The sequence below is a fragment of the Balaenoptera musculus genome, chromosome 1 (genome assembly GCF_009873245.2).
Source record: "Balaenoptera musculus isolate JJ_BM4_2016_0621 chromosome 1, mBalMus1.pri.v3, whole genome shotgun sequence".
Taxonomy (NCBI): Eukaryota; Metazoa; Chordata; class Mammalia; order Artiodactyla; family Balaenopteridae; genus Balaenoptera; species Balaenoptera musculus.
In genome coordinates this window covers 38454965-38576860 of record NC_045785.1, presented here as the reverse complement: position 1 = coordinate 38576860, position 121896 = coordinate 38454965, and the positions used below count along the sequence as shown (strand labels likewise).

General features: G+C 52.6%; 4 protein-coding genes across 13 annotated transcripts; 3 read left to right on the top strand and 1 right to left on the bottom strand.

Annotated features, from left to right (window-relative positions):
• The first annotated feature begins 299 nt into the window (after positions 1-299).
• On the top strand, positions 300-42443 carry MKNK1 (MAPK interacting serine/threonine kinase 1). Of its 10 annotated transcripts, XM_036854654.1 has the most exons (15): positions 326-422; positions 9969-10150; positions 13069-13252; positions 17592-17698; positions 19881-19982; positions 22356-22453; positions 25197-25276; positions 26838-26911; positions 28977-29081; positions 32174-32229; positions 35247-35342; positions 37468-37662; positions 38327-38491; positions 39969-40126; positions 41139-42443. In XM_036854654.1, exons 4-15 carry the CDS (start codon positions 17683-17685, stop codon positions 41371-41373), a joined length of 1380 nt encoding a protein of 459 aa, XP_036710549.1. In that variant the 5' UTR covers positions 326-422; positions 9969-10150; positions 13069-13252; positions 17592-17682; the 3' UTR covers positions 41374-42443. The 10 variants fall into 10 exon arrangements, with proteins under 10 accessions (XP_036710585.1, XP_036710549.1, XP_036710540.1 ...); XM_036854645.1 differs by lacking the exon at positions 13069-13252; XM_036854690.1 differs by lacking the exons at positions 13069-13252; positions 17592-17698; positions 39969-40126 and adding an exon at positions 39735-39778 and having other exon boundaries at positions 300-422.
• Positions 42444-48203: 5760 nt separating this feature from the next.
• On the top strand, positions 48204-50942 carry KNCN (kinocilin). Its single transcript, XM_036841704.1, has 3 exons — positions 48204-48354; positions 49994-50068; positions 50863-50942. The coding sequence occupies exons 1-3, from the start codon at positions 48204-48206 to the stop codon at positions 50940-50942; spliced, it is 306 nt and encodes a 101-aa protein (XP_036697599.1).
• Positions 50943-63681: 12739 nt separating this feature from the next.
• On the top strand, positions 63682-64215 carry TMEM275 (transmembrane protein 275). Its single transcript, XM_036850847.1, has one exon. It carries the CDS (start codon positions 63682-63684, stop codon positions 64213-64215), a length of 534 nt encoding a protein of 177 aa, XP_036706742.1.
• Positions 64216-81512: 17297 nt separating this feature from the next.
• Positions 81513-89467, bottom strand: DMBX1 (diencephalon/mesencephalon homeobox 1). The gene is made up of 4 exons (XM_036868455.1): positions 89305-89467; positions 86188-86366; positions 83469-83817; positions 81513-82494 (listed from the first exon to the last, which is right to left on the bottom strand). Exons 1-4 carry the CDS (start codon positions 89456-89458, stop codon positions 82040-82042), a joined length of 1137 nt encoding a protein of 378 aa, XP_036724350.1. The 5' UTR covers positions 89459-89467; the 3' UTR covers positions 81513-82039.
• Positions 89468-121896: the final 32429 nt, after the last annotated feature.

Sequence of the window (121896 nt, the reverse complement as noted above, 5' to 3'; positions counted from 1 at the left end):
TCGTTCTCGTTTTTAAAAAGACTGGCAGCATTTCCCCATATGTAAAAGGGATTTAAAAAATTCCTTCCCGGCATGCAGAAGCGCTCGGTAAATATAATTATACCTGCTGCTGCCGGGCCTCCTCCTTCCTGGCACTTCCCGGCTTTCCCGACCTCCTCGCAAGAAAGGTACTGCCAGAAGGAGCTAAGCCCCGCCCCCTATCCCAGCAACCTCCCCGCCCTTCTCCCGTCACGCCTGCGCAGTTTGCTTAGCCCCCCCCCACACACACTCTCGCTGGGCGTAGCCATCAGGACGCAGGCGCAGCTCCTCCCTACACGCCGTCGGGCCCACGCCCTCGGGGCTAAGATCACCTCTTCCGTGTTTTTGGCTGAGCGAGCTGCTGGCTGGGAGTGTGCGACAGGCCCTGCCGGGAGTCAGCTGAGGTAAAGTCCAGACAGCGAGGTTTCCCTGCCAGTGAAATGGTGCGGGGAGGGGCGGGGGGGTTTGTGAATGAGTCGTGTGCCTGGGACGGAGCAGTCGGGGCTTTCAGAACTGCCCGAGGTCACGACCAGATTCTGCTGCGGCGGACGGGGGGGGCAGGGACAGCCGAAGGGGACGCTTCTTTAGGGCTCTCCTTTGGCAGGGCTCCGTCTGGGACGAGCTGTGGGTGCAGCGTGTGTTTCCGGTCCGGGCTCAGCCTGTACCTAGGGTCGAGGCTTGGGTTGTGACAGGTGTCTGAGGTCGGAGTTCAGCCTGCGGCCAGCTTGAGACTCAGTCCCTATCAGGCTATATGGCTGGGCTCAGGTCTCAGGCAGTCCAACGTCATGAATAGTTTTTCATGTGAGGAATTTATCATATCTGTGTACTCCATTATTTTAAAGTTAGATGTTTTCATTGAAAAGCTCCTGACATAAGTGGGTCGCTGTACAGTGAGGAGAGAGAATAGTGTCAGGTAGCGTATCTCTCCTTAGGGAGTTTCCAGGCTACCTGTCAGATGGTCAGTAGCAGATCAGAGGCCATCGCTGGTGACAGGATTGAAGTGTTGGAAGTGCTTGAGTTTGGGTCAGGCAGTCCTGGGTTCAGATCTCACCTCTGCCACTTCCTAGCTGTGTGTTCTCGGGAAAGTCATTTCCCCTCTCAGAGCTTTAGTTTCTCCCGTATTAAAAGAGCTTAGGAGAGTCACTGTGAAGGTTGAATGGGATTACATGAGTCACCTTGTATGGCACCTGTCATGAATTGGGTGCTGAATATTTGGCGCATGAAATGGGTGTGATATCTAGGAATTAGGTCATTTTGGAATGGGGTACTTTAGAGAGGCCTTGGGGGAAGAGTTAAGGTGACTTAGGTCTTGAAGCCTTAGTGGGATTTATAGGTGGAACTGACCTTGCAGGTTGGGTCAGTGCTTACTGACCAGTGCCCATGTGCCCAGCACTGTGCTGGGCATTTCATATATATTGTTTCACTAGATCCTCAGCCTCTGACCAAGTGCTTTCAGCCCCACTGTACTTAGCTTCAGCCCCTGTAAAGAAGGCTTGGCTGGAAGTGATGTAAAGAGGAGATCCAGGATTGGTTTTTTATGTGGAGCTGGGCCAGCTGGAGACTTTGGTGCTCCCTCCCCAACTTCTCCCACATCAGCTCTTCCTGTTCTGTGATCCATAGGGTTAACTGGGTTTTTGACTTTGTCTGGAAGGCCTGTTATGCTAGCAGATTTTGATGGTTAAAGGGCCTGGCAAGGGAACACCTCTTAAACTCAGATTACATGAAGCTGAACCTGGGCAGTGAGAAGCTCTGTGAACAGGAGCTGTTGGATTCTGGCACATACTTATGAAGCTTCCCGTAGTAATCTAGTAATTTGGTTCCTTTTGCATCCTTTTCATGGGTGCCCATGTGATCTTCCTGAGACAGTGTTCTCATCATGTTATATCTCTGCTCAGAAACCTTGGTGGGCCTCGTTGCCTGCCATATAGACTTCGGACTCTTCAGCCTCATGGATGAGTCCCTCCATAATCTGTTCCCAAATCTCTCTCCTGCTCTGTTTCCCTTTGTTCTCCCAAAGCTGCACCCTGTGGCCCAGGCAAAATAAACTTTTTTTTTTTTTTTTCTCAAGTACTCCCTGCATGTTCCTTTGCCTATATTCCGTCTTCCTGAGGTTCCCACCCCCCCATCTTTCAAGGCCTGTGTCTCATGTAGCTTGTCATTGAAGCTTCTCTGGTCCCCCCTACTGGATTAGTTGCCCCCTTCCCATCTTCCGTAGCAGAGGCTACACCTCAAATATAGCTCTTATTACAGTCTGCTTTGGGATGTGTCACCCCATATGTACTCTGACTACAGTGGTGGAAAGGGATCATGTCTGTTTCATACCTCCTCTGCCTAGCACATAGTAGGCCTCTGCAGTGTGTGCAGTCGAATGAGTCAGTGACATTTTTTATTTACTCGCTTTGGTCTTTGTTTTATGAGCTTTCATGTTCAGAGTGGGCCTTTGTGTTCTTCCTTCTCTTTGTGCCTAAGGAGGGCCCTAGTTTAGACTGATGGTGCCCTAATTACAGGCATCAAAGGTAAGAAAGTGCAGGAATTCTGCACAAGGCAGGATTCTTCATTGCTGCTATTGTTTTCAGGCTCTTGTCTTGCCTTTGCTGTGAGTTTTGTTGGCAGGGAGGTGGTGCTCTGTTCAGGAACCTGCACTGAATGTGTTATAGTTGACACAGGGGAAGGTACACAGGTGGTTTACTAATCAATTGTCCTGGCCTTGCCTTGGTCTTGGCCCCTCTCTTCTGGGAACCAGCAGCTACAATTTTTCCTTGCCAACAGCTTCAGCATCTGGAACAGAAGGCTGTTTGTTGATCATAGAAAAATATACCTCGTTAAAGGTAGAAGGAGCTTGGGAACCGTCTGGTTCTACTTTAGTTTTACAGATGGGGAGAGGCCCAGAGAGGGGAAAGGACTTGATCAAGATTGGACGAGACATCAGTCAGTGGTGGAGATAGTACTAGAAGTGAAAAGTCCTGACTCTGTTTTTTCCAGTCTACTACATTATAATAAAATTCTGACATTTATTGAGTACTTACTATGCGGCAGATACTGTTTTAAGCGCTTTTTATGTAACATCTCAAAACTCTATATTTTACAGACTTAGAAACTGAGACAGCTAGAAATCATTCAGATCTATTTTCGGGTTCCCCAACTCTGCTTTTTAATATGGGTTTAATGACTGTCGTCTCCTAACCAGTGGGGTGGAACAGTTCTCCAGGGTCACCCTACTTCCATGAGTGAGAGACGTCCTCCCAGCCACATCTCCCTGTATCCTGAAGAGATGTCTTGAGAGGAGTCCAGAGTGTGTTGAAAGAAAGGATGAAAGAATGAAGCAAACCAACATGAGTATTGGTAGCTCTTAGTTTAGGAATATTAGTATACTTTAAAAATTGCATGTTGATCAAGTCAGGCAGTGAAAGCAGAATTTTAGAGTAAACTCAGTCCAGGATCTTTCTGTAAAGATGCCCAGTCAATGGTGGCAAGATTCAGTTTAATAAACGCATATTGAGCTCTTGCTATGTACAAGACCCAGGTGTTGAGAAATATATACAGAGGAGAACAATGCATTTCTTGCCCTCCTATAAGTAGTTCTCTTTTTTTTCCAATGCACATTCATTTTTTTTATTAGTTATCTATTTTATACTTATTAGTGTATATATGTCAATCCCAATCTCCCAATTCATCCCACCACCACCACCCCCAGTAATTCTCTTCTTAGAGCCTTCTCCCTCCAGTGTGGTTGGCAAGATAGGTAAGTACATAAATAACTGAAATCAGACTGACTATAGTAAATGTAGTAAAGAATGTAAACAAAGTGGGAGTTTGGGAAAAGGAGAAATCAATCCCAACACGACCAAAGAGGGTCTAGAAAGGATTCCTGAAGGTGGAAAATTTATGTTGGGCCTTAGAGGAGGTTCATTCCTGTGAGAAAGAACAGCTTGAGCAGGGGTCTAGAGGTGGGGTGTGTGCGTGTGTGTGTGTGTGTGTGTGTGTGTGTGTGTGTTGGGGAAGAGGAATGGAGTTGGTGAGGAAGGGAAATAAGCTGAAATGATTGATTGTGGCCAAAATGTAGAGAGGGGTGTGGGAAGAAGAACGCTAACATTTATCCAGTCTCTACTCTGCTTTGTGGCCAAGAGTATATTAGATGCACTAGAATTTATTTAATCCTCAGAATCCTGTAACAAGGAGATATTTAGCCCCAATTTAAAGATGAAAAAACTGGACCTCAGAAAGATTAAAGTGATTTGCCCAAGGTCATGTAGCTAGTGACAGAGCTTGGTCCAAACCTATGAGTGTTGGGTTCAGAGATCCATGTTCTTTTCATTATGCTGCAAGACTCTAAATGCCGTGACTGGGGCTCTGTTTATTCTGGCTGCAGAATGGAGGCTAGTCTGGGGCAAAGGAAGTCCGAGAATGGGGACATCAACAAGGAAGCTGTTGGAATAGTTCAGTCCAGGCTTAAACTGTGAGCCACTGACTTAGTATGGTAGCTGCCTGGTCTAGGTCTGCTTGATGGGTTTACTATGTGAGCATTTTGGCAGCTCCTCTAGTACCATTAATCAGTTCATGGCCATCTCAACTACTAGAATCTTAGAGTCAGTCTACAGAGGCTGCTGGTGCCTTGGTATTTCAGGCACACGTTCTAATGTGAGTTTAGCAGTTCATTACAACAGTGCCTGGGGAGGGAGCCCATTTGGCACATACTGTTCCTTCATTTTCTCACCCTCAAATTCAACAAGAATCTATAATGGAGGAAAGAAGACTGCACTTGCAGTCAAGAGGCTGGCATTCAAGTCCTGGTTGTGCTCATTAGCATCTGTGAATCCTCACATCTTAGCTTCTTTCTCTGGAATATGGGGGGTGTTTTTGGTTCACATCTGAGATCTCTTCTCTTGCTGATGTCATGTGTTGCTTTGTTCTTCCTGGCTTGGGGCAATATAAGGAAGTAGCTGAGAATATGAACTTGGATTCAGAGGGGCTAAGGTTTAAATTCCAGCCGATCACCCTTCTTACAGGGAGACAGTAGTTAGTAGACTGTACGTTGAACTGCCTGAGTTTGAGTCCTGGCTCTGACACTTCCTAGCTGTGTAACTTGGGCAAGTTATATAACCTTCCTGGGTCTCAGTTTCTTCACCTGTAAAATGGGGCTACATATATAACCTACCTTATGGGGTTGTTATGAGGATTGAGATAGCTTATGTTAAACACTTAGCACAGTGCCTGGCACATAGTAGGTGCTCAGTGGATGTTAGCTTTAATAGTAATACTATTAAAAATTATTATTAATATCCAGTTAGATATTGTTTTTATAGAAAGTATTTTTTTAGGGCCATTTTCCCTACTATCCTATTCTGACATTGTTGCCTTCTCTTTCTTTCCATTGTCCCTTCAGGAAAATTTGAAATACAGCCATACCCCATTTTATTGCACTTCGCAATTATCACGTCTTTTACAAATTGAAGGTTTGTGGCAACCCTGCATTGTCAGATGATGGTTAACATTTTTTAGCAATATTTTTAAATTAAGGTATATACATTGGGTTTTTTAGACATAATGCTATTGCGTTCTTAATAGACTACTGTATAGGGTAGATATAACTCTTATATGCACCAAGAAACTGAAAAATTTGTGTGACTTGCTTTTTTGCTGTAATTTTTTTATTATGGTGGTCTGGAACTGAACCTGCAGTATCTCTGAGGTATGCCTATACTAGGTTGTTCCATCACAGGACTGCAAAACATGACATGACAGAAAGTGCCTATAGAAAAAAGAGTCAATTAAAAGGATATGGGGAGGGGGAGGGGTGAGATGTGACAGGGTGAGAGAGTGTCATGGACATATATACACTACCAAATGTAAAATAGATAGCTAGTGGGAAGCAGCCGCATAGCACAGGGAGATCAGCTTGGTGCTTTGTGACCACCTAGAGGGGTGGGATAGGGAGGGTGGGAGGGAGTGAGACGCAAGAGGGAAGAGATATGGAAACATATGTATATGTATAACTGATTCACTTTGTTATAAAGCAGAAACTAACACACCATTGTAAAGCAATTATACTTCAATAAAGATGTTTAAAAAAAAAAAAGTCAGTGGCTTATTAGAAAATCTTACCCGACTTGTGTTTTCACCCACCTGGTCTCCACAGCAAACAGGAACAGAGCAGCATATTCATTTCCTTTTGCACAGCCTTCAACAAAAGTGCTCAGCGGGAATTCCCTGGCGGTCCAGTGGTTCGGACTCTGTGTTCTCACTGCCGAGAGCCCAGGTTCAATCCCTGGTCCGGGAACTAAGATCCCACAAGCCACACAATGTGGCCAAAAAAAAAAAAAAAAGTTTTCAGCAAAACCCCTCCAATTCACTTGTCAAAAAGTACAATAACAGTATCTTTGGAAAAGTGGTGCCTAATTTGGTTCTTCTTTCTCTTTAGCTTAAGCCCCTCTGGCCTTAACTTAAGCTATTTCTTCTTGTTCCATTTTCCATGAATATGGAAAAGTTCCCTCTGATTATAAAGGGAGGATGAAATCAAGGTTTTCTCATGAGGACCTTTTGTAGACTTAAAGCCAGAATCGAGTTGGGCCTCATCTTCTCTTCTGCAGGCTAAACAGCCTTGGTTTCTTTTACTTCACTCTTAAAACCTATTTTCCGTTGCTTGGATCACATTGCTCATGCTTCTTTTCTTTTTCTTAGGTCTTTCTACTTCTTGGCAGTGACCCAGACTGCGCTTAGCTGCTAATAAGAGTCCAACTAAAACAGTTTAAGGGAGGAATAATTTCAGGTGTTTTCATTCATTCATTAACATTTATTGGATGTTTTCCCCATGCCAGGCACTGTGCTAGGTGTAGGGGACCCAGAGATGAATCAGACACAGTCTCTGCCCTGTTGCTAGCTCACAGTCTAAAGGGAGATGTGCAGTAAAATGTTACAGGTGCTATGATTGAGTTATGCACAAATGTGGGAAGCTGGAAATTGTTTAGGGTAGTTAGGTAGATACTGTCCGTTTTGCCTGGGCTATAGGTGAGGACTTCTGTAGAGGAGTGGTAAGATATAATGCAGGAGGGGTGGGTTAGGGCAAGATTGTGGAGGCCCTGAGTGACAGCACAGGAGCTTGGTCGTTCCAGAGGCAGTAGACCCCCATTAGACGTGTTGGAACAAGGAAGTACCAGGCTCAAATCTGGCTTTTTGTACCAAGGACAGAGATACCACAAGCTTATCTGTCCTGTCTGTCCACCGCTGATGTTTTATGGGGGGAACCCTTGTTTGTATACTTGGTTTTTTTTTTTTTGCTCTAAAACTTCTGTAGAGAGACTAGTTCTTGACCTCTGAAAAAAGTTCATTCTCTGTACAGCAGGAAATTCATGAATAATTGAGAGAGAGTTGGGTGCCTGGCCTATTTAAGACCCAGTGGCAGGCCAGTCTGTGAGGTTTGGTCTGGCCGCATTCACCCTTTCCCAGCCCTATACGAGGAAGAGGTGCAAGAATGAGGAGAGGGTTCCAGGGCTCATATGGGTATTTGGTAAGGAATGCTAAGGAGATTCAGGTAGTGTGAGAGTCAGAAGTTCTTTCTGAGGAGGAAAAGAGGCCCAGTGGAATTTGGAATGGTGTCAGAAGGAATCGGGGCAAACCAGGCACTTAGAATCCTGGGTCATGTGTCTGAAAACCTCCAAATTCTATCCCTGCCTTCGTACTTTGCTCTCAGTTCATTCTCTCCTGCTGCCTAATTGTGGTTTACAGAGTGTCTGGATTGCTTTCCAGGGTCACAGCTGATCTGGGGAAGCCATATCCCAAGCTAGAGTAATAATTACTATTTATCGAGTGCCTATTATAAACCAGGCACTGTGCCATGAACTTGATACACATTAGCTCGTTTAATTCTCACAAAATCCCTGTCATGTAGGTGTTACTGCCCCCATTTTATAGATGATGACAGTGAAGCACAGAGAGGTTAAATATTATGTCCAAGGCTACTGCATTAGTATATGGTAAGGCCAGACTCTGAATCTAGGCCTCAAAAGCCCATGCATTTTCTACCTCCCCAGCCCTGGAGTGGCTCCAAACAGCAAAATAACAAAGTCCATAGAGGAATTGTGAAGGTTGTTTTTACTGTAGGCCTACTAGAGGTGTGTGTGTGTGTAGCGGAATGGAGTTGGTGAGGAAAGTAAATAAGCTGGGTTGGCGCACTATGGCCTACAGGCCATATCTGGCTCACCACCTGTTTTTGTCTGGACTGCAAGCCATTTGCATTTTTAAATGGCTGGGGAAAATTCAAGAGAAATTAATATTTTGTGACACAAAAATCATATGAAATTAAAATTTCAGCATCCATAAATAAAGTTTTATTGAAATATAGCCACAATCACTCATTTTCGTATCATCTCTGGCTGCTTTCACTCTGCAAAGGCAAAATTGAGTAGTTGTGACAGAGACCATGTGACACACAAAGTATAAGATATTGACTGTCTGGCCCTTTACAGAAAACAAATTGCCGGCCTTTACTATAGGCAACAAGAAGGGACCAAGGGGTTTAAACCTGTGGCAAGACTGAAGGCAAAGAGTTAAAGTCAAGGTGTTCAAGTTTGTCCCTGGAAGCATTGTGGCCATAGGGAGAGGGAACGCAACCTGAGCTTCTTTGGGCCCTGGAAATAGTTTTGTTGGGCCACAGAGATTTGTTTGGGAATGAAAAGCACAATATGAAGGATAATTCTATGTGCTAACATTCTCTTTTGAACAATAAAGAAATATTTTGTGGATGAAGTAATTCATTCAGATATTTACTGGAGCCCTTTTTTGTGCCAGATACTACATTAGGTGCTGGAAATACAAAGATGAAAAAGACCTGTCCTTGCCTTTGAGGAGGTTATGGCCTCATGGGAGAGCCACATGTGCATGAGTATAGCCAACTCTAAGCATTACAATAGTATTTAGATGTGGTTTCAATTAAATGCAGAATGAAGTAGAAAAAAGAGGGACTATTCCTGTAATTTGTGGGACTACTTTCGGTAATTTATGATAGGCCTGGAAGGATGAATAGGTGTTGTTTGCAAGGAACTATATACCAGGCTGAGGGAGAGCCTGCCAATGGGAATATATAGAGTTTATGAGGTTGGAGGAGAAAGCAACATTAGAAATGATTTAAAGGTTCTGTGGCTGGGTGACTTGGCAGAATGATATAATCTGATAGAGAAGAAGAGGAAGGGGGAAGGAAGTGGTAGACGGGGGTTGGGGATAAGTCCAGTTTGGGACATGTGATTTGAGGTAATGGTGAAACACATCTGGCTTCCAGGGCCTAGAATTCGGATTTAAACTACATTTTTATAGCTTTTCCATTGGCAAAAGGGGAAGTACATATTCATTGAGTAGAGAAATTGACAAATCAACTTTGACACATGGTAACTAGAGCCATGAGATTAAAAATAGCAGTGGACATACAGAAAATGAAGTCAACAGATGGAAAACTAGCAATAGTTATGCATTTGGCATAAAACCTTGTTCTTGTTCATGCCACCTGCTGCTCTAAGCATCTACTTTACCTTTCTGACTCTGGTGCCTCCTGCCTGTGAGTCTTGGACCTAACCACTAGGAGATGAAACCAGAGCTCATTCATCTCTAAAAAAGTGGACAACAGAAAAGTGGCAGCTTTTACCTTCCGTGTGAGTCTCCTCAGCGAACAGAGGTGCCCATATCTGTTATTCAGGTCCAGTTACATCTTTTTGGTTCTGGAATCTCACAATGGAAGCATAATCCGAAAACTTTTACCCAGACCTTTGTTAAATCTTCAAATGCTTTGTGTCAGCATTTTAAATGCTCCAATTTTAAAGACTGGGGAAATCTGTGATTGCCTTGTGATTACTTACTTACTGGTGTAACACATAGATTTGGGGAACACAAGTTGATCTTTATCTTCTCTGGTCATTTTTTTTAAGTCAGCATTTTTACATCCTTTCTGTTTCTGCTTTCTGAAGATTTTCATGCCAGGTATGATGAAGCAGAGGCCAATGGAAAACTGAAGAATGTCTGCTATGTACAGAGGCCATTGAAACACTTCCTGCAGCTGGAAGACAGCAGCCCCCTGACAGGAGCATTATTGCATTTGGAATTTCAAGTTTACAGAGGGTCTGCTTTGCAAAGTTGGGCAGACCTATAGGTAAGATTGGATGCACATTTTATTTAACCTTTTAGATTGCATCAGGTTGAAATTGCAGGTTCCCCCACTATCTGAAAGTAGTGTTCCCATGAAACCTTTCTTAAGCAGAAATGGTGTAAAGCAATTATCTTAGGACACTTCTTGCTAACAGATGCACAAAATAAACAGAGGTCAAGCGCAGATGCTCACAGACACAGTTCCAAGCTCTGTCAGCTTGATGCTGAGTGTAGTTCCTGGGGAAGGAGCTTGGCAGTGCCACTCTCACTGCTCGTGGTGCATGGTGCCTCTGTAATGTTCACTGGAAGACAGATGCTGAACCCTATTTTCACTTTTCACCCTTTCTCGTAAATATGAAAATCCTCTTGGTATGTCTTGAAAACAGGTACATACTAATGTAGGTCTTTCATAAAAGCAAAGTGGTGTGAAGCGAACTCTCCGAAAATTGGGAGACCTGTGTCTGATATTTCCAGAGGAAGGGGTGAGTCAGAGACTCCAGTGTTCAGTTGGGCAGCTAGGATTAGCTGGGCTTTCTGGCATGCCTAAGACAGTTACTCAGTAGGGTGGAGCACATTTCTACCAGAATAAACTGGCAGAGAGGGTCATAAGGAAAACTATGCAGTAAGGAAAACATATTTATTCCCTTTTAATTATAAAGGTAAAAACGACTGTATCATAACAAAACAAAATCAAATACAACAAAAGTATAAAAAGTAAAATTCTGTACCCACTCAATTTCATTCTCCCAAAGTAACTATTGTTAATAATGGCTTGAGATGTATCTTTCCAGGGTTTAAAAATTTGTGACATATCTGAGGACATTTTGAAGTGTTCTATATGACACACTATCCTGAGGTCTCATCATGCCTGGTGCGTTATGAACAATGCCTCATTTGTAGATTGTTTCAGATGAGGGCTAGGTGAGAATGGCTTTAGCCTGTTCTGAGAGTTTTCAGACTTTGCTGCTATGTCACCCTCCTTCAACTGAAGCTTTCCAGGGGCACAGTCTTCCCCTGCTCCCCATCCCCAACCAGCTTCCCTTCCTGAATTCTCCCCTTCTTTGATGGTACTACTGCTCTTACAGTTACCTGATTTTGGTTAATAAACATATATCGAGGTCCCCCTCTGTGCCTGGTTCCATACAGGGCAGTGGGGATAGAGAGAAATTAGACTCTGTGCCTTCCCTTCAAGGAGGATAGTGGTCTTGGACTCCTCCACCATCTCCAGTCATTGGGCAGGACCAGGAACAGCTTTGCCTCTCTGGCTTCATTCCCTCTCCCCATCACACCCCTCACCTCTTCCTCTTCCTCTTCCTTTCTATCCCCACCTCAGCCACACACCTTCCCTGCCTTCCTCCGGGTTGTTGCCACAGCCTCGCTCTGCCCTCTAGTCCCCCTCCAGCCTCCAGTTTGTTCTGCCATCACAGCTGGTTTGATGGCCCTAAAGCATAGCTCCAGTGGGGCCCAGTCCCTCCCCATTGCCTAGAATAGTGGTTCACAAGTGTGCTCGACAGACCCTGGGGATCCTTGAAAACCTTTCAGGTATCTGCAAGGTCAAAACTACTTTCATAATAGTGCCAAGATGCTATTTGTTGTTGCAAAACAACAGTGGGCAAAACTGCTGATGCCTTAGCGCAAATCAAGGCAGTGGCACTGAACTGCACCAGCAGTCATTGTATTCTTATTGCTATGCACTCACAGTTTTTAAAAAATGCCGTTTTCACTTAAGTATGTCCTTGATGAAGCAGTAAAAATTATTAATTTTATTGAATCTCAGCCCTTGAGTACACATCTTTTTAATGTTCTGCGTGACACAGTGGAAATGCTCGAAAGCACTCCTGCTGCATACCAAAGCACAGCGCTTGTCTCAAGGAAAAGCACTTGTGAGGTTGTGAAGCTGAACTGCAAGCTGAACTATCTACTATTTTCATTTTTCCTTGAAAGAATGACTGACTGATGGTTAGTGAGGCTAGAAAGTAGACAGGCACTGGATGTTGGAGGGCCTTGTAGGCCGTATTAATAAGCTTGGATGAGTTGACTTCAGCCTTTTTCAGCTTTTTATACTGTCCTGCTCACACAAATCCAGTCCTTTACTCCTACTTGCTATTTCTTTTTCTTTTTTTTTTAAATTAAGGTATAATTGACATAACAACATGATACTAGTTTCAAGTGTACAACATAATGATTTGATGTTTGTGAAATGATCACCACAATAAGTCTCATTAGCATCTATCACCATACATAGTTACAGAATTTTTGTGTGTGTGATGAGGACTTTTAAGATCTACTGTCTTAGCAACTTTCAAATATGCAGTACAGTATTATTAACTGTAGTTGCCATGCTGTACATTCATCCCATGACTTACTTATTTTATGACTGGAATTTTGTACCTTTTGACCGCTTTTACCCCCAATCTCACCTACCCTCCACCTGCCACCTCCAGGAATCACCAATCTGTTCTCTGTATCTATAAGCTTGTTTTTTGGTTTTGTTTTTAAGATTTCACATATAAGTGAAATCCTACGGATCATATAGTATTTGTCTTTCTCTGTCTGACTTATTTCACTTAGCCTGATATCCTCAAGGACCATCCATACTGTTGCAGACTGCAAGATGTCATTCTTTTTTATGGCTATTCCATTGTACGTATATGTGTATGTGTGTGTGTATCTCCCACGCTGTATCTGCTTATTCATCAGTGGACACTTAGGTTGTTTACTTATCTTTGCTATTGTAAATAATGCTGCTGTGGACATGGGGGAGCAGATATCTTTTCAGGTTAGTGCTTTCATTTTCTTCAGAAAAATACCCAGACGTGGAATTGCTACGTCATATGGTAGTTCTGTTTTCCTGCTTGCTATTTCTTAAGTACACACTCCCTTTACCCCCTCCACCTTTCCTGTTCTCATTCCTTCCACCAGGTGATGCAGTGACAGCTCTGAAAGCTGCATATGATCCCAGAATCAGAACCGAGGAAGAATATGGGCCTGAAGCTAGACCTTTTGCTCCTGGGAATCTTACCATCCCAGCCCTGTTTGAGGCCTGTTGTGACTCACCACCCCTCTGGCACCTTAGTGGGCCTCAAGCTGCTTTCACTGTAGTTGAGTGAGAGACTGCAATCTGCGTAATGCTGCCCAGCCCCACTACACACTGGACTCTGCAGCAAACCTGTGAAATACCTTAGCTCCTTGGAATCACATTAACAGACCGTCCTTTGATCAGGACAAGCTGATTTCACAGGGGGCTCCTTTCAACCACCGTGTGTTAAATTTGACTAGCTTCCATTTGAGTGTACCCTTGACCTTGTCCCCTACGTGGTAATGATACCATCAGAAACCAAATCAACCAACTAATAGGTCAGACAGAAGAAGAATACAGTAGCCTTGTCCTGATACCAGAACTGCCATGGAATAATGTGGTTGGACTGGCTTGTAGCTCATCCTACAAAACAGGCCAAAACACAAAATACAAAGCTATCTCAGAGCAAGGAGAGGAAACTTCTGATAAATTAGATTTTAGATTAATATAATAGTGATAATGTGGTCGTAATGCCCTTGTGTTTAAGCTGGAGCAGTGCCACCCAACCTTTTGGACATCGTAGCACACAGAGAAAATGATGTTGTTCAGCCTGGTGAGAGGATCAATATCTCACTCACAGCACATCAGTGGGGAGGCTCTGTGCTAAGGTTTCTAAATTAAAGCATTCTTATTGGTGCCCCACTAACTCTGACTGGCTGTCCCCTTCTGCCTTTCAGCATTAATGTTTAAGTATGCTGTAATAGTCAAAAGCTTGAATTCTGAGCCAGACTGTTTAGATTTAAATCTCAGCTCTGCCACTTAACTAACGATGTGATTGTGGCAACTTACTTAATCTTTTTGCACCCAGTTTCTTCATCTGTAAAATGTGGATAATAATTATACTTACCTCATAGAGTTGTGAAGGTTAAGTAAGTCAGTATATGTAAAACTGTGGTACTTGTAAAATGCTTAGAACATTGCCTGGCATGGGGTAAGCACCATGTAAGTGTGTGTACTACCACTACTATTACTACTGCTTCAGAGAGGTAAGTGTCCCGGGCTAGTCTCCCCATTCCTCCTCACTGCCTCCTCCTCTGCTCAGATTTCTTAGTCTTGGCCTCTTCCTTAGGAGTGTCCATCCCCCTTCCTTTCATTTCCTCAGTTTCCTTTCGTTTTCTCAGTTCTCCATTTGTTTGGGGGCCCTCAGCCAGCTGATGACTGAGAAGGCAGATGAATTGATAATTACCCTCATCAGCTTACTGTCACCGCTATTCCTTCTCTAGAAAGCTCTAGCGACTGAGGGAACTAGCTCTCACACGTTGAGAAGTGAATCATAGATCTTGAAAAGAACTCTAGGGTGGTTGGGAGAGGAGCATGAGCTAAGTTTGTCAAGCTGAGTTAGCCAGCAAAGTCATGTTCTTGGGGAAGAAGGATCGTCTTTGGTGTGACATACCACATGTTAGAGCTGGTTAGTTCTCTCTAAGCTCTACCAAAAGGTGGAGAACAGATCTGGTGCCTTTGGGGGCGATGTGGCTCATAAGACCTCATGGAGAAATGACACAGTTCTTTCAGAAGGGGGGCCTTGAGGTCAGCTTGTGGGCTGAACAGTGGCTCGGTACTGGCATGTTAGGAATATCTGTGGCTCTTGTAGTCCCACTGGGTGAGACCCCTCAGCTGCTCCTCATCTGCTCTGTGAGTCCTCTGGGCCCTCTCCCCATGCAGGAGCCAGGTTGGTGGTTGGATCTGTATCTTTAGCACCTACTACGCCTCCAGTGAATACCTGTTTTACAAAGAAAGGAGAATATGCATCCCTACACTTATTTTAATGGAGAAAACAAGATAAACTTATGCCTAGGAATAGAAACACATAATAGTGATGATGGTGATGATACTGTGGGGGTGAAGCTGCATATGATCTGCCCCTGCTCACCCCTTCAGCTGACTTGTCATCATTCCCCACATACTGTGTGCTCCAGCCAGCCTGAACAATTTGCAGTGGCGCTAGCTGGCCACGCTGCCTCTCCTTCAGGCCTTAGCTCATGCACCTCCTCTGTCTCTCTCCCCAGCCCCAACCCTGGCTGGTTCCTGCTCATCCTTCAGGTGTCAGCTTAGCTGTCCCTTCTTCTAGTGACCAAACTAGTCACTAGTGACCTATAGTGAGTTAGCCACCTGTCTTTTGCTCCACAGCACCTGGTACCCCTGTCATAGCACTTGTCCCACTGAATTGAAATCGTTTTACATGTCAGTGGATTTAAATTCCATAAGGGCAGAGACTGTGTCTTCTCTTGTGTTCTCACTGTCTAGCACTGGGCAATCAGTAGGTGCCAAATAAAAAACAGTATTTGTTGAATGAGTAAGTCAGCAGTGCTTTCACTTCTCCTTTCTTATTTGATCCTCACAAAAGCCTTGTGATCTAGGGAGGCCAGGCCTTACTCTGACCTTATTTTGTATATGAAGAAACTGATACTCAGAGAAGCTAAGCAACTTGCCAAAGCTCACACAGTGTGAAGACCAGAATTTAAAAGGGTGTATCTCAGGTGCAGATGTTCAATGCGTTATTTGAGGGTTTTTTCACAAAGTTTTTCCTTTTTAAAAATAGCATTTATAAAGATAAAAGTTAAAATGCCATTTGTTCTTTTTCCAAGATTATAAAAAATCAGGGCCCCAGTATTCCTGAAATATTTTTTCTTTACCTACTGTTGAATTTCAATATAAAGAAATCTAGGTATAATTTGTAAAACTGTACAATCAGACTCTAAATTCCAGTGTGCATTGGAGAAATGTTACTGTGTATTTTGTTGAAAAATGAAAATTGACTGAAACAATAATAGCACTTTAAAAAAGTAATAATCATCATTGTATACAATTTGGAGAATACTGAAAAATATAAAGAAGAAAATAAAAATCACCTATCACACAGAGAAAACTACTATAGATCAGATGTGACCTGGACTTGAAAGGGCAACATTGTGTTTGAATCCAAGTTAAATCACTAACTAGATGTTTGGTGTTCGGTAGATAATTTAACTTCTGAGCCTCAGTTTCCTCACTTGAAATATGGTGAAATATTTACTTTGGAGATTAGTGTAAGAATTAGAGATAATGTATGTAAAATACCTGTGCTTGGCACATAATAGGCACTCTTTCAGATTGTAGTAGTTTAACAATTTTGTGTATTTCTGTCTAATCTTTCTACTCTGTTGTGTGAGCATACAGACTTATGCATACATATATGTTTTTTTGAAGTGCATTTATATAAGTAGCTCACTGGGTCCTCACAGTATTGCTGGAAAGGGCAGGTGTTATTTTTAAACCTAACCTGTAGATGAGGAAACGGAGACTCTAAGAGGCAAAGTAACTTGGTTTGGGTGCTACGTCTGGTAATATCTGAACCGGACTTTCACTTAGGTATCCTGATGCCAAGCCCACGAGCCTTCCCTGTCAGCAGTGTGCTTCCTCTCCAGCTCTTCCTCGCGGATACACAAGTAGTGGACCGACCGCCAAGCCTGGCCCAAGAGGAAAGCAAGGGCTGGAGGCAGTGAAGTGCTGGGAGCCTCCACGCCAGCTGAGGTCTGTCTACAGACATGAAGGAAGTGCTCACTCCCTCCTCTGAAATGGCAGACACATCACCCAATCCTATAGCAAAGACCAGGCTTCTTGCTAGAAAGTTAAGGACCTTTTGAGTCATAGGGCTTTGTTGAGAGGGAGTTTATCAGGGAATTCATAGACTGAGTAAAGTCTTACTCTGTGCTGCCTGCAGGGCAAAGGTGTACCTACGTTTCTTTCAGCGTGTGCACTCGTTACTTAGAGGACCTGTGTGACAGGCCTGCACCTAACCCCGAGGATGTGCGTCCTCTCATATCGTACTCATTTCAGTGCATGTTTTCTGATGCCTGATACATGTCTGACACCACACCACAACTTATAGGAGACGCAGAGATGAACAGGCAAGGATAGCCCTGGCCTTTAGGAACCGTAGAGAGAGCTCAAGGCCAAATAAAACCAGTGCTCTAGTATAGCTGCTAACAGGGTATTTGGGAACAGAGGATGGAGCACCGGATTCGAGTTCTGTGCAGTAACGCCATCTATTTGCATAGATTTCAAAAGTGTTTGTGCAAACCTTAACTTACTCTAAGGTGGGGAGACTTTTGAGCTGGGTTTTGATGGCTGAGAGGAGTTCTTAGTCCAAGGGAAGGAGGTAAGCCAGCTTGATTGTGGAGCCTCGCACCCTGAGGAAGCCTTTCTCAAATGATTGCGTGCATAATAAACTAAGGTCCCAATAGAGTGTATGGACAGGCTCCAGGTGAAGAGCTTTCAGCCCTTTGGTAAGATTATGACACGTCTCCATCCCACTCCCCTGCTGTAAACAGGGAAGTTAAGCATGTTTTTTTCACTTCACTGTCTTCCTACATTTTTTTCTTCCTAGTTTCAAAAACAACTCTCCTTCAACAAGTTCTGTTTCCAAGGAAAGTCTTAACCATTTGTCCCTTCTGGCGCACCCTCTTCCATTGAAATCCATGCAGAATAGACCAGGTACTCGATCTTTTTGTGTGTGAAGCCATAAAATCTAATATCGTGTATGCGGCAGTGCTCAGAGGTATGCCTCTTCCACGAGAGGCTCCCTCAGCCCTGCTGTGGTGAAAACCAAGTATAAATTGCAGCTAACGGGGTTTTCTAGCTAGAGTCATAAGTATGTCTGAGCGTCCCCCATGAACTGTAACACTGCCAGCTGTCTTGCTGCTCCTCTCCATTGCTGCCTTTGGGCTGTTTTGCTCGTCCTTCTGCCCTCCTTCAGAGTGTGCGCAGGGGAAGGAGGAAGAGAAGTGAATCCCAAATCTGTCCTCACTGCACTCAGCTCGCAGTGCTGGTGAGAAAATAGATGGGGTGGGGAGGGGTGCCACTGGACTGCACTCAAGGGCAGGGCAAGAGGGACAGTGGTCCCTCCTTCTCAGCCTGCTGTCCCAATGGCCAGTACCCCTTTCCTGGGGGGCTGGAGATGAGTGACCCTGTGTTTTATTTCTGTAGAATTTCTCACTATGTTGGGCAGCTCTTTTCCTTTTAATTTCCCTTGGTGAGGGTGGATCTTTGGCTGCTGATGTTTAAGTTCAGTTCTTTGAATTCATAGCATGTTGCAGTCCCCAGGTATATCTTGTGCTTGAAGCTGTTGGCTAGAGTAATACTTTGAGATCCTCTGTGGATTCCTTTTCTCCACATGTTGATCTTCTCTAAGGTGTAAATGAGAGTCTGCTGTCATCAGATCCTAAAAATGGGAGGAAGAATGCACCTCAATTGAGCTGTCAGACACTTGGCTGCTTAACCAGGTTCTGGATTGTGGTATTGAAACGTGCCATTGTTCTGTGTGCTTTCTCCTAATGGTTGTGTGTACTTGCTTCTGAGAACAGTGTGCAGTAGACATGCATAGGCTCTAATCAATCTTCCTGAGCAGACTTGCCATTTTTCTGATCATGTTCAGCTGGGGTCCTCTGAGAAGAGAGTGGGCCTTTCCCCTCAGTGGGCAAAGAGCCAGCTTCCATTTCAAAACCTCAGAAAAAAAAATCCAGCAACCCAGAGCCTGTGTTTATTGAAGGTTGGTCTAAAAGTCTCTCACATTGTATGCCCCATCAGTGCTCGACCGCCTCTATTTTAGAAGGATGTAAAGGTTTAATCACCCTGGTGGGGATTTAGACCCAGAGACTTCAGAGAAATCTTATTATTTCTAACTGCAGGCGAAGAGTATTAAGGCTCCACTCTGGATCAAGGGCATGACATGTTCTATAAGTAATTTATCTTTAACATGGGAAGGCCCTTACTCGAGTGTCTTAGAAACAGGACTATGATTGGCTGCTGGTTCATTATTCCTCCTTTTCTCTTTCCCCCTCTCAGTCTTCATGCTTATTCTTTCTGTCCCTACCCTTTCCTGCCCAATCTGTCCAATGTCTGAATGTTTGCCTCACAAATCCTCCCTTTAAGGTGGGGAGCCAGGTGCTTGCCAGAGAGATAATAATGTTTTTGCAATAAATGACTGCATCCAGCAACCCGGTGTAGACCCGTCAACTGCAGGCTTCTGAATGGACCCTACCGCCTCCTCTCAAATAAGGAGCTGAGGAGGGAGAGTATGCGCTGGCCTCCCAGGCACTCAAGTCTGTGCTCTTGGACATGAAGGAATTTAGGGCCGTCCTCAAACCCACCCCCTGCCCTGTTGTACCGTCACAGAGGCAGCCTCCACTGAGGGCCTTTTGAGTCCCTATGCACATCCACAGGGATGTTATTGAGCAGCATGTGATTTCATTTGCATGGACCCCCCCCCCCCCCCCCGCCACAAACCCACCTCCCTTCCTGCTTAAGCTCCCTGGGTCCTGCCTTTCTGGTGCTGAGGCTGAAGGAGGATGTCACATGTGGGATTCTGCTTAAGGATTCATTGTTCAGTTTGGGAGCAGATCTAAATCCATGTGCTAATGAGCTTGGTTACAGCAGGCTTCTGCTCTCCTCTTTTAATCTAGCCTATCTGTCTGAGTTCCTTTCCACAGTTAATGATCTATAATGGTTTTGCTTTTAGTTTTGCCTCTTGGGTCAAAACAGATAAATAGCCCTCATAGATATTTTAAAAACGTGAGTGTAAAGCTCCTGGGTCCCCCCCTCCTTTTTTTCCTTTTGGGTGAACTTATCGCTTGATCAGTCCAGTGATATTTCCCTTCCATCTCCTCTTTTCTCCCAGAGATGGGCAGCAGTGAACCCGTTCCCATTGCAGAAAGTGACAAGAGGAAGAAGAAGAAGCGGAAGGCCCGGGCCACTGACTCCTTGCCAGGAAAGTTTGAAGGTTGGTCACTCTCTTTGATCTCTTAGAGCTGGGTTGGTGGCTTCCCAGACATGGGAGGAGTGTCCTGGTAGCCCAGGGGTAAAGGTCATAGGATGCATCATCTTAGAGCCAGCTTCATGGTTCTCCGTGTGATAGGCGTGAAAGATAGGGGTGAGAGAGTTTACAGAAAGAGGTGACAGAGTGCACGGATGGGAAAAGCTCTTGGATGGTGCACAAGCCTCCTCTGAATGGTCTGAGCATTTCATCAGGGAACAGAAAGGCCAATGTGTCACAGTTGCACATGGAGTGAGATCGCCTGGAATGTTTCAACCGCTTTTCAGATGTGATCTTTCCCTCAGCTTGTCCTGGAGGAGCTGCCGAGAGGTAGAACAGCCATGTCAGAGGAAGAGGGAACATCAAGGGCCATGGCTGCAAATGAAACTGAAATCTTATAGGGAATTCCCTTACGGTCCAGTGGTTAGGACTCTGTGCTTTCACTGCCGTCGCCAGGGTTCAATCCCTGATTGGGGAACTAAAATCCCACAAACCACGTGGCGCGGCAGAAAGAAAGAGAGAGAGAAAGAGGGAGGGAGGAAGGCAGGGAGGGAAGAAGGAAGGAGGAAAGAAAGAAAGAAGGAAAGAAACTTCAGTCTTCTATAAGCAGAGAATTCAGCTTATAGAGATTGCAACTACTTGTGCTGGATGAGTTTGACTCTGTTTTAATAGTGCATGTTGTGTTCAGGGGACACGATGTTGAGTCGTCAAACATTTTGAACAGTGTGTGTGAGGCACCAGGCTCAGTGCTGGTCCTGTTATCACTGGGCACCAGATGGGATGAAGTGACTCACTGGACACTCCTGCGAAGGACTGAAAGGATAAGTAGCTACTCCTAGGAGTGACCGAGCCCCCGTCATCTATTTTGTTTCTTTCATTGTGAAACTTGAAATAGCTTCTCTTTACGGTCCCTCTTTCCAACACTGCAGACATACTAGTGAATTGACTGTTTTGTAGAGTGGTCCTAAAAACAAGCCCTTTATGAGTCAGGAATATTGGACCTCCAGCTACCAACCTATCCTGACACATGCAAAGGCTAATACCCAAGTGTCCATTGTAAGAGAAGCACATCATTTAAAATACTTACAAACAGCAGTGTGCTTTCTTACAAACAGCTGTGAGACCAAACCTTGATGGAACCAACAAGGTGCTTAGTGTAGGTTTTGTCTGTTTGTCTTTAACAGTAGATGTGTGTGTATGGCAGAGGGGGTTGGGGAATGAACAAAAGTCCCAAGGTTTTTTAGAATAGTTTCCAAATCAACAGGTCTTTCTCTTTCAATGAACACGAGAGTATTTCCTGTTATTCAAGGATGGCTTGTGCAGTTATGGGGTTTCTCATGACTAAGAGTGATAAAATCTAATTTCACGGTTAAAAGTATTCTGCTCAGTAGTCTGTGGGTTTAAATGCTAGGCTGCCTCAAGAGGAAAAAGCTGACAAATGGAGACCAAGGGAGGAGAGGCCTCGGCAGAGACCATGATAGAGCTATGGCTTCCTTTGGAAGGGGGTCAGAGAGCTTGTGCTCTTTGTGAGGAGTGGGCCTTGGGCAGGCCACCTAAATATACTTTCACCCAAGCCTGTTGCTGTGTTAGAACCGCTCTGACTCAGCACCCTAAAAACCTCAAGGCATCCGTTTGCATCTTACTTCTGTCTCCTATTTCCTGTCGGTGATTTCTGAAAATGTCTCAGAAACCTCCGACTTCCATTGTGTGTGGTATAAAATAAAACAGTGCTTTATTCCCCTTTGTATCACCAGTTCCTAGCACAGAGCTGGGCACATAGCAGGTGCTCAACAAATGAGTAAATGAATGAATGATGTCCATTCAAATCACACCCCTTCTGTGAGGATCCCCCAGACTCCCTGAACAGATTTAACCTTTCCCTTCCCCCACTCTTTTTTACTGTGTCTTGTCCCTCTGTGATAGTAGAGTGCTGACCACTGCCTGGTTTATTCTGGGGTCACTTGTGTATGTGTCTGTCTTCCCCACTGGATCGTGACTCTCAAAGGGCAGGGACTATACTTTATTCCTCGCTGTGTCCCTATCGTGAGTCTAATATGTCGTCTGGCACATAGTAGGTACTCGGGAAGCATGTGCCGAATTGAACCTCTTTCACTGACCTCATCTCTAAAATGAGGAACAAGATCCTTCAGCGATGTGGCCTGGTTGTTGTGAAGCCGAGTCCCGAGGCGGCTGGGAGCACTAGCCTCTCGTCATTGAGAGCTGCGGAGTCCTCGTGTGCCTACGCTGTCAGACTGGGGAAGCCAAGTGACACAGCTCTTCTTTCCTTCTATGCAAAGGGGTGACTCATCCTATTATTCTTCTCACCCATTTCACCTCTAGATACGTACAAACTGACCTCTGAGCTGCTTGGAGAGGGAGCCTATGCCAAAGTTCAGGGTGCCGTGAGCCTGCAGAATGGCAAGGAGTATGCTGTCAAAGTGAGTGTCTCATCTGGATGCCAGGCTTTACTTTGCAGGTAGTCAGTCTTAGCTTGTCCTAAACCAGATACATTTTATATTCTGTGATATAGTGGCTTAATAAGAATGGGAGCTCTGAAGCTGGATTCACTGGATTCACTGGTTTCTCTGCTTACTTGCCGTGTAACATTGGGCAAGTTACTTAACCTCTTTGTCCTTCAGTTTCCTCATCTGTATAATGAGTGTAATAACAGAACCTATATAGTATTGTCATGAGGATTAAATAAGTTAATATGTGTAAAGTGCTTAGCACAATGCCTCTAATGAATGAAGTTAGCTTCAGGGAGCAGACAGTCAGATTTGGAATTAGAGGGCCTATCTGAATCTCTCTTTTGACAAACTACTACTGTTTGACTTGGGGCAAGTCACTGAACCTCTTTCAGCCTCAGTTCCCGCATCTCTAGAATGAAGATAATAATACCTGTCCTTCCTGTCTCATGGAGTAGTTATGAAGATGAAAACAAAAATGAACTGGTAGAAGCAGAAACATTTTATAAATTACAAGATGCTCTACAAGTGATGTACAGCAATGTGGTGATGAGGACCGAGCACTCGGCTTTGTGGCAGGAGAGGTGACTTCCAGCTGCATGACCGTGGAGTGGCTCACCGTATCCCTCTGTGCTTCCGTTTGCTGACTCTACATGGAAGAAGAGATGGATCTAGAGCAGTGGTTCTCAAAGTGTGGTCCCTGCACCAGCAGTACCGGCATGGCCTGGGAACTTGTTAGAAATACAAATTACCTGGCCCTATCCCAGACCTCCTGAATCAGAAACTAGGGGTAGGCCCCAGCAACATTAATTTTAACAAGCTGTCCGGGTGATTCTGGTATCCAGCAAAGTTTTCAAATCATCTGCCGGAGCCACCAGGTCTAAGTGCTGCCTCATATGGGCAAACTCAGCCAAACTGGCTCCTGAAAGAAATGTTTCTTCTTTTAACCAACTGGTCATAGTCCTAGTCCCAGCTGGATTTATAAAGGAGAACGCTTCTGCTAAGCCATGTCCCTTTTTGCTGGAGTGTTGCTTCATATGGTAACAAAAGCATTATCTCGATTCCTTGTTGGAAACAGATCAGTATAAATTACAAGTAATTTTTTTAAAAAAATATGCCTAAGTGTGGTAAAAACCACAAATGTAAATTGATATTCAAAGATGTGAATACATTTATGGATGACAGAGCTATTTCTTCAAGGCTGCCCTTCCTTCATGCTCCATGGCATCTTTGGGCAAACACCAGACCTGGTCTTGGCAATTCTTTGGTTTCAGCAGTTCTGCCCATGTCTCACGTCTCTTCTGTTCTTTGAAAGCTCCCCAGACATGGACTACTTCTCCAGCCTGAATCCACAGTACTTGGTTTTATTAGGACTTTCCCTACAGGCATCCAACTGATGAATCCTAGAGTCTCATGGTTGGAATGGAATGTCAAGGTAATCTGGTCCTCAGCCTCCCCTGTAACTCTTCACATAGTTTTCCGTGTTTGGCACCCGCCACCCCCATCCCTGGTAGCAGGAGCTCATTACCTCCTCAGAGAAAATTATGCCATTGCTGAATAGTTGCCTGCTAGAAAGTTCTTCCTGACTTTGATCTGCTTGGTGAACAAATGAGCTGAATAGCTTCTGTGCCCCAGCACCTCACCTCTCTGACAGCTCAGAAAATGGGTCCAGTGGTCTACTAACAGACGTGTACTTATTTAGAAAATTAGTCGATTGTGGATGTTTGTGCTGCTGCATATTGGAGAAGTGTGAAGTGTCCTTGACAGCAGTCTTGGAATGAAGGAACCGGATGTCCGCCCACTCCACACATGGGACTATAAGGCAGAGCCAGCTCTGCAGAAGACTTGCCCACAGGCTCTACTAGCAACGGTTTGGGGCTCTGGATGGGTCTGTAGAGATGTGCACGGTCAGCCAGTCCCTGTGTAAACCACCTGCTCAGCTGTTGGCTCCCCCATTCCTTCAGTCAGTACTTGCCAAGCATCTCCAGGTACAGGTGGGGAGGGGGAGCAGCCCACAATATCATAGGAGAGACAGAGCCTCTAGGTTCTGTGAGAAAAAGCTGTGTAGGATATAAGCAGGTATAGGACAGCAAGGGCTTTGGAGGCAGCTCTGGGCTTGAATTGCAGCCCTGCCACTTACCAGAGATGGGGGCAAAATGTTTTACCTCTGCCTATCTTTCGGGATTGTAAGGATTAAGGATTAACTGAGATTATGTACCTAAATGACTTAATACGGTGCCTGCCAAAGGTAGATTCTCAGAAGAATTGCAGAGGTGGCATCTGAGCTGGGCCTTGGGGCTTTAGTTCCTCTTCACTGTATCCCTTATTCCCCTTGCTCTTCCTCCAGCACTAGAAGATCCTTTAGTAGAGCTTGTAAATTCTTACCCTTAAAGCAGAGAGAGATGCCTTCAGGGTAGGAGCTTGGCAGAGCTGGTTCTTTGTCTTGCTGGCTGCCTCGGTCTCCCCTGGGCGGCTGCGGGTAGCAACCTCACAGGCTTCGATGGTGATGTACTTGGCCAGAGTCAAACAAGCCCAGGTGGGCTAGAAAGCCCTGGGGCCTGTCAGTTGCTTTGCTGAGAGAGCCGCAAGGCCTACTCCAGACTTGCGCTTGAAACTGGATTTGGGCTGAATTTGGCCTTGCACTCTCCCAGAGGGCACCCGCTGAGGGGTGTTTTGACCAGGTGGGTGTATATGACAGATTTTATTTTTCACACAGATCATTGAAAAACATGCAGGACACAGTCGGAGTAGGGTATTTCGGGAGGTGGAGACGCTGTATCAGTGTCAAGGAAACAAGTGAGTATAGTGTTGGGTTACTTGCTGCTTCTCTGGGGGGATGCTTGGCTGCAAAAAAGGAAGTTATTCTTACCATCTCCTGACCCCAGCAGTTAGCTCTCACTCTTTCCCCCACAACTGTGTATAACTCCTTCCATCTTTCAATGTTTAGAGAGAGAGAGAAAGAGGAGAAGCAGCAGCAGCAAAGAAGCTGTCTTCTATTTAGGCTGAAATACGGTACATATCAGGAATTTATGCAAGTTAGAAGAGCAAGCAATCTGAATCAGTGGCTGCTTGGGAAAAAATGGGGTTTTATTTCTTTCAAGCGCCTGTGGAAAGCAGGCTCACTGAGTGTTGCCTAGTAGAAATCTGTAGGGACCTGCTTTAGTTAATAGATGAGGATGATGAGAACTGTCAAGACTATTTGCGCTGTTTTCTGCTCCTCGCATATTTACATACGTGCAGCTTCTACTAAGGGTCCTGAAACCTTGTTTAACACTCGTTGCTTGATAACTGGGCCAAGGTGGTCTCTAGCCCCGTCTTAGTCTACTCACCACCCTCTCCAAATGAATGGCTCTCCCACTGTGGCTTTAAATCAGGGTGACCTCTAAGACGCTGCTCCCCCCTCTCTCTCCCTCCATGGCAGGGTCAGCAGGGAGCCAGTGGCCAGTATTGATGGCTTTGTCATTAAGCTTGGAGGAAGGGGGCTGCTGTTGATTTAACTCCAGGCACTGCCTCTACAATCTTCTTTCAAATTAGGCCATTTGGCCATCTTATTCGGACACCTTTTTGCTAGTAAACGCCCGGTGTCTCCCAAAATGGTCAGCATTTTTTATGAGGGACAGATTTTTATTTTCAGCCCTGCAGCTTCTGAGTTCAGCATTACAGACTCTACTTGGTTTATTTCGTTCTTTAAAAGAAAAAAAGCCCCCAACACCTCCAATATCCAGGCTGGTGGCTTCCCTACTGAGTTACAAGACGACCTTGTTGGCAGAGCGCAGTAATGCTCAGGCAGGCAGAGAGTGCTCACCGGGGAAGGCCACAAGTGCTACAGTGGCCGGGAACGCGGCCGTTTCATTAAGTAGCGCTTAGCAGTTAGGGTCTAGCGGTGCCCACGTTAGGCCCCAAGTCTATTTGACAGATGTTTCCATTTTCTCCAGGCAATGTAAATACTGCCCCGTGATTTATGGGCAAGAGGGAGGGCAGGTAATTATTTGCTGCTTGCCTCCAGGACACACACCTACTATTCAGTGTTATTAGCCGCAATTGCTTCCAGTCGGCTGCAGATTTTATTCAGTTTAATGTGACCGGGACATTTTTATAACTCTACCTAGTGGGTTTTAGGGTTGGGGTTTGACAGCACAGACTTGGTGAAAACACCAGAGACTAAACATTATGGAAAGATAAGGTGACCTGAATCTTGCTAACACCATTGGCTACTTCTCAAACACGGGGCTTTAATAAGCATTCTGATTTCAAGTTGATTTCTGCCCTGTTACAGGGCATTGGTTTTTGGGTTTTTTTTTTTCATTGTGTATTTGTAAGTGGGCTTCAATATATAATACTATTTTCCCTATTTAAGGAACATTCTGGAGCTGATTGAGTTCTTTGAAGACGACACAAGGTTTTACTTGGTCTTTGAGAAATTGCAAGGAGGTACTTACTGTTGAGTATGTGTTTGGACTTCTGATTAAGACCCAGGGCGGTGATCATCCATCATGAATCCCAGAGACTTCTAAAACGAGTCAAGCTAATAAAAAGGATGAAGGACTTAAAACTGCCCTTGATTTGGGAGAAGGGAGGCCGGAGGGAAGGATGTAATTAGCATTTTGCAGAACTCAGAATGTCACCTGTGTGGACTTCTATAAATGCCTTCTCATTATAATAGGACTCATATATAGATACATTTAGTCATCAATTTATCAATCCATTTTTTTGACACATTCACTATTTAATGAAGTTAATTATGGGGTGGGAGCTCTTGCATTCATTGTGAAGTCTAAAAAGGCTCACCAGAAGGTGCCATCCTTCAGATGGACAGATGCCATTCTCGACCATCACCACCATCACCCACACACATGATCACCGGAATATATATTTAAGTTGCTTTTCTGACATAGAGAAGCCCTTTCTCTCCCCGTCACTCACCCAGCCCTAGGAAGCATTTGCAAGGTGAAGGTTAGGGAGGATGTCTGGAGCCTAGTGGAGGGCTACACGGAGGGGTTTGGTGGTTAAGGGAGCTCCATCACTTACTAGCTGTGTGACCTTGAGCAAGTCACATAATCTTTCCCAACAGTATTCTCTATATCTGTAAATAAGGATAATGACAGCACTGGGACACTGTGAAGATTAAATGAGATAATTCATGTGAAATGCTTAGGTCAGTGCCCCGTAGGCGCTAAGGGTTCAATAAATGTCAGCTGTAACAATTGGGTGTGCTGGGGGCTATCTTAGAAGTGTGTAGAGTATTACTCGCCACTCTCCCCTTTAACAAATTTGAAAATAAGAGACTCACTACAGTAGAGCAAGCCTGAGACCTAGCCAAGAGCCAGTTTTCTCAGAATGTTCCACAGCATGTTGGGATCCTTTGATTATTTAATCTGGCAAGTGAAAGATCTTTCATCCCCTCCCCATGACAAAAACCAGAGATAATAAGTAAACATGTGCCATTTTTAGGATACAGAGATGACACCTTCTGCCCAAAAATACTGGCTTCCAGTGGTGAGCACAGACCACATGGAGCCAAGCCATATGTTCGTGCCTGTGTCTACCCCACCCCTCCCAACCACACTAGCACCATGAATTGCCTATCTGAGATGCTTGACGCAGCCAGGGTCGTCAGTAACTGTATCACTTAGAGCGCAGCTCTACTGAGGGCAGACTCAGCGGGTAAAGAGAGTGTGTGGTTGGCTCAGGAAAACCCATCCCCCCAGGAGTCAGACCATAGGTCCTGCTGAGGAGAAGTCGGCACAGGCTCCGAGACCTGACTTACTGGGCTTGGGTCCTGATGATGCCACCACTTCCTGGTGTATGATCTTGAGCAAGTTGCTTAACCTTTTTTGGCTTCAGGTTCCCCATCTATAGCTGTGTAATGGGGATGACTCTATTTTGTACATCTTGTACAATTGCAGTGAGAATAAGATAATCTATTTAAAGAGTATCACATAGTGCTTGGTATATAGTTAACTACCCAGTAAATGTTAGCCATTGCCAACAAAATAATAATAATAATAACAATAATAATAATAAATGGGAAAGTTCGGGGGGAAAGCCATTTTTTTCCCTTTTACTAGACCTTTACATAACGCGTAAAGGTGTGGCTTTTCCATTTGAAGGCATGTGCTTTTGTTTGGACTGAGATCAGATGCAAGGGAGGAAAAGTTCCTCTAGAGAGGCCCCCAACCCCGTGTGGATTCACTTTTAGTTCTTTTCGATTTCAGAAGCCGAATCTGCCCCAGTGGCATTAATATTTTTTGGTCACTTAAATGGTATTCTCTCTCCCTTCTGTGCTCATCATAGACAGGTACAGAAGATAGGCTTCCAGTTCTGTTTGGTCCAGTTTTGTGCTGGTACCTGCTCTGTGCCAGGTACCACACTGGTGCTGGACATTTAGCGATGAATAAGCCTATGTCCCCACCCCAAACTTTTGAAAACCTGGCCTCTGAGAAGTTACACTTACTAGAGCCTGAAAGGCATTCTTCTGTGTCCCTCTGCTCTCCAGGCTCCATCCTGACCCACATCCAGAAGCAGAAGCACTTCAACGAGCGAGAAGCCAGCCGAGTGGTGCAGGATGTCGCTGCAGCCCTTGACTTCCTGCATACCAAAGGTTAGCCAGGCCTTGGCCGTGGTGGGTGGATTGGGCTGGTTGCCTCTGAGGACCAAGGGAGAGGGGCAGGCCAGGTAGAGGGCTGGGCCAGGAGCTGGTGCAGCTAGCAGGCCCACCCAGGAGGGTGAGGGGGCAGGCCAGGGTGGCTTCTAGATCTCTGATGTGAATGGTGGGTAGATGTGGAGCTATTAAGCAGGATAGGGATACAGGAGAAAGAGCAAGGAGTAAAAAAAAATGAATTTCATGTTGAACGAGGTATGTCTGAGTGTGTATATGTGTATGATCTTTTCCTTTACTAATGAAGAATGCAAAAATCATGCATAATATGACCTAGACTCTAGTATAAATATTTGGGTATTATTCAGTCTAGTCTTTTAAAATATATCACCTGTATCTCTCTTTTCAAAATTGGCATGGTAGTATACGTGTAGTTTTATATATTGTTCACAATGAATGGGAAATGCATTTTTCTATTAACATGGTGAGTTTGAGGTATCTGTTGAACATTGTGTAAATAGCAAGCTGCTATTGTTTGAATTACACTTCAGTTTACAGTTCCTTAGCTAGAACTTTTGTAGTAAATTAAATATTTTTGCAAATGATACGTTTTTGCATTTCTTGAAATATGCTTGACTATTGCATATGTTTTTAAAATTTGCCTAACAGCAGTGCCATGGCAAAAATGAATTCTGGCTTCACCTTTTTACCAGCTGTGTGCTCTCTCAGTAACAATGCCTACCTCCTAGAGCTATGGTGAGAATTAAGAGAGATAATAATGACATCATCAACAGTAGCTAACACTTACATAGCGCTTGTTATGTGCCAGGCACTATCCTGGGCCTTTTATATATATTGATTCGCTTACATAATTGTGTGTCTCTTGCATATGTGTTGTATACTTATAACATATACATATATAGGTGGAGCATAGTGCCCGGCACATAGTGGTTCTTCAGTAACATTTCCTCCACCCTCCTCCCCCGCCAGGCAGAAGGCATTTTTACTCCGCATACTGATTCCCTTAAAATTACGCACTCTGCCTGGCCGGCATGGGGGTGGAGCGCGTGCCCTGAGGCTTAGTTCTGCTCCCTTCACTTCCATGGACGTTGGCCAGCCTCATCGGTTGTGAGCGCTCAGGTCCACTTGCAGGCATGCTGCTTCCGCATCCTGCATCCCGCTATGTGCCAGTGATAACCGTGCAGACTGGTGAGGCATGTGCCGGAGGGGAGGTTCACCAGTCCACCTCGCTTCCTCCGGTGGCTGAGGAGAGCGCTCCATGCTGACGCTGCCCAGGTTGGGGGCCTGACTTGCACATGGGATGAAAATTCCTAGAAGGGAGTGTCTGTACTTTGCACAGCATGATGAATAGCAGTAGTTCTGTTTCTGAAAGCTGGGATGCATGTACGTAACACCTGCCTGACAGAGATTTACAACTGCTCCCCAAGCCGCCTCTGTAGATTGCAAAACTGGGTCACGCTTTTTATAAGATCCATACCTTGGAGGCGGGTAAAGGCAGATTTTTTTGTGTGTTTTTTTTTACCAGAATGCACTACAGGGAACAGAGGCTGGTGGTGTCTTAGGAGTTCTGAAGTGCTAGTTAACATCTAGCTGGCCAGCTGCCCATGTGACTAGAAGTTGGAGGTGATGAAAAACAATTTGCAGCTGAATTTGGCTGTTTTCTAAATAACTTCATGCTGGAAAGATGAATTGGGTTAGAATGGGTCAGCCTGAAACAAGTTCCATACTTTTAAATACTGGACATACTGCAGCTCAACCTCTGGGAAATGAACTGGAGCAGTTCGATGGCTGGTGTGCTCACTGAGGCAGGCCCACTATTACGGCCTGGCTCTCAGTTCGCAGGCCGGGGGACAGCGGGGCCATCGGCACCTATTTGGAGAGTAAGGCTCCGCGTGTGGCTCGCGACCCTTCTGTGGGAGCACTTGCTGTAATGGAAAATATCTTTCACTTTTAGCGCGGCGAGCTGCAGCCCAGCTCAATTTGTGCAGCCTGGACGTAGTCACTCTGGGTTCTCATTCAATTAGGTGACTGATGAAGTTACTTAGCCTGCTGGAGCTCAGGTTCTTCTTCCCTAGTGAAGTGCCTCCTGCTGGGGATCTAGAGGGCTGCCTGAGAAGTTGATCAGCAAGGGAGTTGTAATGAAGCAGAGTCTGCTTTTCCCCATTATTCCACGAATCCTCTGCTGCTTCCCAGTACTTCCAAGCAGTAGCCGTTTGGCTTTTGCTTGACTTTACAGCCCTCTATCTCTGTGCCGTACACTCTGCAGGAGGAAAAAGGAATGGGAGATTTCTGTGTCCACCACTAGAACACCATGGCCATGAGTTGGTTCTTTGTCCCTGTCTTTGGTTAGAAGGGGTTTGCCCCCAGGTGCCTTCTTGGCCAGGTCAGCAACTTTTAATGCCTCACGGGGTAGGCTGTAAATCCGCAGTCTCCTTCAAGGAGGTCTGACCAAAATACAGGAGAGGTTTCTCTTAAGAACAGCACCCTCGGGCCAAAGCAGTCCTTGCTGAGCTTCTGGCAGGACTGTCTTGGACATGCAGAGCAGGTGAGAAGGGAACCAGACAAGCTTTGGGAGACTTGTTAACTAACGCTTGATCCTCTGAACATTCAGGGAGTCCCACGGAAGGAATCATTTTTTTTTGAATCGGCCACACAAGAAGAAATGAGGTAGAGCAGTCCCAGCCCCCTGAGATGCTCTTAAACAAGGCACTAATTATTTCTTCATTGCTGTTCCAAGCATCGCTGTTTGCAGGGCTCTTTGCTGTGCTTCGTATTAGGCTGCTTATTCTGGGTTGTCAGTGCAGTGCTGAGAGGTAGGCTGGCTGGGATTCATTTAGCCCTTCTTATCCCTGACTGACTTCTAAAGCTTCCGCTTCAAAAGAACTTGCAGAATCAACTGTGCTTTTGGTTTGTGTTTCTGGTTATTTCTGCCTCCTGCAGCTCGTTGATTTTTTAATGTACCATAATTGGGAATTAATCTGCGAACAACAGCATTTGGAAAAAATTAATTGTGTGTGGAATGTTTGATAATCAAGTGCATATGTTAACCGTTTCTTTGCTCTTTGTCATTTCAGGCATTGCTCACCGTGATCTGAAGCCAGAAAATATATTGTGTGAATCTCCAGAAAAGGTACTTAGGGCCTGATTTGGGATGTCACAGTTCATACTGACTCAGGGAAGCCACCCTTACTTTCAATGTAAATCATTAGCAGCTCTCTCGGCCTCAGGTACCAAGTTGAACTGATTATTATAGGCACATGAGAATATTATACCTAACGTGTAGTGTTTCTACATCCCAAGTAGGGCTAATCCTTGGCCCTTCTGTGCTCTTTATCAGCAGATTGGCTTAAACCTGAGTGTTTGTAAAATATATGAGACCTGCACAAAATGAATGTTTTCTAATCCAATGCACCTACCTTTAGAGCAGTAGATGTGAGTCAGACAGCAACTCCATCTTACATCAAGCAAATCTCTGCCTGTAAATGATGTTTATGTTATGGTATATATGCCTGCCGGTGTCCACCACTAGAAGTGATAATTAGGAAGCAAGTCCTTGAAAAGGGTTTCTGCTTCCATTTTTATTTCCAAAGGTGCCCATTAAAAAGAAGACGTTTTTACTTGGTGTTGAACAAATGCAACCTATTTTAATCTTTATCTTAATCTACTAGTAAATGGAAGTGTTTGCATCTTCATAGCATGTATGAATTTGACAAAGTCTTTGTTTGTTAGGAGGGACTTAGGCCCAGGTGGTTTTGATGGCCCACATTCCTAGCTGTGTGTGTATACATGACACACGTGTCTTGGTCTGGATTAGGGGAGAGCTCATAAATAAGGAGTGGCTGTGAGGGAACATGTGAGTCAGCCTGCTACTTACAATGCTTTTGTGGGGAATAGAAATGTATTCACTCAAATAAATCTTGTGACTTCCTGTCAGTGGCTCTGGCATAAAACTTTATAATTTATCATGATTATCACTATGGTTATTATTAATAATTATGTTTAACATTTCTTGAGCACTTAACATTGTACCAGGCACTTACACTTCTTTTATCTAGTATTTATAAAATCTCATGAGGTGGACACTATTATTATATTCATTTTATGGGGATAAGGAGACTGAAGCTTAGATAGATTTAGAAACTTGCCCAAAGTCACTCAGCTGATAAGTAGTAGAGATTAAAACTAAGGTAGTCTGACCCCAGACTCCACTGGTGCTCTGAACTACTCTGTCATAGTGTCTCTGGTTTACAGTGTACTTTCATGTCCTTTGTTTCATTTGATCTTCATGACACAGATTTGTTCCCCCTTTTTATGGCTGACATTAAAATTAAGAGAGACTGAGTGTAAAAAGGCATCATCAAGAAAGTGAAAAAACAACCCACAGAATGGGAGAAAATATTTGCAAATCATATGTCTGATAAGGGTTTAATATCCAAAATATATAAAGAACTTCTAAAACTCAATATCAAAAAGACAACTTAATTTAAAAATGGGCACAGGGCTTGAAAAGACATTTCTCCAAAGAAGGTATGCAAATGGCCAGTAAGAACACGAAAAGATGCTCAACATCCTTAGTCATCAGGGAAATGCAAATCAAAACCACAGTGAGATACCATGTCACACCTACTGGGATAGTTACAATACAGAAAATAGAAAATAAAAAGTGTTGATGAGGATGTGGGGAAATTGGGACTCTTCCCCATCACTGGTGGGAATGTAAAACGGTTCAGCCACTGTGGAAGACAGTTTGGCAGTTCCTCAAAAAGCTAAGCATAGCATTACCATAGCACTCAGCAATTCCATACCTGTGTATATACCCAAAAGAGTTGAAGACAGAGACCTGAACATCAGTGTTCATAGCAGCACTAGTCATAATAACCAAAGCTGGAAACAGCCCAAGTGTCCATCAGCAGATGAATGGGTGAACAAAATGTGGTATATCCATATAATGGAATATTGTTCAGCCGTAAAACAGAATGAAGTTCTGACGCGTGCTACCACATGGATGAACCTTGAAACCAGTATGCTAAATGAAATAAGCCAGACACAAAAGGACAAATTTTGTGTGATTCCACTTACATGAAATATCTGGAATAGGCAAATTCATAGAGATGAAAAGTAGATTAAATGTTACTGGGGCTGGAGAGCAGGGGAATGGGGAGTTATTGCTTAATGGGTAGAGTTTCTGTTTGATGTGATGTGACAGTTTTGGAAAAATACTGGTAATCGTTGCCCAACAGTATGAATGTAATAATGCTACTGAATTGTACACTTGAAAATGGTTAAAATGGCATGTTTATGTTATATGTATTTTAACCACAATGAAAAAGAGAAGCTAAGTGAAAAAGAGAAGAAGAAAGCTAGAATGTAAGGCAGAGAAAAGGGAGGGAGGAAAGAAACAGAGGTGGGAGCTGCAGCAGGTAAATGGCGAATGGGGACTAGCACTTTTTTTTTTTTGACTCGCTCGCTGTGCTACTCCACCACGCAGGCCGTTCTCATGCATGCACACAGCGCCTCCCGCTCGGCTCCAGAGATGACTCACGCTCTCTGCAGTCTCGGGTGCAGCATCTAGTCCCAGTGGACTGGGCTGCTATGTTGATGCTGCCTAGAGTGACCAGCCATCCCAGTTAGCTCGGGCCTGAGGGATTTCCTGGAATGCAGGACTTTTCGGTGCTTAAACCCAACAAAACCCCAAGTAAGCAAAGACAGGTTGGTCACCCTAAGCCACCTGAGGTGCTCAAGGGTTTTATGCAAAACTCCTTTGCCCTGCAGTGAGTGAGCTACAAGGAGTCTTTCAGGAATACGTGCTAACTTCTCTAACTTCTGAGTTGCAACCTACATTGTTGGCAAGAGTTCCATAGGTTTGCTCCTTGTCTTATACGAAGTTCACAACCACAGTCTGACCCCATGTAGTGCACACATTTTCTCCTAGTCGGGAAATAAGGAAGGAGCATGGAGAAGAGGACACCTTAGGACAAATCCTCAGGTGATTTCTAGTTCACTCAACAAGAGGGAACATGACTGCCAGGTAAAGCTGGGCTTCAGTGTGGCAGCCACACTGTGGCAGTGTACCCACATAGTCACGCTGTCTCCTCACGCCCTTTGGCTGCTCCTATTTGTAACTTTGCTTCCTGCTTTCCTTTTCAGGTGTCTCCGGTGAAAATCTGTGACTTTGACTTGGGCAGTGGGGTGAAACTGAACAACTCCTGCACCCCCATAACCACACCAGAGCTGACCACTCCAGTATGTATGGCTGGGCACCTGTGCCCTCTCCTTCTGAGCTCCTGTCCCTAATGCTCTGCAGACCAGAACAGAGGGCTAAGGAAGGGAAACCGAGTGTATCTGCTGCTGCCTGAGTTGTTGTTTGGCCTCACTTCCTATCTTGACAGCCACCCCCATCCGTCACCCCACCCCTGCTTAGGTGCTAGTGGAACTGACATTAGAGCTTTCAGTTTGGGGTGGGTCCACTGCTCATGAGGAGACAAATTATATCCATAATAACAGGCTGAGCCCTGACTCCTGACCCAGGTGAAGACAGACACTATTCTCAGGCCCACGCTTTTGCATATGAGCGTGTGGACAGCTCCCATTCCCATGGCGGAGTCGGGGCGCGTCCACCTTACGGTGAAGGTTAGGAGTGTGGCCTCTGTGGCAAGAACTGAGAGGTCTTTGCACGTAAAGGCCTGGCTGAGTTATCCTGTTGCTTCTCTCACTTCCCATTTCCTGCTCAGATGGTGCTGCTGGGAGCTATTTCTTCCTAAGACATCTCCTGTACATACTGGATATACTATAATTATTATAATTCTTTTGAGATTTGCACGCTTCAAAAGTGAGTTTTCCTAATTTTTTTTTTGGCTGAATTGGGCCTTCGTTGCTGTGCGCGGGCTTTCTCAAGTTGCGACAAGCCAGGGGCTACTCTTCGTTGCAGCACGCAGGCTCAGTAGTCGCAGCACGCAGGCTCAGCAGTTGCGGCGCACGAGCTTAGTTGCTCTGCGACATGTGGGATCTTCCTGGACCAGGGCTCAAACCCATGTCCCCTGCATTGGCAGGCGGATTCTTAACCACTGCGCCACCAGGGAAGTCCCTAATAATCTTTTTTTAAGACGTTTTTAAATATGCCCATGTCTCATTCTAAGCAACATTATTAGAGATGTCTCTGTATTAGCTTCTACTACACTGAGCTACCTTATTCTCAAAGTCATTAACTCTAATTGCCAATAACAAAGAAAACGTCCTTTCTCCACTCACCATCTTCCCATCCGATTAGTTGTGTACGTTGCAGGGCTGGGGGGAGGGTTGCCTCCTGGTGAGCCTGAAATAATGAAGAGGGAAGCAAAAAGAGTTTGTTTTGTTTTTATCAGCAGTCTTCCATGCAAGTATGGGAGGAAGGAATCCTGGATTCTTGACCTGGGTTTGCCATGGATGTGCTTGAACAAATCCCTGTCCCATTCTAGTCCTTGGTTTTCCCATCCATAAATGGGAGAAGTGAGGAAATCAGCTTTGTTCTAAGAGCTCTCCTAGCTTTGATGATCTCTTAATTCTAAATTCTTATTCTTCCATGCTCAAAGCTAGCAGGGAAGCTTGGCAGGACTTCACTTTAAGAAATCCTTGCTGGGCTTCCCTGGTGGCGCAGTGGTTAAGAATCCACCTGCCAGTGCAGGGGACACAGGTTTGATCCCTGGTCCAGGAAGATCCCACATGCCACAGAGCAACTAAGCCCGTGTGCCACAACTACTGAGCCTGCGCTCTAGAGCCGTGAGCCACAAGTACTGAAGCCCACATGCCTGGAGCCTGTGCTCCGCAACAAGAGAAGCCACCGCAATGAGAAGCCCGCGCACCGCAACCAAGAGTAGCCCCCACTCGCCGCAACTAGAGAAAAGCCCGTGCGCAGCAACAAAGACCCAACTCAGCCAAAAATAAATAAATAAATAAATAAGTTTTTTAAAAAAAGAAAGAAATCCTTGCTTTATGGAATTGGATCTCCTCCCAAGAGCTGTGCTCCTGGTACATTGAAGTACCTGCTCATTGAGTGACTGTTTACAGAGAGCCAGGGCAGGGAGAGATTCCTGGAGCTTCTTGATCAAGGGTCTCTGCCTACTGGAGAAGGACCTGAGAAGATAAGAAGGTGACCTGGAACTAACTCGTCCTGTGGATTGTGGGGAATGATAGGACTCAGTTTACAAATGTCCAGTGGCCCAGCTTTTCTAAGTGCCTGCGTGGCACCAGTCAAGCTCTCTGGCTCACTTTCTCGACAGCTTCTTACTCTGCAACTCCATCCTCTTGCTCAAGTCCCGTTACGGTCCCCTGCCTGTGACTAAGCCTCTCTCTTCTCTGCCATTTCCCCCTCTCCACCTCTGGCCCCACCCAGTGTGGCTCTGCAGAATATATGGCCCCTGAGGTGGTAGAAGTCTTCACGGATGAGGCCACTTTTTACGACAAGCGCTGTGACCTGTGGAGCCTGGGTGTGGTCCTCTACATCATGCTGAGTGGCTACCCGCCCTTTGTGGGTCACTGCGGAGCCGACTGTGGCTGGGACCGGGGAGAGGTCTGCACAGTGTGCCAGGTGAGCACAGGGCCTGCTGGGAGGTCAGGCGGCTGGGGTAGGCCAAGCAGGACTGGGCTTGGTGATTGTGCCTGATCTGGAATGGGGTGTATCGTGCCCTTCCCTCTCAGTCCAAGAGCAGCCACCAGGTGAGATGGAGATCATCAGGCCCTCAGCCCAGAGAGGAGTTCAGGGGAGGATTGTTAGAGAAGATCATTCCTGAGCTGAGTGAGTCTCAAAGGAGGAGTCTGGCCCCCTCCAGGAGGGGAAGAGATGCAAGAAATGCAAGTAGAAGGAACAGCACGAGCAAAGATAGGAGGTTTGAAACAGCGGTGTATGTCGAGGGAGGAAGAGGAAGGATAAGGATGCTGGTGGCGGGAGATGAGCCCGGTTATCTGGATGAAGGGCCGAGGAATTGGGCATTGTTCTCTAGTGGACATTCCTCACTCATCACCCACCTGGCCCTCCAAGTAGCATCGCCATCCCACCCACCCAGGGCGTTCTGTGTGGTTGGATGATTTAGGGGAGGGTGGGGGTTGGGGAAGGGGCCCTAGTCTGGGAAATACCCAGGCCACTAGCTGCAGGTGCAGCTGAGGTCGATTGGACCCACGTGATCAGACCATGACAGGCACATCCTGCCCATCCCCTGGCCAGTGTGGCTTCACTAGGAATCTTCTTTACCTAGAACAAGCTGTTTGAGAGCATCCAGGAAGGCAAGTATGAGTTTCCTGACAAGGACTGGGCTCATATCTCCAACGAGGCCAAAGACCTCATCTCCAAGCTCCTGGTTCGAGACGCGAAACAGAGACTGAGTGCCGCCCAAGTTCTGCAGCACCCGTGGGTGCAGGGGGTGAGTGACTGGTTGGGGGGGTGGGGGCGTCCACCTCTTCAGGGCTGCAGCAAGGCATGAGGAAGCTCTCACACCCCGGGGGCTGATCTCAACTGGAGGGAGCTGGATGGCAGCTTCAGCCCCTGTGCACGTAGAACTGAACTGACCCCTGCCCTAACCCCACACCGAGCGCCTTACAGATATCACTGACTCGGCTCTAACCTTGGCCACAGACTAAGCCCCAGGCGGCCCATGCCCCCTGGAATGGAAGAGGCCTCTGGGAGATTCTCCGTGTGCGTCCCACTATTGGCAGAGGCACACAGCAGAGGGAGCAGCCTGGATGGTAGCACCATCCCCTAATACAGAAAGTTCGTTAGCTGAGAGCGCGCAGAAACAAGGCCTTCCCACCCTGCTTGCTGTGCGGCTGCATTGGGGGCTCATAGGTTCCCCTTGTGCTGCTGGGGTCTGGCTGCAGCTTTCCTGAAAGGCAAAGGCTGGTGTTTTCCCCAAAGGAAGGCTCCAAGTCTTCACTAGAAAACATTTTTAACCATCCTCCTCAGTTAATCATGATACCAGACCTCTGTCCCTCCAAGGGGTCTGCCAGACCTCCTGTGATTTACTGTGTCTCCTTGGTCTGCCAGTCCCTAGCCAGCCTCAGTGGCCCTGACAGTGGAAGGAAGCAAGCGTTGCCAGCCCGTTACAGGTGGGAACCCAATCCATGGGTCTCCAAGTGGCTGATTCCCAGCCACCCAAGAGCTGCTGCAGCCACCCAAGTGCTGCACCACTGAGCGCTTACCACATGCCAGACACTGGCAGTAGTGGGAGGAGCGAGAACCAAGCCCTGTCTTCATGTTCTGATGGGGAGAGGGAACCAAGGGAATGAATGATAGGATAGTACGACAAAGGTGTTATCAAAAGTGTTCAGGGCACCAAAGGACAAGGACCCACCTCTGCTTGGGACAGGGGTTGGGGGGCAGCAAGGAAGGGGGACTGTCTCATGGGGGAAGTGACCCTGGAGCTGGGTCTCGGAGGGTGATTAGGACTTTGCCAGGTAAAGAGAGGGCTCTCCATGCAGAGGCAGCTGGATTGGGGGCTGTACCTTGCTTTCTGTCTCCTTGGAAGGTCTGACCCTGCAAGCACGCATGGGCAAGTCCCTGTGCTGGGCCCGAGCCTCTAGTAACCTACCCACTCCGCTGGCTTGGGTGGGGGCAGCTCTCGAAAGAGGGAGCAGCACTTACCCACACATCTGTCCTTCCCGTTCTAGCAAGCTCCAGAAAGGGGACTCCCCACGCCGCAAGTCCTCCAGAGGTAAATGCTCCTGCTGCACTCCACGCCCTTCCTCATTTGGCTTTGACTTTCCCCTCAAGCTCTCAGCCACACTGGGGCCCATCCCCCCGTGGGGGACGGGGAGCCCATCTCTAGGCTCAGGTATCCTCTTCCTGAATGGGCTCCTGGCCTCCCTCTCCTCGCTCCTCTTCCTTGTCTCCCTCCACACTAGGTCTGGCTCCCTCTCTTCTCTTCTTCCACCTGGATGGCTTCCCCTGCCCCAGCATCTTTAAGATCCCGCCTTAGGCTATTTGCAGGAGGAAAACCTGTTTTGTGGATCCACATGAATCCTAACTGGAAATCACTATTTACAGCCCGAAGCATACCAAGGTTTCCTTCTACTGGTGCGGGTTGGTGAAAGTAGCAGGAACCTGGGGCCTTGTAAGGCAGAGGGACCAAGTGTCATATACACTACTAGACAAACAATAATAATGGCCACTGTACAGGAAATACTTAACCACCCGCCAGGTATCGTACTAAGGGCTTTACATATATTGAATCTCATAAGCTTTACGATACATTTAAAAGAGAGGTGCTCCTATTGCCCCATTTTATAGATGAGAAAACTGAGGAATAGATAAATCAAGTTAACTTACTCAAGGCTACACAGTAGCCTAGGGAGTGGGACTTTGAACCCAGATGTGTTTGACTCTAGTGCCTTTTAACACTAGATCATGTTCCCAGTGAGCACTCCCTATTCCCCAAGGGCCAGGGCTAAGTAAAGCCTCATGGGAAGCCCTCTGGGAACCAACCTCCTGGCCAGTTTCTGGGAGTTAAACAGGGAAGTATTACACCTTTATAGTCAACAGTTCATTTGGGCCCAGCTTGGGTTCCTCCCTGATTCTCTAGAGCTGCATCCAGATGCCTTGAGGCTCCAAACCTCAGATCCACCTGAGAAAGCTGATTCAGCAAACCCAGAGTGCCCGTTACATGCTAGCCCTGAGCTGGGTTCTGGGGACACAGACGTAAAGGCACAGCCCCTGCTCTTGGAGCCCCCTGTCCTGACGGGGGAGAGGGATGTACATGGGTGAGTTTCAAGTGCCGTGACCCTTCCTCTGGTAGAGCGTGTGCAGGGCTCAGAAGAGGGGGCTCTGTATGGAAGGCGGCGTTTGTCCCAACTCTTAAGTCCAGAGACTGTCCTTGAGGCTCAAAGCCTTTCCAGCCCCAGTGAAGTCAGATTCCAAACCCATGCAAGAACTTCTTCAGAGAGCAGCCTGTGCCAGCTCAGAAAAATCCAGTGGGAGCATAGAACCGCAGCAACTGGTGCGGGTGTCGAGGAGCTGGCTGGCGGACCCCACTGAGCCCTGCCTCCCTCTCTTCTCTGCTCCCCCGATCCCTGCAGAAATAGCAGCACAATGGACCTGACGCTCTTTGCGGCCGAGGCCATCGCCCTTAACCGCCAGCTGTCTCAGCACGAGGAGAATGAACTGGCGAAGGAGTCAGAGGTGCTGGCTGAGGGCCTCTGCTCCGTGAAGCTTTCCCCTCCCTCCAACTCACGCCTGGCCCGCCGGAGGGCGCTGGCCCAGGCAGGCCGCAGTGGAGACACGCAACCGAGCCCGACACCCACAGCGCTCTGACCCACTCCGGGCCCCAGGCCTTGCCCCGCTGGAAACCTGTGAGGGGCCTGCTCTGCGGCTCCATCCAGGCCTTTTCATCCACAGAGGCTCTCGTCCTCCTTTCACCAGAGTCCTCAAGGAAAAAGCTTTTTCCGAAGGGGTTGTCTTTGAAAGGGAAACTATCACTTGTCACTTTGCATAATCGCCTGCGGCAGGGACATCTCTTTACTGGGCTCCTGCCCACCTGCTCACCCGCCTGCGGATCGAGGATCCAGCCCGCTCTCACTGGCTGGGGCTGCGGCCTTCAGGGAGCCAGCCTTGAGAAGCGTCAGTTGACAGAGGCTCTTCCCTCTCTCTGCACTGTCACCCCCCTCTGGCGGTCCTTCCACCTTCCTCTGTCCTCCGGACGTCCTCCCCCTTGGCTGAGCGAAGCCATCCCCTCAATTCAGGGAAGGGCAGGGAGCCTTCTGCATTCAGGAAGCCAGATCAGTCTTCCAGTCGATAGCGCAGAGAAGCACATAATCTTTCTTTGCCATGACCAAAATGTGTCCGTCATTTATCATCCTCTTCCTTGTTTGGGATTGCTGCTAAAGTCAGTATTATTTCGTGTTTTTACAATATTTGGCATTTTTTCTAACCGTGCTCTTCCGACAAAGATGAGACTTTAAACTCCCACTGTGAGCCCATGGACTTTCCAGAGCTCTTAGGGTTCACTCTTCTCTCCTGAATTTCCATGCATTTGGAAGGTTTTAATGAGCTATTTCCTATTACTCTAACTGGTTTTAAGCTGTTCAGATGATGAGTGACTTAGAGACCAGTGTGTCTGCTGCTTCCTTCCTCGAGCCCGGTGTGGAGGGCAGCGCAGGTCTGGGGCACTGAGGAGCTCTGTGCCTGATGTGGAGCCAGTCCGGAGGCTGCCCAGCCACCCTGGTCTGAGCCATGTGGTGCCTTCTGCTGGGGAGCTGATAGCTGAGCATCAGCCGAGCTGCTTAGTTATCTAAGAAAATCGATTTGCATATGTCAGATGTTTTTACAACACAAGGATGCTATTATGCATTGTGCTTATTTTAATAAAACTGTTTTAAATTCTAGTGCCTTCCTGGTGGTCCTTTCTTTACCTGCAACCCTGAGGAGGAGACAGGCCTTCTAGAGAGGGGCTGGGTCCAGCCGAGTGGGGGTGCCCCTTGTCGGGACCTCTGAATATAGCACTTCAGAGGATCCATAACACAAGGTGAAGGAGAGATCATTGCTTCTCTTTTTTAGGTGAGGAAATGAAATTCATCAAACATTTGTCGATCTCCTTTTCTGTGCCAGGACCCAGAGATAAGTGGGAAACAGCCTCTGCCTTTTAGGCTCTCCCTATCCAGTGGAAGAGGCCGTGTCAGCAACCATCACGCAAGCTGGCTTCAAAAAGCAGCTTTAACAGGCGTGCCCTGTACCCAGCCCAGCCCACCCACCCAAGTGGAGCAGAGTCCTGTCTGTCTGAAGCAGCACTAAGCCTTTCTTGAGGCTCCATCGTGTGCCTGGGACTGTGGTTGTCCTGCCAGAGTTGGCAACAAAGAAAGATGGCGCCTCAATCCACAGTCCTCATGTTCTTCGAGCAGAAGGCTTCTGTGCGTGTTGCCTTAGTAATCCTCAGAACCAGACTCAGAGCACTGTATGGGGAGTGCCTTTAGAAATTCCCAAGGAGGTGGCAGAGGGAGCTCTGAGTGTCAGGGCAGAAGACTGGGCGCTGCTGCCAGCTTTGCTCCCTGGGGGAGCAGAGAGCCGAGATGGGGAGCGGGGCTCTTCCCTGTGGGGGCAGGTCATGGGCCAGGCTGCCAGGTGTTCTACACTGTGAATCCTCCATGTCAACGAGGACATACTTTTTGTTGATGGTCCTTCCTTTGCAGGAACCCTTAACATCCTCACGTCCCTTCTTCATCTACCCGGTGTGGGATGGGCTGGATAAATTGGCCTGCAGAATCTGAGCCTTTTGACCCAAAGTCTCCCTGTCCCTGGGGACTGGGAACCAGGGTGTGACTTTTGTCTCTGGACTCCAACCCCACCCTGGTCAATCCTCCAGGTTGGCCCAGCAGGGATGTGACTTACAGGAGCTTCCTGGACCGAGTATTCCACCCATCCCACTCCCCAGGTCCACCTGGCAAGGCCTCTCTCATCCACAGCTCTGCTTAAATGCTACTGTGCCTACTTCAGTTTTGCTGGCATTATTGTGCACTTACTCAGTAACAAGTACTTTCTGAGAAGCTCACAGGCATTATCTCATTTAATTCTCAGAGCAGTTATATGAGGTAAGGTGCTATTTTACCCCACTTAACATGAAAAACCAAGCAGAAAAAGGAAAGAAGTAGCTTGCCCACAGCTGTAGAGCTAGGAAGGTAGAACTGGAATTCTTCCCAGAGAGACCTGATACCCAGAGCTGTGCTACCTGGGTTCAAATCCCAGCTCTTCCACTTACTGGCCTTGGGCCCTGGGCAAGTTACACAATCTCTGAGGGTCTCAGTTTCTTAAACCAAAAATTGGGGGGGCTAGTGCTTACCTCGTGGTGCTACTGTGAAAGTTACAAATTAATAAATGTAAAGTGTTTAGAGCAGTTCCAAGCACACATAGTAAGTGCTCAATAAATATTACGGTAGCCGTGATGGTTGTACTTACTTTTATTGTTGTCTCCTGGGGCAGAATTGCTCAACTGGGCCCCAGTGATGGAGATGAAGAAACCTTTTTCTTGGCTTGTGTGGGTGGAGATGTGTCTGGCCTTTCCACACGGGGCTGGCCTCTGGCCCTTTGTGGGATCCTCCTGCTGGCAGGCTGCTCTGTCCCTCTTGACGGGGGTCCCTGTCCCCACGGGGCAGCTGTTATGCCACGTGAAGAGCCAGGTTGGGGGCTGGGGCCCTGGGTCCTAGTCCTTCCTCTACCACTGTTCACTAGGTGACCTTGGGAAGTCCCTTGCCCTTTCTGGGGACCAGGCCATGTGCCTGGCTGTGCTGGGCAGAGGCAGACATGCTGAGGGAGGCTCTGGGGCCTGGAACTGTGGCAGCCAGAGCCCCAGCTCTAGGGCTCACGTGCGGGCTGCCCTCAGGAGAGGGCTGGAGTGTCCTGGACCTCAGGCTTCTTGCCTCAAATCCAGTCTCAGCAGGCCTCGGCCCCAGCCCGTCCTGATTCAAGTGGACCCTGAGGACTCCTGTCTGAGCTCCGTCTGGGGGCTCAGGTACAGGGATGGAGTCTTTCTCCCTCCAAGTGTCCAGCTGCCTGAGCTCTGAGGGCCCCTCCTCCCTTCTGGCTGACTGCCCCTCTCCAGATCCAGCTCGGTGAACAGCAGTGCCCTAGTCCCACGCCAACTGCTCCAGCTGCTGAGGTCTGAGGGGAGCAGCGAGAAACAAGGTCCCCCCAACGGCTGGCACTCTTGTTGCCATGGTAGCAGTTGCCTTGGAAGCCACTTCCCCGACTTCAGCTTCCAAACAGTCCGGGAAAGCTGCCTGTCCCCCAGGGGATCGGTGAATTAATCAAACTCTTTTCCAGGGTCCTCATCCCTCAAGGAAAATAAACAGAACTAAACCAAGCTGAGGCCTTTTCACCCACTCTTCCTCCCCACCCCCATGCCACCCTTGGACTTGGTGCTTCCGGGAAGGAAAGAGCATAGGCAGGCACCCTCCAGCCCTGGCCTCCCTGTCAAAGAGATTTTGTGACAGAATTCAGCAGTGACTCACGGCCTAGCCACACTCTGGATCCGGGGGCCTGGAGGGCCGAGGCTTCAGCTAGGAGGGCTCTGAGCTTGGGGATGGGGAAGTGTGGGGTGGTCAGGCTCTAGAGCCTTGGGCTCCCATCTCATCCACCTGTGACAGTAAGCTCATCACCCAAGGGCAAGCATGCACTTTCTTTTTCAGAGCTGGTACGGCCAGTATTGAGGAAAGAATTGGCAAGTCTCCCTCTCTACATTTGTAATCAACAGAGGAGCAGGTGTCACAAGTTTCCAGTAGCCTTTAGTGACACTCCTGTCAATGCGGGAACGACGCAGGCCTTGACTGATTCTTCTGAACACCATGTCTCCCTCTGATGATGGGGTTGCCAATTCCTCCCACCTCAAATAAGATAATTTAGAGATGTGCTAGCGTACTTCCCAGCTGAGCGGGGAATCTGGACGTTGGGTTCCATTATGGACTCTGAAGCCGTCCTTCCACCTCCCCATGTCTCGGTTTCCCCATCTGTTCTGGAAAGGAGCTAGGAGGTTCTGTGATCTTGTAACTGACGGTGGCTTAATGTGTCTCTCCTCCATATGCTCTGCTCTGCCTCTGTGCCCTGAGAGATTTACAGTGTCAAAGGAAACTCTAATTTAGAATTTGTCTCCAGCTTTTAGAGGTCAGGGTGTCTGGAATCTGAAACTCACAATGCACAGGCATCCCTGACTGTGGCCCCTGCCATCCCCATCCCCATTCACCAGATGAGCAAAGTGAGGCCCACAGTGCAAGGTTCCCACCTCGGAGATGTGGCCGGGGAGCCTCTGTCTTGCTGATGGTTTGGGAGCGCCGCCCTCAGCCTGACAGCAGGAGAGGAGCCGGCACAGGCCCTGCCCGGCCAGAGTTACGCAGACACTTAATAGGGGCCGGGGGCGTTGTGGAGGGTGTTCAGGTTCCCAAAGCTTCATGTCTCAGGAACACGTTTTCATGGACAACTATTTTGATGGCTCCTTCTAAAACTAGTCAGTGGGGGATAAATTATGTGTGACAGAGACATGGGATGTCATTTGATGCCTAATTAGAGGAATAATCAGACCTCATCCTGGCGAGAGGCACAAGGGATGTTGGCAGCAGCAGCTGTGGCTGGGATGCCCACCTCCAGGGCCTTCCTCGTATGGGGCCGGGAACATGGCCCTGGGGCCCATCGGTGCTCTGCGGTCACCCCTCCTCTCTTCACACCTTTGAGTTCATACGTGTCCCCGCCCAGGCCTCACTCCAGCTTCCTGACAGGGCCTTCCTTCAGCTGAAGCTCAGTCAGATGACCCTGGCCTTCCCAGACCCCTACCCCCACCCAGGAAAGCCTCCTGTTAGAGACAGAGGTCCCATGGTGCCCGCGGCCCTCCTCTTTGCCAACCCGAGGTGGTCGTACAGGTCCAAGCCCTCCCCGAGCTCTGTCCTTGTGTCCAGAAGCCCAGCCCAGGTGCCCTCTATCCATTCAGTGGTGCTCACTCCCTGAACCTGCCCTCAGGGGGCTCACCGTCTACAGAGGAGACAGAGCGTAGGGACAGGTGGCAGGCACTTCAGTGTGGGGATGCAGCCACTCAAGTGCCATCAGGAATGGCTCTGCAGAGTTGGGGCTGCCCAAGCAGGGTCCTGCAGAATGAGAGTTCTCCAGATGGCAGAGGCCAGGTACACACTCAGCAGAAGGGCCACAGAGGAGAAGACCCAGGTGGGGGGGGTGTGGCAGGAGGAGCTGTGGAGGCAGGTGGAGGCCAGAGGCCTTGGGCCTGGCTGCATCGGACGGCAGACATGGAGGGGAGAGATGGGAGATCCAAAGAGAGGCCAGTGGGGCTGGTGATGGGACCCTGGGAACTGTGCTGATTCATTAAGGGCCAGAGAATGCAATTAGTGATGAGGGCTGGCACTGGGGTGCGGGGCCGGCCTGGGCTGGGTTACCGCTGCCCGGCCTTGACTTGGTGGCTTCTGCAAGTAGGTCAGACAGGCTGGGCAGAGCTCAGCCCGGAGGTCAGGAGGCGCCAGCCTTGTCCCCGTCTCCTGACCCCGACTGCTGACACCCAGCCCCTGCCAGTTCCTCTTCCCAGCCCTAGCCCCCTAGCTTGCATGTGTTTCCTCCCACCCCTGCACCCACCACTGCTCTTCCCTGTCAGCCCCCCGCCAGGGATCCCAGGGCAGATGGAAGGGCTCACCTTCTCAGCCCACTGGCAACTGAAAGGAAGCCTACCTGAGGAGAAGAGGGTCGCCTGAGATCGTCCTCAAACTAGGACCTCTCAGCCCTGCCTGGGGGCCCAGAGGTTGATGGGAGGGGGGAGGAGGGGGGAGAGGCGGGGTTAGCGAGGGGATTTGGAAGGACCCTCTCCCACTCCTCCTCCTGTCCCTGTCGCTGTTCCTGTCTCCTGAGCCTCGTCCAGGTCTCCTTCCATGCCTCTGTCTCTGAGTCCCCAAGCAGAGGCCCCCAGGTGCACATCCAACCAAACGGACAGCAGAGTGGGTCCTGAGCATGTGGCCAAGGAGTCTCCTCACATCTCTGGCTGCCGAGCCGCTTGTGAAGCTACCCGCTCATCCTGCCCCGTCCAGGACCAACAGTGGAACCTGGGCTGACTGCCCTAGTGGGCCTGTGGGCAGCAGATCACATTGCGACCTCATAAATAACTCAGCACCTCCTGCTGCCTGCATCTCTGTGGAAGCCACGTCCTCTGGACCACCGCCCCTCCCACCTCCATTGCTTTAAACTTTAATAGGCTGAGGCTCAGCGGCAGCTGAGTAGGCTCCAGGGAGCTGGGGCAGGAGGTCCTGGGCAGGGGAGCTCGGGCTGAGCTCTCCCGAGAGGAGGCTGGCAGGGGAGGACCCCGTGGGGCAGTCCCAGCTCTCCAGAACTCTGGCAGCCAAGGCAGGATGTGACCAGGCAGAAGTCCCGAGAGTGGCTTCCAGCTTCAGGGGCCTTTAGGGGAGGAAGAGTAAGCTGGGGCGACCTGGGAGAGATCCTAGCTAAGACTATTGTCGGATAGGGTTGCAGATAAGCCAAGGGTTACCAGCCCAGAACCTTACTGCCCAGAAACTCCCTCCCTAAAGGTGGAGCTCCAGCAAGGAGACATCCGAGAGGACTGAGACCTCCAGGGCTCTTCAGGGGAAAAGGCTCCGCTGGCCGGGTGGGCCTGCATGGACATCCCCATCAGCAGCAGAGACTTCCGCTGCCTGCAGCTGGCCTGCGTGGCCCTCGGCCTGGTGGCCGGCAGCATCATCATTGGTGTCTCCGTGTCCAAAGCTGCAGCTGCCGTGGGCGGAATCTTTATTGGTGCCGCTGCTCTAGGTGAGCAGGTGCTGGGCTCAGGGAGGGAGCTGGGGCCATGGTCAGGTGAACGAGAAATGGAGGGAAGAGCTGGGTCATCAGGAATTTGGTTGGGGAGGATGGAAGCGAGAGGTGTGAGCAAGGCAGCCATCAGGGGTACGGGGAGGGAGAGGGAGATTGGGGTGAGATTCCCACAGCACGCTGCAGGGGCCAGGAGATGTGGAGGAGGAGCTGGCGACCACCCCTCTTGGGCTGCTCGAGCTCCGGCTCCCAGTCCCAAGCCCTGGGCTCTTGGGTTAGTGTTGGGACTCATAAGCCTGTTGGGGCTGAGTTGATGGGGGGCAGGTGGAAGAGGACAGAGTTCTCTGTGGGGCCCTCCTTGAGCCAGGACAGGATCCAGCTCAGAGAGAGGGCTTCCTTTCCTTTTCCCAAATGTCCCAGCAGCAGGTATGTCTGTCCAGGCATCTATCCGTCTATCTGGGCCAGTCCCACTCACCTCCCCACAGCGGTGTTGGGTACCATCCCTCGCCCCACTCCACCACCCTGGGCCACAAGCAGAACCAGAAGCACGAGGTTGGTGGGCTTTGGGCATCTGTACCTGTGAACTCAGGCCAAGGGCCACAGACCCTTGGGAGTGGGCAGAGCAGGACTCGCTCTTCTGCTACCCCCTCCCCAGGTCTGGGCTAAAAGAAGCACACTGAGGAGCACCCCCAGTCCTGCCCTGGGGGCCCTAGGAGGGGGGCATCAGAGAGTTGGGGAGCGTCAATGGGCCCATTTCCAGCCAGCTGGGAAGGAGGAAAGCCACCTGCTCATCACCTGGGCGGTGTGGAGCCAGGGGCCTGGGCCTTCCCAGCCTGTAGCCCCTTCCGCAGACGGCACTGCTCCCCAACCCCTCCTGGGGCCGGCACTGCTCCCCAACCCCTCCTGGGGCCGGGTATTGGGGAACCCCCGACGCACACACTCACAGGCTGCATTTACACACCCACAGTCCCAACCCTGCCACTCGGGTTCCTCCCATGCTCACCCATAATCCACCCCCAGGCTCACAGCCCACAGCTTCATGCAGCTCAAACTAAACAGGCTCCCTCCCCATCACGGAACCCCTCTGTGTCTCTCTTCTCAGGGCTCCTCATCTTTGCCTACCCCTTCCTGAAGGCTCGGTTCAACCTGGACCACATCCTGCCTACGATAGGTGAGTCCTCTCCCCGGCCCCCAGCAGACCCGCCTGCCAAGGACTGTGTGAGACACTTTGTTTGTAAGTCTGTGGCCCACTCTGCAGTGGAGCCAAGCCCACGTGTGTCGCTGGTACTGGCTGTGTGTGAGACCTTAGGACCCTTGTACAGCTCCCCTCCTCTTCTCAGCTCCCCACATATGTGCTCCCATCTCCATCAATCCTGTGGGGCTACGTATCCCTGGGTCTCCCCGGGACCCCCACCTCCTTAAAAATCTGCCACCTTCTCCTTCCAGTGCCCATTTCTCCCACCTTCGCTCCCCTCCCCAGATCAGCTCAGATCATGTGGGAGACGTAAAGGAATGTAGTGGAGCAAAGACAGCAGCAGGGATGGAGAGTAGACAACAAGAAGGACTTCCCTTCCCAAAGCTGGACTTGATTTGAGAATGGCTTGGTAACCAGGGGGCTTGTGGTGGTCTCATCCTACAGGGAGCCTGAGAATCCACCCCCAGCCAGGGCCAGACCACAGGGAAGGAAGATCCAGCACCAATGGTAATAAAGAAGGTAAGTTCCAGAAATCCCAGAGTCCATCTGCCATCTTCCCCCTCTGGGTGCACAGCTCTGTGGGGCCCCAGAGAAACCTTGAGGGAAGTGCAGAGGGGACTTCTCCAATCACAGGGAGGCAGCAGCATTGGGTATTTCTTCCATGAGCTTAGTCAAAACCCTTCTTGCTCCCAGCTGAGCTCAGCTCCTCTGGTCCCCAGGGTTTCTCTGTCAGGCCCAGCAGGGCACCACACTGCCCCCTTCCCTCCCCTAGGCCCGCTTATTTTCTCACTCTCCTCTCCCATTGTGGAATCCAACTCTCAGACCTGAGACCTGGTACCTGAAACTGGGCATCTCCCTCCTCCCTCATCCCCACACACTGGAAGATGCCAGAGCAAGAGTTTCTCAAAGAAGCCTCCACCCTCAGGGTCTGCTGCCAGTGGTAGTGCCTAGCACTCAGCAGAAGGTTCCATTCCAGACACCGTGCCAAGCACTTTACATATGTTAATTTGTTTCATTCTCAGAACAGCCATATGAGGCAGGTGCTATAATTAGCCCCACTTTATATATGGGGCAACTGAGGCACAGGGAGGTTACGTGAGGCAGCCGGGAAGTGGTGCGTCCAGAAACCAGGCCTTCAGCCCCGAGTCCTGCCTCTAACACCCACACCATGCTGCTGTCCTCCAGAAGGGCCACTCTGACCACCCGCGCCTCCCTCCCTCCCCATTCTAGCCCGCTCTGACCCCGGGTCCCTCTGGGTGGCTCTGACCCGGGACCTGTCTACTCAGCAAGCCCTGTCCTGGCCTCTCCCGCAGGAGCCCGCAGCAGCCTGTCCACCGTGAGCAGAACCCTGGAGAAGCTGAAGCCAGGGGGCCGGGGGGCTGGGGAGGGCTGAGGCAGGGGCTGACGGGCTGCCCCCTGCCCTGCCCTCTCTTCCCACCCGCTACCCCAATCTCAGAGCCTGCCTGGGTCCAAACCAGAGATGAACCAGGTCCTGGAGATGCCAGACCTGCTTTCACCAAGGCCATTGGAAATGGATTCCCTGTGGTGGGGTGGGGCCTGGACCACGGTGTCTCTGGTTTCAGGCTCTTGACCTGGATTTTCTCTCTGAACTGCAGCTCAGCTTTCTTCCCTTTTTGTTCTACTGGCTGGATCTTCTGGAATTTGGGGCCCAGTGATACCCCAGTCTCTTGCTCCAGCCTGGCCAGGGAAGTGAACCGCAGGCTCACAGGAACCACACCAGGTCTGGGCCTGGCCCTGGGCCTCAGGAGCTCACGGGCTGCATGGAGGGCCTGGACCAGACTCCCCTGAATATCAAAAGCTCCAGGCAGCTCCTCAGGAACGGTCCCTGAGCAGCAGTGAACCAGACAGCGGCATAGCCTAGAAAAACAAAATGGTCGCTGCCTTGACAGGAGCCCAGGTGACGCACGGACCTGGAGGCTTCCAGGAGGAGGTGTCTCCTGAGCTGAGCCCTGCGCTGAGACTCTTGGGGATTGACTCCACTATTTAAGGGTTTTCACGGTCTGACTGCAAACAAGACCTCCAGCCTTCCTCTTCTCCCCACCCTCTCACTGCTCCGGAACCATCTAAACACGTTCCAGCTCCCAAGCCTTGGCTTGTGTTCTCCTGGATGCCCCCCACTCTGCTCCTCTCTGCCTATCAAATCCCCCACCCTCAAAGGCCTCCTTCTAAGTGTCCCCTTAACCACAGTGCCCTCCTCATCCTCTTCCACCAGCCTCTGTCTCCCTCTCTCGACACCCTCCAGGCAGGTTGAAGTCTTCTTTTTCACAAAACAGTTACTAATCCTGTTTAAACCTACTGTCTATTGCCCTTTTCCAGTTACCATCAGGGTGCACGGTAAGTGCTCGATAAATGTTAAATGGCTTAAATTTAGTGGAAAAACAATTCCCTAGGCTTTCCCGGGAGAGCCACTTCAAGGCTTCACATATGTACAGGGTTTGGAGCCAGGCTGTACAGGAAACATTGCTCCTCCCTCCACGCCACTCCTCATACACTTGCGACCTCAGGGTGAAGCAGAGTTGTATGACCTCTACGGAGACATCTTCTCCATGTGGCCTCTGTCCTGGTCGGTGAGCGAAAGACAAGCTAGGAAGAGTCTCATTCTTCAAGGATCAGTGCAGATGACACCTCCTCTTGGAAGCCTTCCCTGACTTCTCTGTGCTCCCACAGCCCCAGGGCTCCCCTCCATCACAGCCCCCAGCACTCTGAGTGGCCTCTGTCTATTTCCCCCTCACGAGAGTGGGGGCGCTGAGGGCCAGGCACGTGGAAGGTACCCAGGGGATGTTGGAAAACCACACCAAAAGCAGGAGAGAGCACCCCATTGTACAGATGGGAAAGCTGAGGCCCTGCAGGAAAAGGACTCATCAAGTCCCATGGTGAGAGATTGTCCCAAACCTCGCATCCAAGCCTCTTCTCTCTCCCCACCCATGGCTCTACCCTCTGCTGCCCTCTGCACAGGCCCCAGGGACCAGCTCCCTGACCACAGTGGGACAGACCTCCATGGATAGAACAAATTTCACAAATGCTGGTGGGCTGGGGAGACTTTGGTTCCTCCAGCCCCAGGGAAGTCAGTGTTCCCCTCCTTGCATTTCCCTCCCGCTTGCTCCCTCTCCCTTCTCCGTTTCCTCAACATCATCGTCATCAACAATAACTCAGGCTTGGTTTCCTTGATCAGTAAGGAAACGCTTCCTCCGGTCCATCTTCCTCCTCACCAGCAGCACCCCAAAGAGATGCCTAGGGGTGGATGGGGTGGAAGTGGGGAAGGTGGTGCCTGAGCTGTAGGGATTGTGGTCCCCCCCTCACCCACCATCAACCCTTCCCAGCCATGATCTCCCCCAGGCAGGGCTATGGTATCCCAGATGCCTGGCAGGGCCAGGCACAGAGCAGCATTGGGCATCAGAGTGGATTAAATAAGGAAATGAACACGTGAAAAGGCAAGAGCTATGTCCTTTGGGGAAGAACTGGGTGAGGCTCCAAGGACCCTTGAAACTCTGGGAGTTCTCAAGGCCTGGGCCTGTTCCCTCTCTTTCCCCTGCCATGGGCTTCCTGAGAACTCCCTTCTCCCAGTCCAAGTGAGTGTCCAGATACCTCCTCCCCAACTGCATCTCTACTCCTGACCCCCACCCCCTTCACCTGGTCCCAGTAGTGGCCGCGTGGAGACACGTGACTTCTCCCCATCCATGCTTTGGAAGAAGCTGAGTTTGGGCCAAGCAGACAGGGGTGGTGCGGTGGGTAGTGTTAGGGGAAAGCGCCCTCTCCCCTCTGAGCAGGTCCGGAACCCTCCATTCAGTGTTGGGGGTGGGTGGGGGGGACAGGGACAGGTTATAGGACAGCGGTCTGTTCAATAAATGAAATCAGTTCTATCCAATAGCCCTGTTCTGACCTCAACTGTGGGTGTGCCTAGCCAGCCTTGGGCTGGGTGCTGAGACTATACCAAAGGTGGGGAGTGCTTGGTCCAGGCAGCCCCCTGGAAGTCACATCCCCACTGGGCCAACCTGGAGGACTGACCAGGCTGGAGCTGGAGTCTAGGGATAAGACTCACATACTGGTTCAGCAACCCCCCTCCCCCCTCCAGGGCCTGGGCAACAGACTGTGAGGCCTCGAGCCTCAGTTTCTTCATCTGCAGATGGAAGATGAGTGGTCCCTCCCAGGCCACTGTCAGGATGAAGGTTGCCTGGCACGTGGTTCACATCAGGGCGGATTTATGAATGGATGAGTGAATGAATGAAGGGGGTGTTGGAGATGCTCCTCCAGCTGAACTCCCCCAGGTCCTGGAAAATCAGCACCTCAGACTCCCACCCAGTCCTCGCCAACACAGTCCAGCCTGGAGGCAGGCCAAGCAATCCCTCCCCGCTCCCACCCCCAAAGAAACCCTTACAAATCCCACCAAATCCCACCAGGAGCTGTATAAGGGGCTCGTGGCCACACCTCTTTCTAGGATGCAGGATTTGTGGAGGGTGATTGGAGAAGGGTTGCTGAAAACAAGCCCCATCCCTGGAAAAATCTTCCTGCTCCCACGGCTCCATCCTCCTCCCATCCGCCCCCCAAGCCCCACCCCCGCCCAGGGTTGGGAATCCGCCAGAAACTGAAGACAGAGCCAGTGAGACCTACACCCCTCGCTCTAGAGTGAAGGGCAATGTGTCCATCCCGGACTCACGAAGTCCAGACTGGAGAGTGTGTGGGCGGCTGGAGGTTCATTGCCAGGCGCTTGAAAAGCTTAAAACCTAGAGGCGGGGAGGGGAGAAGGGCGGTACGGAGCTGGAGCCAAAGAGGAGAGACTTGGTGGGAACGCTGATCCGTGGGGGGTCCAAGGGAGCCGAGGGGCCGCAAGGAAGCTGAGATGGGCGCTCCGACCCGGCGCAGCCCACAGCCAGGGCCCTCCCGGCACCTCGGGGTCCCCGGGAGCTGCTCCCTGGAGCCCCTCCGCCCTCACGCCCCCGCCCACCCGCTAAGCCCGGGATCTGCAAGCCGCCAGCCGGGTGAGTGAGGGGGGCCAGCCGCCGCTCCCCCAAGCAACCCCCTCCAAGTCGGCGCCCCCCTGGCTGCCCTCCTCTCTAGGGATCCTTCCTCCCCTGGGGGTTCCCGGGGCAGGACCGGCAGAGAAGTGTCCACTGGACCGGCTCAGGCAAGTGCAAGCTACAGGCGTTGGGGGAGGCTGGAGGGAGGGCAAGGGGATGAAAGGAGAAGGGAGACGATGGGGAGGGTAGCTTTAGGATTGGAGGAGATACTCTATCCAGCCCTAAACCCCAGGGGAACTGAGTAGTGCCCAGACAAGAGGTCAAGCACCTGTAACCTTGAGCACAGTTCTCTGAAAAGAGATGAGAACGACAGAGAGGGAAACAGGAGAAGGGGGACACACAGAATGGAGAGGCTGCCTTGGGCCCCTCTGCTTTACCCTGATCCCTCCCCGGTCTTTAACTCAGTAAGAACCTGCCCTAGAATCCACCTCCAGTCCCCACCCAGCTGTCCACCACACCCTCTCAAGACCCAAAGTGAGGAGGGAATAGGGAGAAGTGGGCACAGAGCGACTTCAAAACCAAGAGACAGATAAAGGCAGGCCACAGTGGCCCCTCTGACCTTAACCATTTGTCTAACCAATATTTCCTGGGCACCTGCGGAGACCCAGACACTCCAGTGGGGATGTGGCAGCAAACAAGGTGGATATAATCCTGGTCCTCAAGGTAGACCAGTGGGGGAGACAGACCTGGACACAGCAGTTCCCAATCACGGAGGCAAAGGAAGGCTTCCTGAAGGAAGCAATGTCCCAGCTGCGCTCTGACGGTTGAGCTGGAGTTAGCCAGGTGAAAGTAGAGGCAACAGGAGCAGCGTGGCCACCTGACCACACCTGGCGAGTTCTGCTCCGCTCCAGCAAAATCTAGAGGGCTGCCTGGAGGGAGCCAGGGCTGGGAGAGCCCAGGAGGGGTTTCAGCAGGGAGCGATGGGGGAGGAGAGTGGAGTGGGGTAGCAGTGAGACTAGAGCGGAAGGGATGGGTTCTAGATCCCTGGAGGGAAGAATCTGCAGGGCTGGTAACGGACTAGATTGGAAATGTGGGGGGGGAAAGCCTGAGGGAGGAGGAGGAGCAAGGATGAAGCCAGGTTTCCGGCTGGGAGTCTGGGCTTTGTGGGAGAAGATGAAGTTTAATGGGCTTGTTTCCAAGAGGAAGAGAATGTTCCCAGGAGGGAGGGTTCAGGGGTCCAAAGCTGTGGAGATGTCAAGTTAGCTAAGAACTGAACCGTCCTCACTGAATTCAGCACCGAGGAGGTGACTGGCGGCCTTGGAGCAAGCGGGTTCGGAGCGCGGTGGCACAGAAGCGCGATGGGAGTGGACTGACCTCTGAGAAGGAGGTACACTAGGGAGCGCACACAGTGCTCTCAAGATGCAGGCAGGTGTGGGGGAGGTGGGGGCTTTGTTTGGTTTCAAGAAGGAGAGGCTCGAGTGCCTCCAGGAGGTGCAGGCGCGGTGAGAAGGGCTGAGCACCGACTAGGAAGGGGGACGTTCCCCGGGAGCCTTGAGGCCCTGAGTCGCGCCAGAGACAGGGATGCACGAGGGCCCTGCCGCCCAGCTGGTGATTTTCTTTTCACCTACAAAGCTTAGCAGTTTGGGCACAAACGTGGAGGAGACAGAAAGCTGGACTGATGCAGGGTCGAGGCATCACTGGGCAGCTTTGGCAGAAGGACAAAGGAACAAGGGGCAAGACAAGGTAAACTGCAAGAGGGTAAGCGAAGTAAGGCAGTGGGGGTTCTCGGGTGGAAGCAGAAAGAAGCAGAGGCAAGAGGCTCACGGAGAAAATGTAGAGAGTTCCAGGATTGCATTAGATCAGAGCACTGTTAACAGCAAGAGGCTGTGGAGTCGTGGTGAAGAACACAGATTTAGAAGACACACAGCCTAGGTCTGAATCCCAGCTCTGCCACATATTATCACCATGTCTGTGACCCTGGGCAAGTGATTCAACCTCTCTGAGCCTCTTTGTCCCCATCCAAAATTGAAGATGGCAATAGCATCTATCTATAGGGTTGTCATAGGGCTTGAGTTAATAATATAAAGGGCTTAAAACAGTGTTTGGCACATAGTAGGTGCTGTACAGGTGTTTCTATAGTGGTAGCAATGGGGTTTAGTCAAGAGTAGGATGGCTGGGTTTCTCAGAGGTGGAAGGATTCAGGGTAATGACAGGGGTGATGAGGTCCTTGGGGTAACGGGGGGGAGCATAGTTGGGGTGGAACGGAGGAATTGGGCGTTGGAAATGAGGAGCCAAGGAACTAAGAGGGTGCAGGGTGGGGCAGTTGTGCAAAGGATGCTGAAGTCCCTCAGGGGACTTGGGCTGGAGTAGAAAGAGCGCCTCCCAAAGCCTTGGAAAGAGGTGGGCAGGAAGGGCAGTTCCACTGCAGCCAACCTGCAGTCCACCTCCACACTCCCAGGCAAAGAGAAGTCTCCAGAGGTACCTCTGCTGGGCAACAGCTTCTTTCTACCAGATAGGCAGGCAACTCAGAGTGTCTTTCTGTCTGGCTATGTGTTGGCCTGTGTTTGCAGCTCTCAGTGTGTAATGCATCTGTGTGTGTGTTTCTGGATATGTCTGGCCACTGAGTGTACACGTGTGATGTGTGTGTGTGCACATGCACTCAGGGATGAGGATCATGGGGCCCAGGTGTCAGACGCAGGAGCTGGGAAGCCACACCTCCAGATTTCATTCTCTTCATTCTCTTGTTTCCAGCCTGGAGAATCTGGGTGAGCCTTGTGCGTGTGTGTGTGTGTGTGTGTGTGTGTGTGTGTGTGTGTGTGTGCGCGCGCGCGCGCGCGCGCGCACTCTCTCGCATGTCTATTGCCTGGGCAGAAGTAGGGGAGCAGTGGGATTGGCTAGGGTGGGGGTGGTGGCAGCTTTGGGGGCTCCCAGGAGGCAGAATTCAGTTGGCAGAAGCTGAGAGTTTCCAGAGTAGTTAATACGCTGGCACTGAGTAATGGTGATGTGGGAGGTTCCCTGACGATGGGGGTGGAATGGAGGGGGGTGGATGGGGAGGCCAGGGGAGGGAGCTGGCCCAGACTTTCTGGGACTGAAGGGGAACAGAAGGGCCAAAGCTAAGGAAAACAGAGGGGTTCACAGTGAGGGGAAAGAGCTCAGACTGAGCAAATAAGGGACTCAATCTCATATGGAAGACAGGGTGCTGGGACCAGTGCCTGATGCTTGGACGGAAGCCCCAGCCCCCTTGCCCAGAGGCTCTTGGACCCTTGCAGCAGGAACCTGGGACCAGGAGGCCTGGCAACTGCCCCTGGTCAAGTAACTGCTCTAGAACAACACAGACATCCCAGATTCAGGGACTGGGTGGGGCAGGCTGACCTGAGGGGCTTCAGACGGAGACCCCATCTCTAGGAGCTCTGCATCCACCTATGAGGACCATCCTCCCTGGGCCCCAAGCTTGTTGATGATTGGCTGGATAGTAATAATCAATTACTAATTTTTAAAATAATCAAATATCTCTATACCTTCTGTAAGTAGAAATTCTGGTGTAGCAGAAACAACATGGCTTTTCAATCTGACAGAACTGGGTTCAAATCCCAGCTTTACCTATCACAACTGAGTAAACCAGGGAATGTTCTTCACCTCTCCCAGCCTCAGTTTCTCACTGTGAACTGGGTTCAGGATGGCAACAGCTCACGGGGTCATAGGAAAGATTAAATGTGTTAGTGCAGGGGAAGTGCTTAGCACAGAGTTGCTGTTCGACGTGAGCGCCCCTCTCCCCAAAATCAGAGCCACCCCCCACCCTACCCCCACCCTGAACAGCAGAGCAGCAGGTTACTTCTGCAGGGCAGGGTGAGGGGAATGACTTAATCCCAGCCCAAAGCAAAGAACAGCCATATTACAGATAATGTACTGTTTTTTTGAGATCTTCTGATATATTGGCAGTAATTTCTGATTGGTTTCCATGTCCACCTTCACAAACCACCAGCAGCAGGAGGACAGATTCAGAGTCAATAATCTGGTTAAATCTTTCCCTTTACATTCAGCAGCTGAGGCCCAGAGAGGGCCCCTGGCCCTCCCAAGTTGCCCAACTAGACCAGAGTCAAGAACCCTGGTTATCTGAGGCCCAGCCCCTAGTGTCTGCCTCTGCCCCAAACTGCCTTATGGCCTGGACTCCCAAATAGAGTCCACACGGTCTCCCAGGCCAAGGCAGGGCAGGGGGGACTCTGGCTGCCTGACCAGGGTCATGCGCAGCTGAATGGCAATGGTCAGAGCCCTGGCTTTGTGGGAAAAGGCCAGGTTCTGGTCTGGCATGGCCACAGACTCCCTCCCTGAACTTCCTCACACCTAGCCTCAGTGTCCCCCCTCTGTAGATGAAGGAATTGAACGAGATGATCTTTACAGGTTCAGCAGCTTGGGGTGCTCACTAAAGAGAAGGTTCCAATTCTAAAACTTAAGATTCAGAGCAATGACCTTCCCTCCTGCTCAGGCAATGGGGTTGAAGACTGGCCTTGGGATGAGGTAGAAAGGGTTTGAAGGGATATTTGAAGGGAGAGCAATAAAACCAACTCGGAGGGTCCTGCTTCTGAAATTAAATACTCCATCCTGGAAGTGACGAATGGCACAATTCATTGGCCAGAACTAGTCACACAGCCCCACCTAATCACAAACTGGCCAGAAAGTGCAATCATAACATGTGTTCAGAAGGCGGGAGTACCAAAAAGATTTGGTGAACAGCACCAACGACCCCCAGAGCAGAGCAAGCCAGAGCCCTCGCTACAAAACAGTATCCGACAGCCCCAGCTGGAGGGCCACAGTCCACCAGGTGGAAATGGTGCTGCAGACTGAACTGCAATAGCTGAACGACCTCGACACCTCACCCCTGCGTGCTCCAGATCCCAATTAACCAAGGTGGAGGCAACTTCAGGAATCGGCCCTTAGCCTCTTCTCTGCCTGGGGTGGAGACTCTGGGAGTAGTCTGTATTCCAGAGTCAGTTCTGCCTCCCAGGAGCAGGTAAGAATCATTCGTTGGCAATTAGCCCCTGGAAGCTCAGCCCTTGGGCAGGTATTTGCTTTAGTTGAACTGAGTGTGCTAAGCCAAGGAAGGAGCAAAGTGAGTTTACCTGCCTTAAGAGACACACAAAACACACCCCGTCCTCCTCTGCTGTTGATATTTGAGCAGCATAAGTGCTGATTACAGGAGCTTATCTACAGAAGCCTGTGCCCTGTGCTTCTGTCATTCAACAAGCACTTAGCAAACCTAGCGCTATACTGGGTTGAGAACTCAGGCTTTGGTGTCAAGACACCAGTTTTCAAGTCCTGGCACCACCACTGCCACTCAATGGTCTTGGGAAACTTGAATCTTTCTGTGCCTCAATATCCTCATATATAAAATGGGGATATGACAATAATACTTAATCTCATGCTGTGAAAATTAAATTAGATGTTATTGCAAAGTGCTCAACATAACACAACTAACTTGGTTAGCAATCTGAAAGTGCTAATTTCAGATTCTCATCTAGACTTGTTTATGGCTAAGAAAGACTAGCTTGTACCAGACCAACTCACTCACTGAGGGTAACTAAAAAGGCTGGATTAAACATTTAAGAAATCTGTTTAAAGGCATGGGAGAGCTACCAAGGCAGTAAGGACTTGAGGGGCCAAGATCCTGGAGAGAAGAGAAGTAATATTTTATTTCACTCTTTCCCTTAAGGCATTTTCCAGTTTGTAGGGGGCAGTGGCCATGGAGTTGGGAAGTCAAAATTGGAATTTAGGACTTAAAAAGGGGAAAGGCCCTGTTAAACACCTCCAGCTTTTAGTTGGGGGCCCCAAAAGGCTATCCTCTGGGAGTACTGGTTAACCAGATATAGACCAGACTCAGGAAGACTGAAACACAGCTCCCAGTCAGTGCAGTCCTAGATTGGGCCTGTCCCTTCTTCAGCTGCATGTCAGAAGCAAAAGTAAATCTTCTCTAAAGGAAGACAACATCATCCAGGGCCTCAAGCTATCTCTACAATGTTGGGCGTTTAATAAAAAAATGATCTGGCATTACAGGAGATAAGACTTAATGATCCAAAACCAAAAGCAATAAAACAGACAATAGAAACAAGAGATTCAGATGTTGGAGTTTTCAGACATGGACTTCAAAGAGTTTAATATGTTCAAGAAAATACATAAGAGAGAGTTTTTCAGTAGAAAACTGAAATCTATGAAAAAGAATCAAGTGGCAATACTAGAACTGAAAAGTTATAACAACTGAAATTAAGAACTGAATAGACATTTTACAGCAGAGAAGACACAGGTGAAGAGAGGATTAGTGAACTGGATGACAGATCGGTAGAAAAATAGCCAGAGAGAAATGGGGTGGGGGGGCGGTGGGGGGAGAAGGCTAGAAAATACAGAATAGAGTATAAGAGATGTGTGGGACAATGTCAAATGGTTGAACATGTATGCAATTAGGTTTCCAGAAGGAGAGAAGAGAGAGAATAGGGGGAAAGATAATGGCTGAAAATTTTCCAAAATGGGCAAAAATCAAGCCACAGATTGCAGGAAGCATCAGGAAGCCCACAAAGGATAAATACAAAGAAAATCTCACCTTGGTACATCATAGTAAAACTGCCAAAACCCAAAGATAAAGAGTCTTCTCTATAAGGGAAAAGAAAGGAGAGCCTTGGATCCTCTAGCCACCTAGGCCGCCCCCCCACCCCCCGACCCTTGTCCAGTGTCAGCTTTCAGGAATCTGCCGTGAGATAAGGTGAAAGGCCAGACACTATCCCCTCCATCAGGGGCTCCCTCCATCAGCCTCAGACAGAGCCTTCCCCATAGGAAGGACAATGTCAGATAATGATGAGGTACAGAAGGGGTGAAATTTGGGAATCTCACAGCCCCTCCTGAGGGCAACAGGAAGAAAGTGTTGAGATTTACCTCCACATCAACACCAAGGGGATCAAACCCTTCTCTTTAAAATGAAGCACGATTGCATACGGTGTGAACTAGACCATGTGTTCTCTGATTCTGGTCTTCCTTTTAGTCCAGCCACTAGACCCAGATCAACTTCCCTCTCTGAGCCTCCATTTCCTCAGTTGTAAGACGTGGCTGTTAATAAGTATCAAGCAGGTGTATCATTCAGTGATGTCATGGATGTGAAGCTGCTTTAAAAACAGTAAATTGTACCCCTTCAGCGGCTGCTATTGCTGCCTGGCAGAACCAACAGCTGCAGATCAAAGATGGTTCATGCAAATATGGAGCTTCCTGAGGAATCTGTGTTTGGTAGATGCCCTCAAGGGTCAACACATGCTTTCTTTGCCAGGATTTGGGGATTTCTGAATTCCTGCCAGCTTAGTGTGTCAGCCAGGAGCTTCTCGCTGGAGTCGCAGGAGAGCTGTCACCTCCCCTGGTGCCACCTCCCACTGTGATGCCAGGGGAGGAAGCCCTGGAGTCATCACATTGGGCAGGCCCGGAGGTGGCCTCCAGACCCTCTGACCTGCTTGGGCCAAGCTGATTCCTACCTGTGTCCAGAGTGACAACCTGAGCTGCCCCTCCCCAGCACTAGTCCTCGTTTTCACACACCCCATCATCAAATTCTCTCCAACTCCTCTGTGTACAGGCTTTGGACTCAGGAAGGATAATTTAGGGCCTGTCCCTGAGGCACTTCCATCTGAGGGACAGACTAACAGTTCTGTTTCCAAACTTGACATGACTGACCCCTCCAGATCTGAGACCTTAGAGCCCCTTCTTTATCAGCCACCACTATGACATGACTAACATGGAAATCTCACTATGTCCTGCACTGTTCTAAGCACTTGATTTAGCTTACAGCATTTAGTTATCACCACACCCTATCAGGTAGGTTCTCTTATTAGCCCCACATTACAGGTGTTAACACTGAAGCATAGAGAGTTAGGCCACTTGTCCAGGTCATGCTCCGTTACTCATCCAGCATGCTCCATGCCAACCAGTAGTCCCATCTAATTACTCCCCTCCCACCCCAACTCAGAGCCCTTTTCCAACACTTTTTCACAATTCTAACACAGCTCCATGGCTATGATCTCATCCTTCGAGGGCCTTAATACCTGTGATTTCATGTTATAGAGCAGAATTCTCAAATAGAAGTCTTAAACTCCCCAGACTCTGATGACATTACCCTTGTTTCTGTATGCATTCCCAGAATTACAGAATCCAGTGATAGATCCCACAACCAGATACAACGGAGAAAATCCTAGAAAGGGATCCTAGTACCCAGTGATTGGGCTTTTGAGTCCAGGTTCAACACTAGACTCCTGGGGGATGGGATGGGGGTAGGAGTGGAATCTAATAGAATGCCCAGTCTGGTAAGGACCCGGGGCCTTGGGTCTGCTCCAGCCCAACCCACGTAGGGACTGTCTCTTCTCACTGACCATCTAAAACTTCAGGAGTTCCTCACTCTCATGTGGTCACTCACCCCAGGGCCTCATCTGATATTCAGGAAAGTTAATGTCATTGCTATGCCTATCAGAGCCTAGGGTGGTGACGCCCAGGCCAGGCAGCAGGTCACGAGGTCCCGGTCCCGGATATTGGGTAAATCACTAGATCTCTCTGAGCTTCAGTTTCTTCTTCTGGACGAGCTGGGGCTAGAGCAGATGATTTATAGGGCCTCCACCACTCAAGGGAGGAAGCTGTCTAAGTCCCAGGAGCTGCCACCTGGCCTCTGATTAGAACTACTGATCATGATTATCACTCAGTGAGCACCCAGGCACTGTGCCGAGGACTTTACACCTATTTACTCACTTAATTAGCCCAAGAAGGCTTCCTGGAGGAGAGGACGTGGAGGACCTGTGACTGTCTGGAGGACATAAGGAAGTGGGGAGGGAGGGAAGATGGCAAGATTAGCCACGAGGAACTCCAGGGACCTGATGGGATAAGGGACTCTTCCCATGGGGGGTGAGCCGTTGCTTCCCAAAGGCAGAGGCAGAGACAGGGGCTGGCCAAGACGGCATGGCCTCTGCACTCCCAGGCACTGAATGTAACCACAGAACCGAAAGTGGGGCTGGAAGCCCAGATGCCCTGCTGACCTCTCCCTTGCTCTGTGCCCACAGGACTACTGTGAGCTGAGCCCCTGACATGTGGGCTGGCCGGGGCCGGCGGCAGGAGGGAGCTGGATGAGTGCCCGGAGTCCCCAGGCCGATGCCGCCCCCGGAGAAGAGCCAGGGCCCCCCGGCCCGGGCGCCCGCGGGCCGCGCTCAAGGCCGGCTGCCCGGCCCGCCGTCCCCCGCGCTGTTCTGCGCCTGCGGCCTGTGCGTGCTGCTGGCGGGCGTGAACGTGACGCTGGTGGGCGCCTTCGCCTCTTTCGTCCCGGGGCACAACGCGCCGCTCATCGCGGGGCCGGCGCTGCTCGTGCTGGCGCTCGGCTTCTTCGCGGCCTGCTGCGTGTGTAGCCGCCGCCGCGGGCCCGCGCCCCGTTCGCGCTCGACGGCGGCCGCGGGTCCCTGCCAGGGCGGGGGCGGCGGGCGGGTGGCGCTGGAGATGGAGAGCAGCGAGCGCACGGCGCAGGACACCACGGCCGTGCAGCTCAGCCCCGCCGCCTCGGCCGCGTCGTCGGGCCGCTCAAGCCCCAGCCCCGGCCCCTTCGCCCTGGACGCCCCCGCGCCCGCAGCCGTCTACGCGCCGCGCGCCGACGGGGTCCGGCGCGACCTGCCCCGGGAGCGCGTCGCCCCCTAGCCGCCCGGGTCCCCGGCCCTGACTCCCCTGTCCCGGTTCCCTCCCATCAGTGCCATTAGGAAAAAAGAGAGGGAGGAGGAGAGACAAGAAAAAGAAGATTTTCATACGGGTCCGGTGCTGGGGCACAGGTGGCCTTCTCTGTCCCATCTCTGGAACTTCCGGGGGAGGGAGGGGGGAGTGTGACGATGGCGTCCAGGCACGGCCCTCAAAGGGTGGGGTCTGCTGGGCCCTAGTCTACCTCACTCCCCAGACGTCCGGAAACGGGGCTGCTGGACCTTCCCTGCCTGGGCACTGTGAGCAGAGCCACTCTGAGGGGCTCTCAGCGAGGCCCGCGCCCCCAAGAGGTGGGAGGAAGAGGGGAAAAAGGAGGGGTTCAGCCTGGGCTGTCTCCTGTCCCCGCCTGCTGTGAAAGGCTGCCCGCTCCCCTTCTGTCCCTCCCCGCCCTCCTTGTCTCTACCCCAACATGACCTTTTGGGATGAATGGGGGAGGATCTGATCTGAGCCAGATCATCCCTAAGATGGAGCTGTGTTGAGCACACTCCACCCTTTCTGCCTGACTAGAGCGGGGGGAGCTGAGCTGGGGCCGACAGGGAGCAGTGGGGGGGAGGGCTCCTCCCACCCTGAAGGTCTCGGTGTGAACCGCACCGTGTATTCCCGCTGTACCTCGCTCGCTCTTTAATAAATCACCTTTGGAGTCGTCCTCCGCCCTTGTGCAGCGCAGGAGGGAGGAGCGGACTGCGAGGCCTCTGACACAGCACCCTGGAGTCTCCGGCCCTCCCACCCTGCGGCGGAGTGCTTCATCATCCCAGCACCAGCCCCCCTTGGAGACCTGGAAGGGAGCCCCAGGGAGAGGAGTGCGTGACTGTGAACAAAAGATTGTCTGAGACTGTGGGTGCCTGTGAACGTCTGTGGAGACAGGGTGTCGGATGGGGGGCTGGATGAGTATATGAGAGTGACTGTGGGTGAGACAGCCTGGCTACGTGCATGAGATGGCGAGTGTGGGAGTATTTTGGGTGACACTGTCTGACATCACACCTGTGTGGGAGCGTGTGTGTGTGTGTGTGTGTGTGTGTGTGTGTGTGTGTTTGTGTGTGTGTGTGTGTGTGTGTTGGTGGTTGAGGGCTGGGTCACCCAGCAGGGATGGTGACGCAAGAAGGGCTCCCCAGGTCTTGCAAAGCCTACACCTCTCTCCTGGCCTGGCTGAGCTTGCAGTCTGGGCTCAGCCTGTCTTCTGTCCACGTGGGTGAGAGTGCCTGGTAGAGAAATGCAGGCTGCCCTGCAAGAAGAAACAAGGGGGCTGGGGGCTGGGGGGAAGACACTGCAACCCTGGGACAGCCCCTCCTCTCACTTCAGGGACCCAGGCAAGCAGTGCCCAGTGATGGTGGCACGCACTGGCCCACCACCCCTGGCTGGCTGCCCTTGGCTTCATCAGCCTCCCTTTCTCTTTCCAGGCTGGGTTCTGCTGCTCTTCTGCCCCGGCCCAGGCACTTTCCACCAGCCCTGGGGCTCTTCCTCCCTTCCTCTGACCCCTTCTCTGCCTCTGCCTCTCCTGCTGTCTCCCTCCCACTGACCTGAAGAAGAGTGACTCCCTCTCAGTGGGCGCTGAGCAAGTCATCTCTATTAATTAGCACGGGTCGATGGTCCTAACCTTTGAAGCATCTAGCCCCTGGAGCTGATGACCTCTTCTCAGAGTACTTCCCCACCCCCACCTGCATGCATATGTGTGTGTGTGTAAGGAAGGCCACCTCCCCAGGCTCCAGGCCTGTCTCTTCTGGTCCACTGGCAGCCTCAGACGCCACCTGCTGCCTTGGAAGAGTAGGAGGTGAGAGGGACCACTGCTGATGCCACTGCTGATGCCGTCTTGGAGTGTGGCCCACCCTTCTCCCACCACCTTCTTAAGAAGAGGCACCCCAGATTCTAGCCCAGGAATGCCAGGCCCAGCCCAAACCCCTCTCCCTCCTGCTGGCAGAGGCCTGGAGTAGCACCATCAGGGTTTCTTCCTCTTCTACAAGAAGACTTGCAGATCCTGTCTTGGAGCCTGGCTGCTGGGGAGGAGAGTGAGCATGTGATAGGGTTCAAGGAAGTGGGCCACAGATCGATGGTGTGAGTGAATAGAATGGGATCAAGGTGGCAGCAGAGGGCGGGTTGTGGAGCATGGCTCCTTGGAGTCTCCCTTCCATTGTCACCGCCAGCTGAAGGTCATCTTTTGTCCCGTCTGTGCCTCCTCTCCCTCCCCAGGCACACCAGGAGATATGCTGTATACCCCAGGACCCACTTTCCAATCAGCCAGCCCTAGCAAAGCCCCCCAGTATCCCTCCAGGCCTGCCACACCCGGGAACCCTTCCCCTCATATCCCTTCAGGCCCCCCTAGGGCAGTGCGTCCACCGTGGAGCCAGCGAGGCCCAAGGGCAGCCGCAGTCTCCACACACAAGGAGGCTGGAGGATTGCCCTGTCCCCGCACGTCTGCGGGCCCCTCCCGGGCAGGCTCCAGGCCCTGAGGGCAGAGAGGGGCTCCAGGGGGCCAGCGGGTGGGGAGCAGGTTTCTGTGGAAGGAGAGGAGGTGATTCTGACGGCACAGAGGCAGCAAGCTCCCTGACCTTGAGGAATCTGAGCAGGGACTGGCACCTCCCGCTGGGACACTGCCGAGGGGTCCTGGGATGAAGGCTAAACGCTCCCACTCCCACTCCTGGCCCTGAGATTCAGAACTGAGGCACCAGGGTATGTCCTCAGAGGTCCAGGGGCTGCAGTGGAGGACACATAGCTGGTCCTTCTGAAAGGAGGGGTGCCGCCTGGGGCCTGGGGGAGCTCAGGGGTGGCACAGTGAGGCCACCTCCCAGAGGGCCAAGACAAGGGAGCCCACTACGGGCCGGGAACTCGGATCCTCTCCCTCTCTTCCCACTAGAAGAAACGAGGGCGGCCACTTAGGACCATTTTTTACTAATTAATTCAACAAATAATCCCTGAGCCCTACTATGAACCCATAACTTGGTGAACAAGCTCTGGAGGAGCTTACGTTCTGCTTGGGGGAGTATTAAAGAATTAAATAAGTAAACAAGACAAAAAATACTAGCTAGTTGATAGCGCTGTGCAGAAAATCACAATAGGAAGGTGTGACAGAGGGACTTCGATGGCTGGAGAGGTCTTCTCTGAGAGGTGACATTTAAGCTGAGCTCTGACAAGAGTTAGCCACGCATAGGTCTAGAGCAAGAACATTTCAAGCTCAGGAAAATGGCCAGTGCAACCCTAAGGTGAGAATGAACTTGGCTTCCATGGGTCAGACCAAGAAAGAAGGGCTGTAGAGACAAGGGTGGGAGATGAAGTTGGAGAAGGTGGGAGCGGGCGTAGTGCTTAGCTCCTGTAAAGCTTAGTAAGCAGGGTGAGGAGCTGGGATTTTATTCTCCATGAGATGGGAGCCACTGGCGGGTTTTAAGCAGGGAAGTGACATGATCTGATTTATGATTGCACAGCTCACTCTGCCTGCTATGTGGAAAATAGATGTTGAGGGACACGAGGGAAAAGAGGGGCCAGGTTAGGAGGTCATTGCAGTGGGAAACGCTGGGAGTCAGGACCACAGTGGTGGCTGTGAGCTGGGCCAATTCGACACCCATTTTTGAGGTCTCCCTGTCAGGGGAGTTTAAGGAAGTGAAAGAGAGGAATCTGGAAGGAAGTTCTAGAATTTTGGTTTGAGCAGCTGGGCATATGGTGGAGGAAAAGCAAGGGCTGTGGTCAGATGAAAGGTCTGTAAACCCAGTGGAGCTGTCCTGTAGGAGCTGGAGCCGCAGGCCCGAGTTCCAGATGGAGAGCCCTGGGGAGGCAGATGCAGAAGCCATTGACCTGTGGGTGGTGGTGAAGCCATGAGTCCAGATGAGGCGTATGAGGAGAGATGAAGACCAGGAACCAGAACCTAGAGTAGTGCAGCCTCTGACTCTAGGGGAGAGAAAGGACTTGAAGTTGCCCAGTTCTGAATCTTGCCCAATCTTCCGCTGATGCCAGTGCCTTTCTGGTGAGGTCTGTGCACTAGGAGTTGGGGATCAGGGAGAAGTGAGTAGAATGTGAGCTCGAAGAGGTTGGGACTTCTGGCTTATTCACAGCTGTGCACTCAGTGCCTACCTGGCACAAGGTAGGTGCCCCATAAATATTTGTCAAATGACTGAATGAGTAAAGGGTGTGAATGTTATCACACAGCTAAGGTTCTGGGCCGCCGGAAATAGGGATTTATCAAGATGCCTGATTCTGGACAGGAAGGGAGAAAAGCTCCTTATGCGTGTGGGAGTTCTCCTGGTCAGTTCTTGTTTTCTGCTTTGTGGGGAGGTGGGGTGACGCAGGAATATAGAGCTGGCTAGATGGGCGTTAATGGATGCACCTGAGGGCCAGGCTCCCCTATGTAGGAGATGGCCAGATGGATGGGCTAAGACTGAGAAAACCGGCACTGCTAGGGAGTACCACCAGAGGGCACCCTGGGCACATGACAGGGGATAGAGGTGACAGCCCAGCCAGACTGCACAACTTTGCCTTTTCCTCTACTGAGGAGGTGGGGAGTAGGGAGTTGGGTGTGCACGAAGGGGGTGGGTGTTAAAGTCACCCAGATTCACTAAGTGACACCTCCGTCCCTGGAACCTGACCTTACCACAGAGGGAGGCCTGATGCTGGACACAGACATCCTTTATCAAGGACACAGGTAAGTCCTGGGTCTGGTCCTAGACTGAGCCCTCACTCTGATTTTAGACTAAGTCCTGACCTGAGCTTGAGCCTGATCACATTCTGAGCCTTGACCCTGCCTGGGCCATACAGTGAACCCTGATCCTGATCTTAGACTGAGCTCTGACTTGAACCCTGACCTTTATCAAAAATTGAACCCTGATCTGCGCACAGACTGAGTCTTGGTCATGGACAAACATTAAGCCCTTATTCTGGTCACAGACTGAGCCCTGATGCATGCACTAAGGCCTGATTCTAGTAACAGGTTGAGCCTGACGCTGGTCACAGAGCCCTGAATCTGGTCCCAACCTGAACTCTGACCCTAATCAATACACTGAATGCTGACCCTGAACTAAGACTGAGGTTTCCTCATGGTCACAGACTGAGCCTTGATCCCTAAGACTGGCTCCCACACACCCCATTGACTTCAGGACCTTCCAGATGGGGTTCTCAGGCCAGGCTTCAGCCCCAGAAGGAAGTAACTTCTGGAAACCCTTTGGAAGGGGAAAGAAGGAATTCTGGGTCTCTGAATGGTCCGGAAACTCCTAGACATTGCATCCCTGAGAGGCCAGACAGAGAAAGGCCAGTTCTAGGCTGTCCGGGACATGAGGGACGAAGGACAGCTGGGCCTTCTCCTGATACCCCTGGAGCTCCGGTGAGGCCTGCCCGCCTGCCTGTGCGTCTGGGGGCCCCCAGCCTGGGCGCCTGTTTCATCTGCACTTCTGACTCCCGCTGAAACCTGGGCAAGTCCCTTCCACTCACTGGGCTGTGCTCCACCCCTCGTTACCTTTCAGGGCAAAAGGGAGAAGGTGACCAGGTCATGACTGAGGGCCCCGTGTCCCCACCGTGTACCCTGGCGGGAAGAGACTCCCCCTCACTCTGGCCAGTTGTTGCAGACAAGCAAGAGAAAGTGAATCACGCTCAAGGCGGCTCCAGCCAGGCCTCAGCCTCAGGTTGGCACTGGCGGGTGAGACAGGAGCAGGGAGGCGGGAAGGAGGAGTCCCGGAGGTCCCCGTACCCTCCCGGGGTCTGGTGTGTGTGTGTGAGGACAGGCGGGTCCGCGAGGCACCACGCAGCCCCTCCGCAGGGCACACTGCCCAGGTCAGGGCTGGCCCGGGAAGCTTCGGCCCTGCGGGCCCGAACGGGCCTCTGCCAGGCCCTCCCCAGGCTCACCTTGGGGGGCACTGGCGCGGGGGTGGGGGCCGAGCCAGGCGGGAGCCGGGGCGGGGGAGGGGCGGCTCGAGTCAAAAACGCTGACGCCGAAGACAATGAGCTCTCCCAGGCTGAGGCAACTCATTTGGTCCCGGCCACGCTTTATTAAATTCTCATAAACCTGTCAGGGGGGACAGGGCTCGCTTCAGTTTACCTCATTAGCCCGACACAATGACAGTGGGGGGGGTATGGCGAGGGGGGGCGGCAAGGGGAGGCCCGCGCTCAGCTCTGAGAACCGAGCCAGCCGGGAAGATAATTGAATTAAGTGGCTTTTGTTAATGGTTTTTAAGACTCCGAAGTGTAAATAACATTTAGGGGCTTTCTTTTAACGGGGCTGGGGTTTCAGAGACCCGGGGAGCTTAGGGGAGGCCCAGCCCGGGTCCCTGCCCCTCTGCCCCCACCCCAGGGGAGCTTGGGAGGGGCGACCCGCCGGGGCTGCCCCGGGATGCGGCGAAGTTACGCTGCGAGGAGCGAGGGGAGGGGCCAAAGAAGGTGCGACAAGTTCCTGGTGGGGCTTTGAACAGAGACGGGGAGAGAGGGGGGCCGCGATCTCGAGCGGGCGGAGAGGCAGGGGCTGCCGCTGGTGAGCTGCCCAGGCCTGCAATGCCACCATTGGACAGAAAGTCCAGGGCTATCCCTGGGGTGCTACTGGAGGCGTGGACTCTGAGGGTCAGGGGACCTGGCCTTCTGGGGGTGTGGGGCGGAGCAGTGTTCATTCCTCGCTGCGAGGTCAGCGGGACTAGGCGGTTATGGCTGTATTGCTTATGGCCGCTGGGAGGGGCACCCCCGGGAGAGAGTGGGCGCCCCTTCGCAGGACATGTGGGAAGGCTGTGGTGGCCTGTGGACTAGACCCTAGGCTTCCTGAAGGAGACGGGACTTGAACTGAGCTACAAGAGAACCTGCAGATAGGGGTGGGGAGTTCACGTCTCTGGGGGCACAGGGCCTGGGCAGCTGCATTCCAGGGAACAGGGACATGGGAAAGCTGCTTGGAAAGCTGTCTCCTGGTGTCCTCAGTCACAGCTTCTCCCTCTCTGCAGACAGGACCAGGTCCAGGAGCTGACGGGGCTGGAGGTGAAGGGCTCTGGGCTAGGTCCCAAGGGGCTGGAGGGGGGGTGGCGGGGCTGGCCCTAGGCCGGCCCACAAAGGGTTAAGGCATTAATCGCCCTGCATGCGACAAAGGGAAGTGAGTTTTCTGATCCAGAAAGGATCAGTGCCTGGGACGCCCCATCAGGCCCTTCAGCGTGAAATTACACCCCAGCGGGGGTGCTCCCCTCCCCCCCACACACACTACCCGCCTAGGCCTGGCACAGGATTAGGGCCTGGAGTCATCAGCTTAATAGATCCCACCACCACCCCAACCCCTTCTCCCCCAGAGCCTTCAGTGGAGCCTTCAGTGGAGCCTCCAGGCCTGCGCCAGCCTCTTTCCTCACCAGCTGTCCACCTGGCTGTTGATCTGATCTGTCTGGTCCTCTCTGGCCTCATTCTTGGTCTGCTCCTTCCATCCGTCTCCTCAGCTGCACCCTGACCCCACTCTGTATTTGAGTTTCTTCATAACCTTTAATCAACACCCCAAACATATTTGTTTCACCACCTATCTACCTGTTGTCTGTCTCCCCACCAGCAATGAGTGCCTTGGGAGCAGGGACAGTCTCGTTCAGCACTGCATCCCCAGTTCCCAGGCTGTGTCTGGCACATAGATGGTGCTCAGTAAACATTAGTTGACTGAGACCCCTCCTATCCACCTCACAAAGACTGGTGGTGGGTGGTCCCTAAAGTGTGGGCACTGGGGCTCAAGACGGAGAGGACGGAGCTAAAGCCTGTGCCAAGACAGGGCCACATCCTCAGGAAGAGAAGAGACAGGAAGAGACAGGGACTGGACTACAGCCTCAGCCTCAGGCCCAGCCTCATCTCTAAAGGAGAAGGGCGAGGCCCTGCATGGCCAAAGGGTGCTCACTGGTCCTTGGGCACCATCCCTGGACACCCCTTCACCCCACTTCCTTGGGCAGCTGCTGGGCCTTTGCCACGAGTGCCTCCAAGCCCCAGCTGCACCCACAGGGGGTCATGTGGTCCAGCATGGGGAGAGGCCCTGGATGGAACAACTGAGGAAACTAGGGGGTGAATATCACACAGAAGAGAAAACTCAGCAGGACATTCAGAAAGCAAGGCCATACAAGGCAGGCAGGTGGCCTGAATAGACTACCCTCCAACCTCTACACAGGAAATAGACGCCCAGAAAAGGCCAGGGCTTGCCCAGGGCCGCAAAGCAAGGCCAGACAGGAACCGGGCTCCCAGGGTCCCAGGCAGAGCCCACCCCTCACACTGCACCTCCAGTTCAGTTAGACAGGTGCAGTATTGGTTCCGCAACAACTCTGAGCCTGGCTCTGCCCGTGCCAAGTCCTGCTCAGGGAGCTCCATCTCGGCGTCCCTGGGTGGCCAAAAGGGGTCAAGAGAGGGAGGGGCTAAGGAGTGATCAGGTGAGGCTTCCTGGCGAGGGTGCATATGGATGGGTTCTGAAGAGTGAACAGGCTTTCCCCAGAAGGCCTGATCAGCAAGAGCAGACAGGTGGGAAGGGGTACAGTGAGTGTGGGAGGTGCCACGTGGTCCAGTTTGGTTGGACGTCCCAGAACAGTGTGAATAGATGTCTTCTGTGTGCACACCACCCCCACCCCCCAGGCCAGGCCTGATGAGGAGGAGGCAGGTTTCAGCTTAAATGAGGAAGAACTTCCCAGTTAGACCTGGAGCAGGCTGCCCTGCAAGGTAATGAGCTTCCCGTCCCTGTGGGTTCGTGGGCAGGGTCTGGGTGTTAGTGACTCCTGCCCAAATGGGGACTGAACTGGAGGATGTCTGTTCTGAGAACCTGTAGCAGGAATCCCCAGACCATCCACACACCAGGCCCTCCAGGAGGCAACCGCCACCCCACCCTTGTCCATTCGCTTGGGCTTAGTGGGATCCTGGCAGCTAGAACAGGAGAACGGGAGAGGAAAAGACAGGCAGAAAGACTCCTTTTGCAGGTCCAGCTACTCCAGGTCCTGCCTGTATACCTGGAGCTTCCACCCAGCGCAGTCAGGGGCTTCAGTCCAAGCCCAGCTTAAACACAGGGACTGAGGCCCAGAGAGGGACTTCTCCCATGTCCCACAGTCCGAGAGGCAGGTCGGGGCTTGCTGGCTGCACAGTCTCTCTCTAGGTGGCTTACCAAGAGCAGACTGAAGGTAAGTCTGAATGAGGCAAGCCTCTCAGGCATCTTGTCGGCCCTGCCTCCAGAGGGGCCGCGTATGCTGGGGAGGGACCCCAGGGCCGAGGATGCCCTGCACCTGCTAAAAGACCAAAACTCCCTTTCATCTCTCCCATGTCGTCAAGCATCCACCTCAGCCTAGCCTGCATTGTTCCTGAGGCACTAGGGCTCCTGTTTCTTGGCGTTCTCTCCTCCGGGAAAATCTTAAGGTAAAAAAGAAAGTGTTCCCGCCCTCCTGGCTGCCCAGCACATCTGTGTGGAGGTGAGGGATGGATGGGCTGAACTCTGAAGGACCCAGGCTTCCAGGTCTGCAGCCGCTCAGGTGGGGACGGCAACAAAGAGCAGCTTTGTAAGCACATGCTCACACTCACACGCACCCGCACACGCCCCACACGAGCTCTTTCCAAGAATGGCTCTTCAACCCTGGTTGCCAAGATAAAGGAACCACTGGGCAGTCAGCCCCCAGGAGGAAATATCGCTCCTGTGGCCTTTGTTGTTCAAAGGGCTTTGTGAAATCTCCAGACTCCTCTTGGAACGGATCCCAGGCGATTTCCCCACAGCTGGGGACTTAGGTGAGGATGGCACAGCCTCCCCAGCCTGGCAGGGGGAGGAGCACCCCAGGGGGCCAGGCTTAGAATCATTAGCAGCTGTGGCAGTGGTTTAATCCTCCGCTTCCATTATTAGCTCACTGGATTCCCACAGGCTGGGGGGTAGACAGAGATCTCCCCATTTTACGGATGATAAAACAGAGGTTCACAGAAGCCTAGCAGCTTATTAAAACAGCCCCACAGTGAGTCACTGCTAGAAATGAAATTGACTTGGTTCCAGTGACAGACTTAGCTCAGCCCTGCCCCGAATTGAGCTCTGCCCTGGCCCCATTCTGAGCCCCAACTCTGACCTCTAATTGAGCTGTGATTTGCCCTAGACTGAGCCCTACCCCCAGCCCCAAATGATCCCTGATCCCAGCCACACACAAAGCTTTGACCCTGGCCCCATTCTGAGCCCCACCTCTGTCCCCTAAGCGATATGCCCTGGACTGATCCCTGATTCTAGCCTCAGACTTATTCCTGGCCCTGTTCCAGACCAATCCCTGATCCTTGCCTCAGATTGCCTCTCCTGTTAGCTGTAAACCTCACGAGGTTAGAGACCTGTGCTCCTCATTCACTGCTGCTACTTCACATTTATGTATGTGTGATTATTCGAGTAATCTCTATTTTACCCACTAGACAATCATAGGGCCAGTCTAGTTTTGTTCGCCAGCACTTGTAAGAATGTAATCATAGCAATAAAAACAAGTATTTATTGAGTATTTACTAAATGCCAGGCTTTGTGCTAAGTGTTTTACAGATGTTATTTAAACCTCACAAAGAACCCCGAAGTCAGTGTTATCATTAGGCTGTTTTACAGATGAGGACACTGAGCCCCAAGATCGCACTAGGAGGAGGTATACAGAAGTGTAGTATATTCTTAGTGGTTCCCTCTACCCATCACACTCAGCTGCCTGGTGAGAGATGGGGGTAGACAGGGAAGGCTCAGCTGTAAGACAAAGTGGAGGCATTCGGGCAGGTGGGAGAAGTTGAGAGCTTTCTGGAGACTCTGAGTTTCTAAAGCCTCAGAAGGGCCGAGTGAGTCAGACTGAGGGAGATTGTGATGAGGGAGTGAGAGCTGCTACATAATTGGTGGAGTCCGGGGCAATATGAAAATGCAGGGTCCTTTGTTTAAAAGTTAAGGATTTTGAAATGGAGACATCAGAACAATACAGGGCTTGAGCCCAGGGGCCTATGTGTCCCCAAGGTGTCCTCAAGAGAGCAGATGGCGTGTGAGGATGGATGCATGGAGTCAGGGAACGAGGGTGTTAAACGGCAGCTCGGGCCCGGGTCTGACTCTCGTGCGGGTATCTGGGCAGTGTCTTCAGCAGGCCCAGGGCAGCAATCGTGGAGTATCTCCAGGCACCAAGCTGGCAGTGTGGCTTGGAGGCCTGTGTGTAGGGGGGAGTTGGAGCCACTATCCCAGCATTGGGGGGATGCTGTGCGGAGTGTAAGCCAGGAAGAGTGCACATCTGGGAGTGGGGCAAGTGTGCAACCTCCAGGCGAGGCTGAGGGCTTGTATGGGTGGTGTGTGCAAGCGTAGCAGAGACAGACACACAGACACCCTGAGACTGTGTGGTGCAATGCAGAAGTCAGCACGTCCCGTGTGTATCACAGAGAGGATACGTGTGTGAGTGTGTGTGTGGTTGTGAGCAGCGGAGGGTACAAGTGTCCCTGGGAGTTGGGAGTGTGTGTATGTGACTGTGGGTGAGAATGTATGCAGAGCCCCACCTGTCCTCCTGGGGCTGGCCCTGTCCCCGTTAGGAGGGGCTCCCAGGGGGAGATGTCTCCCAGCCTGCCAGCCCCCAGGCCTTGGAGGGGCCAGGTCCCCTCTGGGAGACCTTCCTGCCTGCATAGGGTGAGCAGAGCTGCACAGCTGCCTCCTAGGCTGCCCGGGTGATCCTGGGCCAGTGGTGTCAGGTTCCTGGTGCCGGGCCCTCCCTCTGTAGCCCTCTGAGGGCCTTTGTTGGAAGTTCAGACAAACTTGTCAGGGGGGCGGGCAGGAGGCTGCCTCCTAATCGGCTTTCCCAGAAGGGAGCGGAGAATGAGAGACGGGGCGGGGTGGAGGTGGGGGAGCTCCAGGCCCGGCAGCTCTGTGGGAAATGGGGGAGGGGCGGACCCCGCCCCACCCCGCCCTAAAGGGGTCAATCCCCCAGGACCCTCTCAGATGGTGCCCCTTCCAAAGGGCCCCCAAGGAACCCTGGACCGAAGGAAAACAGGGGCCAAGGTCTAAGGAAACGAGGATTCAGGGAGAAGCTCCAGGGAGCCCCTATGCCTTTCTCGTCTCACCCACCGTGGGCTGTCTGAGCACCTACTGCGTGCCAGGCACAGGCCACTTAGCCCCTCGGCCTCCTCCAGACCCTTCTCCTCTTGATCTCACCTAAGCCTCCCAGGAAGCAGGCTGGACATAGTTAATGATTCCCAGTCAACAGAAAAGGAAACAGAGGACTAGAAAGGGGCAGTTATTTGCCCAAAGTCAACAGCAAGCCGGGAACAGCTTGTCCCAACTCCATAACAGAATCTTCTTTGCTTTGTAGTCAGTGTTTCGCTGAGGTCCCATCCTCAGAGTCCCCTGTGTGATCTTACTTAGTGACATGGTTTCATTCTCTGTCTCTGTTGACAACCACCAAGGTGAAGTGCATGGATTCTGAGGTTAGCCAGGTTCATACCTTGGTTTGCCCAATACTTAGCTGTGGGGTCACGGGCAAGTTATTTAACATCTCTGTGCCTCAGTTTCTTTATCTGTTAAATGGGGATAATAATACCACATAGCATTATGTGAGTATTAAATGACAATATCTGTGAGGTGCCAGTCACGGAGAAAGTGTTATGTAAGTACTTATTAAATAAAGTCTAAGCAGCGCAGACAGACCCCTCTTTTGCGCCCTGATCTAGTACATCCCAGCATCTTCCCTTGAATAAATTAAAGGTGCCCCAAAGACCAGTCTAACTCGGGCTCATTCCCCTCACGCCAGCCCAAGGGTCCCCATCCACCAAGCCAGAGACTCAGGAGCACCCTTGACCCCTCCCAAGCCTGCAGTAACCATAGTAATTCTACTTCCTAAATCTCTCATCAGTCTGACCCCTCCTCCCACCCCTCCTCCCCTAGTCCACATTGATGCCACCCTCCTCCCACCAGGACGTGACAGTGGCCTCCTCTCCCGTCTCCTTACCTCCTCCCGAGCCACCATGCAGCAAAGGTATGGGGGGGGGGGTCAGGATTTTCTAAGATGCAGATCTGATCACCCCACTCCCCCACTGGGAATAGCTCCCAACGCCCCTTGGGCTTGAGTCCAAGCTCCCAGCTTCCCTTTCCCTCGTCAGCCCCTGACACTACCCCCACCTTTCTCAAGCCCCACCTGGACAGGCCCTGGCTCCCGCAGGGCTCGGGGCTCACCAGCCATAGGTCCTGCAGCCCTGTGTGTGCTGTGCCTCCCAGGATACTCTTCTCTCTTGCCCTCCTAGTGAACACTGGACCTATGGGACTCAGCTCAAAAGTCCCCCTCCCAAGGGTCCTTTCTGACCTCCCTGGGCTGAGCTAGGGACCCCTCTTCTGAACTCCCATGGTTCTCTATTTTTTGAACCTCAAATAACCCTGTTTTGTACTGTCTTGAGAGAAGGGACCATGTTTTCCTTACTCGTTTCTATGTACCCAGCACAGGGCCAGGCATACAGCAGGTGCTCAGTAAGTGCTGAGTGCATGAGTGATTTGAACTGCAGAGTTCCCGGGGCGCCCTCTCCACCAGGGAAGGTGTATACCTGGGGCAGAGGTATGTAGGGGTAGGCAGGGCTCAGGTCCGGGAGGGGCAGTAGGAGATTTGGGGCAGACATTTGATCAGCCAGCCCCTCCCAGGGAGGTGGGAAGGCAAGGTGAAGGGCGTGCTCCCCGCCCTAATCCTCAGCCCCACTGGGGAGAGAGGAATGTGCCTCCTAGGGTCCAGCAGCGACCTGGGAAATGGGGGGCTCAGGGCCCCATGGGTCCCTCTGGCCTGAGGCGCCTTCCCTGGGAAGCCCAGCAAGCAGCTCCCTGCACACTAGTCAGGTCTGCCGGTGTTCTCCTCCCAGGAAACCCCCAGAGGGGACTCTCACCCCCAAACCCCAACCCCGAGCCTGCACCACCCCTTCTGGCTCAGGGGCCCTGTGCAGACCCTCTGTGCAGAACCCCGGGGAAGGGCCATGACGGCTGAGTAGGGGAAATTGCCAGTCGTCTTTTTCTTAAAAGGAGCTTCATAAATCTCCAATCCATCCAGCCACCACAGTAGAGTCCCTCTTCCTCCTCTGCTTCCTCACCTCTGAGGACAATGGGCTCCCTCCCTCCACAAGCTGCCTATCCCATTGGAGAGCAGCTCTGGCTTTAGATCCAGTGTGCCCTTCTGTCATTCCCACAGAACCCCCGCCCCTCTCCGTCCTACATACCCATTGCCGAGACTACCCCGAATACCCTCAGCTGGCCCTAGCCCCCAGCAGCCCTGCCACACAGGCTTGGGTGAGGACCAAGCAGCCCAAGAAGATGGTGGAACCCTTCCCCGCCCTGGTCCCTCTGCTCCCCATGACCTCCCCAGAGTGGCACACCAGCCACAGACTGGTGAGGGCCCTGGAGGGAGTGGCCAATCACAAGGCAGTCCTGCCTTCCTCCCCCACTGGCCACAGTGCTAGACCACCGTGACCACTGGCCACAGCGCTGGATCACCGTGAGCAGACCTTGAGGCAGACGACATCTGCTCAGCCCACCACGGGCATCTCTGGGAATGAACCTGGACTGAGGGCTGTGCTGCCAGATTCTCTTTTATTAGCCAAGTAGGACAAAGAACAGGTCACAACATCACAGGAAGTCAGACAGACAGACGGAGGGATACACAGGACAGAGTGTCATGCTGTACTACGCAGGGGGTGGAGCAGGGGAAGGGCATTTGAGTCTTGTTTTTTCAACTAACAGAATAAATAAATATGGTACACAGTGGTTTTGCCATGGGCTGGCACGACCTCTAAGCACAAAAGTTCACAAAACAGCTGGTTTGGAAAGCAGTCTGTACAGCCCGCTGTTGCGGAGTCGGGGTGGGGGCCCAGGCCCCTGGATCATGCTCTGGGGAAGTGAGGAAGCAGGGAAATGGAGACCTCAAACAGGAGGGAGAGAGGAATGAGGCCTTCCTGGAAGGAACAGTCAGAGCCTCTGGCTCTCAGCCTTGAGATGACCAGGCCAACCTGGGAGAGACTTCAGCCTCAGTCTCAGGTGTGGTGGGCCTGCCCCAAGCTCATAGGAGATGCAGGGTACCGCTTACAAGTACTCTCCCCTCTTGCTCTCTAGCTGCTTTCAGTCACTGAGGCTGGTCCCCTAAGCTACGTTGAGATCTGCCCGGGGAAGGGGACGACATATACTTTCCTTGCCTTCTCTGGGCTGGTGGAATTGGGTCAATTGAATGAGGAAGTATTGACAAAGCTCTGAGGGAAGATGGGCTGAGCTGGAGGTGGGCCTGGTTCTGCCATAAGAGAACATGACTCCAGGGTGGACTTGCTCCTTGGGAAGTCAGGGGAGGCTTCCTGGAGGAGGTGGTAATGTCTAGAGCTATTGGATTCCAAGGTCCAGTGACAGTCATTTGCCTCCAGGGACAGGCAAAAAGCTTCAGTCCCCATGCCTGGGCTAGATGAGATTGCTTTCATTTCAGAAACAGAACTTCCTGGAGCTGATCGCAGAGGATAAACCAGAAATCCCTATTGTCTCCTAGAGTCTCTGCTACCCTCCTGTCTCCCTGCCCAAGTCTCTCCTCTGATCTCCTGTGGCTGTTGGATTCACCTTCCAAATCTCAGATACCTGATCCTGGCTCAACTGATCCCCCTGTTCAGAAACCCTCACCTGCCTGCCTTGGGCCCTGCCACATCCAGGTGAGATCTTGGATTCAGGATCCTCAGCCCCACCTCTCATGAAGCCAGCCACCATTTCCCCATCATCCACAAAGTCTCACTCCACTGCTTTGTTCAAACAGCTTTCTTGGCCCAAGCTACCATCCCCCTCACTTTGCTCCCATCCAAAGCCTTCTCCATCTGCCCTAGCCCAGACGAACTCCCCAAGGGTCATGGGCATCGACTACTCTGCAAAGCAGTCCTGCCAGTAGACCCCCCTCTCTTCCCACTGGGAGAGGAGGTAAGCCTTAGGAATCTTTACCCTGGTTTTCAGATGCAACTTCCCTAAGCAGGGTGTGGAGGCTTCAGTGGTGAGCTGCACAGGGTTGGGCATCATGACCCAGAATCTGTGCAAGCCATTTCCTTCCCCTTACCCTGAGCCCCTGAGACCATGTGAAGGCTTAGAGATGGGGTGACCACAGAGGCTGGACTAAAACTCAAGAAAAACAGGATCAAATCCAGATTGTCTCAACTTGAAAGGACCCATTATACTTACTGGGGAAACTGAGATGCAGAGACTGTGGCTGTACCCATGAAGGGGCTTGTGCGTGCGACACCCACTGCTCCACAGCAAGGCAACAGTCATTTTCTAATTCATACATTGTGCTTTTGAGAGCCTTTTCGTGGTTGTTATTAATTTAACTAAAAACTTCTGCCCCGCAAGGTTGTAAGCACAGACGTGCGGAATGTTAGAGCTGGACAGGACGTTACAGGCCATCTAACCCAGGTGGAGAAATGGGCCCAGAGAGGCTATGGGCTGACTCAAGGTCACTCCACCTGGAGAGGGAGTTTGCTGGGCTGGGTTCCTGGCCAAAAGCAGGAGCATACCTTTCCGAGCCAGTGACTACCTGGACAGAAGCCCTTACTTCGACAGCTGGCTCTGGGACAGGACGCCAGCAGAAGCCTGAGACTCCGCACTGCTGCATGGTTTGCGCTTACGGTGATCAGGAGCTGGAGTCCGACCTTCCCTCCTGGCTTAGCCACACCCCTGCCCTGGACACTAACTTTGAACCTGGAGGCCCAGGGCGTGGGACCGCATTCCTCTGAAGACTCTTCTCTGAGAGCATCCATTCCCTGCCGCCTCCCTCCACCCAGGGAAGTCTCACCGAAGAGAGGTCTAGAGCCCTGTGATCAGGCCTGGATGAACGCTGTTGCAGCCAGAGATGCTGCCTTGCCATTCTACTGCCCGCCCCACTCTGACTCCTGCCTCCACTCCCTTCCTCCTCAATCAGGGGTATTGGGGGGGGGGCCTCAAAGCTAGAAAAGAGAGAGAAGAGAACATGCCCTTCTAGACTCTGGGCTAGGGGGAGGGGGGCAATTAGTGCCCCCTCCTGCCTGCAGCTCCAGTGGTTCCAGGGTCTCCAGCGAGGGCCATATCACCTCTACTGGGGATGCAAAGGAACAGCTGCCTCAAGAGGGTGCCGGCGGGGAGGAGACAGGCAGGGAAGAAGCAAAAGGAGAGGAACAGGAAGAAGCAAAATTACTAAAACTAAAAAGCCACAACCCCAAACAAAACATAGCTTGGGAATTGACGACACCAACACAGCCAGCACCAAAGAAAGAAAGCAGGGGCAGGGAGGAGAGACATGCGGAAAGATCCAGAGTAGGGGAAGACAGAGGCTGGGGAGAGAAGGGGTGGGGAATTGGACAGAGACAGGGAGAGAGCGGTCAGGGAAGAAGGAAGGGGGAGACAGAGAGACAGAGAGAAGGGAAGGCCAGAGTGAGATGCGGAAGCTGCAGGTGGAGGCAGGAGCAGCAGAGGAGAAGAGATGGAGCGGGGCAGGGGGCCTGGGGCAGGCAGGTGCCTGAAAATATAGCTTTATGTATCTCACATTCCACACACCAACTGACTAGGGACAGAAGGGGAGGAAGGGAGGGATGGGAGGAGGTGACGCTGAGGCGGGGATCTAGCCAGCGAGAGCTTCTCACTCCCCGAGGAAAGCTGGGGGCACCAGCCTCTCACCTCCTCCCCATTCAGCCTCCGTGGGATCCAAGCAGGGCCATGCAGAGGGCGTAGGTGTGGGCTTCACCGCGGGCTGGAGCTCTGGCGGGGGGAGGGGGAGAGGGATAGGAAGCAGGACTCCAAGGCTCCGGGGTCCCTGGGCTCCTGGAGTTAACTCCCTGAGAGCCGTCTTGGGATAACCATGGGGCTGGGCTGGGGGCACCCAAGAGCCCTGGCTGGGTGGGAGGCAAGCAGTCAGTTGGGCAGCATATCGAGTCCCAGGGAGGCCGCGTGCTGCTTGGCCCGAAGCCGCAGGTTCTCGATGCTCGTGGTTTTACTGTTCAGGGCAGCCGAGGCAGGTGCCAGGCCTGCGGGGGGTGCGGGCAGCAGTGGAGACCCCCATACGCCCTGGTGGGCAGCAGCGGCCGCTGACAGCGACTGGTAGTAGGACTGGCAGTGCAGTGAGCCCAGAGGGGCCATGTTGACGCCCAGGTAGGGCACAGCGGCGGCGGCAGCCGCAGCAGCAGCAGGGGCCGGGCCCCCCACTTCGAAGGAAGAGTAGTGCACCAGGTTGTTGGTGGCGGCCATGTGCTGGCGGAATTGCTCCTGCAGACGGAAGAGGCTCAGCGGGGATGAGGAGTAAGAGTGGGAGGGGCCCAGGAGGCCGCCCCCGGGGGCTGCAGGGGCCAGGGCCAGGCTGCCCGGGGAATCTGCAAGCAGAGAACCAAGAATCGAGGACTCAGGACAGGGCACTGGTCTGCCAGGAGGGGCTGCCTCGGCCTTGCCACCCCCTTGGAGCTGCAGACAGGACAGGCTTTGGCTGAAACCATATCCACCCATCTCAGCCAGGGCTGAGCATCCCCCAGAATCCCGGGAGGGAGGGACCCAAGCTTCCTGGAGGAGCACCAGACTCTGCCAAGGCCCCCATGTCTGACTTCTTAGGGAGACTCCTTTTCTTTTCTTTCTTTCTTTTTGTTGTTGTTGTTGTTGTTGTTTGGTTTTGGTGGGACAAAAGAGTTTTATTTACTCTTGAAATCGTCACAACAGAATCACAGATTGACATGGGGAATGGCTGAGCCATAAGCAAATCAGGTAGCACAGAAATGTCCCTCCCAAAGACTCCTTTTCTTTTCAAGGGTGGTCACCTCCCCTTCCCCTCTCCTGTCTGTGGCTCCCCTTCCCCTCCAGTTCTCAGCTCACAGCCCCATCCCCTCCCTGCCTGAGCCCAGGGTTTGTGTCTGAGCTATGCCTCCTGCCAGAGCTCTGTTCCTTCAAAAACACAGCTCTGAGTCTCTGCTGCATGTGGGACTCTCTGGTACCCATATGGTACTCACCCAATATGCACTGGTACATCTGTACTGGTTGTTAAAATACTGGAAAATTTCCACAATGCGTGATAAATAGCTTTTGCCCTGAGCTCCCCAAGTACCCCTCCCCTGCCACAGAGCCTCTCCCCCGACCCCCCGAATTCCCTGGACCTTTCCAGGATTCAGCAACTAAAGGGTGACCACCTGGAACAGGCCTGCTATGGCCAAGTCCTTTCTCTGGGTCAGGTTCAGTGCCACAAAGGCTAATTCTACCACTGCTCTGACCCCCCTCGCGTAGCCAGGCCCCCGTGCTACTAGACCTGGTTGTCCTCCCTAGGCTGGGCCCCGGCCCACCCACAGCTGCTGCCGAGCCTCACCTGCCTTGGGGCTGCCCCTCTTGCAGCCCAGCCCCTTGCTCTCAGCCCCAGGGCTCTTCTCAGTTTGGGGATCTGCAGCCCCTGCCCGGGGGTCTTCCTCCCGGTCGAGCTGGTCTTCAGGGGCTGACTCACTGGCCGACTGCTCAGATAGGCTCAGGTGAAGCTCAGCAGGGGGGTCGCCGCTGGGCAGGCTGGGGGGCTGGTCAGTCTCCAACTGGGTGTCTGGAATCGGGGCCTCAGTCTTTCCTTCCCCGTGGGAGCCCTCAGCCTCCTTCTGCTTCTGGAGCTGCTCTTTCTGCAGGCTGCGCTGCTTCTTCCGGAACTTGGCCCTGCGGTTCTTGAACCACACCTGGGAACAGGGTGAGGAGCAGCAGGAGTGGAGGGGAGCAGCAGGAGTGGGAGGGGAGCAGCAGGAGTGGAGGGGAGCAGCAGGAGTGGGAGGGGGAGCAGCAGGAGTGGGAGGGGGAGCAGCAGGAGTGGGAGGGGAGCAGCAGGAGTCGGGGGGGGAGCAGCAGGAGTGGAGGGGGAGCAGCAGGAGTCGGGGGGGAGCAGCAGGAGTGGGGGTGAGCATCAGGAGTGGAGGGGGAGCAGCAGGAGTGGGAGGGGAGCAGCAGGAGTGGGAGGGGAGCAGCAGGAGTGGGGGGGAGCAGCAGGAGTTGGGGGGGAGCAGCGGGAGTGGAGAGGGAGCAGCAGGAGTGGGAGGGGGAGCAGCAGGAGTGGGGGGGGAGCAGCAGGAGTGGGAGGGGGAGCAGCAGGAGTGGGAGGGGAGCAGCAGGAGTCGGGGGGAGCAGCAGGAGTGGAGGGGGAGCAGCAGGAGTTGGGGGGGAGCAGCAGGAGTGGGGGGGGGCATCAGGAGTGGAGGGGGAGCAGCAGGAGTGGGAGGGGAGCAGCAGGAGTGGAGGGGAGCAGCAGGAGTGGGGGGGGAGCAGCAGGAGTCGGGGGGGAGCAGCAGGAGTGGAGGGGAGCAGCAGGAGTGGAGGGGAGCAGCAGGAGTCGGGGGGGGAGCAGCAGGAGTGGAGGGGGAGCAGCAGGAGTCGGGGGGGAGCAGCAGGAGTCGGGGGGGGAGCAGCAGGAGTGGAGGGGAGCAGCAGGAGTGGGGGGGGAGCAGCAGGAGTCGGGGGGGAGCAGCAGGAGTGGAGGGGAGCAGCAGGAGTGGAGGGGGAGCAGCAGGAGTCGGGGGGGAGCAGCAGGAGTGGGGGTGAGCATCAGGAGTGGAGGGGAGCAGCAGGAGTGGGAGGGGAGCAGCAGGAGTGGGACGGGAGCAGCAGGAGTGGAGGGGAGCAGCAGGAGTTGGGGGGGAGCAGCAGGAGTGGAGAGGGAGCAGCAGGAGTGGAGGAGGAACAGCAGGAGTGGGAGGGGGAGCAGCAGGAGTGGGGGGGGAGCAGCAGGAGTGGGGGGGGAGCAGCAGGAGTGGGAGGGGGAGCAGCAGGAGTGGGAGGGGAGCAGCAGGAGTCGGGGGGGAGCAGCAGGAGTGGAGGGGGAGCAGCAGGAGTTGGGGGGGAGCAGCAGGAGTGGGGGGGGAGCATCAGGAGTGGAGGGGGAGCAGCAGGAGTGGGAGGGGAGCAGCAGGAGTGGAGGGGAGCAGCAGGAGTGGGGGGGGAGCAGCAGGAGTCGGGGGGGAGCAGCAGGAGTGGAGGGGAGCAGCAGGAGTGGAGGGGAGCAGCAGGAGTCGGGGGGGAGCAGCAGGAGTGGAGGGGGAGCAGCAGGAGTCGGGGGGGAGCAGCAGGAGTCGGGGGGGAGCAGCAGGAGTGGAGGGGAGCAGCAGGAGTGGGGGGGGGAGCAGCAGGAGTCGGGGGGGAGCAGCAGGAGTGGAGGGGAGCAGCAGGAGTCGGGGGGGGAGCAGCAGGAGTGGAGGGGGAGCAGCAGGAGTCGGGGGGGAGCAGCAGGAGTGGGAGGGGAGCAGCAGGAGTGGAGGGGAGCAGCAGGAGTTGGGGGGGAGCAGCAGGAGTGGAGGGGGAGCAGCAGGAGTGGAGGAGGAACAGCAGGAGTGGGAGGGGGAGCAGCAGGAGTGGGGGGGGAGCAGCAGGAGTGGGAGGGGGAGCAGCAGGAGTGGGAGGGGAGCAGCAGGAGTCGGGGGGGAGCAGCAGGAGTGGAGGGGGAGCAGCAGGAGTTGGGGGGGAGCAGCAGGAGTGGGGGGGGAGCATCAGGAGTGGAGGGGGAGCAGCAGGAGTGGGAGGGGAGCAGCAGGAGTGGGAGGGGAGCAGCAGGAGTGGAGGGGAGCAGCAGGAGTGGGAGGGGTAGCAGCATGAGTAGGAGGGGAGCAGCATGAGTGGAGGGGAGCAGCATGAGTGGTGGGGAGCAGCATGAGTGGAGGGGGAGCAGCAGGAGTGGGAGGGGAGCAGCATGAGTAGGAGGGGAGCAGCATGAGTGGAGGGGAGCAGCATGAGTTGGGGGGAGCAGCATGAGTGGAGGGGGAGCAGCAGGAGTGGGAAGGGGAGCAGCAGGAGTCAGGGGGGAGCAGCAGGAGTGGGGGGGGGCAGCAGAGTTGTGGAGCAGGGTGCTCCCGCAGGGAATGTGAGTGACAAGGTTGCCCCCGCCCTGTAGCAAACACACACCCACAATCCTTTCCAGCCCACCCTCCCTGTCACTGAAGGCATTCATGGAGACACCCGTTGCAGTTTGGCACCGAGGGCTGAAGTGCTGGCTCCTGGACAGCAGGAAGCCAGATTGATGGGCTGGTGCTTGCCTGCAAGGTCTAGCTAGAGGAGCTGGGTCCTACCTGTACCCGGGCCTCAGGTAGGTTGGTGCACATGGCCAGCCTCTCACGCATCACCACATCCGGGTAGTGAGTCTTCTGGAAGGTCTTTTCCAGGGCCTCGAGCTGCTGAGCCGTGAACGCCGTGCGGCTGCGACGCTGTTTGCGGTGCTGGGAGCCATAGCGGGCCTCCAAGATGATGTCTTGAAATGTACAGCCGTTGGAGGGCAAGGAGAGGGGGCCCATTTAATTATGGGAAATAGAGTTTGAATCTTACCCTGCTCTGACCCACTGTGTTCCTGCCAGAGCAAGACCCTGGTCCTTCCCCCTTGGAAATCACCCATCTCCTCTCCATGTGGCTGGATTTTCAAGATCGCTCCACCCCATCATTCACTATCAGGACCACTGAGGTCTAGCTCATCTCTATGAATGGCTGTCAGGAATATGACTGAGGGGGATCTTCCTTATTTGGTTTGGGGTGGGTGGGTAGGTAGGTGGGTGGGCATTGCCCTAAAATCCTTAAAGTCCCAGAATAATAAGGGTATAATATTCTGAGAGTACATGATGCTAATAATTTGGAAGTCCATGTCACAAAGCTTCTAATAGCCTATGACCCTTAGATTCTAGATACCAACAGAATACTGTCCCGACCATGAGAAGCCAGGCCATGACTTATCTGCAAGGTACAGTTAGGTGAGGTCTGACTGAGTAGATGGAATTCACTGGCACTTGATCCTATGTCCTCTGGGTATGAATCTCATCGTCCCCGTTGTCCTATGAATCTCTGATGGCAGGACCTGAGGCTCCTGCTCTTATGTCTCAACAGAAACCCTGGCTCTGGCAGGGCCCTCAGAACACAGGAAAGGCTTCTTGCGTGTGGTCTTGACCCTTCTAGCTGCTTCCTCCAGGAGGGAAGGACAAAGAGAGCAGGTACTAACCACCACAGGCTTGGAGGGGAGACAGGCCTGGTGGACCACAGATTCCAAAGTCCTGCCCACGTGCTGGGAACATGAACCTCCCAGCATAGATATCTGTCTGGGGTTGCTGTCTAGCCTCCAACCCTTCTGCTTGACCAGTCCCTGGAGGATGGACAGTTAACCTCTCTCTCCCCGCCTACCATCACCCATAAGTGGACCCTGCACTATCTATGCTGAAGGGAACCCAAGCTGTGTCAACCTCTGCACTGGGCTGCCAAGGTCCTTCCCCTGCACTCCAGGGACTGGGAAGTCAACGCCACACTCTGAACGAGGAAGTAGGAGGCAACTGGGTATCCAGGAAGCCTCAGACTTTGGGCTGCTCCTTCTTCAGTGTAAAGAGGGAACCCTGAACCTCTTACAAACTGGCACTAATCCCAGCCTGGACCGAGCCCTGAGCTCACGCTGGTCATGCTGTGGGAGGGGAAGGAGTGAGGACCCCTCTCAGTAGAACACTGGGTGTGGGAGCAACAGGTCAGCCTTCTGCTGCTGGCTCCAGGGACTACAAAGGTGGCAGGGAGTCACAGCCTGGGAGGCCAGGCTCTCTGTACCATCAGCAAAACCTCCTGCTGGAAGGCGAGGCCTCCATACAAAGGCCCGCCTGGAGCTCATATCCCTCCTTCCTAAGACTAGAGAATTGGTGGGAGCACTGAATACTCCACTTCCTCTGTCCCCACCAGCAGAGGTGAGCCTCTGTCCCTGACTCTTCCTCTGTGAGCCCTGGAACATGGTAAGGATCAAAGGTCACCAGCAGCTTGGGCACAGGGAATTCACTCCAAACCAGAGAAGCAGCCATAGCCCAGGCAGGACTGCACCCACATTCCCATACTGGAGACTGACGACCCCATGCTAATCTACAGAAGGTGACCAGGGGCTCCATTTTATCCACTGAGCCCTTCCCAGAGCCTGGCAGGGTCTAGAGGAGTAGAAGCGGCTGCCTCACCCTCCCTGCCAGACCGGAACCCCTACCCAGGCCTCGTATCCCATCCCATTTCTGTGCCTTTACTCATGCTAGTCCCCCTTCCTTGCCCTCTTAAGGCCTGACTCCTGCTCCATGGCCTCCAGGAAGCCCTCCCTGACTGCATCAGCTGATCATGCTTCTCTAGTCTGCCCCACCATTTGATCCTGGCCACATTCTTCCTGCCGTGCCCTCTCATGGGTCTCTGGGCACCTGGTCTCCCTGGGAGTGCCCTAAAGCCCTCTGAGGACCACCTGGCCCAGGGCCAGAGCAATTCACCAGCTGCTTGAGGTTTGCCCTGGGACAGGATGGGGTGGGTGGCTTCACCTCCCAGGAAATCACGTTCCCCACCTATGGCATCAAATCCTTCCCATGCTCACTGAGGGGCTGCCAGGGCAGGGCAACAATCAGTTGAACTGGGGGAGGGGGGACCAGGCTGCGGCTCCCTCATGGGCACTTCGCTTGGGACCTGGGTAATAATTTCCTCTGAGCACCTACAAGCCCTTACTGAATACCTTGAGTATGTTATCTCAAATAACATCCCAACCATCCTATGGGAACATTCCAACATGTTCCCTGTTTATAAAGGGGGAAGCTGAGGCTCAGAGAAGAGAGGTGAGTGGGCAGACCCTACAATGACTGCAAGTCTGTAACTTCAAAGCTCAGATTTTTAGCCATAATGTCACATTCTAATCTCCTACCCCGGCCCTGCCTAGAGTTAACCTCTCTGAGCCTCCATTTCCTTGTCCTTAAAATGGACATAATAACCTCCCTTTACTCGAGTTGAATGGTTAGACGCACAGAGAGAGAGAGTGCGCCTCACACAGTGCCTGGCATACAGTCAGTGATCAAAACATGGGAGCTGTTACAGATGGGACTCCCTGGGCACTCCAGCCACTTCCGAGCTGGAATGCTCTGGGCTAGTCCCTTACCTCCTACCTCAGTCTCTCCATCTGTGAGACAGGCTAATGAATCCCTCCCTCACAGGGTGGTTAAGGGAATCTGAAGGCATAGGGCAGCTCCAGGGCCCAGCACAGTGCTGGCTAACAAGGGTGCTCTGGACACTCACACACAGATTTTGAATTGACGTCTTCCTGAGTCTCCCAGAGTAAACGTTCCCAGTACTTCCTCCTGTCTTCACCTTCCAGAGCCTCTTCCCCCAGATCTCTCCTCCACCCCCCAGCCCCCGTCCCCACAAACGGCCCTTACCAGCCAGGCGCTCGGCCAAGGTAAGCGCGTGCACCGAGGGCCGGTAGTCAGGGGCGTGCTGGGCTTGCTGGGCCGCCTGCTGGTGCAGGTTGTACATGGCGCTGAGCGAGTTCATGGCGTGCAGTGAGTACCCGTTCACCCCGTAGTGCTGCATCGCGGCATGTGCCTGCAGACCAGGGAGAGGGAGGGGACGTGAGTGAGGCCATGCGGTCACACTCTACCCTGGCAGAGACACCACCCAAGGTCCGGGCCTTGGATGCCCACCTCACCCCTGAGAGATTCTGCTTCCCCGTCAGAAAGTGGCCTGCCTTGCCCACAGCTAAGAGCAAGAGGGCTCCTGCATGTATTTATTCATTCACCCACTCATTCATCGATTCACGCAGCAGGACTTGTGTAGGGTTTAGTGCTCTGGGCTCTGGAGTCAGCCTGCCTGGGCTGGAATCTCCACTCTGCCACCTGGGAGCTTTGTGGCTTTGAGTAAGTCACTTAACTTCTCTGACCTTCAGTCTCTCCATCTGCAAAATGGGGTTAGTAATAGTACTTATCTCATGGGGTTGGTTGCATGGATTAAGAGAAGCCTTTACAATAGGGTCTGGCACGTAGCGTGTGCTCAAACATGTTACTTATTGGGATTCATCAGTCCGTTTGCTGCCTCATGCAGTCATCTCTTCATTTAATCACCCAGGCACTTACTCACTTGTACATCATTATTTTGCTCACACACCTATTATTTATTCAACAAACAGCCACTGAGGCTCACACGGGGCCAAGTCCAGAGCTGGCCTGGGAACACTGAGGCATTCGCTCTGATGAGATAGTGGATTACAACCCTCATATGCTGCACAGCTTTAAGAACACTGTTACTATGACTGTGATACACACACTGCCATTGCCTCCCTCTATTCTCACCGTATTCCCAAGAAGCAAGCAGGCCAAGAGCAATGAACCCCATTTACCGATGAGTCTACTGGGGCTTGGAGAAAGAGCAGTGACATGTTGAGGCCACACAGCCTGTGCAAGGCCTGCTCTGCCCCACATTGCTTCAGCCTCATTCTTTGCTGGCCAACGCATCAGAGAGCACATCCCTTCTGCTGAGATGGCTCGCATCAGCATGAGGCTGCCGGGGCCCCACCAGCCCCAGGGCTCCTCCAGACCCTTGCAGTCCTCATCTGAGTGCCCACCATGTATCGGCCTGAAACGTCACTTTTGGAATGTGGTCCATTTGATAAGAGGAAGAACGTGTCCAGATGTCTCAGCTCCCCACCCTCACTGAAGTGGACACATCACCAAACATCCACAGCACATACATGCACACACGGGCATACACACGGTTCATGCACAAATACACATACGCAGACATTCTCAGCAAAGCATTCACGTAAGCAGTCAAATTTGCACACAGATTCATCAACATTCACAAACACAATGTCATTACTTCCACAGTTCCACACATAGATGTTCTCACAGATACCTATCCACGCAGATGTATCTACACACAAACATGATACTCATACACATTCATGTATTACACATATTCATTCAACAAATATTCATTAAGCACCCACATACTAAGTACCAAAGTCCTTGCCTTCATGGAATTTACCTTCGAAGGGAGGAAGGCTATAAAACAACAAATAAACGTATGTAATAAAGTCAGACAGGAATAAGTGCCCTGAAGAAAACTAAGGCAGAGGAAGAGCATAACAAGAGGCAAGGTGAGGCTGTTTTAGAACATGTGGTCAGGAAAGGGCACTATGATGTTTGAAGTAAGCCGTGTGAATCTCAGGGGTCGGGGGACTCGGGGTGGGGAGGGGGAGATTTTCCAGGCAGAAGGAACAGCAAGGACAAAGGCCCTGAGGCATGAATAAGCTTGGTGTGTGTGTGAAACGGCAAGGAAACCAGGGTGGCTTGAGCACAGAGGGGGAGGGGGCAAGTGGGGGAGGTGAGGTGGGAGGGAGAGGAGGGGCCAGATCCCAGGGGGTTTCATGGCCCATTGTAAGGAGTTTGAATTCTATCCTGAGTGTGATGGGAAGCTCCTGGATGGTCTTGAATAGGTGAGGACCATGACAATTTGTTGTTAAAAGCTCACTTCAGCTGCTGTATGGAGAACAGACTGCAGAGGGTCAAGAAGAGAAGCGAAGAGACCAGGCCACTGCAGAAGCCCAGGCCAGCGACCGAGGTGCCTTGCACTAGGGTGGTACGGGTGGAGGGGGGAGAAGTGGTCAGAATCAGGACATAGTTTGAAGGTAGAATTGACATGACTGCTGATAGGTCAGTTATAAGATGTGAGGGAAAGAGGGCAAAAAAAGATTACTCTAGTTTTTGGCCTGAGCCACTGAGTGAAGATGGGTCTTTTCCTGAATCGGGAGCTCTAGGGGAGAAGCGGCTCTGGGAAGTAGGAGCAGGGGAATGAAAATCACGGCTTTTTGGGGACATGGTAAGTGTGAAATATGGATCTGACTTCCAAGTAAGAATGTTAAGTTGGGGGGACTTCCCTGGCAGTCCAGTGGTTAAAACTCCGTGCTTCCACTGCAGGGGGCACGGGTTCGATCCCTGGTCGGGGAACTAAGATCCCGAAAGCCATACGGCGTGGCCAAAAGAAAAAAAGAAAAAAAGAATGTTAAATTGGTAGCTGGATATACAAGTTGGGAGCTGAGGGCTGGATTTACAGATTTCTGAGTCGACACTCACACATGACACCTACCAACAACACTTACTTACAGAATCCCACTCTATGTACCACAAACATGACCCCAAAGGCAGAGATCTAAGAGAAAAGAGTGATGGACACGGCAACATAAAGTGTTTAAGCATTTGTATAATAGAATGTACCATAAAGAAATCTAAAAGGCAAACACCAAACCTGGGAAAATATTTACCATACATAACATAGCAAAATTGATTTAAAAAATAGCACAAATAAAAATAAAAGAGAATACCCATAACATACAAAGAGCTCTTATATAGAAACAAAAAGACGGTCACCTTAATAAAAGATGGGCTAAGTAAATGAAGAGACAACTTTGTTTGTTTGTTTGGTTTTGGCCGCGCCTCACTGGCGGGATCTGCATTCCCCGACCAGTGACTGAACCCGGGCCCTTGGCGATGAGAGCATAGAGTGTTAACCACTGGCCACTAGGGAATTCCGGAGACAACTTATTAAGGAAGAAAAACAAATAGCCGTCTGACGTATGACCAAAAAATGCTCAGCCTTCCTTGTCACCAAAGAAATAAAAATAGAAACAATAAAATAAGAATTTCACCAATCAGATTAGCAAATATGAAGAAAAATTATTACCCAGGGTTATTGAGGGGAGTAGGAAATGGTCCTTCTCCTACCTCACTGACAAAAGAGCTCTTTACTCCCTGCATCAAAAGCCTTTAGAGAGAGCATCATTGGACTCAACAATTCCATTTCTAGAAATTTATCCTTCAAGTATGCAGAGATATGGATATAGGAATATTTATGACAGCTTTGCTTATGATGGCAAACAATTGGAACCCTCACTGTCCATCAAGAGAGGATTAGTTCAGTAAATGTGGGAACAGTCGTGCCCACAATGCAAGACGGTGCCACAGTTTAAAACAATGATGTGTATCTGTATGTGCTGATGCTCACAATATACTGTTGAGTGGAAGAAATAGGTAACAGTATGCATGATGTGATCCCATTTCTGTAATGTATGTATAAATATGCATAGGAAAAAAGTCCGGAAGGTTATACCCTGAAATGTTAACAGAGGTTATCTCTGGGAGATAGCAGATGGGATTACAGGTGATCTTCACGTTTATATTCCTTCTTTCTTTCCTTTTTGAGGGTGCGGGTGGGGGGAGGGTTATCTTTGTGTGCCAAGGGATGTGGGGATGGAGCCAGGCTCCAAAACGTGTCACAGGGGCCATGTGGGGAAGAGGGAACAGAGTTTAGAAGTAATTTTATTCATCCCCCACCCCGGTTGGGCTGGAATGCCCCTCCCCCACCAAACTCAGGGGCTTTGTGGCCTTAAAATTCTACTGTTGTTAATGTGGTAAGTGACATTTTAATTGACTTAATTATTGCTGACCTCACAGTTTTGGATGCACGACAAGTCTTTATTAACGGACGCCAGGAGCGGTGCCTCTCGCGGCCCCAAAACCGCCCCAGCCCACTGGCCCTCTGACGGCCTCCAGAACCTTCGCAGTCTGGCGTCTGCCCACCCCTCCCCTCCAGCCTGATGCCCTCCCCCTCCCTGGTACCCAGCAATACCAGATTACCTGCCACTCCCATGTGTCACTTCCATGCCTTTGCTCCTGCTGGGCCTCCACCTGAAACATCATTGCCCTTCCTCCCACTGACCTGACAAGGCTACTCAGCTGACACCTACTCCTCAGAAATGGGGCACTCCCCACCCGCCCCTGAGAAGGCATCTCTCCCCTCTTCAGCCTGCACATAACTAAGCTCAGGTCACAGAAATGATGGTAACAACAACAGCTACTATTTACTGAACACACTGAGCGAGGCACCACACAAAGCACTTTACGTGGCTTTTCTTAATTCTAGCCCTGGACCGGTAGTGTGATGACACTTCTCTCTCCCCCACTAGACTGAGCTCCTTGAGGGCAGAAAGTGTATCTCATGCCTTTCTGGATTCCCTACCTCAGCACAGTTGCAGGGTCTGGCACAGAGGCAGGGCTCAGGAGATGAGGATCGGATGAATGAATTAATAATAACAACTATTTGTTAAGTGCCCCAGATACATCAGACATCCCCATCCATCCTCCCAACGCCCTAGGAGGTAGGGACTGTTATCACCCCCATCTCACAGATGCGGAAACGGAAGGTGAGAATGATTGGATAATTTGTTAAAGGCCACGCACCTAGGAAGTGGTAGAACAAGTTTCCACAGGTGAGGTGATGTTCCTCCCACCAGCTGGTGTTTCCTAACCCCACTCACAGGTTCTTACTCCGGCATGTTCCGTTCCCTGACTTCTAGCATCTCTGGTTTGATCCAAGGCAATAGGACAACAGCAGAGAAAAAGCACCTTCCCCCAGTGCGTGTGCTCATACATGCACGTGTGTGCACATGTGAGTGTGTGTAGTGAGATGAGGCTGTGCAAGCCTGAATCCTCCCAGCTGAGCGCCTCTCTCCCCAGCCTCACACTCTCTTCCTTCTCCAGATGGACATCAGGGCCCCAGGTCTCCTCTGAGGCCACAGAGGGGCCCCTGACTGATGCTGCTGCTTACCATCCAAGCTGCACAGATGTGGTACCACACAGCCACAGGCCTGCAGCTCATTTCAGTGATCACGTGTGGCCATGTGTGTACGCAGCCCGACTGTGACCAGGCACACGACTGTGTATGCATCTGCGTTTAGGTGGGTGTCTGTGGTTCTCTATATGTCTGTGGGCTGGTGTGTGTGAACGTGTGTGTGTGTGTATGACCAGAGGAACGTACGCTAAATGACACCCTCAGAAGTCATGTGGCCCTGAACAGGGTCTGAGAGAGAAACACAAAGAGAAAGAAAGAAAGAAAGAAAAAAAAGCAAAGAGATGGAGTTGATGCAGAGAGCAAGACAGATCAACACAGAGAAAATAAATAGATTTGTTTTACCCATTTTGGGTTTCTGTACCACCTAGCACAGAGCCTGGTACACAGCCAGTGCTTAGTAAAGAATAAATCTTGCATGCATGAGAAAGACTCACCAGCTAAGAGATGGTAGGGGAGGCAGGGCCAGCACAGCCCAGTATGGTCCTCAGGCCCTGCTACCACCACCTTCTCTCTCCGCAGCACTATAAGTCTGGGACTGGGGGGAACCCTGCCCGGTAGGCACTTTTCCAGCCAAGGGGCAGCCCAGACCTGTTCCCCGGGGTCCTCAGCCAGGCCCAGCAGCTAGAGCCCCATCCACATCCAGTTCTGAGTGCTGTGGGTCCTAGGGGGAGGCCAAGAGCCGCCCAGGCTGGAGTCCTGCAGGGCTAGTCGGAGCCTCTAAACAGGGCCCTGCACCCCTGGCCCCAGGCCGGGCTGTGCATGGGCTCAGCCCACTGCACACTCCAAACAGAATCAATTATATATTTAAAAGGTGCCACCCCGCAATTCCTGGCGAGCCAGGAGAGCCATCCATCATGGAGCGGCCGTGTTTCACAAGCTGTCGAATTGTGCTTACATTGGTTAAAAGAATCTTTATATTTCATTAAGCAAGCAGATCGGCGGATGTCCCACCACAGGCACCATATAGATGGCTTTAATTTTCCAAATCTGCAAATGCATCCGTTATGTCCCCGCGTCGCTGCTGGCTGCGGCCTAATGCCCAGCCAATCGAAGAATCAAGCAGAATTTTATTAGGGGGCATTTTTTATAAATTAACGGCAGCACTGCTAGGAAATCACACGTAAGGCATCTTTGATTAAAAGGAAAGTGGACCCTTCCTTCAGCCACACCCGGCTCAGCCACCCCACAGAACTACCCCATCTCTCTTCGCCTCTTCCTCTCCTTTTCTGAACTTTTAATTCCCCCTCCATTTCTGCTCATTCCCCCATACAGTGAAGAACCAAGCAGAACAAATTTGTTTAAAGGAAAGGAAAGAATGCAGGAGGGGAGGAACCAAAATTCTCTGAGCAATTTGCCTCCTCTGTTCCAAGCATGGTCAGACATATTATCTCACTACCAATGACAGCTACGTCTTACTGAACATTTACCGTGAGCCAAACCCTCTTCTGCTCATGTTAACAAGCTTCAACACAACCCTACTAGGTAGGACTTATTACCCCCACTATAGGAGTGAGAAAACTGAGGCTGAGAGAGGTAAAGTCACCTGCCCGAGGCCCCACAGTTACCAAGGGGTAGAGGCAGAACAGGAACCCTGGTTGCCGAGGATCTACCTGGTATTTATTTCCAGAGTGTGACCGAGAGCTAGGCACTGGTGAGGACTAGCCCTGGGTGCCAACAGCAGTGGGAGGGACTGTAGGGGGCCTGCTGCCCTGGACTTCCTGCCCTGAGAAATGCTACCACCCCTTCAGCCCTGGAGGCTCCCCAGTGACCCTCTCGGGGAAGAGGCCCCTGCTGCCTTTCCTCCTACCGAGTAGTTTGGAGACCAAAAGACTTTAGCTAGGCAGGTAGAAGAACACGAACACATGAACCCGGGAGCTCCAGACCAGGGCTCCTGCCCCAACCCCAGGCTGCTATTGACCCTGGCTAGGACCCTACCATCCCTGACCTCTTCTGTTACAACATTGACCCAACGGCTGCCCCAGGAGGGAGAGAAATCTTGGTTGGTCAGGGGAAGTGTGTAACCCAGCGTCGGCCAGCCACCTGAGGAAGCTGAGGAGGAGAGAGTCCTTCGTGTGTGTGCGTGTGTGCACATGAATGTGCGTGTGTGCACATGACTGTGTGTGAGTGGGTAGGGGGTAGCTGACCAAGATGACCCAGACGCCTTCCAGCTCTGAGTTAGTGGGTACAGGATTTTTTTTTTTATTCAAAACATTTTTTTAAATTAAAGTATAGTTGGGAATTCCCTGGCCATCCAGTGGTTAGGACTCAGCGCTTTCACTGCCGGGGCCTGGGTTCAATCCCTGGTCAGGGAACTAAGATGATCCTGCAAGCTACGCCCCAGCCAGAATAATTAATTAATTGATTGAAGTATAGTTGATTTACAATGTTGTGTTAGTTTACAGGACTTTAAGAGAAGCTCTGTGCCCGGAACATGCCAGATACTCAACCATGGTAACCTCATTAATTTCTTACCCCAACTCTCTGAGGGAGGCACTATTATTATTCCCACTTTACAGATGAGGAATTGAGGCTCAGAGAAGGTGAGTCACCCTTGGCTGACCTGTTTGGGAACTGGAAAGCCTGAGCCACCATCCCAGTAAGCACCCCTATTCCCACATCTGTTCTGAGTTGCCAGGTATCAGCAATGGGAGCATATGATACAAGAGGACACCGAAACCGCGACCTTACCCTGACCAAGGACCCTGAAGGCGCCAGGGCTAAGGGCAGACCTGAGATGAGAATATACCCAGCTGCTCCCTCTCAGATGTTGTTTATTTTCCAGATCAATTCTCAGGTCACTGCCGAACCCTCCAAGAGCCCCGAATCTCCACTGTCAGTGTCAGGCACGCCAAAGTGCAGAGCGCCCAGGAACCAGCCTCTTTCTCCCCTTGCCAGGCACCAGATTCCCCTCAGCCATGCCTCACTTCCCAGGAGGGTGAGCCAGGGCGCCCACAATTCAGCGACTCGATATGGCCAGCAAAACCACAGAGAACAGCCAAGGACACATTCTAGAGACACACATATTTGTCATTTCCACTTCCCCACCCTGCTGCCTCCTAACCCTCTGCACCAGCACCCTCCCACCCACTGAGACACAGCTCCCCACAGTCACCATGCCTCCTCCTCTAGGAACACTGTCCCTCCACCAGCATTACGTGGAGAACTCCTGATCCCTCACACTAGACTTACGCACCCCCTTCTCCAGGAAGCCTCCCCTGATAGGCCAGGCTGGGTCAGGTGACTTCTTGAACTCTCCATCATAGCATTACCTCACCAAACTGCAGTTGCCCATTTGCCTGCCCTTCACCCAAGATATCATAATAACTATTTTTTACCAGCCATCCTGAGACAGGCAGCATCTCATTTAATCCTCACAACAATCTCATCCCATTTGACTGGTAAGCAAGCTGCAACCCAGAGACAGAGCCCAAAGCCACACAGCTACTCAACTTAGCCAAGATGGTATCCATGGAGTCTAACTCCAAAGCGTGAACTCAGTGCACACCAAGAGCCCTTAACCTCACCAATCTGGGGCTCCTGCCAGGCAGGGTCTGGCTCCAGAGCAAGTACTCACTACCCAGCACAGGAGACATGAGACATTCATCCCACAAGTAAAGATAGAGCCACTGTTTGTCAGGCAATGAACTCTGGGGTAATGCAATGAGTTCCAGCTCCAGGGGCTCAAATTCTAGCAGAATGGTCAGATGGTCAAATGCCCTGGGTGAAGCTCTGGGAGATGTGAGAAGGGCAGCAAAACCCAGAACTGAGGGAGCCAGGGCCCAGAGTCTCCTCACCTGCCTGCCCTGCCCTACCCAGCAGGGAAGACTCCATGTCCCCACCAGAAGCCAAGCCACCTCCTGGCCATAGCTTCCTTCGGCCCTGACTTTGCCACAGACTGAGCCCTGACCCTGTCCCACACCAAGCCCTGGCCACTGCTCTCGTCTTGGCCATGCCCCACCCCCCAGTGGCATTTGATACAGGCACCATGATTAGCACATTGCTACCATTAACCCCTTGATTAATGTGCTTGATCCATGTGGTGAGGTAATGGGCTGTCCTCCAGCATTCCCCTTCCAGCTCAGCTGAGGGCCCCCAAAGTGGTCCTAAAGTTGGAGCCAAGGACCTCAGATGGTGGGTTTCAGGGTGTGTGGCTTTGCAAGGGTCAAGTCAGATGGGGTGCTGGTCTCCAGGCACCTAGAACTCATCAGTTTCTCAAAGGAGATTCTCACCTAGCCTCTTGGCTTAGGGATGGGAACAGAGAGGGGAGGAAGAGGAGCGCCAGCGCAGAGATCCCCAGAGTTCCGGGTGGGTCTCAGGACAGACCCCGGCCCCGGGGCCCTCTTGAGGAGCCCAGGCGCTTAGTTCCCTACACAAACTGTTATCCATTAACATCCAATTATCCCTCGGTCCGAGCCATTAATTATAAATCAGCCGCTAATTGGGGTAATTAGCCCCCTGCAGGCTAATGGGCCGAGACTGAGGGAGGCCCTTCCGCCTACTGTTCTCAGTTTTTCTGATGTGCTCAGTGTTGGGGGGGGGGGGGGCAAAGAAATCAGGCAGCTAGAGTTAATTTTTTTTTTTTTTTAAGGCAGGGAAATGCGGCGGGGGAAGGATGAGAAAATGAGAAAGGCCAATTTTTGTTGTTTTTTTCTCGAATCCCATCCAGCGTTTGCTCTGGAGGACAGGCTGGCTCGGGGGAGGTCTGACCGCAGGCCCTGGGAATCGAACTGTCAGGATAATTGCTTGATTCTCCTCTTCCTTTCCAGTAGAGATGCAGCTAGAGAGCCAGAGAAGACCGAGGAGACCTGGACCGAGCTGGAGTGGAGCAGGGCAGGGTGGGCCACCAGCATTCCCACCTCACACCCGCACGGAGGAGGCGGCCTCACTCGCCGGGTTTGCCCTGGCCCGGAGTCTCGCAGGTACCAGCTGGGTCGCCCCAGGATCATCCAGACCCAGGCCTGGCCAGGCATGAAACACGGACAGCAAGTCCCTGCTCCTGGCCCAGGTGTGGGCCTCGGGCTGCTGGAGGGGTGTGTCGTGCTGACTCGGAGATTCCGGATGCCCCCGTGCTCGGACAGAAGTATGGATAGATACAGGGACGCGCGGCCATGGGGAAGCAAACAACCCTGGGGCACAGACCCGTGGGGGCTGGAAGGGGCCGCGAGACCCAGTGGGCTCCAGTGACCTGGGGACACACTGAAGCAGCGCCTGCAGTGGCGGTAGACTGGTCTCAAGAAGTAACCCCGTCAGGGAAATGCACTCGGCCTGGTGACCGCAGATCCAGGGCACTCTTCCCCGCCGCTGCCGCTGCCGGAAACCCAGCTAAAGTTGGAAGAACAGGCGGGGCCAGAGCTGAGATCCTCGGTCTCTGCGAGCTGGGATGCCCGCCCATCTGGCAGCACTGGGCCGAGTCAAATAAGTTGTCCGAAGAACAGAGAGGTGACTAAGCGGAAAGAGAGATCGCTGGATGGTGGGAGGGCAGGCCAGGATAACGGAGAGCCCAGCTCAGCACCCGTCTTACCCAAGGGGAAACTGAGGCGCAGAGAGGAGCAATGACTCGCCCAAGGTCAGAGATGATGGGTACTCAGTGCAGAACGAAGGTCCAGAACGGACCACATGCTCGGCTTGCCACTCACCGTCCCCCCAGCCCCCCTCCCTAACCCGCCCGCCTGCTCGGTAATGGGCTTTGGCGGGCGACGGGCGTCGTCGCCCGGGGCCTTGATTAGATATTTATTGCTGTCATTTACATGGGCACCGCGGGGCGGCCGAGCGGGACTGGGGGATGGGGGTAGGGGGGGACTGGGAACGAGGGAGAAGTGGGGGTTAGCTCCTCAAGGACCAGAGACCTGACAGGGGGAGTAAGCATCGGAGTGAGCATTGAGGCCCCAGGCTAGTGGTGGGAATCAGGGGAGCAGAGGCGGGGCGGGAGCTGTGGGCCGGGGGACCCTTGGGCTGAACCGGGTGAGGGGGAGAAGTGGCGCTGTTGGGACTCTGATGGGTGCCCTGGGGGTGTCTTGTGTGATATGCGTGAGTGTCCGTGTGCGTTTAACCTGTGTATTTGGTATCTGTCTAAGGAGTTCTATGTGTCCAGCAGATCTGCCTGTGTGCCCCTATGTGTGTGTTCCTCTACCTGTGTGACTTCTCACCTGTATGCGTCTGAGTGAGCCACCCATAGCCCAGGTAACTCTAACCCATGCCTCTGACTCTGTGTGGCGGTCAGCGTGTGTATGTGTGTGTATCCCTATGTGTCTGTCCATCTGGATGGCCCCAAAATGTGTGGGTGTACAGGACTAGCTCAGAGATTGGGGAGGGAGGGGCCTCTGCCCTTAGGTCAGGTTCTGCAACCTACGGGCAAGTCCAAGTGCTCTAATCACCAAACTCAATCGGGCATTCCCTCAGAACCCAGGTTTCAGGGCAGCGGGCTCGGGGGGGGGAGGGCAGTGGGCTGACCCCCCATTCCAGGCCTGAGGGGCCACAGTACTGTCAGCTCGGGGTCCTCTGAAAACTTTTGTTTCCTAAAGATCCACTAAGCTGCGTTTGAGGGGCTTTGCGGGGCTGGGTCTCCAGAGCAAGTTATGTTTGCATCGGAGCACAGAAACGGCTCCAATTTCGAGATACACAGGATTCTGCGTGTGAAAGTGGTGGGGACCAGTGCAGGGGTCCTCCAAAATCTCACCCATTGCCCTTGAAGTTGACTCGCCAGCCCGAGGTCGGGTGGAGCCCATCGGAGGCCTGGGTGCTCACCTTCGAGGTTGCCTTCGCCCAGGGCGGGTTTCCACTCCTCTGCACCTTTGCCCTTCTGTTCCACTTTGTACGCGGGGTCTGTGCGTCTGGCCGCACAGGTTCCCGCTTCGCAACAAGAGTCGGCGCCCATAAGGTCCGAGCGGGTGGAGGAAGGTGTTTACCCCCATCCTGAGTAGTGATTCTCTGCCTCTTGTCCAAAGACTGTATCTACCCCGGCCACGGAGGAGAGAGATTTGAGCCAGTTGTCCGGATAATTTGCTCTCATTGGGCAGCAAATTCGATTTTTTTCTGACCGCCTACACAAACATCAGCCCAGCTGGTTTGCAGAGAGGGGAGGTAGGGACTAAATTCACCGACCCTTTGGTCAGGCTGCCTTCTCTTTTGGGGAAAGACTGAGGATGAAGAGAAGTGAAACACGAATCCCTGCAAAATTGAAAACAATTCTCACTCCACCCCACCTAAAACTAATAGACGACAGGACCTCCTAGTAAGAGGCCGGGCCCAGCCAACCCGCCTGCAGCGCACAGGATCCCGAGCTCGAGTGGGAAAGACCCGGCCACCCGGCCGTCGCGGCTGCAAACTGGGAACAGCACAATTTCGCGGCTGCGGCGCAAACAGCCGCCGCGAGGCCAACAGTACCCCCCCCCCCCACCCCCAACACGCAAGGCCGATCGAGGCAGTAAAGCCCTCCTCTCTCCCCGACGTCCTTAACCCGGAGCCGCCTTCGAAAACCAGCACTAGCCCGATCGACCCCTTGCCTCTGCAGACTTTTCTAAAAGGAAAAAGATCGTCCCGCGCCTTGGGCGGACTGGCCCTAAGGCTGCGCAAGAGGCTTCGCGGGCTCCCTGCTTGGGGGATTCGAAACACTGAAAAAGGGCGGAAAGGGCGCGGATCCCGGCCTCCTCCCACCCCTCAATCCCGGATTCCCTCATCGGACAAATCACTAGCATGAGGAACACACACACACACACACACACACACACACCGGAATCAGGGAAAGTTCGGGCCCCAGATCCGGGGCGAATTTGGAGGAGGAGAGGTTCCGCTCGGGCCCCCTACGCGCACCACCAGGGCTGCCGCGGCCCGGGCTCAGAGCCCGGAAACTTGTGATGGACGAGAAAGTTCAGCCGGCAGAGTCCGGGACACCGCTTGTCCCCGTCCAGAACCGGGTCACAGCTACCCGGTTTAGGAGGCCCAGAGAGGAGAGTCCCTGGCAGTGCCCCCAGCCCCTTGACCGCTCCACCCGAAGCACCATGAAGAGGCTCCGGGGGCTGGCCCCAGCCTGTGGTTCCACACGCAGCTCACCCGACCCATGCCAGCCGAGGCCGCGGGAGGCAAAACGAATTCCAGGGGTCTAGGCCCGTTGCGCCCCAAACACCCACCTGGGGAACTCCAGCCCGAGGCTGCATTTACGAGGACAGAAGCTGGCTGAGCGCTGAACCACCCCCGACCGGAGAATTCGTGCAGAATCGCAATCCCGAGAGAAAAGGCTCACTCGCCGCCGGTGGAGTTTTAGCCGGAGCTGCGCGGGCCGGACCAATGCGAGACCCCTGGTAATGCCCGGGTCACCGTGGGGGTCGCCGGGCGGCGTGGATGCGGAAGCTGGGGAGGCGCGGGCGGCCCCTGCGCTCCCAGGGCGGGGTCCTGGGCTGCGGGCCGCACCCCCTCCCCAGCCCCGGCCCCGGGCTCCGCGAAGCCCGGGGCCGCATCTGTTCCGCATTACCCCCGGCCACCTCCTCCCCGCCCCCTCCAAACTGAGAAAGATTTGTCTCCGCTTAATATCCAAACCTTTTTTGTATTTTTTTTTTTTTCAGAGACGAAGTAATATCTTCCAAATGAGGCAAAACCGTGACGGATCCGAAGCTTTCTCTGCGGGTGCCTGCGTCTCCGCGGGCCGAGGCTTCCGTCTCTGCCTCGGCGCGTTTCTGCCCACGGCTCTCTCTTCTCTCTTTCTGCCTCGGAATTTCGAGTTCTGCGCTCTTTCTGGCTCCTTGGGCTGCTCCCTCTCTCTGACTCCGTTGTCAGTCTTGGGTATCCCTCCCTCCGTCTCACCCTGCTTGTCTCCCGGTCTCTCCCAGACTCTGTCTCCCTGGCCTTTTCCTCCTTCCTCTGTCCCTACGCAGTCTGTTTGTCTGTCTCCAAGTCCCTGGCCCCAAGCAAACTTTCCGGTCCTCCTAGCGGGTCCGGGATTGCAGGACCACTAGAGGGGTGGCGGTCCCCAGAGCTCTCGGCCTGCGTCCTCCCCGTCCCGTCTCGGTCCTGCCGGCCCCGCCCGCTCGCACCTGGTCTCCCCGGCCCGCGCCGCCGCCGCCGCCGCCGCCGCCACCGCCACCGCTGCCATCTACGCGCGCCTTGGCGGGGGCTGGAGTTTTAAACGGCGTTTCCCGGGCGCCCCGCGCGGGCCCACGCGCTCCCTAATGGCCCGGGTGGCTGCCAATCACGCGCCTCTCCCGCCCCCGCCCCGCCCCGCCGGTGAGGCAAAGCGGCTCTCGGCCTAGGCTGCCCCGGTTCGACAGTCCGTGGGTCTGTGGGCCCGATCAGCGTCCGTCACTTCCTCCGAATCTCCGTGTCTCGGCCTCCCGGTCCCCGGATCTCTGCCTCTGTCGAGTCTGCAGAAGCCATAGGCCAATCCCTAGGGCGAGAGGGGTCTTGAGAAACCGTCCCCTCCCAAAGACTCACCCGCAGCTGGGCGCTTAGCACCAGGGTCAGCAAGCGATGGCGTGGGAGCTCCCTGACTGACTCCCACGCCCACCGTCCCTCTTTGAGATCGGTCCAGAGCTACACACACACACACACACACACACACACACACACACACACACACACACTCCCTATCAGTCCCACACCACCCGCAGCCCTGTCAGCCCAGTGCCACCACACCATCCCATCACCAGCCGTCAGAGCTCACCCCACACACACTCAGCCCATACACAGGAGGGCGCTCCTAGCAGCCGGTCACCTGTCTGGCAGTTGGAGGCCTCTTGGAGAGGCTGCTGGCCTGGGACTCAGCTTCACACGAAGCACACGCACCTGTCTCAAGGGGGACAGACACCTGCCGCCTGGACTACATGGGGAAAACCTCGGGCCTGGTATCCTCCCCGTTCCTACCAGTGCCCCACTCCCTCCAAGCAGGACCTGTTCACAGGAAGACGTGTTCTCGAGCTGGCTCTGGGGCCTGGCAATGACGAAGGCTGGCCTCCTGAAAGGTGTCTGTGTGCCAGAGGGGCAGGTTAACGCCCACACTGCTGGTGCGGCTGGAGTGGCAAAGGACTGTACTGAAGCTCCGTGTACGGCTGCTCTATGACTGTAGAGGTGCTTGGCCAAGGGAGGGTAGGCTGTGGGGTGCGTATGGTGTGTGTCCCTGTTTAGTGGGATTCTGTGTGGCCTGCCTTTAGGACAGTGGTAGCGACTGTGAGTCACATGTGGAGTGTGTCCTTGTGACCCATGCTCCCGTGACCACAAGTCCACGTGTAACTGCAGAGCCTCATATGGCCATAAGTCCTTTTTGTGTGTGTAACCAATCCTTGTGCAACTGTGAGTTCAAGCGTGGTTGTGAATCCAGGTGGCTGAGTGCAGGACGGACACAGGGCAGGCACGCGGGTTTTACGCTCAGGGTTGGGCAGCTGGGCCCTGGTTTGGCATTCCCTCTGGTCTAGCTCCTGGGTCTAGCTCCTGGAAGCTGGCTGTTTCCTTAGGGGCAAAGGCATGGAGAGGCAGGAGATACTGACTGGCCGATGCTGCCAGTAGATTTTAGAGTCCTGGCCTGGGTGGAGGAGGTCAGGAATTTTGGCCTGGGCAGGCCAGAAGGGGCCACAGACAGATTTGAGGGTCGATCCCCAGGCAGAGTTAGGGACTGAGTGCCTCAGAGGGGGGCGGGGAGCGGTGGGCCTCAGAAGGGAGGGGAGAGGAGGGGGCGGTAAGAGGATTAGGCCGTTTAGACCCTTCCCTCCCACCAGGATCCCCCACCCCCAAGCTCCAGAAAAGATTTCTTCTGCCAAAACAAAACCGTTTAGGCTCCATTTAAAGGGACAAGAAAGGTGGAGGCGGGGGCTTTAAATAACCTTTTAATTTCCCTTCAGGGATCTGGCCCTGTGAGGGAGGGGAGACGAGAAGAGGGAAGGGAAGGGCAAGGAAGGGAAGCCCAGGCTGACTTTTTGGCCTAGGTAATTGGGACAGCGGCCAGGTGCTCGCTCCACGCGCTGGAGAAATGGTGGGACGCTGCGCCCCCAGCTGGCTGCCCTCCACACACGAACACACGCACACAGATCATCCTCGAGAAAATTATCACCTCCTATGCACACTAGTCATTCAGTCACACACGCAGACCTGGATACAGGTGCACGTGCAGAGGGTCACATTTAGAGACACACAAATGAAGGGGGGGGTCACCAAAGTCCCTCCCATGGTAGCACAGATGTGGAGTCCCTCCCTGCCCCTAGCCATCCCTGCTTGGTAGTCCCAGGGGAGGTTTGCTGAGCGCACTCCCCACAAGAGGAATCCTGGCTGCAATTGGGTCTCCCTTTCCAGCAGGAGGGAGCATCATCTTTCTTTGCCCGGGGACCCAACTCCAACCTATCCCTCCCTAGTACCCTCCTCAGACAGGACAGGGGCTGCTGGGCAGACTTGGGGGTGAGGACTCCGACCTCGCTTAGGCCGGACTTGGGGCCAGGCCCAGACTTGGGAAGCAGACTGTTAGGGAGAGCACAGGTTCTGCTGGTGAGCTGAGGGCTACTGAGGGCTCCAGGTGGGGGGTCATGGGGCTCAACTAGGCACCTGCTCTTTGAAGGGACATGTCTGCCACACAGACTCTGGGCCTAGCTGGGGAAACCCTTGCTTGCCTCCTACCCAGGCCCTGGCCAGTGCCAGCTGTCCCAGTCCTAGAGGTCTGGAGGTGGTGGCTGGGTGGCCAGTATGCCTAGAGCCTCAGGGTACACACTGGTCCTCTACACAAGGGGACACCATGAGCTGCTCATTCACAGTCCCACCCCTGTGCACTTCCAGAGACATGGTGGCAAAGTGCTGGGCTCTGAGTTGATTGTGGATTCTTGTGGGGAGGGGTGCACAAAATCCCTGGCATGTGCTGGGACAGAAAGTCAGAGAGGAAAACAGGGTAGGAGGGCTAAGGGGAAGGTGTCTTTGGGGAGGTCTGGGGCAGTGGAGAGCTTGGCATGCCACAATGTGGGTGGGTTTTACTGATTTACCAAAATGATTCCGCAGGTGCCACCGTCTAGACAGGAGCTAAGAAATGGAAATGATTCAGGGCCTCCCTCCCTAGCTTGTTCCTAGAGCCTCCCCACCCACCGCCCCAAGGCTGTGGCTGACACCTTCAAAGGGCTTAAAAGGAAGGCATCCCAGACTGGTTGGGGACCCGCCCCCAATAGACTTTCTGGGGGCTACTGGGGCTGGGAGTGGAGGCGGCTGTGCATTTTGGGAGGTGTTGTGTGTTTGTGTGTATTCATTATCCCGTGAGTTATGCGTATGTTGTAGTTGCAGGTATATATTCCTATATTTGTATGTAACATATGTGTGTACAGGTTTAAATATGTAACATATGGATGCAGACTGTGCCTTTGTGGGCTGCGCGCATGAGTGTGTGGGGAGATGTTTCTAAATTGGACCAAGGTGGTGGGTAGGCAAGGGAGGGGTTAACTTAGGAACTTTGGAAAAGTGGGTGCTCACAGAGCTTCGGGCAGCCTGGAAACCGAGACGCCTGGGTGCCAGACGTCTGTGCAAAAAGATCTGGGAACTGAGTGAGAATCCGAGGTTCCCCGAAAGTCCCAGGGCAGACCCCAGCCCTGCCATTTCTGGACTCAGTTTAGAGCAGCAGTGCCAAACCCAACCCCCCCTAATCCCCCGCACGTACACACACTCTGAAGGAGAGGCCCACTCAGCACCAGAGGGGAGGGGGCGGATGCCCGGATGCGGCCACTCTCTAGGCGCCCCAGACGGGCAGAGGATACCCTCGAATTGCGGGAACACCCGGCTGCGATGTCGGAGGCTCGCCGGGGAGGCTGGAGACCGTGCCGCCCCGCGCTCCTTCCCGGAGGCCCACTCTCTGCGTCCGGATCTGCCGGGATTTGGAGGCCTCATCCGGGCTCGAGGTTGGCGGGGTGGGGGCCCCGGTGCCACTCCCCGTCCTGGCCCGCTCCCACCGCCACGGCTGGCGCTCCCCCGGGCAGTGGCTGGGGGGTGGGCGGCTTAGAGCTAATTCGAGAGCTAATGGCGGCGGCGGCCCGGCCCCCCGCGGCCCCGCTCCCCACCCCACCCCCACCCCCAGCCCCGGGCAGGGCCGCGGGCCGCCCGCATCTGCGCGATCCGCGGCGATTCATCATCGTGATCCATGGCGCGCGCTGACGGCGGCCCCGGCCGTGCTGACAAGACTAACAAAGCAATTTGCCACGAGCCATCTCCTGGACAGGTTATTAGCGCGGCCGCCGCTTAAAGAGCCCTTCCCCCGCCCTCAGCCCAGCGCGGGGCAGCTACCTGCTCTGTTCCCCCCCTCCACCCGGCTGCTGGCCCTCACCGCTCAAAGATACCCCTGTGGATTCCTGGCGCTCTCCGACCACCCCAAAGCGTCCCCCACACACACACCCTCTTAGTTGCCCCGCGCGAGTTCCTTCTCCCCTAGCTGGGGTAGCGCTACCTGTTGGGGGGCCCCTCCCCCCATCAGCTCCTGCCCCCCAACCACTCCCCAAATCCCCCACAAGCTCCTGGCCCCTTCCCACCATCTCTCAGCCTTGCCTCAGTGCTGACTTCGCCCCTCACCTTTTCACTCCCAGAGGTTCCCTCTACTCTCCACCCTCCTCACCTCCCCTACCCACCCCGTTGCCATCAGGGATTGGAAAACGCTGTTTATTCCCAGCTTTGGGAGGAGGGGTTCTCCTGCCGTGTCTTTCAGTTTCCTCTGACCGCTCTTGCTCCAGGTGATCTTACTGTCGGGGGTGAGGTGGCCCAAGGCCGGCTGGATGGCTATGGAGGTGGGAGGACACTGTGACTTCTCCAAGAGTACCCTGACCAGGGACATGGTGAGTCCGGTGGACTTTCTCTGAGGGAGGCCATGAAGCCTGGGGGGAAATGTTGGGCACCATCCAAACAGAGGCTCGGAGAGATGCAGAAACTTGCTGAGGGCCACACAGCAGATCAGGGCAGAAGAGGGACTGGAACCAGGTGTGTGGCCTCCGAGGCCTGGGCTTCATCCCTGGCTGCACCGCTCTGGGAAGTAAAAGAGGCCAAGAGACCAGGGTGCCCTCACTAAGCAACTGCCCTCCCACCTGCAGAGAGGGGTGGGGAGAGTTATATGTGGGTGTGTGCGGGACCAGATTTATCTGGATATAACATAGATAATGAAGGAAAGGAGCGATCCCCAAAAGCAAAGTAACTATTTGGTCATTTCAGACAAGTCTATTTCTTGAAAGAACTCTCTGGGTAGAGTGGACACAGTCTGGTTCTTTAAATACACGGCAGGACTGTGTGGGGGAACTGGACATGCCCTGGATGAGCTCCTGGGTGTGTGTCTGGGTACATGGATAAAGCCAAGTGTCCATGTGTGTACTTGCACAGGGTGGGGTCCCTCTGAACGTACGGAGGGTTCCTCTGTGTATGTGTATGCTGGGGGCTAAGTGTGTGCCTTTGTGTGTACATGGGGGCCTGGGAGGGGCAGCGTGTGGCACCTGTGTGAACGTGTGTGTGCACACCTAGGGTAACTGGGCTTCAAACCAGGAAGGAGTCCCCACTCCCTTGTTCACTCTTCTCTTAGATCCAGCCTCAACACTCCCAAACTGTCAGCTTCTGCAGCTAGGCAGTGAGGAGAGCCAGAGCCCTGCTCTGAGAGCCTGGGGGAGCTGCTTCTGCGGGATCCGGATCTAGGAGGGGAGCTCTTTCTGCAGGGCAGGTGGTCTGGAACCTCCACCGTGAGCCAGGTTGGTGCTGAGCTTGGAGGTTGGGGCCTGGGGAATGGACCTGGTGCCGGGAAGCCGGCTTTTTCTTTTCCTCTGGCCAACCAGGCCGCTGTGTCTTCACCCGCAGGGAGGCCCAGCTGTGTCGCTGCCTGTGCCACCACTGCGTCCCTGACGTGAAATATGGGGGGCGCAGGCCGCGCTGGGGAGATTTGTCATCTGTGCTCAGCGGGTGACTCTATCTGCAGACTATTAGAGTATAAAATATATTTTACAAGAGTTTTAGCTACAGGTGACTTGCTCTTTATTACTAGATGTGGGCAAAATCAATACTTCTGTAACTAAAAGATCATTTATTTTGCTTTTTGAAACATTTTTCAACAGGGGCACTGGCTAAGCTTGCAAAGCTATGATTAAGAGTTATGGCGGTGCCTGTTTCTCTTAACCCTTGAAGGACCACAGCCCAGGCTCTCCTAGCGCTGGTACCTGCCTGTGGAAAGCCAGACACATAGACACGCATCCCAACTGCAGCAAAGACAGGCACACAGACTGAAGTGCACAGGCCCCCACTCCAATAAAGCCATCATGCAGATACACTGATTCTTATAGATGTATACAAAAACTCTCGCAGGTACACACAAAAATACAGCAGCATACACACTCCTTCCCACCCAGAAACCCACAAATCAAATGCACACGTGCACAAATGCATGCTTCCCACCAGCACATGCTTCTGCACACAAATATCTTCCACCTCATGCCCTACACACTCACACCTACATACCATGACACTAAGATGTACACAGTCACATTGTGCTAACTTCTGACCAGTGGCCAGCCAAGGGTGGGGATTCTGAAGCGGGTTGGAAGACACTGAGAGGGGTCTCATGAATGCAGCTCTGGCCACTACTGGACAAGGAACGGAGAGAGCCCAGGAATGTCAGGAATCTGTGGAACCTGGGCCTTACTCCTGTCAGAGCTCAGCTCTCCTCAAGCCCTCATCCCCATGACAGCCCTGCCCCTTTGCTGTCAGCTAAAGCAGGGGGTGGTTTTTCTGGAAGCTGCCACATATGAAAGCTGTGAAGTCATACAGCTCTGTCAAAGCTGCTCATTGGTGACCACCCCTGTCCTGGGTGGGTTCAGAATGATTAAGTGGCCACATACCATTCCCAGAATGACATCCCCTAGCCAGATTGGAGGTGTCCTCTAGCCGTTATCTGAGTCAGCAAATCAGCATCAGCCAGTTGTTATTTATCTCAGGGTTGGGGAGAGACATGGAGGTGACAGTGACTTAACCCACCCATAGGTGAAGCTCTAATGGTGAGATTCCGGACAGTGAGGTTGACCAAGTGTATCAGTTATCTATTGCTGAATAACAAATTACCCCTAAACTTAAGTGGCTTAAAACAAACATTGATTATATCACAGTTTCTGAGAGTCAGGAATCCAGGAGCAGCTTAGCTGGGTGGTTCTGGCCTGGGGTCTTTCATGGGTTGCAGTTACACTGGTTAGGGCTACTTCATCTGAAGTCTTGTTAGGGCTGGAGGGTCCTCTTCCAAGAAGGCTCATTCACAGGACTGGCAGTTGGTGCTGGCTCTCAGCTGGTGTGTCTCAGTTCTCCTCCATGTGGTCTCTTCAACAGGATAGCTTGGACTTCTTTGTATGGTGGGATCCGAGAGAGAGAAAGGTCAAATAGAAGCTGTAGTCTTCTATTTGAAGCTGTAACCTAATCTTAAAAGTGACATCACTTCTGCTAAGTTTCAGTCATTATAAGCAAGTCACTAAATCCAACCCATACTCAAAGTGAGGAGAATTAAGCTCTACCACTCAAAGGAAGAAGTATTGAAAACTTGGTGGACATATTGTTTAAACTACCACAACTAGGCAAGGGGACACTTACGTTCTACCCAGTGTCTGCAAAATGACAAGCACCTCTTGATGGCTCCAAACCGTAGAAAAACCATGGAGCATCCTGAAGTGGGGAGGGCATGGCCAGGCGATCGTGGGGACTCAGAGGTAACCCTCGCTCAGGACTACAGTAGAGCAGTATCACATGCACAGTAATTAAGTGCATGGACCCTGGAGCCAGACCGTCTGGGTTCAAATCTAGCCTCAGCCACTGAGTAACTGTGTGACCTTGAGCAAGCCACTTAACTCCATGCCTCAGTCTTCTTACTTGTAAAATGAGGGAAATACTAGTACTTACCCCTTGGGCTGCTGTGAGGATCAAATGAGTTAACATTTAACATTAAATGAGTTAACATTAAATGAGTTAACATTTAGCGTAGTACCTGGTAGGTGGTAAATGGCACATAAGTATTGGCTAATACTGTCAGTTCCTACCTCTCATTGCAGCCTGTAGGCTCTTTCTCACAAGGGATTTATTGAGCACCTTCAATGTTCCTCAGACTAACCCCATATCCCCACCACCAGCACCCCAGTTACCCTGGTGGGGGGCTAGGCAGGGGGCTGGGCTCCACGAGCTCTATTTGACCCCGCCAGCCGAGTACTGCCTTTTGTGGCCTCTCTGGGAATGTTGTGCAATATGTTGGCCACAAACATTTTATGAGCGAGAGGACAGGAAGAAATTTTCCTCTATCGACCTGCAGTCAAACCTGCTCCCTTCCCCTCCTCTTCATGTGTCTCCTTGGCAAGGAGGGGGACAAGGCGAAGACCGCCCTCTCAGCGGAGCCCCTAAGGAGCAGCCCAATCTCAGGGCATCTTCCTCCAACTTCCCCAGGGCCAGACCCGAAACAGCTGCTGCCCCCCAACCCCTGGCATGGAGGGGTGGGAAGACCTGGATCTAGGGGACCTGGATGCATAGGACCTAAGACCCTCAGCCCCTTGGGGCAGGCACTCCCTCTGAGGTCACCTGGTCTAAGAGTCCCAAGACCTTTCACCCAAACATCAAGAAAAGAGAAAAATAAGATTTTTGTAGGAAATTGTTCCTAAAGCTGTCTATTCAATATGAAGCTCTATCCTCTCTATTTGGGATTATGTCTTTTCAACTTTTTTGACATGAAAATATCCTTTCTTTTATGAAATCATTCTGACAGCAGTTGCTAGTTTTCTCTCAGTGCCCTTATATGGACAAATTAGTAGCTGGCAACTTTATGCTGGAAGCCACATTTTAAAATATTACTCTCTTCCATGCAGGAAGCACAAAACTGTCCCCACCTCATCAAGAAGGCCTGCTGACTGCTAGCCTGGGCGAAGGGGGGAGCTCACCACATTCCTGCCCCAGCTGGGCCTGCAATGTGGTATGACTCAAGACAAGCCCATTCCTCTCTCCAACCCTGGTTGGTCTCCCCGTCCACTCAGTGAGCAGGTGGGACAGATGTTCTTTCTCAGTCTATGGTCTAGACCCACTCTGGCCTCTACGCTGGGTGCCCTTAGCCCTCCCCACCCTGAGATGACCACAGGTGGATGCTGATATGCTGGGGGGGGAGGGGCGGGGGCGGGCAGGCCATGCCTGGGAGTCACCTCTAACTGCCCTGAAATGCCCTTCACCAGGCTCCACTGAAGACGCAGTCTCTGAGCTGGGGGCAGGGAGATGGGAGGGGTCTTCGGCCTTTGGCCAGGGAGACCTTCGTGATGCGCCAGGGAAGGAGAGAAGGATTTGTCTCAGGGGCTCAGTCTGCACTGAGTTCTTGGGACCCCCTCCCCTTCCTGCCCCCAAGGCTTGGCTGGAGCACAAGGGGCCCCTTTGTGGGACCTAATCTCAAAGCACTGCGGCTTTAGCGACCTTCAGGGATGAAAGCGCCAGGAGCTGGCGGCCGGGAGGTGGTGTGGGGGGCAGCCCCGCTAATCCCTGCGCTTTCGCCAAACAAAGCTGCCAGGAGGGGCTGGCTCCCGGGAGATGATCCAGAGAACCAATTCCTGGAGCCTAACCCGCTCTGACAGCCCGAAAAGGAGAGGCCCGCTGCCCGCCCCAGTGGCCCCAGCTCGGCCTTAGAGGCTGAGGGGGGCCTGGCCTGGGACCTTTAGCACTTTCTCCCACCCAGCCATGGATACCTCTCCCTGCCCGTGAGGACGTTTTTCTACTTCCTCTCTCTCCACGTTCAGCTCCACGGGCCCCCTCATTCCTCAGCCCCAAACGCCTCAACCTCTTTTGAGGTCCTGATCCCCTAGTCCCCCAACACCCCGGTTCTTAACCTTCAGCCCCTAAATTCCCCAATACCTCAAATCCTCAGCCCCCCAATATCCCAATCCTCAGTATCCCAGACCCAAATCCTTTAGCTCCAGTCTTCTGTCTCCTAATTTTGCAACCCCAGTTCCAACCCCCAGCTCCCAACCTCTTGGCTTCCCAATCTCCACTCTCTAGATTCTCAGCCCCCAATCCTTAATTCTCCAGTCTCCCAGCTCTCCAGCCTCCACAGCACACCAACCCCTGTTCTCTCAACCCCTCCCATCCTGGTCTGACCTGATGTTCCTACTGTTCCCCCGGGATATACCTGGCTATCTCTGCCCCATTCCATCCCGTCTGGCCAGGCTTCCTGCGCCCCTTGTGCCCAGACCTGTACTCACCTTCTCATGGAGAAGACTGAGGAGGGAAGTGATTCTGACTCAACCCTGATTAAACCCACGCCTCCCACCAGACACTCCCTCCAGCTGTGATCACCCTGGAATCCTGAGGCTTCATCCCAGTCTCACAGGTGAGCACATCATCATGACCAGAAGAAGGGGCCGGGGTCCCTCCTGGGCTCAGTGGTCTGAGAAAAGCAGCCCAGTGGAGGGGAGGGGTGTCAGCAGGGCTGGGCTTTCTGCTGCCCCATCTCTCCCCCGGCCTGAGGAGACCCAGGATGCAGAAATCTCCACCAAACCCAGAGAGAGCCAGGTGATAGGTAGGATCACCCAGGCCAGCAGAGGCCACTGAAGAGCCAAGATGGCTTTGGGGCCCACAGGGGAGGGGTTGGGCAGGGCAAGAGGGTTGGATTCCCAGGAGAGGGGTGGGGGCCAGGCTAACCCAGAGCATTTTCCCACCGTAGCCTCTGCCGTCTCCACTCACTAATCTGATTACGATATTTACCAACCTCCCATGGCCTGCTTGGGGCAGAGGGGGGTGTTACACTGAGGATCTCAGTTCCAGTTCCCAGCAAAATGGGAGGCCCAGAAAGGTGTTTATGGGCCTGAAGTGACTGCACCAGGCCCTCCCTCCTGCCTGCCCCAGGTCACAGGGCTATGGGAGACCCCTCCCCATCAAGTTTAGCCTTCTTCAGCAAGTGTCCCCTGCCACACTCTGTCTCCAAGTCACTTCTGGGCCCCTCATGCTGTCCCATCCCAGAGCCATGACTATTATGATATTATGCAAGCCTGGGGCAGTGCCTTCCTTCCTTCCGAAAGATCAAAACTTTAGTGGTGAGCTTTTAGGCACTGAGGACAAGGAGGTTGGTGGCATGCCCCAAGGGGCTGCTCCACCTAGTTGGAGTCAATGTCACACTCACTTGCTTTGACCTCACACCCAGGCTCAGCCCCTTCCCAAAGTGTGTGTGGAGGGGGAAGGGGGTGCACTGTAGCACCTGTCTCAGGTTTTGCTGTGAAAAGAACAGAACAAACCTTGTTTTCTCCCTCTCTGTCTCTCTCTCTCTCTCTGTCTCTCTGTCACACACACACACACACACACACACACACACCTGTGCACACACTTGCACACACTATTTATTAGTGTGTCACAGACATGGTCACACTGTCACACAGGGAAGGCCCACACCTCCCAGCCCCCTTCCTCTCCTCCGTACCACTGGGCACCAGACAGGTCTGTCGGGGCTTGGCTTGGGCGTGCTCCTTCCCCAGCTGGTGTAGGTGTTAGTCCAGTGGAGGGAGGACACTGCCTGTAGATGAGAAGGGAGCAATCTTAGGGAAGCCGAGGGGAGACTCTTACTCCTTATCTCCCGCAGATGGGACGATTTGAGAGGCAGAATGCCAGTCTCCAGGGTTGAGGACAGTGGAGGTGGTCCTCCCCAGAGGAACGACAGCACCTCTTCCACCTCCCTCTACCCCGGAGGTCTAAGGCCAAGCTCATTCATCCTTCGTAGGAGTTCAAATAGAGAAGTTATTCTGGGAATCTGGGAAACAGGTAAGAGTTTCTTTAAAAAGCAAACAAGACAAGGCCAAATTCAGACTTGTACAAAGCTCACACTCTCCTGAGGGCCCTCTAGGGTTCCAACCCACAGTGTACTCAACACTCACCCCTGTGGGCTATTCCGGCTCTGGGCAATTACAGCTGTGGGGTCTGAGAATAGAGAAAGGATTGGGCGCCCCCTGCTGCCGGACCTCCAGAACTGCACCCTCTCCCCAGGGTGCCCGGGGCCAAGTGACCCCTCTCCCCCAAAATCACACAAGGTCTCCTTCTCTCACCTGTACCACCAGTTGGGTCAAAGAACCTATCCTGCCTTGGGGTCCCAATTCCCTACTGGTAGCTGATTGGAAAAGGGGAGGGCCTGGCTGAAGTAGGAGCAGTTGTCGGGGAAATGGAATGTCACAGGCTGAATCTTGGTTTTTTTAGCCCCTAAGGGGCTAAGTGGGTGGAGAGACTAACACAGGAAACTGGCTAAGAGAGGGGAAGACTGTGGCCCAGAGACTAGGGAGGAGGGGACAGGGGAGAGGAATCTGATGAGGGAGGAGAGAGGGGACAGAGCAGAGGGGCACAGGTGAGAGGACATAGTGAACAGGACAGGTGAGGTAGACACAGGTGATGGAGAAAGAAGGATGTGCACAGGTGAGGGCACAGGTGATCTTGGCAAGAGCAAATGGCGCAGGGAAGGTGCAGAGTGAATGGAGGCCACCAAGGGGCTCACGAGCAGGAGTCAGTGCCCCCTGCCGCCTGCCATCCACTGGTGCACATCCGGCCCTGCGTGTCCAGCCAGCCCTGTGACTGATGGCCAGGCCCCCGCTGGGGCACTGAGGGCAGGCACTCAGCAGAGGCAAACAGCTTGGACTTCTGTAGCTTCTGGACTACGGGGCATGGTGGAGGCAGTGGGCAGAACAGATTGAGTTCAGTGCTGTGGTCAGAGGTCCAGACCTGGGGGTGGGGTCGGGGGGCTATGGTTGTGAGCCAGGCCCCAGGGGTCCTCGCACAGGCAGGCCCAGCCCCTCCTTCCTGTTGCAAAGCTCGGAAGGGAGCCCTGTCCAGCTGGGCTGGAGTCCAGAGCGCCCGGGCTTCCAGCCTGCCGGGTCCCATTCAGGGCAGGACAGAGCCCTGTGTTCTGACCCTGCCTCCCAGCACCCCCCTCCCAACACACACACTATGCCCCCAGCACCAACAGCCAGGCCCAAAGAAGAGAAGGGGCAAGCTCACACTCTACTCTCAGCCTCGTCTTCCTCCACCCCTTTGCAGTTGTGTATGCATGGGTGGAGGGGGTGTTAAGGAGACCATACTTACAGATTGTCCCACCGCAAATCCATGATTCCTGCCTCCCAAAGCGCTCACCTGCCCCGTCCCCTGTGGGAGAAAAGCCAGCTTCATTACCTCCCTCTCTCAGCAAGGGCCTTTTGGAGGGGAGAGGGAGGCAGACTAGGGTGGACAGTGTGTAGCTCTCCCATGGTCGCCCAGCAGGTGAGCTGGGCTAGGACCTGGCTGTCCTGCATTATCCAGGGCCCTGTGGTGGGTTCATCCATCTGCCCCCCAGCGTCTTAGAACTTTTCCACACACGCATTACACAAAGGCCAGAAGATCTGTGGCCATGAGGAGGGGTAGGGGCCCGGGGAAGCAGACTTGAGACACACCTTCTGTCTCCACATCCTATGAGGTTTTCTTGGTTGTGGGGTGAGTACCCCTAGGTGTTTCAGGGCCCTGGTACAAAGAAAGAAAGGCCACTCAGGACTCCAAATGAGGAAGCACAAAGCAATGAGACAGGTGGCCAGGGAGGTGCTGAGCTTCCCATGTCTCAGAGAGTTCAAGAAGAGGCTGGAGAAGGAGGCTGGATGGGATGCTCTTGAGAATCCTTCCAGACCTGGAGCCCCAGATGCTCCCAGGTAGGAATGGAAAAAGTCACCCTCCCTCAGTAGGGACCCCTTGCTCCCTACTCCTCTTCCTCCCCAGCACGTGGTCAGAAGGAGAGAGTCTGAGGGGCCTCATTTCTCCAACTTCCCTCCCCCAACCCCCAGGTTCCCCAAGGGAGCCTGGTGTCCAGGCTTAAAGATGCCCCAGCCCAACCCCTGCAGCAGCCCCCTCCCCGAGCTCCGCTGCCTCCACAAGCCTCCTGTATGCCTGGCTGGGGGGGCATGGGAGGATGGGGACGCCAAGGGGCTGGGGAGGGGGCTCATCATCAGTTGTGGCGCTGCTAATAGACCATCCTCGGCCACATCCTATTACTGCGCAGCCCCTCCTCAGCCCCCCAGCCTGGCCAGCCTGCGCCTCTCTGCGGCCCCGGGGACCAGGCATCAGATTGGAGTCAAGATTCCGCGAGTGTCATTTGCCGCCGTTGATGGTGCTGATAATAGGGACAGGCTGGCGGGCGGGAGCGGTGGCGCAGAGGCGGATTCTTTATTAAGGCTTCCCCCCTCAGCGCTGCAGCAAGCGGGAGGCAGGCCAGAGCCAGCGCTGGGCAGGCGAGGCCGAGAGAGTTCCGCGATGGGCTGGGCAGCTTGCCTCTGCTGCTGTCTGCTCCATCAGTGCAGGCCAGGCATTGGCAGGCAGCTCAAGGCCTGGGCAGGGATGGGGTCAGAGGATGCCAAATCCCAGGAAGCGGGTGGAGGACAAATGGGAAGCCCCAGCCCACGGCTTTGCCACACTGTGCCCGGAGAGTCTGCCTGTTTCCATCCTACTTCACTGCCGGGGACCCAAAGCCCCTGCTGCTGAACAGAAAGGAAGGTCCTTGCTATCCTACCTGCTTTCAGAGCAGAACCATACAAAAGGTCAGTAACACACACACACACACACACACACACACACACACACACAGCACCAGGGAAACCTGGCAGAGCCTCCTCTCAGCAGCCGAAAGCACTACTGGGAACTTGGCTAGTGGATGCTCCTATAGGTGACTTCACTGCCCCTGCACCTCCTACAGGACCACCACCACTGCCCAGGCCCGCTCCATTACCACCATCCACAGTACACAGCACTCGCTATCGCTGTGCCCCACTCCATCATTGTTGCCACTCAGCAAGTGGTTAAGTGCACAGGCTCTAGAGCTCCTCCAATTACTAGCTGTGTTACCTTCATCATCTTTAAAATGGGGATAATATGAGCTAGCTCATAGGGTTAAAATGATTAAACAAGTTCCTACATACAAAGAGCTTAGAATAGCGCAAGGCACATAGTTAGTACTCCGTAAATAGTGTTGTTGTCATTATAATCCCTGTTCTCACCATTATCAATTTCATTACCACCATCTCCACCCTCATCATCACCACCTCCACTGCCTTCCTTAATAGTATTAGCAGCTGTCACTTACATAGTATTCCCCAGGTTCCAGGCATTGTTCTAAGTATTTTACATATATTAACTAATTTCGTCCTTATGACAACTCTATGAGGTAGGCACTGTTATTATCAGATGAGGAAACTGAGGCACAGAAAAGTTAAAATAACTTGCCTAAGGTCACACAGCTAGCAAATGTCAAAAGCAGAAGTCGAACCCAGGCTGAGTTCTGTTTTTTTTAGAATTTATTATTTATTTATTTACTTATTTATTGGCTGCGTTGGGTCTTCGTTGCTGCACGCGGGCTGTCTCTAGTTGCAGCAAGCATGGGCTACTCTTTGTTGTGGTGCGCGGGCTTCTCATTGCATTGGCTTCTCTTGTTGCAGAGCACAGGCTCTAGGCGCGTGGCCTTCAGTAGTTGTGGCACATGGGCTCAGTAATTGTGGCTCGCGAGCTCTAGATCACAGGCTCAGTAGTTGTGGCGCACGGGCTTAGCTGCTCCGCGGCATGTGGGATCTTCCCGGACCAGGGCTCGAACCCGTGTCCCCTACACTGGCAGGCAGATTCTTAACCACTGCACCACCAGGGAAGTCCCAGGCTGAGTTCTTATCTACTATGCCAAGCTATCTCCCGTTAGGGCCTACTTCTTTGCCTACAGTATTGCCACCTTCTGACTGTTGCCAGTACTTCCCCATCACCTCCACCATATCAGCACCCCAGCTCTCTGCCACACTCTGTCAGCACATTAGTACCATCACCACTACCTCCATGGCTGTCTCCGTCTCCACGATCATCAGCCCCATGCCAATCTCAACCACCACCAGATTCTCAGCACTGCTACTCACAGCCTACCCAGAACAGAGTCTTGCTTCTGCCTTCCCTAGGCTCTGTGCCTTGAGAGGTGTGAATGTTCCCAGTGATTCAGACCTGTTCATGTGGCCAGACCTGGAAAGGACAGACAAAGAAATTTAAATTGCTACGAAGCTATTCAGGTGCCAGCTAGAATTTAAGGTTGGCTGGAGCCTGCAACATGTGCTTTGCAAAGCTGACTTCTCAGTTCACCCAGGACACCTAGTATGGTTTAAACACCCTTTTAGCATTCTGAGAGCTTCTGATGTGGAAAGACACCTTCTACCTCACAAACAGTTGGGCTGAGGACAGATTCATCAGCACAGACACAATCCCCCCATTTGGCTACTTAGAAGTCTGTCTTCTCAACCTACTGACAGCCTGTAAGTGGCAGGGACACAGCCTCATTCCTCTCCTTGTCCCATTTCTTCTCCAGTCCTCCACCCCGCAACACACACCCAACACCAGTGAATAAATGGACAGATAAACTCTACTTGGGGCTGGAAGGGGAGGAAGGATCTTGCTGTCCATGGTACTGAGACAGCCTTGCTCTTTAGGGACACACTTGTCCCCTAGAGACACACAAGGTCCCCTCTTGTCCTTTACAGATAAGAACTGGTCTTTGATTTTTCCAGGGCCCATCACAAGTTGCCACTCCCATCTCTGTCCCCCTTTACCCACCTTGGGGGTGACTCAAGAAATTGCCACGTTGAGCTTGAGTGGGTTCCAGGCCTGAAATTTAGTAGAATGTTTTCCCTGAGCTTGAAGTTTTAGCCCTTTCCTCAATCATCAGCACCAAGCCACCCCAAGCAGGCAAGCCATCTTCATAAAACAGCACACTTGCTGTGCAAACCCAGCAGGCAGGGTCTTGAGCATCCCCCTTCCCTCTTGTTGGCCACCTCTGCAACCCCTATATGGAAATCCTCTGATTCCTGCTGCCGAGTCTTGCCCCCCAGGCTAGATAATTGGATGCCTTTCTTTCGAATATCCCTGCTGGTTTCCAGCTGTGTCGAGGGTACAAAGTAAACAGGAGATGCTTAGGGGTCTTGCACACAGTAGGTGCAATCAATTTTCGAGGCACTGTGGGCAGGGACCCCTTCCTCCTTGCTGGTCCCCACCCTCACCCCCAGGGCCAGCGTGGAACATGCCCAAACTGGAGGAGAGTGAGTTGGACTTTGCCTCTTCACCTGGTCAGAGAAGAGAAAAGACAGCAAGAAGGCCCCAGGCAGACATGGGGTCTCACTCCAATCCTCACCCTGCTCGCCCCTGCCCCCAGCCTCAGATGGGCCATGGGCTTCTCTCTCCAGGAAGGTAATGGCTTCTGGCCTGAAACAACTGAGCCGCTGAACCACTTCAGATTGGCCTCCCTCTCCCCACCCACTCCTCACACACTTGTACTTGGGGGCTGGAGGGAGGGGGGTTCTGTCTGCCTCCCCTCAGGGCAGACTGCCCAGACTAGTTCCCCTGACCCGTGTGTGCTCTCCTAGGTAATAAACCTGAATGCGGGAGGGGAAATTGTCGTGGATCCCAAGGGGTCTCCCTTCTCCCCAGCCTCCCTCCTTTGGGGGAGGGGGTGTCAGATTTCATCGGCTGTTGGATTTTTTTCTGCGGTCTGCCTCTTCTAAACTAATTATAATATTGTAGTAACAATAACAGAAGTTCCCACAGCTTGAGCACCTACTCTCTGCTAGCCACTCTGCCACATGCTTCACATTTCCTTTATATAGATCCTATGAGGAAGGGATTATCTTATCCCCATTTTAAAGATGGGGCCTGAGGCATACAGAGATGAAGTACCTTACCCAAGGATACATATCCATCAAGTGGTGCAGAAGGATTTGGATCAGGGCAGGCTGGGGGGAAGGAGGGCCCAACCCAGCTAAGGACCACTGAGATGCCACTGAGCTCCCCCTGGAGGAACCCTGGGTGTGTGTAGGGGGGTGCTTTTCCCACCCTCATTCCCTTTAATCCTGCAGGCCTCCCCCTGTGTACCCCTGTGGTGGGCTCCTGCCTGGGCGGCCCCTCCCCACAGCCTGGCTGCTGATTAATTGTGACTCAGCCCTCCCTGCAGCCAGCTAATCATATCTGCCCCATTGGCAGCCAGAGGAATCCTTCCTGAGCATGAAATCAGGCCTGACTGCCCCATGGGGGGCCAGGCACTTTAGGTGTGAGGGGCTGGCCAACTGGACCTACAGGTCCTGTCCAGTAGGTCAGGGATACCCAAGAGAATTTCTTCTTGAAGGTCTGATTCCTCCAGCTTCACCTCCAAGGGATTCAGGACCAGAAAGGTTGCAGGAGGCCAATGAGGGAACCAAGCCCAGACAGCATCAGGGCCTGGCTGTAGTTACACAGGGAGGGGACTCTCCGCCTACCATGCCCAGCAGCCTGAGACACCAGAGCACATCTTCACCCCACCGTAGAACCTCCCTCCCCCACTGACCAGGGTCCAGGGGTAAGCCCAGACCACTCTAAGGTGGATCCCAGATTCTGAAAAT

Bases quoted from the DNA above. Each gene is read 5' to 3' on its own strand.
- MKNK1 (XM_036854645.1), top strand. The intron at 22,454-25,196 runs GTGAGTGTCTCA...TTTTTCACACAG, and splicing joins GCAAGGAGTATGCTGTCAAA to ATCATTGAAAAACATGCAGG. The intron at 26,912-28,976 runs GTACTTACTGTT...TCTGCTCTCCAG, and splicing joins CTTTGAGAAATTGCAAGGAG to GCTCCATCCTGACCCACATC.
- DMBX1 (XM_036868455.1), bottom strand. From the start codon at position 89,458: ATGCAGCACTACGGGGTGAACGGGTACTCACTGCACGCCATGAACTCG. The intron at 86,367-89,304 runs GTAAGGGCCGTT...GTACATTTCAAG, and splicing joins CTTGGCCGAGCGCCTGGCTG to ACATCATCTTGGAGGCCCGC. The intron at 82,495-83,468 runs GTGAGGCTCGGC...CTCTGCTTGCAG, and splicing joins GAGGGGCAGCCCCAAGGCAG to ATTCCCCGGGCAGCCTGGCC.
- KNCN (XM_036841704.1), top strand. From the start codon at position 48,204: ATGGACATCCCCATCAGCAGCAGAGACTTCCGCTGCCTGCAGCTGGCC. The intron at 48,355-49,993 runs GTGAGCAGGTGC...CTCATCCTACAG, and splicing joins TATTGGTGCCGCTGCTCTAG to GGAGCCTGAGAATCCACCCC. The intron at 50,069-50,862 runs GTAAGTTCCAGA...CCTCTCCCGCAG, and splicing joins CACCAATGGTAATAAAGAAG to GAGCCCGCAGCAGCCTGTCC.
- TMEM275 (XM_036850847.1), top strand. From the start codon at position 63,682: ATGCCGCCCCCGGAGAAGAGCCAGGGCCCCCCGGCCCGGGCGCCCGCG.